Consider the following 144,179-nt stretch of genomic DNA (forward strand, 5'->3'; position numbering starts at 1 on the left):
CTTAGGAGCAACACTTCAGCCTCTCCTTGCACTTCCTGTGATCTCTGAGCCTTGTAGGCAAAGCAGGTTCTGATTGAGGTCAGTCCTTGACGGAGAGAAGCAGATCCAGGCACTTGGTGCAATGACAGTGTCTGCTGTAACTAAATACAATGCTTCATACTTGATTGGATTAAAGATGAGGGCAGTAGCTATCAAGGGCATTACTGAGACAACAAGGAAATTTTAAAATATGCTGTAGATTAGATAGGCGTTCAATTTTTTTAAGGTTAAATTTTGAATGTGCTAATTATGTAGGAGAATATCTATGTACTTAGAAGGTTCGTACTGAAGTATTTAGAGGTAAAATGCTATGATATCTGAACTTACTCTCAAATAGCCTAATGAAAAAATAGTACTATTACATTAAAAAGTATTAATTAACTATAATATATTAATATACACATATAAAAAATGTATATATGTATATGTGTATATGTGCATACATATGTAGGTATATATATGTAAATATAGACAGAGAGAACAATTAAAAGAGAGAGAAAATACAAAGAAATGTAAACAAATGGTGACTTCAAATAAAGAGTATATATGGGTATTCATGGAAACCTTGGTGGCATAGTGGTTAAGTGCTACAGCTGCTAACCAAAAGGTCGGCAGTTCAAATCCACCAGGTGCTCCTTGGAAACTCTATGGAGCAGTTCTACTCTGACCTATAGGTCAGACGGCAACGGGTTTGCTTTTTTTTTTTTTTGGTTTATGGATATTCATTGTACTATTTCAACTTTTCATGTTCATTTGAGATTTTTCAAAAGAAAATATTTGGGAAAGTAGAAATTAGTATTTGTCGAGAAAACTTTTTTTTTTTGAAGACAAAGTTCTATCTAGTGTTGGTTAAGGAGTCCCTGGGTGGTGCAAATGGTTAAGCACTGGACCACTAGCTGAAAATTTGGCAGTTTGAGCCCACCCAGAGGCGATCAGCTTCTGAAAGGTCACAGCCTTGAAAACCCTGTGGTACAGTTCTACTCTGCACACATGGGATCGTCGTGAGTCTACATCAACTCTATGGCAACTAACAACAAAGTATCGGTTAACAGACTTGACTACTAACCAGAACATTGGAGGTCTGAGTTCAGTTATAGTGCCTCGAGAAAAACCTGGCAATCTACTTCCAAATAATCAGCCGTTGGAAACCCTACAGAGCCCAGTTCTACTCCGATACTCATGAGTAACTATGAGTCAGAATTGACTCCACGGCAATTGGTTTTGTTGTTTTGTTTTGCTTTGAAGTGTCTTGATGGGCCAGTGGTTAAAGGGCTCCACCGCTAACCAAAAGGTTGGCAGTTCCAAACCACAAGCTGCTCTGTGGGAGAAATATGTGGCAGTCTGCTTCTGTAAAGATTCAAACCCATCACCATGGACTTGGTTCCGGCTCATAGTGACCCTATAGGATACCACAGAACTGCCCCATAGAGTTTCCAAGGAGCAGCTGGTGGATTCGAACTGCTGACCTTCTTGGTTTGCAACCGTAGCTCCTTAACCACTGTAATCCTCTGTAAAGATTCCAAAAAAAAAAAAAACCATTGCTGTCCAGTTGATGTCAACTCATAGCAACCCTATAAGACAAGATATAACTGCCCCATAGGGTTTCCAAGGAGCAACTGGTGGATTTGCACTGCTGACCTTTTGGTTAGCAGCCATAACTCTTAACAACTGCACAGCCTTGGAAATCCTATGGGGTCACTATGAGTCGGAATTAACTTGACGGCATTTGGTTTGGTTTGGTTTCACATATTGTTGAATTAAGTTGTGTTGAATACCCAGTAGGATATCGAGAGTAAATAAAACGGAATAAAAATTGGAAAAATAAATCTTTATTGCATTATGAAGAACAAACATTATATTAGGAAGCACAGCCTCCAGACTTCCTGACTACATGACTTCCTATTTCTCTACTGTTTATTAGAGGAAGGGCCTTAGTTTCCTCCAATTATAACTCACTTTTTTATCAGTTATTCTCATCCCTTTGTTTTAAAGTTGTTGGTGGCATATTTAAAGAAAAGGTTTATTATTGTTAGTTGCCATGGAGTCAATTCCAACTTTTGTGACCCCGTTTACACTGAGTAAAACCACTAAGGTTTTCAAGGCTATGACATTTCAGATGCAGATCACCAAGCCTTTTCTTCCCAGGCACCTCTGGGTTGGGTCAATCCACCAACCTCTTGGCTAGTAGTCAAATATTTAATGATTTGCATCACCCAGGAGCTCCAAAGAAAAGCTTAAAAAAAAAAAACCAAACCCATTGCCATTGAGTCAACTTAAACTTAAACTCATAGTGACCCTGTAGGATAGAGTAGAACTGCCCCATAGGGTTTCCAAGGAGTGGCTGGTGAATTCAAACTGCCCACCTTTTGGTTAGCAGCCTGAGCTCTTAACCACTTTGCCACCAGGGCCCCATACTCAAAACAGCGAGTCAGCGCACTCACTTCCATTGTGTAACTAAAAGCGTCCATAGTTACTCTCAACTCCATATAACTAACTGCTTGACTAGAAAGGATCTTTGTCCTAACCTCATGGTCCTTTACACTAACAAAGGCCAAATTATCATATGTTCCAGTAAATATGCCATCTTTTTTTTTTTATTTAGCACTATGAATCTTTTTTATTATTTGTAGCAAGTTGCACCCAATCTACATGATTTGCATGACCTACTCATTCCAAGTTTTTTAAACCAACATTGCTATAAAGCTACATACTGTATTTTTGCACAAATAGCGGGCACGTTATACTTTTTTTTGTGAGCTGTGCAACCCCCCATACGATATTTTCATAAGCACACTGTACCAATATTTTTTTACATGTTGCTGATTTCAATTTCATTTTTTTTTTCTTTTTTTCTGTCCAATGGATTTAGTGTTACCAGGATAAAACTGACCTCACGGAAACTCCATTTAAGGTAGGTATTCTCCTAAATCAACTGCAGACACTGGTGAACCTTTTCTCCTTTCTCCATTCATAAATGGACGACTCTCTAACCTCGAACACTTTCACCACCCCTCTGTTGCTTGTTTTTTCCCTCCCTTGCAATTACTTTCAGTTTAAAGTTGGCAGTGTAGGACTTGTGTTTAGTTCCTGCCGTGATCCTAAAGAGCTCTAAGATTTAGATTTATAAACTGAAAAAAAGTGCACAATATAATCCATAACTGGCTGATTCTAGTAAAGAGATTGCAAAATTCAAATGTGAGGTGGATGAGAAGCAAGGGTCTTCTTATATGCTCCCAAGCATATGACGAGGAGCCCTGGTGGCACAACGGTTAAGAGGGTAGCTGCCACCAAGAAGTTGACAGTTCAAATCTACCAGCCACCCCTTGGAAACCTTACGGGGCAGTTCTACTCCATCCTGTAGGGTAACTATGAGTCAGAACTGACTCGATGGCAATGGGTTTGGTATTTTTTAATCGTATGACTAAAGTGACTTATATCAAAGACATTGGCACTAATAAGACATAATTAGACCATAAAATAAGCAGACCTAACATAGCTTAATGGTTTCATTTAAGATGATCTGATAAAGTTTTCGCATTCAACTGTGGAGCCGAGAGCGATCCTTTATCAGTTTTGCTTTGTTTACTCCTTCAGTTAAAAGCCAGAGTTGGAAGACGACTATGATAATCACGTCAGTGCAGATTGAAGAGAGGTTCCTGTTGACAGCTACTCGTTGCCATTTATGTCAGTGAAGACTTCACTTTATGCTTCCAACTGATAGCATATGATTTATGGACAGGCTTCAGTAGGTTCAAGGTTCCGACTGATGACTCAAAAAGTGATGGAGATATAACTATCAACTTAAATTAATAGAAACAAATGCATAGTTTCAATTGTTTATTTTCTAATTACCGAGGTATTACCAAACTCAATCAATGACTTCTTGACCATGACTCAAACCCTTATTATACAAATATGATCAAAAGTAACATTTTCAGACTACCGAATGAGGGTGAATAAAGCTGAAATTCACTTCTGGAAATGTTACAAGATGTGCGTGTTGTATGCGTGGGCACATTATGCCAGGAATTTTTTAACATAATTTTGTCATTTCTGTATGTTATATGTGTGAACATTATTTACACGGGTGGACTATTTTCGAAAAATACGGTATACTTGTTTAAGCAGAAATTATTTTTACACATTGATTTTGATATTCATTACTGCTGTTCCTCAAATATTTCCCATTCTCCCCCCTTGCAGCCATAAGGTAGGATTACACTTCCCAGCCCCCTTGTGGTGAGTTGGGTTAAGTGATTAGTCCTAGCCAATAAGTGGTGAGTGGAAGTAAATCTACTTCTGGGCCAGAGTATTTAATTGTTGATAAGAAACCCACCACAGTTCTCTTTTCCCTTCTGCACAGCAACTGGCAATTTTTTAGGTAATGCCTGCCCTGTAAGATGAGTTCTTGAATGATCAGTATGAGCAGAGTCTCCTGCTCATCCATGATGAACATACAGTGTGAGCAATAAATAAACACTTGTTGTTTAAGCCACTGAGATTTGGGGATGGTTGTTACCAGAGTATTACCTAGCCTATCCTGATTGATAATCAAATTTACAAGTACACATGTGAAAGGTGTGTGGTTCAACAGTTTTGCCCCTTCACATACCAGGAGAATGACTGCTTTACAGTACTTGTATGACTCAAACTTTTCACATAAAATTCCCAAGTTAAATGAACTCCTGAGCTCATTGTTTATGAAAAGACTTTATAAGATACATACTATTTATATACTTGGCTTTCTGTAAACAAGATATACCCGTAGTTCTTTATGTTGTTGTTATTGTTAGGTGCCATTGAGTCAATTTCAACTCCTAATGATCCCACGTGACAGAGCAGAACTACCCCATAGAATTTTGTTGGCTGTAATCTTTACAGGAGCTGATTGCCAGGTCTTTCTCCCTCGATGTTGCTGGATGGGTTCCAGCCATCAATGTTTTGATTAGCAGCCAAGCACTTAATGTTGTGCCACCAGGGCTCCTTAGTTCTTTACAGAGTTATACTAGTATTAGATAGATCATCTAGGAAGAGGAAAGATTTACTATGAAAATGTATGAATATAATGCCTTGAAAGGATAAGAAAAAGCCCTATTTTGTGGAAGGCATGTGTCCCTTTTACCAAACTATTCATTATATCTTAATCCTATGGAATCTATGCACTATAAACTGCTGGATAGCACATGTCTGAAAAACCAAAAGCTAGTAGTCAAACACCTAACTATTTGTGCAACCCAGGGGCACCAAAGAAAAGGTTAAAAAAAAAAAAAAAAACTGCTGTCAATGTAGGGATCCCACGCGTGCAGAGTAGAACTAAAAATAAATTAGCTGAATTTAATTCCAAGCGTTACTACCATGCACTTTGTAATTTTACTAGGTCATTCAAATGCTTTGAATTTTTTTTTTTTTTTCATTTGTGTTTGGAAGTACTTCAGGCCCACCAGGCCTAAAAGAAGTCCTTTTGCCTAAAGTGCAAAATTTATAATGTTACTTGGATTATTTATTTATATCTACAGCTTGTTTAAAAAAGAATTCAAAATAAATTCCACATTATTTTATTAACACATAAAAATCCCTAGAGTAAATCCATAAGAGGATTAGAGGATTTACTCCCTCTCATTCTTCTCAGAGTATTTTAAACATATGACAGGATTTCTTCATAATGAATTTGATAGAAACCAAAATAAACAGCTTCTCTCTAGAACCTCAAATACTTAGAAAGCACAGCAACACTTCCAAGAAAGAAGAAGATCATATTTAAAGGAGGTTAATGTTTAGACTTCTTGTCACAATAAGTTTTCTGATGCCTCGCTCCAGATAACAAAATAATTGCATTTACCCAAAATAAAATACTCAAAACTCTGTAAAGAGTATGATTTAATTTTTCTGTATTATAAATTTATACAGTACTTTCAAATTAATATCTTTCCACCAATCAGTAGAAAATATTCAATATAACGATATTTATGACTTTAATATTTCTAATATACATGCATATGATGTAAAAAAATCAAGACATTACTGACCTTATGGTATAATTAAATACAGAAGGTGATTAAATTAAGCCAAATAAATTTTAACAGCCTAATTTTAACTATTCAAAAATTAGGAGAATATTTGAAAATTATTTCATTTGAGAAACACAATTTTTAGAGTATTAGTAACTATATTCATGAATTTTCAGAAGTTTTGATAAATATTAAATCATTAATTCTTGTGGATTTCCTAATTGTTAAATTCCTCTTTTGAAGAAGTATTTTGTAAATGTTGGCATTTGTATTGGCCAGAGCATGGCATTTGAAATTACCCAAACCTGGGTTTACCAGCTTAAGTCAGCAAGTGTAGTATAGCCTTGGACAGTCTATCTACTTAAATTGCAGAGCTTTATCTTCCACATTTCTAAATTGAGGATAGTATTAACCTCCTCTTAGGGATGTTATAAATAGTTAATGAGGTTATCCAGTTACATTCAATAGGTAACCAGCCACTCTGTGAAAAGTGTCAGTGATGTAATAGTCAAATTATATAGGTAAAGCACCTACCAGAAGTCATGTACCCATGGAGTTAATACTTAACTTCCCCTTTTCCTTAGCCCAAATTCCCAGTAAATGTAGAGAAAAACAGGAGCACTTTAAGAAATTTCTTCACATTATACAAAACAGGGTATCTGGAAACTCACCGGTCTATCTTCCTAGTCAACAGTTTATAGACTATTTTTGTGACTAAGGATACCAAAATTAGACATTACTTAAATGTCTAAATTTAAGGCAGTTGTTAAGAGCTGTGATTAAACTACCAAAATAAAGCATCTTGGAGGAATAGTGAACATTGACTACAAATTAAACTGATTATCACATATTCTGTCTGGTGATTTGAGAGGCCACTTCTCATTCCACATTGTAATTCAATGAACAAAAGCATACACAAAACAAGTACTTAAGAATAAGAAAAATTCAGACTTAAAATGGATCATCAATGTAATGCACCACGTTAGAAATGAGTAACAGTTAAAATGTGTCTTGGAGGCTAAGTAAGGCATTTTCTCCCTTTTTTATTTTGTTAAAGAATACTACAAGGGAGTTTTTGGTTCAGGAAAAAAAAAATCGAAATGGCCAAATTAATGATGCGTACATGAGTTTTCTGTTCCTGACACCTGAGCCATATGATAATGTTCTAATTCCTGTATTTACTTGCCTAAATAGAATCTTGCTTCAGGCAACTTTTTATTTTTTTTTCTGTGTTTAGAAATTGGGGCACTATTGAATCGTTTCTCACTGGCTACCTGACGATGACAAAGCATTTAAATGGTCCTGATGTCCTGGGTTGAACACAGGACATCAGTAATTTGCACATAGCACATATACAACTCGTCTGAGTCAGAGCAAAATGTAATTATGGGACTTAGAGCTGGTACACAGAGTACTTCTTTTTAGGCAATTCATTTCCAAATTGAATTGTTTAACCGTTAACACAACAATGAGTTAGAAAACAGGGCAGGCTGCTACCTAATATGTAGGTCTCGAGAAACAAGCACTGCATTTAAAAGATTATTTGTTAAAAGGTTATCTGGAACTTGGAATACACGTTCATAAAAGAAAATAACTTTTAGGAGACAGGTGTTTTACCACAGAGCTGAAGTCTGCAATGATGAACAGGAGGAGATAATCGTGGCAAAACAGTAATTGAATAAAAGATAACCTCAATAAAACAGGATAGAAAATCAGTGCTTAAAAATTATCTTTAGTTAAACATAAACAGAATTGGATCGAGACGAGAAGATGTGGTTTCTAATCATTTTCTGCCACTAACTTTCTATGTGACATTAAGTAAATTGCCTGGGGGTCGTATTTCATATTTGGCAGACAGATGAGAATATACACTTAGTTTTTAATTCTCAAGAAGTAGCTTTTGCTGTCTCCTTTGATAATTTGCTCAGTAACTTCTGCATGCCAGAAAATTATTTAAACTTAACTCGTTTAATAAGTTATATTGTCTGTTTTCAATTTGTGTGAGCTCTACAAATATTTATTGAGGATCTTTTTTTATGCTGGACACTGTGTCTGGGCAAAATATTTAAACAGACATTCCACAAAAGAAGATCTATGGTGCTCAATATTGTAATTTATCGGTGAATTGCATATTCTTACGCATTCCCTAGGCTGTCATTTACAGACTCTCAATATCAAGTGCAGGAAAGGATGTGAAGCAACTGCAGCACTAATACACTGTTGGTGGGAGAGTAAAATGGTACAGCACTTTATAAACTTAAATATACAGCTGCTGTATTATCCAGAAATATTTACTCAAGAGAAATGAAAACATATGTTCACACAAAGACTTTTACATGAATGTTCACAGCAGCTTTATTTATAATAGCTCAAAACTGCAAATAACTGTACATGTAAACTGATAAACAAATTGTAGTATGTTAATTTAATGGAATACTACTCAATTATGGAAACCGTGGTGAGCATAGTGGTTAAGTGCTACAGCTGCTAACCAAAAGGTCAGCAGTTAGACTCCACCAGGTGCTCCTTGGAAACTCTATGGGGCAGTTCTACTCTGTCCGATAGAGTTGCTATGAGTCAGAATCGACTCAAGGGCAATGAGTTTTTTTGTTTGTTTTGTTTTGTTTTGTGGGGGGTTTATTCAATTATAAAAATAAATAAGCTAATGATACACTCATTGACATGGATGAATCTCAGGATTAATATACTGAATGAATGAAGCCAGGCACAAATGAGTACCTACTTGAATATGATTAATTTTACAAGAAAGTGGACAACAGGAAAATCTAATCTATAATGACAGAAAGCAGGTTAGTGGTTGCCTGGTCTTATGGGTGGAGGAAGACTGCCTGCAAAGTACACAAGGGAATTCATTGGGATGATGGAAATCTTCTATATTTTGATTGGTGAGGTGGTCACGGCATGTGTTAAAAAAACTCATTGCCGTTAAGTCGATTCAGACTTATAACAACCCTGTAGGACAGAGTAGAACTGCCACATAGGGTTTCCAAGGAGAGGCTGGTGGATGTGGACTGCTGACCTTTTGGTTAGCAACTGAATGCTTAACCACCGCGCCACCAGAACTTCACAGCTTGTATATGTTTGTCAAATCTTGTAGAACGTATATTTAAAAAGCATTTATTTTAATGTATGTAGTTACACCTCAACAAAGTTGATTTTAAGAAAAAAAAATCACAGTGCTTCAAAATGACCTCTCTGCTCCAAACATTTCATTAAAGTAAAAATAAAAAAAGATCAAATTGTACAAAAACAAGAATAACATATTCACGTACTAAAAATGGAAAAGCACACAAAGGAGCAGGGGTTAAGCACTGGGCCTGCTGCCATCTAGGTCTAGAAACAAATACAAGTAACAGGAATTTTTATTTCTGAAAAAGAACAAGGTCTAAAATACACCTGTACTTGATGCAGGTACAGAGTCAAAATTTGGGGATAGAAATGGTTTTCTTCACTGTGAAGGAAGGAAATTAACAAAATGTTTCTGTCATCACCTAGGGTTGTGGCTTGCATAAACCTGTATACTTGGGATGGTAAGAGAAAGTAGTATCATCCCCACAAATAAGAACCAAGCCAAGGCACTCCCTGGCTTAGTGGTTGTAATGTTTTAATATAACCAGAGAACAGGATCCTGGAGTCATAAAAATAAGATCTGGTTCTGAACTGTGGGTATCAAGAAGCTGTCAGGAAGCATTGTACAATTACAGAGGGAGGGATAAATACAAAAAGAAATGGAAGAATGGATGTATAATTCAAGACGATCCTAGAAATGAATACCAACACCAAAAAATCATATGGGAAAACAAATAATAAGAAAGCCAAAAACCAGAACAACCAGTAAGTGAAATCATTACTAAAAATCTCAAATAATGAAGCAATCTGAAAATGATTTTCAATATGTATGTATAACAAGTCCAAAGAAATAAAGGAAAGAGTAACATTCTCCCCAACACCCCTGTTATAGATTGAATTGTGTTCCTCAAAAAGGTGTGTCAACTTGTCTTGGCCTTGATTCCCAGTATTGTGGGATTATCCACCATTTTGCTATCTGATATGGTTTTCCTATGTGTTGTAAATCCTAAATGAGACAGGATTAGAGGCAGTTATGTTAGTTAGGCAGGACTCCATCTGCAAGATTAGGTTGTATCTTGAATCAATCTCTTTTGAAATATAAAAGACAGAGTGAGTAGAGAGACAGGGGGACCTAATACCAGCACCAGGAGCACAGCACATCCTTTGGACCCAGGGTCCCAGTGCTGAGAAGCTCCTAGACCAGAGGAAGAATGATGACAAGGACCTTTCCCCATAGCTTACAGAGAAAGACTTCCCCCAGAGCTGACACCCTGAATTCTGACTTCTAGCCTCCTAGACCGTGAGAGAATAAATTTCTCTGTTAAAGCCACCTACTTGTGGTTTTTCTATTGTAGCAGCACTAGATAACTATGACACTCCCCTTAAAAAAAGAAAGAAAGAAATTACTAAAAGGACAGGTGTGAATTAGGAACAGAGGACTTGGAAAAGTCCCGTTCCTAATTAAAATTATTAAAATTGACCATCTTAATGGATGAAATAAACACTAATCTGGACATAGTTTACACAGATGTAATTACCTAAATGTCATTAATTGGAAGGTAACATTGAGAAATTCACCTGGAACATAGTACACAATGTTAGATAAAAGAAAAAAATGAAAAGCTAAAGGACATGAAGGATAGCTTGAAAGACTCCAACATAAGTCTTATTGGAGTTCCAGAATTAGCAAATAAAGAAGATGTAGAAGAAGCAATAGTGTAAAAAATATTCTGAGATTTTTCCAAGACAGTATTAGATTGGGTTAAAAACAGCAATATTATATTTACAAGAAAAACACTTAAAGCATCATAATACACAAGGCTGAAGTATACCAAACAAATACTAGACAAAAAAAAGTTTGTTTAACAATATCAATATCAGAAAAATAGGATTTCAGGCAAAAAATATTATTTGAGGCAATTAAAGAAAGTATATAAGGATGAAAAAACACTCAAAATAAACAAACAAAAAAATCATGATATTGCATTTAAAGGCATCTAACAATAGAAAAAGAAATATATGTGTATATATAAAGCATATATGATAAGGAAAAAAATGGACAAATCCATGCTCATTCTGGGTTTTTATATAATTCCATCAGAAACTAGTAGATTAATAAAAAAAGTAATGAATATATAAAGATTTGAACAACACAGTTAAATTTAATGTAATATATGTGTATATTCATACATATAAGTATATATATGAATATGTATACAAACACATATAAAATCCTGCATCAAGCATGTAAAGAATATATATCCACTCCTCACTTATCAACACGGTTAGGTCCCAAAGACCAGGTCATTATGCGAAAATCAGTGTCATGCAAAAATGAAGGATGACCACATCATTACATAACTGCTATATTGTATCATTATATAACTGCCAAACCACCAAGAATCATGGCCCAGCCAAGTTGACACATAGCCTTAACCACCACAGCCAGCATTACTCTTGCCTTGCACCTTGGTGTTCATTACTGCCAGATGTACATCGTTAATGTGCAAAATAGTTGGATAGTAGATTTTTTACTGTTGTTGTAAATGCAAAATGTTGGATAGCGAGCTAGTCGATGAGTGATGAGTGGGTTCATTTCAAGCACACAAAGAAAATGACTATGATATGACAAGCCTCAGTAACTTAAAAAAAATGGGTATCATAGAGCCCATGTTCTCTGAACTCAGGTACCTAGATTTAAAATTATCATATGTCTTGTTTCATGACATGTGCTCATCACTGGACTGCATAAGACTCTCTTTTTTCAATAATATAATCAACACCCATAAAAGCACCACCCAACACAAGAACTAGAACATTTATGTACCTTACATATCTCAATACAACTGTTACAAGTCAAACATAAAATATATTTAATTTTTTAAAAAAACATGCAGTTAACTTATTTAAAAGAAAGCAAAAGCAAAATGGAAGTAAAAAAAATCAGTAAAGTAACAAAATTACTGAAAACACTACATATCCACCATTATAATTTAGTATATGGTGGTTTTATATATTTTTAAAGGCACGTTTTAGAAAAGGAAAGCATTCTGTTTTCAGGAATGTAGCAAGATAATTTATCAGACTAACCTTTCCACTGAAAATAACTAACAATCCTTAGAGAAAAGCACCCAATATCTGAAAAGATAGTAAAGAATTACCAGGGAAAACAATTTAAGAGAAAGCAAGAAACCAGAGAGGTAGTAGAAACCTTCGCCCATCAGGGCAAACTTGAACTTCACTCTTGATAGCCCCATGAGACTAGGAAGACCTAAACAAAAGCCCAGAGACAACCCAAGCCCACCAGAGACCCTCCCACATTAAGTTGGACCTCAAAGGGAAGAGGAGTTGCTATTTCTTTTGTATGACCGGAACTTCCAGGGGTTGCCAGAGCAAGAAATGCGAGAGTTTTTTTCTGGGGGTCAGATGTGACCACGGTAAAAGGAGAGCCAGTGTGTGCAAATTCCATGCCATGTTGGGTAAAGATAACAGAACTCAACAGGGAGGAAGGTGGAGGTGGACTGCCAGATACCCAGGAGCTTTTGAGGAATTAAACAACCTTTTTTTTTTTTTTTTTAGGTTAAAGTGAATGGAACTCAAGTTAAGGGACCATCAGTTATGTTAGGGGAATTTTCAGAATCCTTGAAATCAACTCACGAGAGAAAGAGAAAACTTTCATCTTTTAAATCCAGAGAACAAAAACCTTTTTACAATAATACCAGTCATCTATGAACTTGAAGGGAAGCCTTTCCCAGGTTCTCAAATGCCAAAAATACCAAAATGTGAGTTTAGCAAGATGAGAAGGGCAGAAGGGTCAGGAAGGAGAGAAGCAGCCAACCGGATTTCCTACTATCTTCTCAGACCACCTGCTTCTCTGGAAAGCGTTAATTACTGACTTGAGACCCTAAGAGTCTATTACCTAAAAGGCAGGGCATTGTCAGCAATGTCATTCAGTAACAGAGAAACATTTTCCCACTGAATACATTTTAAGGGGACAAGTGAAAGACAAAAATAAAGTTGTGTTTTAATCACAATGTGTTTGCTATGCCAAAGCAACTTTGAGACTAACAAGATCATACTTCTTACCACCCCTAACCCCAACCTCCTCCTCATCTCTGGCTTTCAATCAGATTGCCTAAAAAATCTCGGAGCCACCACCACCATAGTCAATCAGTTATGACTGACAGCAGAGTCGGTGTTGTATAAATGCAGGTGCCGGTATATTTAAAGGACAGGGTGTTGGGGAGGATTGGGATGAGTATTAAAATTTTAAGTGGTAAAGAGAGCGTCTTTTTAAAAAGGCAAATAGAGACTGTTCACAGAGTTATGCTGAGAATGACAGGTAGTATAGCATTAAGCCCATGTGTCAGTTTGTCATACTGTGGTGACCTGTGTGGTTGCTGTGATGCTGGAAGCTAAGCCACTGGTATTGCAAATACCAGCAGGGTCACCCATGATGGAGAGGTTTCAGCAGAGCTTCCAGACTAAGAGAGACTAGGAAGAAAGGCCTGATGAGTTACTTCCAAAAATTAGCCAATGAAAACACCATAGATCATAACAGAATGTTGTCCAAATACAGTGCTAGAAGATGAGCCCCCTAGGATGCAAAGCACTCAAAATATACAGTGGCTGCAACAATGGACTCAACCATACCAACAATTGTGAAGATGGTGGAAGACGTTTTGTTTTGTTGTACGTGGGGTCACCGTGAGTCACAGCCTACTCGACTAACGACAACAGCTTTTTCTCGTTCCACCATGCACAATGAGAAGGTCTCCTCCTGGGAAGCAGGGTACAGACTAAACACCACTCCATCCAGAAAGGAATCTGTTCTCAGGGAAAAAAGTGGAAGGAGGAACAGATTGAAGAAATTGGTAGAGGGAAAGGGTTAAAAAAAAAAAAAAAAAAGGAAAGAAAAAAAGGAGGGGAAAGAGAATTCCCAGATTCCTATCTGAGGTAGACTGTATTTGGGAGGGCTGTTAATATAGTGAAAAAAGTTTTTAAGTTCTTGCATCATTCTCTGGACTCCGTGTGCACCTCTCCAGAGATGCCTGATTGGTCTCCCAGAAGACCCATGCTCACTACTATATTGATCCTAGGACCTGGGTTTCCTACTGCTTTTAGGACCAGATCACTGAATCTTGCAAATGAATTATGAAACATTTAACTATTAAACACCATGTTTTTCTGAGTGTGGATATTTGTATTATCACTTAAATCACTGAGGGAGTTAGGTTGCCTTTCTTGAATCTTATCAGCTGACTGGTCACACAAGAAAAGACGTCAGTTAGTAGCTTAGCAAAAAAATGACTGGAGATAATTTGAAGTGACACAGAACCTATTATAGATTATGGAGTAACAATTTCTAAGTTGAATTTTCCATTTCTTTTTTCACATTATTTTTAATCCTACCTTTTTGCAAAAATATTTGGGAGGTAGTTAAGAAGATCATTAAGAAAATTTGGGGGTAGTTAACAAAATAAAACAAACATATATAGTCACAAGATACTTAAAATAGAAAATAATGTCAAGAGAAATATATAAGAGAGAAGCATTTCTTCTAACTAGGGTACAGTGAACATGGTGTACAAATGAAAAAAAGCATGTAGTTGCTTTTTACCCTAGCTGAATTAGTGAAGAGCTATAGTACCCTGAGAGCCACTGGCTATTTAAGTTAAAGGAAAAAATATACTTGATTTATTTTCATTCCCTCCAGGATTTAGTGTGTGTGCGCGCGTTTGTGTGTGCATGCTTGCGTTTAGGGGAATATAATCATTCAACTTATCAGATTGTTCTTATTTTTCCCCAAAAATCATTCAACATAAAAACTTATAGGCTTTTTAGTAGGACATATTTCATGACAAAGTTACTTGACTTTTGCAATTAAATTTTTAAGTCTTCTTAAAACCAAACAATAGTTTAACTTAGCTAGTAAAGAATGTCAGCCTTAAGCATTGTGCTTTTTTAAGACCTGTCTAAATGGGATAAGGAAACCCTGGTGGCGTAGTGGTTAAGTGCTACAGCTGCTAACCAAAAGGCCGGCAGTTTGAATCTCCCAGGCGCTCCTTGGAAACTCTACGGGGTAGTTCTACTCTGTCCTACAGGGTCACTATGAGTCGGAATCAACTCCACAGCAGTAAGTTTGTTTTTTTTGGTTTAAATGGGATAAAATTGGCAACAGCTACTAGAAAGATTAGATAAGAAGCGGGGCCGTAAGCTTATGATAGTAGGGGAGGAACAACTCAGAAAAGGACGGTAAGAATTGTTGTACAAAGATTGCAGTCAATGTCACTGAATCGCTCATGTAGAAATTGTTAAATTGGTGTATGTTCTGCTGTGTATATTCTTAGCAACAAAAATAAAATAAATCACAAAAAATTTTTATACAACATACACACACACACGCCACACACTGTCTTCTCACAGTTACTTTAGTTTTTGCTACTATCCTACATTTCCATTCTTTAAGTCCATGGCTTCTTCCTTTTAGATAATTTCCATTTTATTTATGTTTTACATTATTTAATTACCATTGCTTTTCTGCCTTTGTAGTGGGAACATTTCAGGCCCGACCAGCATCATGCATAAAAAGATTCAGCAAGAGATTTGTTGTCCAGGGCTTCCCATTACAACTTGGTCAGGCCTCTGCGAAGCAAGGTCATGGGAATGTGGCCACTGTCTGAGTTGCTCCTTTTCTTGCTCTTGGGAATATGTAGGTCTTTTTGAAAATGAAGGGTTGAAGAGGGAAGCAGTGCTTATAACAAATATACATGGATTCTTATTGTTCTTACCCATATTATTTTAAAATTTCTTTTTATAATCAGGCTGAGTTTCTGACTAGCCGTGTGGCAAGAGGCCACTTTTTTAGAAAACATCTTAGATACAGAGGTTCCTGCAGAGTAGGAGATAGGTTGAAATAGCTGTGAGAAAGGAACACAGCTAAGGAAAGTTAAAGCAAAATGAACTGAAATTAAAAACAAATGCCTTAAAAAAAAATGTCAAAAGTATCAACTTAAAAAAAAAGCTTTGCTTCCTTCTTGCTTTCACTTCGTTTTCCCACATGACTTTCTATAAAAAGAAAACAGTCACTAGTAAGAATGAAGTCACTTATTACAACACATTATTTTTAACTTCGGGAAATATTCATAGTGCTTCATGTTTTAAAAAAAATATTTTCCATCTTTGCAAAATTTCTGCACACTTTTTATTTTTGTCTAGTAATATACCTATGATCCAACCACAGTTAACAGAAGGAAAGTAAGCAGTAAAAAACAATATTATAAACTGAAAAGTAAACGAGGAATAATAATATTAATTAAAACCTATCACTATCTAGTCCACATACCTCATTCTCTTTCTTATTTTATTTTCCCCAATAATACGTTTCTGCCTTTTTCCCAGTATTAAGAATCACTTGCCTTCCTCTTTCAATGATAAAAGTCCAGCTCAAATCCCACCTAGCATCATAGAATTAGGAAATAAAAATCTGAAAGAAAATTTAAAACTATCATGTTTCTGTCTATACTGGTCATGGTGCCATATCCACCATGAGCTAATATCCACCTTTAGCTCAGACTGTTCCCCCTAGTGCTTAGCAGGGATGAACAGTAGCTGTTCTAATGATGTGGCCTTTGGCTGGGTGAGGATTGGTTCCTGACACAAGGATACCCCATCCCTAGGGCTGCAGCCACCCAGAAGGAAGCATGATTCAAAGACTCCACTCAAAAGAGATGATGGTATTTAACTAAGTACATTAGTTTTTCTAACTACCTTCTGTTCCTAAGGAAAAAGTAAATAATTTCCTATTACTTACAAGCAAAGGAGAACACCTAGCACCCTTCCTGTTCTTCGTTAACCCCTACAACATTCTATAATACAACATCCTTGCTCAGTGGTCATCCCATATTTAAATACCTCTATTTTTTTTTTTATTAGGAATTCACCTCTCAAGTTGTCCCAATACATCTCTAGGTAACTAGGTTGTAAAGTCATTCCTTATATTGGAGCACTCTCAATTCCCTGACTTTTATATTCTCTGGGACATAGTGCCAAGTCCATTTACTATTCTGATTCCTCTCCTCTGAAAATGTCCCAGTTTAACTGTATTTTTCTCAAATTGTGGCATCTAGAGCTGAAAGCAATAGTCTTTGTATGAAGTGACCAAGGAAGATGGTCCGGACTATCACCTTCCTTGTTTTGTGTAATATATTTCAAGTACTGTTGCCTAAGGCTGCATTAGACTTTTGGCAGTCCCATTACATTGTAGAACTATGTTAAATTTATTGTTAATTAAAACTATTAACTCTTTTTGAAATGATTGCAAATAGCCCACATTTTTTTCCACGCTAAATCTGTATCACTGGTTTTTTAGATCCAAGACCAGGATGTTATGTCTGCAAGTTGAATTTCATATTTCCTTGGCTAAATTTTAACAGTTTACAGTTTTCCCATCAATTGACCTTGACCACCAACTACAGCCTTTTATGATCACTTTTTCCTCTGAATTGCTCTAGCAAATGCATCCATTTCTCTCAACTGGTACATCACTTATACTACCTGATCAAGTTATTAATCCTTTAATGAAGGTTGGTCCCAAAGTACAGAGCTCACATATCTTGCTTTCAAAACTTGTGGCATGCCATACACAAAATATGTGTTTGTAAATAGTAATGATTAAAAAAGGAAAAATGCAACTATAGACAGTGGATTTTGCACTGTTTTTCTACTCAATACCTGTGAGCTTCCAGATATTTGACTGGAGTTGTGCAATGGAGCCTACTACATCCTTTTCCCCTCCTTCTAGATGACGAGTGAATAGGCCTTTTCCAAGATATAAGTAGATAGTTTTCACCATCGTCTGTTAGACTTTCATGTGTTCCTAGCATTGTTTTTAGATATTTCTACTAGACATTTATAAAACAGGCTGTGGCTATCACAGGGGGCTCAGAAAGGCCATTTGGCTTGAGCCTTCCACTCTTGAAGAATCTCAGATTTAGACCTTGTCTCTAAATGAAGTTATATATGTACAGCTACAGAGACACACTTTCATGACCCATGGAACATATGGTATCCCACCCAATTTTCCAGCTCTCAGGTTTCTTGGGGCTCTACTTTTCCTGCTGAAAGTATTTGCTGCCCTCCCATGGAGACTTGTATAATAGTCAAAGGCAAAGAAAGTGTTCATTGAAGCAAAATAGCTGGAGTATCAACCTTAAATGTGAGGTAGCGCACCCAGGAAGTGTGACTGGGTAAAAATTTTGTCTGTTTTGGCTTTTATACAGCTAGATAAACCTTGTAAGTATATTTATGGTTTCCTTGTGATAGTTAGGGAGCTCTGGTGGGTTTGGTTTGTGTGTGTGTGTCACAATAAATCCTGCCACCCATGACTGGTGGGAAAGACAGGCACCCACCAATCCTGGTGCCTGAGAACCCCCCAATGTTTGTGGGATCCAGAAAATCCATATTACCAACCAAAAATTTAAGCACACTCTATGACTCAGCATATTTCCATTAATGAAAACACACAGTATCCAAAAAAAAAAAAAAATTCAGAGCAGAAAACAATAGGGTCTTGAAAAGGGTTAAAATACATCACTGGTAATCACCTTTAAACTCATATCCTACTATCTCATCATCCCACTTGGTACATTATGAATAAATATATTTAACATATACTAAATTATCATATGGGTAATAGAATGATATTGCATTGTATTTTGTAGTTAAAGGCAAAGCACTGATTAGTTAAATTTAAGTATTTAAAAATGTATCACGACTTTGTATCACCCTTTTTTAGAATTTCTTTATTTTTGTAATATTCTAATCACATTGATAAATGGAGATGAGATGGGTCTTTCTCAGCTTCTCAGAGATTCCAGACGCAAATGAACATTATAATCCCATTAGTGAAATGTTCTCCCCATGGCCCTAATAACTGTCTACATTAAACTTATTCTCATTTAACAAGTCTTCCTACTAGTGAATTCCCCTTGTTATTGTTTCTTCTACTTAGTACATGTTTACGTAATTGTACGAATCAATTTCTCAGGCACTACAATGAAAGAACGCTGAGAGTATACTCAAGTCAGAGCTGCAGGTTTGCTGGGTCATTTCTTAGATTAACAATCAAAGAATAACAATCCTCTGTGCTAAGTGATGTAGACCATGGGCAAGACAGGGACAAGTGCTGACCAGACTTCTAAGGATAAGACCAACATTGGACACAGAAAAGAGAATCCACACCATAATGACAGAGAGAATATTCCCTAGTCACATTAGCCAGTTCCTTATAGGAATGGAAAATCATATGTATTTATTAATACAGAGTGTAGTGATGCACAAGACGCCTTCTTATTACTTCCATGACGTACTCATAAAACTTATTTATGTGCTGTTATATAAAAACATATGGACTGAATAAATCCTATTTGACTATTATAATCATAGTCCTGGTACCTACAGAAAGTATAATAGTAAGAGTTACATTTGCCTGCTAATGACAGAAAGGAAACACTGGTGGTGTAGTGGTTAGGAGCTACAGCTGTTAACCAAAAGGTTGGCAGTTTGAATCCCATAGACACTCCTTGGAAATCCTATGGGACAGTTCTACTCTGTCCTATAGGGTCTCTATGAGTTGGAATTGACTCAATGGCAATGGGTTTGGCTTTTTTTTTTTTTTTTTTTGGTAATGACAGAAAACCTAAAAGAACAGTGGTTTATACAAGATTGAAGTTTACTTCTCTCTTACATTATCATGAACAATCCCAACCTGGTATAGTGGTTGCATATGTATCAAAAACCCAGGCCTCTTCTATCTTGTTACTTAAAAAAAAATACTCAGCCATCCTCAACGTGTAGTTTCCAACACGTGGTCCGGGATGAAGACCCAACTTCAACCATTATATCTCTGCACTCAAATGAGCAGAAAGGAGCAGTAAAGAGATTCCACCTACATCCCCTTGGCCAGAACTTAGTCACAAAACCACAACCAGCTGCAAGGAAAAATATGAATTGCAGTATTCATTCTAAGTGCCCACAGGTTCGGACAAAAATCAGAGTCTCTATCGTGGTGGAAAAAAGAAGAAACATATATTTAGAGCCAAATAGCAGTCTTTGCTGCAAGAGCCCAAACTCCATCTACTTTATATTTCTATTATCTCTAAAATACCCATTATCTCTAGTCTCATCCAAGGTTGGACCTTAATAATGTCACAAGGGAGTCAGGTTAGCCATCAGGAAGAACTTTCTAAGTTCAGATTTCTGCCAAAATAGAGCTTTCTTTATAAGAGAGACAGATATTGTTAGAGGTCACCTAGTTTGGACTATAATCAAATGATGAAGAGAAGTAATAATCCTACATGGGCATACTGTATTTTCTACATAATTATACAATCTGATAAAGAACTCAAATTAAGGCTTTCTCATTTCTGAAGGTCTGGCTCACATGGGCCTCTGTTTGGGCTAGGATAGACTCAATAAAACTCTCTGTGGGCATGTGAATATGTACTTATCCTCTAAATCATCCTGTATAATCTGACTAAACTGTAGCGTTCTAAAATGTTAACTGTCTTTAGCTCTGCGTGGGAAGATTGCCAGTGATTCTATGTGCCCTTTTCTGTCTTCTTCAAGTTTTCTCGTTGAGAATATAGTAATTTTGAAATTACATTAAACAAACTTTGAAAATTAGAAAAGATTCTTAAGAAAGACCATTAAAAATGTGTACAGAATGACCCTATATTAGTTTGCTGTGTAACAAGTAACCCCCAAAATTAGCAGGCTAGACAGCAATGAACATTTATTATCTCACAGTTTACGTGGGTTAGAAATTCAAAAGCAGCTTAGTTGGGTGACCCTGGCTCAGGGTCTCTCAGGAGGTTGCAATCAGGATGTCAGCAAGGGCTGCACCTACCTTAAGGCTTAAATGAAGCTGGAGGATACGCTTCCAACATGTATCACTCATATAGCAGGAGGCTTCAATTCCTCACCATGTGGCCCTCTCCATAGACAGTTTGAATGTCCTCAGGACATGGCAGCTGGCTTCTCCCCCAGTAAGTGATCTGAGAGAGAGTAAGGCAGAAGATACAATGACTTTGACGACCTAGTCTCAGAAGTTACACACAGTCCCTTCATCACATGCCATTCACTAGAAGCAAGTCACTGAGACCAGCTCATACTCAAGGGAGGGGAAATAAAGCTCCACCTCTTAAAGGCAGGAACCCTGGTAGCACAGTGGTTAAGTACTACAGCTGCTAACCTAAAGGTCAGCAGTTTAAATCCACTAGGGGCTCCTTGGAAACTCTATGGGGCTGTTCTACTCTGTCCTATAGGGTCACTGTGAGTCATAATTGACTCGACAGCAACGGGTTTGGTTTTGGTTGGTCTTGAAGGGAGACATATCAGAGAATCTGTGGACTTGTTTTAAAACCAGCACAGAGCCAATATTCACACAAAGGAAAAACAAATGCATATGTACACAGACAAGCACATATCATATATTGAAAGAAAAAGAGTTCTAGGATAAAATCCAAATCACAAAAAGCAGTTATAAATTTTTGGTTTAGTTATCTCTGAGAGTGGAAATATAAGAATTTACGAAAATGTCTCTTTTTTATACTTTCTACTTTTTCTAAATAAACATGTTTTTCTTTTGTAATGTAATTTAAAAAAAAGGAAAGCTTTACAAGTTTATAAGTTTAAGGGCCTGGATATTTATGTTCAGTATGGTGAAATTAATTATATTTTATCAATAGACCAACTTGGACAGAGTTGATGTCTTTAGAATAGTCATTGTTCTTATTCATGAGTATATGTCTCAATTTATTTAGGTCTCCTTTAATATTTCTTGATTGTTATAATTTCCTCTGAAGAAATTGTGCACATCCTTAGTTGAATTTATTTCTAAGTACTTTATATTCACTGACGCTATTATAAATTGTCTTCTCTTTAATTATAATTTTTTTTGTTGCTGCTATACAGAAATTAATACATTTTTATGTTTCTCTTGTATCTAGCTGGTTCCCTAAACTCTCTTATTATTTCTAACATTTTTTTCTTAGATTCTTTTGTATTTTCTATATAAACAACATTATCATCTAAAATAATGGCAATTTTATTGCCACCTTTTCAATTCTTGCACCTCAAATTTCTTTTTCCTTTATTATTTTGTAGGTCAGCAACTCTAATATCACATTTAATAGGAGCCATGATCAGGGGCATTGTTATTTAAATTATAAATGAAATGGAAATACGTCCATAGTTTCCCGTTAATGAAAACATATACTGTAGATTTTTTTATAGACACATTTTATTGGTTGAATAAAGTTGTTTTCTGTTTCTAATTTACAAAGAGTCATTTTATCATGAATTCAACATTATCAAAAATTTTTTTCTGTATCTAGTGAATACTTATACAGTTTTAATGTGAGCAAATACATTTATAGATTTTTTAAATTAAACCGTAACTTCATCCTTGGAGTACACTCAACTTTGTAATGATGTTGTTGACTTGTTCATACACTGTTGTATTCAATTTGCTAATATTTGGGATTTTTACATGTAAATTAATGAGTGAAGTAGAGCTGAATTTTTTTCCTAATGCACTTGTAACAGGATTAAAATTGCTAGTTTTGAGTATATCAAAATTGTATACTTTGTATCATAAAAAAACATAAACAATTTTAATAAGAAAAGGTGGCAGAAGATATGTGCAAAATATATAATTGCCAAGAGATTGGTACCTCCAACTAGCATAATAAAATCTATTAAGAAAACATTCTGTCTCCCAGTTTGGAGAGTGGCATCTGGGTTCTTAAACACTAGCAAGCAGCCATCTAAGATGCATCAATTGGTCTCAAACCACCTGGAGCAGAAGAGAATGAAGACCACCAAAGACACAGGTAATTATGAGCCCAAGAGACAAAGAGGGCCACATAAACCAGAGACTACATCAGCCTGAGACCAGAAGAACTAGATGGTGCCCAGCTATAACCTATGACTGCCCTAACAGGGAACACAACAGAGCGCCCCTGAGGGAGCAGGAGAGCAGTGGGATGCAGACCTCAAATTCTCATAAAAAGACCAGATTTAATGGTCTGACTGAGACTAGAAGGACCCCAGAGGTCATGGTCCCCAGACCTTCTGTTAGCCCAAGACAGGAACCATTCCCAAAGCCAACTCTTCAGACAGGGATTGGACTGAACAGTGGGATAGAAAATGATACTGGTGAAGAATGAGCTTCTTGGATCAAGTAGACACATGAGACTACGCGGGCAGCTCCTGTCTAGAGAGGAGATGAGAGGGCAGAGGGGGTCAGAAGCTGGCTGAATGGGCACGAAAATAGAGGGTGGAAAGAAGGAGTGTGCTGTCTCATTAGGGGACGAACAACTAGGAGTATAAAGCAAGCTGTATATAAATTTTTGTATGAGAGACTGACTTGATTTGTAAACTTTCACTTAAAGCACAATACAAATTTTTTGAAAAAGTCTAGTTAGAAGGTCATAAACAATAACAAAAAAAGATTGGTACCTCAGATACATAAATAACTCTTATAAATTGATATGAAAAGGGCTAACAGACAAAATTAAATGGACAAAGAGTAGAAAATGTAATTTACCAAAAGGACAACCCAAATATTTTATTAATATATAAAAAGATCCTCAATCTCAGTTATGATTATGATAATGTGAATTTATACAGTACTTATAATGTATTTTAAAATTTTTAAATTCATCATAACAACAAAACCTAAAAAAAGAAACTAAGTCCTGGTGTTATTGACAATGTAGAAAAACAGGAATTCTACTCTGTTAGTGCCCGTGTACATTAGTACACTTCAAATTTATAAAGCAATTTGGGGAAGTTGAAAACAGGTATGCTTAAAAAAAAATTGCTTACCATCCAACAATTCTACTTCTATGCTCCAAAAGAGTGTAAAATTAGAAACAACCTTAATCTTTCAGTAGGGGATGGTGAAATCAATTGTGGGGCAGATGAAATGAATAAACTGTACTTTTTTTTTTTTTTTTTACATATGTAAGGAGTACCTGGGTGGCACAAATGATGAAGTACTGGACTGCTAACTGAAAAGTTGGTGATTCAAAGCCACCCAGAGGAGCCACAGAAGACAGGCCTGGTGGAAACCCTAAGGAACCGTTCTACTCTGCACACATGGGGTCAACTATGAGTGGAATCAACTAGAAGGCAAATAACAACAACAAAATATATATGCATAGATCTTCAAAATGTTATTTTGAAGAAAGAAACAAAAATGCTGGTGGGAAAATAAAATATAGAATATGAGACTGTCTTTGTAAATCTTTAAACTATATAAGCCAATGTTATATACCACTTATAGTTACAAGGGAATGAGTTAAAATATAAAGCATGGATAAAAAAAGATACACTCCAACTTTGTAAGAGTGGGTGGCTCTAGGATGAAAGGAGAGGAACAGGAATGGGGAAGGACAAAGGAGTTTTGATTGTGCTATTATTAAATGTTTATTTTTGCAAATTTGGAGAAATATGACAGGAAGTTAACATTTGTTAATTTGATGGTGGGGAATATATGGATGTTATTTTATAACTCTAGTTTTCCATGTTTTTGTACTTTTTCTAATTTTATATAAATATCTATGAAAAACAGCCTCTTTGATGAAGTATCTGACAACTACTGATGCCATTTTACCACTATTATTGTCCCTAAAACCCTTCTCTATGTATTCTGTTCCTTTGGGATTGAACACTTCCTGGGCCTCAGTCTCCTTACCTGTATATGAGAGGCTTGAACTGACGGCCATTTAAGAATCTCAAACTGTGATACTCTAGATGACTTTCCTTCGCCATCCCCTCACACCTCCACCCCTGCTCTAACTTAAGGTTCTTTACCTGAGTCCATTAACAATCCATCGTCCATCCCTCATCTCTTTAAGTCTCCTTTTCAGAAACGTTACCAGAAAACACTTGATCAAAGCATGCTCAGTAATCACGTCTGCTAATACCGGAGACAAGTTTTTCTTTATGTTTGTTTTCTTCTGAATCCTCCAATTTCCATTTAAAATAACAGACCTGAATATTCACCTGTTGTCTCTGACATAAAAGAAGTACAGGCCGGAGGAGAAGGTGGCAACGGGAAAGATGCTCCCTGGGGACAGAGCCTCTACTCTGTTCTCACCCTAGGCATAAAAAAAAGCTAACTTGGGAACTGACTAAAATGAGGTGATTGTCCGCTTTGTACAATCTGGACAGTGCAGCAAGGGTGGAACAAGTTGTCCTTTGCAGCTTCGGGCATAGGTCGCTTAGACCCTGTGAATTAAAAAGAAAAAAAAAGCTGTGGGGCGGGGTGGCAGGGAGGAGGAGAGGTGTCAGAGACATCCTGAGCATCTCCGCAGCAGGAGGAAGGTGCTTTTGGCTGGGCAAACTCGGTGGGAAACTGCTCCGGGTCGTAGCCAGGAGAGCTCGGGGCTGCAGGCGGCCGGCCCGCGGGGGTGGGGCCCGGGGGCGCCGGCGCAACCCGCCCCTGGCAGCTGTCCCGCCGTGTGCGGACACGAGTGTGGTAGGTCGCCGAGGAGGTTAACGTCGCGAGAGCGCGCTGCCCAGGCCAGCAAACCTTCCTTTCCCTGCTCAGGACCACTAAGCAGCCATGGGCTACCAGGGGCAGCTGCCAGTCACCCCGTCACAGGTAAAACTAGCGACTGAAGCGCGTTGTGAAACGAGTTCCCTTCAAGTTTCATCCTGCAGTAGAGATCTGCTACCTCCACCCTAGGGTCTTTGTTTAGTACCACGGAAAACTCCTGGGGGTGCGAGGGGGATTTTTTTTTTTTTTTTTTTTTTTTTTTGCCTTAATCTGACCGTTTTTCTTGACAGGCGCTTTTCACTAACCCTTTTAATTTCACAAAGCTACATCATTGCCTCACTAACAGATGATGTGTTTTGGGATTCCCTACGGCAGTCCTCACCTTGGGGCAACGACAGTCAGAACGTTTGAGGATGGAGTTTGCTGAGAAAGCGCTGTTTACTAGCTACTCTTCTACTTCATTATTATCCTCACTATTGTTTTATTGTCGGCATTGATATTACTTATTGTTACTACGAAGATTATAGTGTTAGCATCCTGCATTGCATATTTGTCTGATACTTTTCTAACTTTTTGAGGTAATAAATATTTGTTTAATAGCCATTTTATTTATTGAAATAGAGAGATCGAGATGACAGAGAAACCCTCGTTTCTGAACATAATCATAAAGGGAAAACTTGTCGTCAGTCTGCTGCTGTTTTTAATGTTGTCAACTCCATCATAGGATCTGGTATCATTGGTAAGTGGATTTTGTTTTAATTTTAGGTGAAAAGGCCAAATTTAACAAGCTCTTATTATGCTGTTAGTGTCCATTTGTTATTTTTAAAGAAAAAAAATCTTAAATGGTAAAATTTGTAATTTTCTTCTGTAAACACCTTCCTTTTTTGAAATGTGCACCAGTCTCTTTTATGTAGAAGATGAGATTGTGATTCACACATATTTGAGAACAGTCCTCTGGATGCAGTGAGATTAAAGTGGAGTTCACACTGTGGGAAATGTTGATTTTCTTTTTCATAGGCTGGGACGTCAATTGATTGTTGTTGTTGTGTGCCCCAGTGTCGATTCTAACTCGTAGTGACCTATAAGACAGGGTAGAACTGACCCGTAGGGCTTCCTAGGCTGTAATCTTTAGAGGAGCAAATCACCAGTTCTTGTCTCCCATGGCAGCTGCTGCGGGGGTTTGAACCACCAACCTTTTGGTTAGCAGCCAAATGCTTGACCATTGCACCACCAAGCCTTGGTCAATTGGTCACCTAATTTACCTTTTTTCTCTTCCTCTTCCTCAAGTGTCCACTATTACATGAATCACCAGTCTTTGACCTTTGAGAAGTATAAAACCTCCAGAAATTTGGAAATGTTTGAGGAACAAAATTTTATTGTGCAAACAATATTGTGAAAAATTAAATCCATACAATATTTCCTTACCCATCTATATAGTGTTAAATTTTAAAGTAAAACTTATTTTGATGTATTAATTTTAAATATCATTTAGTAAATAAATACAAATCTGTTCCTTGAAACCGCATACAAGTTTTTAACAAAGGAGCCAAACAGTCAGAATTAAAAGAAACAAGTAGCTCTTGTATTTTCTCAATGTATTAGGAGCAAGGGAAAAACTAAAAAAAAAAAAATTAAGTGTATTGCATTATAGTGATATAGGCAGTTATTTTTTTCAGTGCTTAGTATCCTTCTGCTATTTGAAAATATTCATTGTTAGAAAAGGAAGAGAACAACGTCCTTTCAAATGGTAATACTCATTGAGAATATAACTTTTTACTACATAATTTGTCATTTTAGTCACAGTCATCATTTTCTGAAAATTAAACATTTATCTCAATTGAGTTACTTTTCTTACCTTTTATAAGTTAATGTGTTGGTTGATTTTACTTGTTCCCATACATTTTTTTTTCATACATAGATTTCTTTCATTTTTTTCAAATGGTACATAAAATGGAGGTACTTCAGGCAAAGGAGAAACAAAGATTTGATTGAAAGTCTGCCTCCATGGACCAGAGAGGTGGCAGGCACCTCCATTTGGCAGAATTCAGGAATTGATTTTTGATGTGCTCACCCTAAGCTGGTCTATGTTGGCAACATTTCAAAGTATGTCTTAATTGTGCTATGCGGGTTTTTATTTTGAAGGAAGTTCTTTTCAGAGAATAGAAACCCTAGGTGGAAATATTTTAAACATGTTTGATTTTAAAGATTTTATGGTTCATAATCTAAAATTGTCCATTTCCCTAAAAAGTCATACAATATAATTTTATCCCATATCCCCCAGCTTTTAGAAAATACTTTTGCTTTTTTATTTTTCTGTACTTTTCCATATATGTCTGCCCCGTTTTGAATCCAGACTCAGCATTTGTTTATATCCCGTAACCCTTCTGTGCTCCTTTTTATTCTCTCTCCTTTCCTGGCTAACAAATAGGAAGGATTTGGGGTCATTATTCTCCACATATGCGAGGGCATGTCTTCTCTCACCCTGACGTGAAAATCACTTATATGAACTGGCACCTATTTTTCACTTGCTACTTTCTAATTATTATTTCATCACCTAATAAACTTGTTCACTAATTTAATTAATAACATTTTATTCTGAAACGAGTAGTAATATGCTCAGTAACATTTCGTTGTAATACTGTCATATGCATTGTAAATATGTAAACTTACTTAGCCTATTATATACAGGCATTGGGGGGAAATGTCTTTATTTCTATGTCTTATTAAAGTGAGGGGTGGGGCATTTTATGTTTTCCAGGATTGCCTTATTCAATGAACCAAGCTGGCTTTCCTCTGGGAATATTGCTTTTATTCTGGGTTTCATATGTTACAGGTAAAATACCATAATTGCTTATTCCTGCAACTGAAGTTGTAAGTGACTGTTTTACGTACACACACACACACACACAGACTACAGTTGAATTTCCAGTTAATTAAAAAGTGCATCAAAGAATTCTAAAGAATTTAGACATTTATGTCTGAGGAGATTTACTTCCTTACTAATCGTCTGAACAGATTAGAAAAAGTAAAAGAGCATAACATATTACCAGGCTTAAATCCTTTTCATGTGCCTTTTTACTTTTTGCAGAAAGTGTAAGATGGAAGAGTCCCTTTTAAATGTTGGGTTAAGACTAAGAGAAGACTGTGCTTGAAAGAGTAGGTGACAGGGCTTTCTTTTCCACCAAAACCATTGGCAGATGCACTCAAATGAGCAAGCTTTTTCCTCAATGTTTGTGCAGGTGGAACTGAAAGCCCTGGCTCTCAACCAGCAGGCTCATCATTCCCTCCCCACCTCACCCCTGCCTGTTTATTGCCTACAGTCTTAAAGTGCAATGGTAAGATGCTTCCGTGTAAATTCCTCTCTTCTGTTTCCATTTCTTCATGTAACGTGTTTATTTACACCCACACTTTACCACTCTCTCATCTAAATACAGGCTTTACAGCCCACAATCATCACCTTTTCGCATTGTCCTCATCCCTGCCCTGTCATCCCACCATGTCGCCTCATGACACACGTGGGACCTTTCCTCTACCTTAGGATTGTGAAGATCAAGCAATCATGAAAGGATACCACCTGCAGTGGTTGCAGCTGTGGTGGCATATGTGTGGCTGCCTAGATGTCGTTACAGTAGTCAGTGGGAAACATCTCAGCTGTCCCCTTCTTCAGAATTGGCCTAGGCCTCAAGGGAACCACATACCTTTGAGTTTATGACTTTCTTTCTCCTTTCCCCTTGACCTTCAGTCAGTGACTGACAAGAATCCAAAGGCCACTCTCCTTGCCTCGAGCAGGGACCAGTGTGTGGCACAGTTTGAGCTCCAGGGCTCCCCTATAAGACTGGACTACAGTTGGTCTCCACCTGAGATGGCATCCTTGCTGAGCTGTTTGTCCAGCCCTACCCCCTCACTCCTCATTCTCCAGGGAGCACTCCATCGGGCACTTACCCGAGAATGCCTGTCTCCTCTCTGCTTTTGGGGACCCTGATCTAAGATTCCATCCCCCGTAAAATCTCAGGCTTAGAAAAGCAGTCCATAACTCCTTTTTCTCAGGCTGAAAAAGAGACAGTAAAGCATATAGTCTGTAACCTGTTGATGGTAAGTCGATTCTGACTCACAGCAACCCTAGAGTAGAACTGCCTCGTAGGGTTTCCAAGGCCGTAATCGTTATGGAAGCAGACTGCCACATCTTTCTCCTGTGGAGCAGCTGGTGGGATTGAATCTCAGTTGATTGCTTTAACCGCTGCACCACCAGGGCTCCTAGTTAAGCATGTAGTAGGTACCAAATTCAGAATTGCAGAGGTATTGGCCTCTGTTCCTCTCTACTTCCTTCCCAAACCCCAAGACCTAAACTGCTTCTTGCTTCTACAACTCTTAGTTTGTAGCTTAAGATCCATAACTTTGTATCATGGAATCTATAACTTTGAGCTTATTGAGTTGCTGGCATTTAAAATTTGAGTTCTGTTTATTAAACTATTAGTCTCACTAAAACATCTCATTCAAGGATTTTCCCTTGTCATTTTTAAACTTCCTATTTGCCAGTCAATCAGCGCTGACAAACAATTAATTTCCTCCCAGGTATAATAACTATGGCTTATTTAAGTGCATTGTAAATATTTAACCATGTTGTAAACCTGTAGATAGAAAAAAATTAAAACATAATACATCATCTAAGAAGTCAGTGCTAAGGAAAATGAACAGTTCACTACACCAAAATCATATTATAAATAATTCATAATGTTAATAAATTTTTCAACTGATGCTAGATAACCTACAATGACTATGAGCAATATATATATATATATATACACACACACACACAACCAAAACCAAATCCACTGCCGTTTAGTTGATTCCGACTCATAGGGACCCTGTAGGACAGGGTAGAGCTGCCCCATAGAGTTCTCAAGACTGTAGATCTTTGCAGAAGCAGACTACCACATCTTTTTCCTGCAAAGCAGCTGGTGGGTTTGAACTGCCAAGCTTTCAGTTGGCAACTGAGTGCTTTTAACCACTGTGCCACCAGGGATCTACTATATAGATATAGAGATAGAGATGATGGACATAGAGATAGAGATGATAGAGATAGAGATTTAGATTAGATATAGATTAGATATAGGTATAGATAGGTGATATAGATATATAGATATAGATACATATTTATTTGTATTTAATATATGTACATAAAACCAGTGGAAATTAGTAGCTTTTATTAATTTATTTCATGACCTGAATCTTAAATAATTTTAATTAATAAAGGACGATCAGACAAAAGCAAAGAAAAAAAAAATATGTATAAATATATATAGACAATGATTCATTTTGTTTCTTAATTAGGCTTTTAAGAGAAAAACCAAGTTGGGTATTATTGTGTATTGAATCATGTACCCAAAAATATGTGTTAACTTGGTTAGGCCATGATTCCCAATATTCTGTGATTGTCCTCCATTTTGTGATTTTCCTATGTGTTATAAATCATAGTCTCCGCCTGTGGTTAAAGAGGATTAGGGCGGAATGTAACACCCTTTCTCAGGTCACATCCCTGATCCAATGTAAAGGGAGTTTCCCTGGGGTGTGGCCTGCACCACCTTTTATCTTACAAGAGATAAAAGGAAAAGGAAGCAACCAGAGAGTTGGGGACCTCATACCACCAAGAAAGCAGTGTTGGGAGCAGAGAGCATCATTTGGACCCAGGGTTCCTGTGTGGAGAAGCTCCTAGGCCAGGGGAAAATTGATGACAAGGACCTTCCTCCAGAGCCGACAGAGAGAGAAAGCCTTCCCCTAGAGATGATGCCCTGAATTTGGACTTCTAGCCTTCTCTTTGTTAAAGCCACCCACTTGTGGTATTTCTGTTATAACAGCACTAGATGACTAAGACAGGAATTTTTTTTTTAATTGACACTAAACAGTGGTTTGTCACTAGGATTGTTTGTCTTTTTAAGGCCTCGAATGAGCTGTGTCCAATTCAAAAGGTAGTTTTTCTAAATTCTGTTTTCATGTTTGTAAAATATTAGTGAACACAAATAATTAATACAACAAATTATTATATTTGATTTTGCTTTAATATTTTCACATTAATTGATTAGACTAAAATAATTTCTACTATCTAAGCATATGTAATGATTTAAAAGAAAATTTCTGTGCTAAATAGCATGAATTTATTAATGGATTATTTAAAATCTGCATACAAGTATGTTTAAAGAGAAATCAAAATGATATAGTGATTGGTAGTTGAGATTTTTACAACTTTTAAGGGAATATATCTATAGCCTGTATTTTACAAGCAGCAAACTCATTTACATTTACTATTGACTGCATTCTTGGAAAACTGCTAAAATTTTAAGCAGTACATTTTGTTTATTTATTTTATTATGCTTTAGGTGAAAGTTTACAGCTAAAGTTAGTTTCTTCTACAAAAATTTATACACATATTGTTATGTGACATTAGTCACAATCCTTATAATGTAACAGCACACATCCCTTCTCCCCCCTTTTCCACCCCAGGTTTCCCGAGCCCCTACAACCAGTTCCAGTCCCTTCCTGCCTTCTCATCCTGCCTCTGTACAAGAGCTGCCCATTTGGTCTCCTGTGTCAGCTTGAACTAAGAAGCACACTCTTCATGAATATTATAATTTATGTTTTATAGTCTAGTCTAATCTTTGTTTGCAGAGTGGGCTTTGGGAATGGTTTTAGTTATGGGTTAACAGAGTCTGGAGGCCATAGCTTCGGGGGTTCCTCCAGTCTCAGACCATTAAGTCTGGTCTTTTTACGTGAATTTGAGTTCTTCTCCACACTTTTCTTCCACTCTGTCACAGACTCTGTTATGTTCCCTGTCAGGGCAATCATTTGTGGTAGCCAGTCACCATCTAGTTCTGGTCTTAGGTTGGTGGAGTCTCTGATTCATTTGGTCTTTTAGTCCATTGGGCTAGTATTTTCCTTGTGTCTTTGGTGTTCTTTGTTCTCTTTTGCTTCAAGTGGGTTGGGACCAATTGATGTATCTTAGGTGGCTGCTTGCAAGCTTTTAAGACACCAGACAGACGCCACTCACCTAAGTGGGATGCAGAACATTTTTTTAATAAATTTTGTTATGCCAGTTGACCTAGATTCCCCTGAAACCACGGTCCCCAGACCTCAGCCCCAGCCACTCTGTCCTTCAAAGTGTTTGATTCTGTTCAGGAAACTTCTCAGCTTTTGCTTTAGTCCAGTTGTGCTGACTTCCACTGGATTGTGTGCTGTCCTTCCCTTCACCTAAGATGACTCTTGTTTACTATCTAGTTAGTGAATTCCTCTCTCTCTCCCTTCCCACCCTCGTAACCACCAAAGAATGTTTTCCTTTTTGTTTAAACCTTTTCTTGAGTTCTTATAATAGCGGTCTCACAATACTTGTCCTTTTGTGACTGACTGATTTCACTCCGCCTAACACCCTCCAGATTCATCCATGATGTGAGATGTTTCGCGGATTCATCATTGTTCTTTATCGTTGTGTAGTATTCCATTGTGTGTATGTACCATAATTTGTTTATCCATTCATCTGTTGATGGGCGCCTAGGTTGTTTCCATCTTTTTGCTGTTGTGAACAGTGCTTCGATGGACATGCTTATGCATATATCTATTGGTGTGATACCTCTAGGATATACTCCAAGTAGTTGGATTGCTGGATCGTATGGAACTTCTATTTCTAGCTTTTTAAGGAAGCACCAAATAGATTTCCAAAGTGGTTGTACCATTTTTCATGCCCACCAGCAGTGCATAAGTGTTCTAGTCTCTCCACATCATCTCCTACATTTATTATACTGTGTTCTTTGGATTAGTGCCAACCTTGTTGGGATGAGATGGTATCTCATTGTAGTTTTGATTTGCGTTTCTCTAATGGCTTATGATGTGAGAATTTTCTCATGTATCTGTTAGCTGCCTGAATGCCTTCTTTGGTGAAGTGGCTGCTTATATCCTTTGCCCATTTTTTAGTTGGGTTATTTGTCTTTTTGTTGTTGAAGTATTGTGATATCTTGTAGATTTTAGAGATTAGACCCTTATCGGATATGTCGTAGCCAAAAATTTTTCCCCAGTATGCAGGTTCTCTTTTTACTCTTTTGGTGAAGTCTTTTGATGAGCATAAATGTTTGATTTTTAGGAGCTCCCGGTTATCTAGTTCTCTTCTGGTGTTTGTGCATTGTGAATTATGGTTTGTATTCTGTTTATACCATGTATTAAGGCTCCTAGAGTTGTCGCTTCCATGATCCTTATCGTTTTAGATTTTGTATTTAGGTCTCTTGATACATTTTGAGTTAGTTTCTATACATGGTGTGAAATATCGGTCTCATTTCATTTTTTTGTAGATGGATATCTAGTTATGTCAGCACCAGTTGTTAAAGAGATTGTCTTTTCCTCATTTAACGGACTTTGGGGCTTTGTCAAATATCAGCTGCTCTAAAAAAAAAAAAAAATTTTTTTTTTTTTTATAGGTGGTTGAATTTAGGTCTGGATTCTCAATTCTGTTCCATCGGTCTATGTACCCGTAATTGTACCAGTACCAGGCTTTTTTGACTACCATGGCGGTATAATGCTGTTGTTATCATTAAAAAAAAAATTTTTTTTTTTTAGGAGCCATTAAGTCAATTCCGACTTATAGCGACACTATGTACAACAGAGTGAAACACTGCCCTGTCTTACACCATCCTCATAATCATTGTTATGCTTAAGCCCATTGTAGCAACCACTGTGTGAGTCCATCTCATTGAGTGTCTTCCTCTTTTTCGCCTACCATCTACTTTACTAAGCACGATGTAGTTCTCCAGGGACTGATCCCTCCTGAGAGCACGTCCAAAGTATGTGAGACATAGCCTCGCCAACCTTGCTTCGAAGGAGCATTCTGGTCCTACTTCTTCCAAGACAGATTTGTCCATTCTTTTGGCAGTCCTTTGTATATTCAAGATTCTTCTCCAACACCATGATTCAAAGGCGTCAGTTCTTTGGTTTTCATTATTCGACATTCACCTTTCACATACATATGAGGCAACTGAAAACACCATGGCTTGGGTCAGGTGCATCTTAGTCTTCAAGGTGATATCTTTGCTTCTCAATACTTTAAAGAGGTCTTTTGCAGCAGATTTGCCCAATGCAATGTATCTTTTGATTTCTTGACTGCTGCTTCCATGGGCATTGATTGTGGGCCCAAGTAAAATGAAATTCTTGACAACGTCAGTCTTTTCTCCGTTTATCATGATGCTGCTTATTGGTTTTGAGGATTTTTGTTTTTTTTGTGTTGAGATGTAATCCATATTGAAGGCTGTGGTCTTTGATCTTCATCACTAAGTGCTTCAAGTCATCTTCACTTTCAGCAAGGAAAGTTGTGTCGTCCACATATCGCAGGTTGTTATTGAGCCTTCCTCCAATCCTGATGCCCCATTCTTCTTCGTGTAGTCCAGCTTCTGGGATTATTTGCTCAACATACAGGTCTAGTAGATATGGTGAAAGGATAGAACACTGACACACACCTTTCCTGACTTTGAACCACTTAAAAACTTTAAGCCACGCAATATCCCCTTATTCGGTTCTAGCAGTATTTTAAAATCAGGTAGTGTGAGGCCTCCCACTTTGTCCTTCTTCTTCATTAATGCTTTACTTATCTGGGGCCTTTTCCCTTTCCATATGAAATTGGTGATTGGTTTCTTCATCTCTTTAGAAGATGTCATTGGAATTTGGATTGGGATTGCATTGTATCTATATACTGCTACTGGTAGAATTGACATTTTCACAGAGTCAAGTCATCCTATCCATGAGCATGTTATGTTTCTCCACTTACGTAGATCTCTTTTGGCTTCTTGTAGTTTTCTTTCTATAGAATTTTATGTCTCTGGTTAGGTTTATTCGTAAGTATTTTATCTTCTTGGGGGTATTGTAAATGATATTGATTTGGTGATTTCCTTTTTTGAAGTTCTCTTTGTTGATACAGAGGAATCCAACCAACTTTTGTATGTTTAGCATGTGTTCTGATACTCTGCTGAAATCTTCTATTAGTTCCAGCAGATTTCATGTGGATTCTTTGGAGTTTTTCTGTGTATAAGATCATATCATCTGCAAATAGGAATACTTTTTCTTCTTCCTTACTAATTTGGATGCTTGTATTTCTTTTTCTAGCCTAATTGCTCTGGCTAGGACCTCCAGCACAATGTTGAACAAGAGTGGTGATAAAGGACATCGTTGTCTGGTTCCTGTGCTCAAGGCAAATGCTTTCAGACTCTCTCCATTTAGGATGATGTTGACTGTTGGCTTTGTATAAATGCATTTCATCATATTGAGGAATTTTCCTTCTATTCCTATTTTGCTGAGAGTTTTATCGTGAATGGATGTTGGACTTTGTCAGATGCCTTTTCTGCATCAATTGATAAGATCATGTGGTTCTTGTCTTTTGTTTTATTTATTTGATGGATTACATTGATTGTTTTTCTGATGTTGAACCATTCCTGCGCACCTGGTATGAATCTCACTTGGTCATGAATTATTTTTTTTTTTATATGTTGTTGAATTCCACTGGCTAGAATTTTGTTGAGGATTTTTTATATTGGTCCGTTTTTTTTTTTTTTTTTTTTTTTTTTTTTGTGGTGTCTTTAGTTGGTTTTGGTATCAGGGTTAGGCTGGCTTCATAGAATGAGTTTGAGAATATTCCATCTTTTTCTATGCTCTGAAATACCTTTAGTAGTACTAGTGTTAACCCTTCTCTGAAAGTTTGGTAGCTTTCTCTAGTGAAGCCGTCAGGGCCAGGCTTTTGTTGTTGTTTTGGGGAGTTTATTACCTCTTCAATCTCTTCTTTCGTTATAGGTTTATTTAGTTTTGCTACCTTTAGCGATTAAGTGCTATGGCTGCTAACCAAAGGGTCAGCAGTTCAAATCTGCCAGGTGCTCCTTGGAAACTCTATGGGGCAGTTCTACTCTGTCCTGTAGGGTCGCTATGAGTCAGAATCGACTCCACGGCACTAGGTTTTTGTTTTTTACCTTGTTTGGTTTTTGTTTAGGTAGTGTCATGGATTGAATTATGTCCCCCCAAAATACTTGTAAAATTGGCTAGGTCATGATTCCCAGTATTGTATGATTGGCTACCGTTTTGTCATCTGATGTGATTTCCCTATGTGCTGTAAATCTTATCACCGTGATGTAATGAGATGAATTAGTGGGAGTTATATTGATGAGATCTACAAGATTGGATGGTGTCTTGAGCCAATCTCTTTTGAGATATAGAGGGGAGAAGGGAGCAGAGGGACATGGGGACCTCATACCACCAAGAAAGCAATGCCGGGAACACAGCACATCCTTTGGACCTGAGGTCCCAGACCAAGGGAAGCCTAATGCATCACAAGGACCTTCCTGGAGAGCCAACAGAAAGAGAAAGCCTTCCCCTGGAGCCAGCACCCTGAATTTGGACTTCTAGCCTACTGAACTGTGAGAAAATAATCTTCTCTTTGTTAAAGCCATCCACTTGTGGTACTTCTGTTATAGCAGTACTAGATGACTAAGACGGGTGGGTAGTGTGTTTTTAGAAATTTGTCTGTTTCCTCTAGGTTTTCAAATTTGTTGGAGCACAATTTTTGGTAGTATTCTGTTATGGTCCTTTTAATTTCAGGTGGGTCTGTTGTAATATCACCCATCTCATTTCTTATTCAGGTTATTTGCTTCCTCTCCTGTTTTTCTTTTGTCATTTTGACCAGGGGCTTATTGATTTTGTTGATCTTTTCAAAGAGAATCAGCTTTTGGTCTTGACTCTTTCAATTTTTATTCTATTCTCTATTTCATTTATTTCTGCTCTAATCTTTATTATTTCCTTTCTTCTAGTGCCTGAGGGCTTCCTTTGCTGCTCTCTTTCTATTTATTCAAGTTGTGGGGTTAATGTTTTGATTTTGGCCCATGCTTCTTTTTGGATGTGTGCATTTATAGTTATAAATTGACTTCTAAACCCTGCTTTTGCTGTGTCCCGAAGGTTCTGGTAAGATATGTTTTCATTCTCATTTGGATTCTGTGAATTTCTTTATTCCATCCTTCATATCTTCTGTAACCCAGTAGTTTTTGAGCAATGTATTGTTCAGTTTCCATGTGTTCTTTTTTTTTTTTTTTTTGCTTGCTTTTTTTGTTAGGATTTCTACTTTTATGGCTTTGTGGTCAGAAAAGATGCTTTGTAATATTTTGATATTTTGGATTCTGTTAAAGGCTTGCTTTGTGGCCTAATATATGCTCTATTCTGGAGAATGTTCCATATGCACTGGGAAAGAAAGTATATTTGGCTGCTGTTAGATCGAGTGTTCTGTGTATGTCTATTAGGTCAAGTTGGTTGATTGTGGCATTTAGATCTCCCATTTCTTTATTTGGCTTCTTTCTAAATGTTCTGTCCTTCACCGAAAGTGGTGTGTTGAAGTATCCTACTATTACCGTGGAGTCGTCTATTTCTCTTGTCAATGCTGTTAGAGTTTGTTTTATATACTTTGGAGCCCTGTCATTGGGTGTATATATACTTATTGTAACTATGTCCTCCTGATGTATTGACCATTTAATCATTAGATAGTGTCTTTCCTTATCCTTTGTGGCAGATTTAGCTATAAAGTCTGTTTTGTCAGAGATTAATAGTGCCACTCCTGTTCTTTTTTGATTGTTGTTTGCTTGATATGTTTTTTTCTATCCTTTGACTTTTAGTTTGTTTGTGTTTTTAAGTCTAAAGTGTGTCTCTTGTAAGCAGCATGTAGATGAATCATGTTGGTTTTTTTTTTTAATCCATCCTGCCACTCTCTGTCTCTTTATTGCTTTACTTAGTCCCTTTATATTCAGTGTTAATTATTGATAAGTATGATATTTTATTATGAGTTTAGTGCTGTCATTTTGGTATTTTTTTTTTTTTTGTGGTGTCGACAGTTTCTTTATTCCAGTTAATTTTCTGTGATGAGTTGTTTTTCTTTATGTATTTTCTTTTCATCTTTTTCATTATTGTTGATTTTATATTTGCTGAGTCTTTTTTATTTTGATGTATAGATTTGTTAGTTTCCTTTGTGGTTACCTCAAAATTTATTTTTCTAAGTTTAAACCAATCTTTTATTTCTTGATATTGCCTTAACTCTCTCTCCATATGAAACATCTGTTTCCATATTTTCAGTGTTTTAGCTTTGACTTATTTTTGTGACTTCCCTTTCTGTTTTGATATCTGGTTGTTCTGTCCTGTGTTCTAGTCTTGAGTTGTTATCTGATATTGTTGGTTCTCTAGCTGGTAAAAAAAAAGCTGGTAGACTCCCTTTAATATTTCTTGTAACTTTGGTTTGGTTTTTACAAATTCCCTTAACTTCTGTTTATCTGGAAATGCTCTAATTTTTCCTTCATATTTGAGAGACAGTTTTGATGGATATATAATTCTTGGCTGGCAATTTTTTTTTTCCTTCAAGGCTTTATACGTGTCGGCCTCCTGCCTTCTTGCCTGCATGGTTTCTGCTGAGTAGTCAGAGCTTAGTCTTACTGACTCTCCTTTGTAGGTGACTTTTTATTTATCCCTAGCTGCTCTGAAAATTCTCTTTGTTTTTGGCAAGTTTGATTATAATATATCTTGGTAACTTTCTTTTGGGATCTACCTTGTGTGAGGTTCAATGAGCTTTTTGGATAGATATCTTCTCATCTTTCACGATATCAGGGAAGTTTTCTGCCAACAAATCTTTAAAAATTCTCTGTATTTTCTGTTATTCACCCCTATTCTGGTATTCCAGTCAGTCGTAGGTTATTCCTTTTGATAGTGTTCCACATTATTCTTAGGGTTTCTTCATTTTTAAATTCTTTTATCTGATTTTTCCTCAAATAAATGTGCTTTATCTTCAGTCTCACTAATTCTGACTCCATTGCCTCAATTCCGCTGCTATGACTTTCTATCAAGTTGTCTAATTTTAAAATTGTATTGTTAATCTTTTGGATTTTTATTGCTGTCTCCCTTAGGATTCTAGCAGCCTGTTAAATTTGTCACTCTGATCTTGTATAGCTTTCCTGAATTCCTCTATTATGTTTATTTATTGCATGTTTGCTTACTGTGTCCTAGCTTTTTGTTTTGTTTTGTTTTGATATGCCCAAATAGGGTGGGCATTTGAACTACTTTGGTTATTGGCATCTTTGAAGCTTTCACATCCTGTCCCCAGGTAGTTAGAACTGCTACTAGGTGAGTGGACCCAGGAGTCTGTTTACTTTTCTTGTGTGGATTCAGCTCAGGTGTCCAGGTCATTGGTCACAGAGTGTGTGGCGTAGGCTCTTCCCTACAAATCTAGATGGATGGGGCTACGTAGGGGTTATTAGAGCAGGCACAGATATCTGGGTGCAGAGGGGGCTGTGTTCTGAGCAAGGTAGGAGGCTGATAAGCGCCTTAAGTGCCTAGGTGGAAGACATGTCCCCGTTCCCTAGAGTCTGTAGGTGGGTGGGTTTTGTAGCCAGACTTTGGGCACCCAGTGTTGTTGGCTGTAAGGACTGGGAGGCACTGCTTATGTTTGGACCCTTGTCGTGGGTGGCTAGGTGGAATGGGTGAAGCTGCCAATCCTCAGGCCCCTTTTATGTATGGATGAGGACGCTGCTTAATGGGCAGTGTGGTGTCAAATGTCATGTATCTGCCATTCCCTCTTGCTTTTGCAGTTGAAAATAGGCTTCAGGTATATACCCTGTTGTTCTATGCTAATAAGGGCCTATGCTGTTGAATCAGTCCACACAGGTCTAGGCAGGGATGAAAGGTGTTTGAAGTCCATGGAGCCCTTATGCCTAGGCTAAGGGGCAGTGCCTGCCCTGAGTTCCAGGCTTAGGGGGCATGGTGATTTTTTAAAGCCACAGGACTGGTTTGGGCACAGTTAGTCCAGAGTACCTGGCTTAGGGGGATTGGCAGGGTTTTTTTGTTTGTTTTATCCTTAAAGACTGGTTTCAGTGCAATCCTATTTCCAGCTTAGGGGCATGGCAGTTGTTGAATACTGCCAGACTGGTATCAGAGCAGAGAGGGGAGGAGAAAGGGTGAGGGAAAAAGAGGCACTTCTCCAGTCTCAGAAGTGGAGAGTTTTTTTGATCCCACACGGTAAGTTAGAGGCTTGCACTTAACTTTCCCAGATCCAGCACCACATCCCCCTGGCTCCAAAGGCTTATGCAGAGTCTCTACCACCCAATCTCCCTCAACGTGGTAAAATGCATCCTGAGCGCTACTGCTTGCCTCAGCCTGCAGCAGCTGATCCAGACCACCTGGTGCTCGCTAGCTCAAGCCAGGTACTTCCTCGCTGCTTCTGAGCTGTCTCTTCCTCCTCCTGCTGCTCAATCCAACTCCTCAACTTTGTCTTTGATGTTCAGGGCTCCTAGATTGTCATGTATAATCGGTTCACTTATTTTTTGAATCTTTGATGTAAGAGGGACCACAGGAAGCATCTGACTATTCTGCCGTCTTGGCCCCACCTCTGAGCAGTACATTTTGAATTTTCACAAAATTCTCAACATTCTCATCGTAGACATACAGTTAATCACACCACCTTCAAAACAGCTAAGAAATTGGTTACCTCCTCTCTGTTACTCAAGTCCTCACTGATTCTCTTCCTTGACCAAAAAATTGCTGTTCAGTTTTCCTGCCTCTAGCATGTCTCTGCTTTCTGATCAGTCCTCCATGTTGCGGCAAGAGTTGTCTTTAGAAAACCTCGCTCTGGTTGTCTGTCCCTCCACCAATCAAAATATTCTAAGACTCTATGACAACGGAAAAAAAAAGACTGCATTTGAATCTCTTCATAGTTTGGCCATAATCTGCATTCTTAATCTCATCTCCAGCCTTTCTTTTTACCTCTCTGTGACCTACCACCAACACTGTATCATGTGTGGACCTTATGCCTACTCTATTCCCCACATCTAGAATATGCATTCATGCTGCCTTCTCATCGATTGTTCCCCTGCCCCTTCGCCTCTGCCTTGTCAGATATCCTGTTCATCCTTTAAGGCATTACTCAATTCTTCTACGTAGCTTTTCTCAGTTTCAAGTAAAAGAATTAGAATTAATTGCTCCTTCCTTTGTGTTTAAAAAACATTTAAAAATCTATTGATAATTTAATCAGACTAAATTAGAATTAGATATGTAGGCATCTAGCAACGCTGCTATATTGATCATTAATTCATTCAACAAACATGGATTCATCACTAATGTGCCAGTCACTGAATATTATCCCTGCCTTTATGAAGCTTACAATGTATGTGTCAGGCAGGAAAATAAACACACAAACAAAAAACCACATAATTATAATACATCATGAAGACTATCATAATAAAAATATGTGGATGATAATAAGGACACAAGCATTTAACCCAGATTCAAAGGGCAAGTATGTTCTGAGGAAGTGGAGACACCTCCTCTGAGTGTTTATGAAAAAATGTGACTTAGCAAAGAAAATGGAAGGGTACTCCCAGCAGAGAGAAATTTGGAAATGCAAAAGGGAAACATGTAAGTGATTCAGTCTGGCTAAAATGTAGGGTTGATGTTGGTAAATGGAGAGAGACGAAGTTAGGTTTGCAGAGGCAGATATGAAGACTCTTGTGTAATGATAATCATTACAGTTTCCTGAGGGCTGACTGGGTACTGACCATAAAGCAGCCGCTATACTTAATCGTTTTGACTCCATGAAATAGGTAGTAATGTTCTACTTTTATGGAAAAGGAAATTGAGCCTTTTATAGGTTGAAGTGACTTGCTCAAGATCACGCAGTTACTAGCAACAGATTTGAGCTTATGTTTAAGTGCGTGGATTCTGGGGCCAGACTACTAGGATTTGTAACCTGACCCTGACACTGCTAGATGTGTGGACTAGAGAAAGTTACTTAACCTTCTGTGCCTCACTTTTCTCATCTATTAAATGAGTATAATATTAGCACCTACCTATGGTGTTTGTGTAGATTAAAGGAATTAATGTATATAAAGCATTTTCAAAAAGGGTGGCACACAGAAACTGTTGCAAAAATATTACCTAGTGTTTTTGTAGCTGTTATCATTATTATTATCATATTTATCTGGCTCTAAACACAATGCTTTTTCCACCACAACATGTAGCTTCTCAAAAATAAGTAAAGATAGCACAAACTTTCATTCATTGAGCCCCTGTAACATGCCAGGCATTGTGGCAGACATTTAAACACCATAATCTTCACGCTACCCCTCCAGGTTGGCATATTGCCCTTACTTTGCAGATCAGACTCAGGAAAGTCAAATTCTTCTCTCAAGTTCACACAACTAATAAATAACTTTTCTGCCTCATGAAAAGGAGCCGATTTTCACTTAAAAACATTAGAGGATCCTCTTGAGGATTTTTAGCAGAAGAGAGAAGTAATCACATTCATCAGGTAGAGGGGGAATGTTGAGAATGTCATTATCTGGAGAGGATATTAAAAAAAAAAAAGTTTTGTTCGAGGGCCAGATTGGTGGATGAGAGAGCTACTACGAGTTTATTGCTGCAATCCAGACAGAAATGATAAAGGCCTATGCCCTAAAATAAAGCAGGATAGAGATTAGAAACAAGGGGATATAACTGGATAATATTTATGATATATCTTGATGATAGTCAGTGTTTTGGTTATGTTAGGAAAGAAAAAATGTAACACAGGCTCTTTGACTCTTACCCTATGTACCGCCTTCTGACCAGTTCATTGCACAAATATGTTAAGTATATTTGCACCTAGATAGAAAAATATGTAACTAGGAACAGCACTGCTTCATTAAAGTAATGCTTCATGAAAAGAAAGAATACTTATCATTATATTACAGTTTTCTTTAAAATTTACCTTTTTCTCAATGTTAAGTAAGTCAAAACATGAGACACCTTTGCATTAAATGTAATCTGACATTTTTTTTATTTCTTATTTTTGCCACAGACTTTTCCCTTGTTTTATTGATAAAAGGAGGGGCCCTTTCTGGAACAGACACTTACCAATCTTTGGTCAATAAAACCTTTGGGTTTCCAGGGTATTTCCTCCTCTCTGTTCTACAGTTTTTGTATCCTTTTATAGGTAAGATGGTTGTGAATGTGAATATTGCAATTATTTGCATAAATATAGAGCCATTTCTAAATAATTTTGTCATTATTCATTAAAAAATATTGACAGTTGAAATATTTTCCAAATTGTTTACTTCATTAGGCATTTTCTCCTTTATGTTCTGACCCTTTTGATTTGTTTTCTGAATCCTTTAGTAAAATGAATTAAGGATGATTTTCATTGGGTTAATGTCTGTGCTCCCCTAGTCTGATTAAAAATAGAATGATTAAAAGTGAATGAGAGAAATAATAGATTTCTCCTAAGGCTGAATATATTTTTCGGAAACCATAAGAATTTGTGGAAGTCACGTGCAAAGTCAACATGCTGTTTAAAGTTTGTACTATAATGGTTAATATGTCACCTGTTTTTGTTAAGTGCTAAATCAAGTTGATTCCGACTCATAGCGATGCTGTAGGACCGAGTAGACCGAACTGCCTCATAGGGTTTCCAAGGAGTGTCTGGTGGATTTGAACTGCCGGCCTTTTTGGTTCGCAGCCAAGCTCTTAACCACTCTGCCACCACGGCTCGTAGAACTTCTTAAATAAGTAAAATGTTAACATTGACTAACACCCAAGTTGACTTCATCTTAAAAAGTAGCACAAAAGCTATTGTTCAACCCACTCGATCTTTATGTCTCCACAGAAGGCTAAGAATATATTTCCCAAAAAGAGTCTGACTTTTCAATTGAGGAGCTATTTTGGTGCTTCACAATTTTCTATTATTATTTCTCACTTTAAACAGTACATATATTCCTGAAAAAGTATTTGAAACCTGAACTTTAGTAACAAAATAAATAGCATTTTAAGTGATAACCAAAACTCATTTCTTAAAAAAAAAAAAAAAGGTACTCTGAAATGAATCAATTTATAAAGTGAAAATCTTTCTGTAATACAAATTATCAGATTTTTACACAAATAACACATATGTTACACGTTTATTGCCAACTGTGCAACCCTCTTGCTCATCATTTTCCTGGGCACATTACGTGCGTTATATATGTGGGCATGTTATTTGCAAAAAATATGGTAATGCTTTCCCTTAAATCTATTGTGTAGTTATTTTGAAGTTGTACATATTGATAATCACAATATGTATTTGAAGGTAGTAGGATTATGCCAATATTTCAGAAGCAATAACTGATTACTTTTCCAAATATTCAGGAAATACGTAATATATTGTGACTGTATTATTTTAATTTTTTTTTTTAGCAATGATAAGTTACAACATAATAACTGGAGATACTTTGAGCAAAGTTTTTCAAAGACTCCCAGGAGGTAAGTTAAAACAAAAAATTTGAGGATTTAAACATATATTTTTTATTATTTTTATTTTTACTTTCAGAATTTTCAGAGTTTTAAGAATACATGTAACTTGAGATATTTATACTAATTGTTGTTTTTGTATGCTGTCGAGTTGATTTCAACTCATAGCGACCCTACAGGACAGAATAGAACTGCCCCATAGAGTTTCCAAGGAGTGGCTTGTGGACTCACACTGCAGACCTTTTGGTTAGCAGCCTGAGCTCTTAACCACTTTGCCACCAGGGCTCCTTGTTCTATAACTTCTTTCTCTTAGTTATATGTTAAGGACACGTTCTCATCAAAACAGAAACCTATCCTGTTTGTTTTAATGGCAGTATAGTATTCTAATGTTTAATTTTCTCTGAAAAAAAATTGTATTATTAATTTTAATTGATTTATAATTATGCAAATAGTATATGGATATATTAAACACATTCCCATTGAGTCAGTTGCAACTGGTAGCAATCTTATAGGACAGAATAGAATTGCCCCGACTCATAGCGACCCTATAGGACAGAGTAGAACTGCCCCATACAGTTTCCAAGGAGTGCCTGGCAGATTCGAACTGCCATCCTTTTGGTTAGCAGCTGAGCTCTTAACCACTTCACCACCAGGGCTCCGCATATGGATATATACACCTCATTGAAATCAAAGCATCATAGAAAAAGCTAACGTTCCCTTTGAAACTTCCATCCTGCTTATTAATTTTATAATAATCGAATATGATTTTTAAAAATGAGGTCATATGTACAAAGAAGATAATTTTATTCTTGTCATAGTTTCTTCACCATTGTTGATTGTAATAGTTTATAATGCATTCTTTGTTTTACATCTTGTGAGGCATAGTATGATGCCGGGGTATTTTTAGCAGTAGATAAAATCCTTAACAAAGCTCTATTTATTTTTCTCCTTCTTGAAATATGTCACCAGTGTCTTAGGCTGGCAATTGGTCAATTGCTCATGCTTTCCCCAGATAACCAAAGTCTTGGTTATTAATATAAGACAAAGTAATGAGAAGCGGTGTAAGCAGTGGGATGTCAGATAATTTTAATGTTTTTCAATGTAGCCAAATTTCTTTGTTTTAAACATTTAAAATGTTTATTCAGGTGTATTTTTGTTTGAATATCAGATTACAAAAACCAAAAAACCAAACCCAGTGCCGTCGAGTCGATTCCGACTCATAGTGACCCTATAGGACAGAGTAGAACTGCCCCACAGAGTTTCCAATGAGCGCCTGGCGGATTCGATCTGCCGACCCTTTGGTTAGCAGCCTTAGCACTTAACCACTATGCCACCAGAGTTTCCGAATATCAGTTTACGTAATAAAACAAAAACAAAACCCGTTGCCATACAATCGATTCCAACTCATAAAAGCCCCAAGTATTACAAAGAAGAACTGCTCCATAGGGTTTTCTTGACTATAATTTTAAGAAGCTGTAATGTTATGGGGAAAACGGCGTAGTGGTTAAGTGCTACAGCTGCTCGCCAAAAGGTCGGCAGTTCGAATCCGCCAGGCACTCCTTGGAAACTGTATGGGGCAGTTCTGCTCTGTCCTATAGGGTCGCTATGAGTCGGAATCGACTGGACGGCAGTGGGTTTGTTTTTTGGTAATGTTATAGCGCCATTGGTTTGGTTTGAACTACGAACTTTTAGGTTAGCAGCCGAGCAAAAACCACGTCATTATTAGACCATTAGTGAAAATTGTCTTTTTTGCTAATTGAGATCCTGTTATTAGGCTCCTATATACTAATTGCAATTTCTGTTTTAACGTTTATCTAGGCCTTACATTTTCCCAGTGAAAGAAATATATTTTCTACCAAACATATTAGTAGAGAAAAAGATTCAAGAGTAAATCAGAACAGATATATAAATAATTTAGTTCAAATTATGTTCACCAGAAATGCGTGAATTTGTTGCGTTCAGGAGTTTTGGAACTTGAGCTTCCTGTTTTGTTGTTTTAATTTATGACTTTGTTGACTGTTTTGTTATGGCTGAGTTATACTATTAACAATGATTAATTCCATTTTGATTGTTTTGTATACAAGAAGTAAAATTAATGTCATTTGGAAGTTTCTATCTTGGAATTTTCTTGTAAGTTAGTTTATGAGCCATAAAAGAAAATTAATCTCATTGTTCAGAGTAAAAGCCCCCCCCCTTTTTTTTTAAAACCACAGTTACTCACTTATTTGACAGACTTGGCTTCCACAGACTTCAGACTTTACAGAATTAATGCACAACGATTTGATACCACTGAGGAAATTAAAAAAAAAATAATAACAATAACATAATATCTGAAAAAAATCAATGAATTAAAACAATAGCGTCTTCTTTGGACTAGATACATAGCTCCTGAAGTGAATATTTTGATAAACACAGTTTTTATTATATATAAACCCTTGGAAATATGTTTTACTTTATGGTTACAACTTTTGTTTGTATTTACTATTACAAGTCGATAAATTTTAAAACATAGCTTCCAACTTTTGAGCAAGTTAATATTAACACAAACTAAAATTTTCAACATTAATTCTTAAGCATGTAGGTTAGCTAGATATGTATTTTGTGCCCAAGCTGATTTTCTTCTTTTTATCAGAACAAAAATGAGACACAAGAAGCTTCTACAGTTCAATGATATTTTTATAAATAAATGTCTTTAGACTGTTAGTACGTGTTGATTGACCCCATCCATGGTCCAAGGAAGTAATGAGATCTGCTATTTCCTTAACTGTTTATAATGATATGTAGAGTGGAAAAATGAGGAAATATTTAGGTTCAAATTAACTGTTAATTTGAAGAATCTTACTTTATCTTAAAAGCAATTATATTCATGAAACTTTGTAATGGAAAATAAACGAGAAATGTTTGCATTCATGGGTTAAATACAGTTGTACATAACATAAATCAGTCCTTTAAAAAACATCTCAAATGAATTTCTAAAATTATTTAAAAATTGAAACTTTTAATCACAGAGAATAACATTCTAATTCCTAAACTAAAAAAACAAACATTTTTTTGTATCCAGCCAAGGGTAGATATCAGTGATCATCAACTACATGAATTCTTTTTTGTTCATTATGAATTTCTGAGTCAATCTGACAAAAATGATTTCCACAGACGGGATTTGTTGTATTCATAACCTGAAAGGAATGGGATTTTTCAATATCAATTGGCATCTCCCAATTTTGCAATTTGAAGTAGGTTAAACTGATGAATACTGGAAACATAGTGTCTATATCAGACGTCTTCTATTTCAGCCAACATTCTTGACTAAGGAAAACTGACACACACAGATATCACTAGGGTTGGTGTCACCTAGCGCTGTAACTCATGGTGTCATCCCTCCCATCCTCCTCCTGTACCAGACCATGCAGAATCCTTAGTAATGTTTTTTGTACTAATGTTGCTTGTAAATTGTAATTTCCATATATCACTCATTCTTTTCCTTTAATTAAGACTTCGTTCTCAAAAAAGTTATTGATATAGGTTCACAAATGTTAGTTACCACAATACTGTAGCTAAAACACCAGAAAATTTGACAAAATCAGCAACTATAAAAATACTCACAACAACAAAAACAACAGCGTGTGCTTGTAGCACTTGTGGACAAAACTACGTAATTAAAAGCGTCGTCGTCATCAGGTAACAATGACAGCTCTTACGGGAGCACGTCAGGTTTCAAAAGGTAAATGAGCAGAGTTGTTATAGATACATGTAAACTGGGCTTACAAAAAATGCTGTTGTTACACTTTTATAGTCAGTCATTTTGGTGTGACCCCCTCTGACAGTGTCACGCAGTGTGGCCTGCATGCCCTACACCCTAGTGATGCCATGGGAGCAGGTGGCCTTAAATCACCCACCTGGTGGTGACTGCTACATCTTTAATATGTAACTCTATAGACAGAAAGTGATGAGGAAAGTGGAATGATTTTCCAGTTATTTATACTGGTAGATACTCAAAAGATAAAAGCATTTACATTCTAAAATATCTTTAAATATATATATTTACAGGAAAAAAACTCAAACTCTTAATTTAATCCCCCTGAGAATCAAGGAAACCTGGTGGTGTAGTGGTCAAGAGCGCGGCTGCTAACCAAAAGGTTGGCAGTTCAAATCCACCAGGAGCTCCTTAGAAACCCTATGTGGGGCTGTTCTACTCTGCCCTACAGGGTCACTATGAGTTGGAATCAATTTGATAGCAACAGATGTGGTTGAGAATCAAACAGTAAACTAGGTACACCCTTCTATGGTTAAATATAAGCAAATTTATAATATAGTGAAATATTTTCCATCTCCAAATATGAACCTCTATATGTTAACCTCTAGACTCTACTATTAGGATAAATCCAAATGTCTTAGTAAGGTAAGAGTCCTTTACAGTATGCCCCAGCCAACCTCTCTAGCTTTATTTCTGCCACTTAATCTCAGGGCTCCCAGCATTTCAGCCATAATAATTATAATGGTTAACATTCATTAAACATCTACTACATACCAGACATATTACATAATATAATAGCCATCCTGCAAAGCTCCTAAAATTTTCCTCATTTATCAACTGAGAATCTATGTCTTAGAGTTGTCTAATTAATAACCCAATGTCACATATCCAATAAGCAGTGGATCTAGGATTCAAGCCCATCTTGTCTTTTCTGCCTCCACACCAATTTCATAGATTTTTCCCATACTTGCCTTTAACTCATCCAACTTGCATATACTTTAAAAACTCTAAACCAGCTTTGAGGCCTCAGGCCCTATGTCACTGCTACAGGAAGCTTCACTGTCCTCCTGTTGGCACGTGGAGCATATGGTCCTGAGACTCTGAGGTGATTATTGTTTTGCCTGTCTGTGCCTGTCTCTCTGCTTCTCAACATAGACTAGGCAAGCAGTAATGGTCAAATAAATGTAGGCTTTCTGGGGCTAGAGGGATAAACTATACTATCTTCTGTGATTACAAATTGTTCATAAACTTTGGAACTTATGATTCTAAAAAATGGCCTAAAACCCCAGAGAGAGGAACTTCTTTAGGAGAAGTAATTCAGTTAAGACAGTGAGAGTATAATTTGGGTTTAAATCTAAATTCTTTTGCTTATTAGTTACTTACTTTTCTGACGCTCAGTTATCTCTTAAATAAAATAACTCATGTATAAAATAATATGGGTAGCAAATGACTGCAAGATGAGGTTATTCTGAGAAACAAAATTATATAACAAATATAAAGTGTCTAGTAGTCAGTAGGAAACCCTGGTGGTGTGGTGGTTAAGTGCTACAGCTACTAACCAAGAGGTCAGCAGTTTGAACCTGCCAGGCGCTCCTTGGAAACTCTGTGGTGCAATTCTACTCTGTCCTGTAGGGTTGCTATGAGTCGGAATTGACTCAACGGCACTGGGTTTGGTTTGTTTTTAAGGACATCCGTGTTGATTAATTTAAAATATTTTTCATATACCCAAATGAAATACAAAAACTTTTTCCTGAATGTTTCTAGCAACATTATTCACAACAGCCAAAAGATGGAAACTCAGCTCAAATGCCTATCAATGAACCAATGGCTAAATAAAATATAGCATATCCATATAATGAAATATTATTTGGCCATAAAATAGAAAGAAGTACTGATACATACTATAACATGGATGAACCTTGAAAACATGCTGAGTGAAAGAAGCCAGTCACAAAGGACCATGTAACGTATAATTACCATCCATATGAAATGTTCAGAATAGGGAAATCTATAGAGACAGAAAGTAGATTAGTGGTTGTTTAAGGCTTAGGGGAGAGGAGGGTAGAAATATAGGGAGATGATAACCAAAGGATTCAGGGTTTCTTTTTGAGAAAATATTCTAAAATTGACTGTGGCGATGGGTGCGCATATCTGTGAATATGCTAAATGTGTGAAATACTTTAAATGTGTCAATTGTATAGTATTTGAATTATATCTCAATAAAGCTGTTTTAAAAAAGAAAGTACATTTTAGTTTTATTCATACCTTCCAAACCATTTCCACCACTCCAACCACATTTGAAGTCCCACATCATTTCCCAAAGCTAGACTTATAGAAATTAGATAGATTAAATACAGGACTAGTCCCGCTATGTAGTGTATACTACTGCAACCTGTAGTGTATACCAGGTTGCAGTAGCTTCTCTGTAACTTCTTCCCTACAACCACAAAGTTGCTTCTGTCTACCAGGGAAACCACTTCTTTCTTGACAAAGGATAGAAATATATTGAATATTTTAATCTAAACCTTTGATTTTTGAAATTTCATTAAAGTTTACTGCCCTAGGTTTTTGGGTTGTAGAGGTGAAAAATATTCAGAAAATGCCCTATTTTCATGTAGTTTACTTTTTTTTTTTTTTTTTTTACCTACTACATGACCCAAAAAACCTACTGCCTTACAGTCAATTCTGACTCATAGCGACCCTATACATGGAGGCTTTTGCCATTGCAGTGTTTTTGGATAAATGGCTTAATATTTTTTACCTTTTAAAATTATCTCCATTGTTTCTGGGTTAAGAGTATAAGAGGTCAAAGGAAGGCAGAAGCAGGGAAATAGGATGCTATTAAAATAATTGGAATGTAAAATACTAAAACATTATTTGAGCTATTAGTTCATCCTTAAAGGCTTTTTTTTTTTTGTATTTACATTTTTGTGATGTATTTCTATTTTTACGGGGTTTCATGGGGTTTATTTACCCTTAAAATCATTTTTCATCAAGTTGTATTTAATGTTATTTAAGTCACTTTTATAAATTAACTGTTCAGCTATTTTGGTGTGTTATTGAAATGTTTCTTATACCTGTAAACATTTTATAATATTTACTGTGTTTCAGTTGATCCTGATAACTTGTTTATTGGTCGCCGCTTCGTTATTGTGCTTTCCACAGCTGTCTTTAACCTGCCTTTATCGTTGTACCGAGACATAGCGAAGCTTGGAAAGGTAAGTTTTACATTTTAAACAGGCACGGCAATGTACCTTGTTACCTGCAGTATTTTTGCTGAACCACTGTCTACATGACAAAGTTTTAATTTACAATATTCATGCTTAGTTCCACTGATTTATGATTATGTTAAAGTGGACTATGTTGATTGGTAGTTAATTTTTTTTAAACTGATGGTTAACTAATTGATGAGTGTCAACTAAATATGTCCTTCCTTTTTTCTTTTTTAAGGTAGATTCGCTGATGTCAGACAGCACAGTTTAAATTTAGAAAATAAAAAATGTATACTTAAAGCAAATCCAGTTTATTAAGAAGCAATTCTATCCTTCTTTATAGTAAAGTGATTTAAAATCGGACTAACTCCCAAAATATAAAGATGAATCACTTCATAGACTTAAAATATTTTTATTTGTGAATTACAATGTCTCTTTTTTATCCAAATAATTTAAATGTTGTTATATTGATTGCTTCATTGTGAGAATTTGTTCCATGTTTATGATTCTTTTTGTTAAACAGAAATGCTAAACTTTTTCTAAAGAAACCAACCAAATAATTGTACAACTCACCACATGAGTTTATGTGCATAGATTGAGCTTTATCTGGTTATAGTTTATTTCCTTTACTCCCAAGGAATGTTTTTATTTTTAACCAAAATATTATAGGTTCTATATCTACATAATCCCAAACACTGTGATAAAAAATTTTTTTAAAGAATTATACAAATGATATTTTTATATTCTATTTTGAAAAACCCAGCAGTTGGTTTTTCCTTTTCACTGTGATGCTTGATGTTGTGTATCCACGGCTATGAAGTCTCTCCATCCAGGTGGAGGTAAGGGGTGGAGACGATGTTCTGGAGTTTCCTGACCATTCCATCCTCCATCCGTGGCAGTCCTCCAGGAACAAACAAGACTAGATAGCAAAAAGAGCTTTTTTTTCTATGAATCATCTAGTGATTTAACTGTTTTCCATTTCTCATATTGAATGTAAACATTAATGTTATCATCTGAGAGCAGATATCCAGGCATTTATGAAAAAAAAAGTTACTGGTTTTCTTTCATATTATTAATACCTGAACATTTAAATGTTCATTAAATGTGTCAGACTGAAGTATTTAAATAAATCCTCCAATGAGCAAAGTAGAGTAGTGAGGAGCCAAGATCTGGAGTTAGGCTGCTTGTGCTTTGTACCCCTCTGACACTTTCTGGAGCCCTGGTGGCACAGTGGCTAACAGCTATAGCTGCTAACCGAAAGATCAGGACTTCGAATCTACCAGCCACTCCTTGGAAACCCTATGGAGCAGTTCTACTCTGTCCTATAGGGTCACTATGAGTCGTAATTGACTTGACAGCAACAAGTTTGTTTTTTTGTTGTTGTTGCTCTCCCAGTTTCTAGTTGTGCGGCTTTGGGCAAGTTAAAGACCAACAACCCAGAAAACAAGGTTAATGAGAATCATGTAAAATAAAAGCAAGTTGATATGAAATTTTTTCTTATCAGAGAAAAAAATGTGCTTATACATTAAAAAAAAAAAGAAAAGAAACACAGACCTCCAATCAGTAATGAAGGCACACACACACACAGACTGGTTATAGTTTAACCGGTTGAAATGGTGACAGAAGAGAGAGGAAGAGGCAAAGCAGACTAGAAACAGACCAAAGGGCAAAACTATGTAGAAAATAGTCTGACAGAGAGCTAGACAGCAGAGAGGAAAAACAAACAGGTACCCAAAAAAAAAAAAAGTGTGTGTTGTGTTGGGAGAGAGAGAATGAGGTAAAGACAGAAAACCAAACCCACTGCCATTGAGTCAATTCTGACTCATAACAATCCTAAAGACAGAAGAAGCAACAGTTGTATAAACAGCTCAAGTCAACAATCAAAATAGGTGCTGAAGAAAGAAGAAATCATAATTTTATTTTTACTTTCATAAACTAAAATCACTTACATAAATTACAATCACCACTTGTGTATTCTAAACAGAAAGCCACTAAAAACTGAAATCCAAGTTGCAAGATTACAGTAGTTGCTTTCCTCTTTGGGGGGTAATGGAAGACCTAAGGCTACGATTTGATAGGAAGTTACATGCCTGGGATTATCAACACAAATCCATGAGAATAAACTACTAAGTAGTTGGTGGTAAAATCTACGAATAAATTTATATCAAGTAAATAGGGCAGGGCCTAATATTTTGAATAAATTAACCTCTATTTTAAACTGACAATACCTTTAAAATTTCCTTTGCAGATATCCCTTATTTCTACAGTTTTAACAACTCTGATTCTTGGAATTGTAATGGCAAGGGTAGTTTCACTGGGCCCACACATGTAAGTTTTATTTTTGCATTTGTTGGTCTTTGATACATAGCCTTCACATAGATATTTATATAACATATTATAAATGCAGAAATATATTTATTGTATCAGATATTTAATTTTTCTTTGTTGTTGTTGTTAGGTCCCTACGTGTTGATTCTAAGTCATAGCGACTGTATGTACAACAGAACGAAATACTGCCCAGTCCTGCGTCATTCTCATGATCATTGTTATGCTTAAGCCCATTTCTCTTTGGTACTTGACAAGATAAGATGAAATAATTATAGCTTAGAAAACTTGAATTTATTAGTTGGACCTTGTATGGCTGATGGGATTAAAACCAATTTTACTTATTTTAATGACTTTCCCTGAGAATTACCATAGAGGGGTTTTGAATATTGAGAAATAGGTATAAAGTACAACACTCAGGAGGAAAAATGGTAGATGGCCAGAATTTCTGTATCTACCTCAGAGATGGGCTAGTTCATAATAAAGTTTCACTAGTCTAGGCTGAAATGAGAAGATTAAAGAACATTTTGGGTATTTTTCTCCATTAAACTAAATGTATTGCCTTTGAGTACATTTGAACTCTTCTTTTAAGATTATATTCTTTAATTATTTTGTGTTAAAACACTCTGGTTTGTAAACTGATAGTGATAGCTGACAGCAGTGTTTGTTTTTACCGCTATTATTTGGCGAAATAAAATGTCGACAACTTGATATTCGTACTGCAAATTTAAAAATGTCACTCATCCATAAAATTCAAAAGTGTAGGCACTACTCATCAAAACTATACAGTTTTTATGCTTTGGTTATAGAATAGATTAACTAGATAAGGGATGGATAGTCCTTGAAAAAATGCTGGAATGACATTGGTTTAAACTGGCTTTAACCACAGAATTGGATTCACACAGTGCATGCACAGTAAGTATTTGTTGAATAACTAAATAAAGAATACATGAAGGAGTTTTCATTGCCACCTTAACTGTTTTCTCTATTCTGAAGAAGACAAGGTAAAATTAAGGTACAGTGTCTAGCACAGTACAAGGGATATGTGTGGCCCAGAACGAATATTATCTGTGTGAGGACAAAAAACATGGCACATAGCTATAACTGATAATGAAGTCCCGAAAGTAAATATTTTTTTCCTATGGATTAATTATTCTTATATAAAATTACTTCATTTTTTACTGTATGTGTTTATGTCGGGATTTTTAGTATACCAGGAAAATAGCAAAAAAAATATACATCAAAGTCATTTGGAAATAAATTTGAAATACCTAGTCTAACAGCATTTGAAATTGCCTTTTCTTTAAAAAAAAAAAAAAATCACTAATTTTTAGAGGATTTGAATAAGAGAGGAAAGTTAAGTATCTATAATGTTTATATTAATTGTATCTTGAAATAACTTAATCCTGGTTCAAAGAATTTTTGTATTGCACCTGGTTTACTTTGGTGTGGGCATGTATTCTTTCATTTAGCAATTCTACTGACATTTATTATCTGTTATATTGGCTGCAACAATGAGCTCAAGCATAACAACAATTGTAAGGATGACTCAGGACCGGGCAGTGTTTCATTCTGTTGTGCATAGGGTCGCTATGAGTCGGAACTGACTCGATGGCACCTAACAACAACAACAACATATTGGTACCATATAGCTCTGGCTTTCAACGGCTGAACTCACAGCAGCCAAAAGCTAATCCAAATCCAGACGCGTTGCTGTTGAGTCGATTCCGACTCATAGCGACCCTATAGGACAGAGTAGAACTGCCCCATAGGGCTTCCAAGGAGCAGCTGGTAGAACTGAACTACTGACCTTTTGGTTAGTAGCCTCTTAACCACTGCACCACCAGGGCTTCAAAACGCTAGTAAGTATATTGAAAAGAATGCAATAAATAATAATATTTGGTTATAATTTTAATTGCTTAAGACTAAACTATTTTCATTGAAGCTTTTTCTTAAATGTGATTCTAATGAGCAATTCATTAGTTTTAATAAAAGGCTTCACAACATTTGGTAAACATAGTATAAAAAAAATAGTATAGTGAAGCAATATCGAGAAAAAAAATAGGCACATAGCTGAAAGAATAAAAAGGTAAATAAGTTAATCATGAGTTAAAAACATTGAGAGCAGTGGTTTTCAACACTGACTTTGCATTAGACTCATCTGAGTAGCTTTAAAAAAATACTGATGCCAGGGGCTGCACCTACAGAGATTCTGCCAGCATTTGCCTAGGGGCTAAGCAACTGGATTTATTTAACAGCTGTGACCATAGTGTGCAACAAGGGTCAAGAACCTTTTGGTTTAAAGAGATTAAAATCATAAGTACACATTTTTAGATTTCTCATTGTCTCAAATATTACAAAAGGAGATGTTTCTAATATTAGATAAGGAGATATTTTGTTACAGCCACGTGATTATTTTTTTGTGATTCATTCTCCACTCATTTCTTTCTTTTTCCATGTCTTTTATATTCACAATGCTGCGGAGATGCTATCTCGGATACAAGAGAAATAAAATATCTCTGCTCTAAAAGGGCTTATAGCTTAGTGGAAGAGATAAGGCTACACAAATGGCTATCATAGAAGCAGTGTATCTTGATACAAAGGAAAGAGGAAGGGGCGGTCACTTCCTGGTGGGGTTAAATGAATTGATTTTATGGCCAAACAGCCCTTTATTTCTGTTGCAAATAGAATGTAGCCTGTATCTGTTTGATCTTCCACTAGTGGTAATATATTTCCTCTGACTCTTTGAAATTTTTCTAATAACAGGGATTATTTATGTAACCCTTTCAATATTTAGATGCTAAATGTTGGACTTTTTTTTAATACTGCGCTGCCTTTTATTTTTGTTTGAATACTACTGCAAACAAATTCTGTTTGTTCAGATTAACAATCACACTAATCAGACCCCATGATCCTGGGTTGGCATAGTAGCTAGTCAGGCAGGCTTCTTTCTGAAAATATGACAGACATGAATGCTTATAATCCATAAAACATGAGAAATTCAATACTGCACGTCTGTTTGTCCTCGTTTTGTTTCAGATGAATGATCAGAAAAGCTGTACTTTTTCATGGAGCTTTTAAAGTGGTATTTGAAAAAGATCTTTAAACCCACTATCAGAAAAGAGGAAGGTCTGTAATGGCTACTGGTATTGACCTTGTTACTATGGAAACACCTTTTTAGTGGTTGTGTTTTAAAAATAAAGCACACAATTCAATTTCCTTTTCCATAACTCATAGCACCATAAATTCTGCTTTTTGATATGATTTCAAATATTTCACAGTCCAATAACTTTCAGTTCTTTTTGGAAATAATGTTCAGTTTTATTGTATTTTCTAACCTTTTGCTTTCTAATAACTGAGGTGGCAGGGCAATTTAATTGCTTTGCAAAAAGAGTGCCAGTATAAAAATCCAATAACATAGCTCTCCCGTTGTTTTTCATGTTTTTTCCCCACTAGAATATGATGCATTATCACTGTGAAAACCTTCATGTTGTGTCTCATTAATATTCAGTACTTTACATTCAGAATAGAAATGATAGCATTGCAGTCCTAATTTGAAACTATTTTCCCTTCATCTGACATCCCTTTTATAGTATTTTAGTCAATAGTGTGGTGTTCTAAGCTCAATTCCACAAAGTGTCTATGCTTTCCAACGATTCTTATGCATATAAAAGGTGTCTTCCTCAAGGATTTCAGTACATAGTTTCCTTACCCCTTAACCCTTCAACCTTGAAATTCTGTAATTTTATGCTATACATAAAGAGGAACCATGGGAATTAAATAAAGGATTAGAAGAAGCGGATAAAGCCAAAAGAAGAGCGCATATTGAGGAACGGAATGATCAGTTCTGTCAAATACTAGCCAGTGAATTATTTTGTGAAGTGTAAATTATTGTACTTTTTTTTTTTGCAAATGACAACCACCACAAAACCCAAACTGACATAAGCAAAAAGTGGTTTATTGACTCACATAACTGAAAAGTTCAAGGTTAGTTCTGTCATTAGGTATGGTTGGATTTAAGAGCTCATAGTTTTTGGAGTTTTTTTGTCTTTCTTTTTCCTTTTTTCATCTCTTAATCACTTTTCCTGTTTTAGCTCTAGCTTCTGAAAGACTATCCCTTCTTGGTGGCAAGATGGATGTATTAGTTCCAGCTTATATTCATTCAGGTCCACGTCCCATAAAAAGAGAAAGAACTTTCTTTTTTAGGGCTCCTCCAATCTCACCTCCAGTATTAGCTCTGATTGGCTCTGATGAGGACCTTTGACCATCCCAACGCTATCATCATGGCCTGTGTCAAGTTGCTTGTGTTTAGGTCACGCTCATTCTTAGAACAAAGAGTAGAGTCAACCCAACTAAGGCACATGAATGGAGACTGGGGTGGGAGGTAGTCCCAAAGGAAATCAAGTTATTGGTGCCCAGTAGAAGGGAAAATGGCCATTTCATAGTGAAAACAACAGATGTCCATTTCAGGTGACAGGAGGTCACTGGTAACCTTCAGGAGGTTCAATCGAATGGTATGGGTAGAAGCCAGGTTATAGAGAGGTAAGAAGTGAGTGAATGATAGGGAAGGCACTTTGGCAAATCTCTCCTTTTTTTTTTTTTTTTTGAGAAGAGCATCAATGAATGAAAATAGTATGACAAAACAGTGGCTTGAGGGAATAAGAGCTCTAAACAATACCTCTGCTTTGGGAAATATTGAGCACCTTATAGGCAAAGCCAAAATATAGAGCCAGAAATTCCCCAGATCTTAAAAGGTTAGAAGTCAGGATATAGTTAGGATAGTAATAGTAATCCTTGGAAAGGAGCTGGGATACTTCTTCCTCTTAAAACAATAGGATAGGGGTATGAAGCATAAAATATGAATACATTCTGAGGACCATTGGAGGAAATTTGAGTGTTCATGCCAGTAACCTTTATTTTTTCAGAGTTGAGATTATTATCCAGGAGTGTGATAAAGAAGTATAGATTCAGGATTTGAATACACTTAAAAATATTTGGTTAGTTAAATTTGGAATTTCCACTACGGAAAGTAAGAAGGGATCAACATAGATTTTTTTTTTTTTTAAATCATGCTGTTCATTAAATTATCTTTTTCTTTTATGTATTTTCATGTATGTAAATTTTGTCTTTCCTACCATGTAAGCTCCATGAGAACAGAGCCCACATTTGCTTTCATCACACTATATACCTATTACTCAGCACAGTGCCCAACAGAGTTAGAACTCAGCAAAACAAACAAAAATTGTTGAATGATGTCTTGAATAAATGAAGGAAACCACGTGCCTCCTGGTTTTAGTTAATTCGCCTAGGGGATTAAATGACCAAAAATTTGGAGTAAATAGACAATAAAAATTGTCTTGAGACAGTAAAGATTTCATGTAAAATGTTTACTGCCTATGATAAATTTTCCTAAGGCTACTCCCATGCTAGCAAAATTTGTTAACTTATTTTCTAGAATATCATTTGACTCCACCTATTCTTAGGCTTTGGAGGTTTTGGAGACCTGGTGGCTCAGTGGCTAAGAGCTCAGCTGCTAACCAAAAGGTCAGAAGTTCCAATCCACCAGACACTCCTTGGAAACCCTATGGGGCAGTTCTAACCTGTCCTTACAGGATCACTATGAGCCGGAATTCACTCGATGACAACGGGTTTGGTTTTGCTTATTCTTAGGTTCTGCGGCACTATTGGGCTAGATTGCCTACCTAAAGCAGCATAAAGCAGCATCGTAGAAGCATTATTTGACTGAAGCCTACATAAAAATAGGAAAAACATCTACAAGACAATACATTCTCTGGGAAGATTACTTAGACCAGTCACTCTAAGTATTAGTGGAACCATAGGAACAGCCTAGGCTGTTCAATGTTAAGTATTCATTCCACCAATTATTTTTATAAATGGCAGCCTTAATGAGATTTCTCACCTTTATGCTATTTCCAGTTATAAGCCAGACTGGTCACTAGTACAGACTCACAAGCAAAGAACAAAAATAGAACAAACTGTTCTTGTAGTCAATAAGTGTTTATTAAATGCCTGCTGATGCCAGTTACTTCTCTAGATAATGCCAAGATGAAGAAAACAGTCCCTGACCTCAGATTCCTGTAGCTCATGGAGAGGGGAATAGACATATGAAAGATCATCTCAGTATAATATTTAATAGAATTAGAAGCAGGGTGCTGTAGAAACAGAGGAAAGGCCTTAAGCCCAGCCTGCTCAGGGAGGTAGTGTTTCAGGATAAGACAATATCTAATCTGCTGCTGGAAACATTTGTAGGTATTACTTGGATCAGAAGGGGCAGTTGGAAGCTGTTTGTTGGCAGAAATGTGTGAGGCCTACAGGTGTGATATATGAAAGAGCAGAAGCAGTTCAAGGTTCTAACATTAGGAAGTTCTTGAAGGAGAAGAGTACTTTGCCATTGATTGAAGGAGCTAATATGTAAAAATAAAGGAGTCTTCCTTGATAATTTTCTTAAAAACTGTATCTTGCTTTCATATTTTTTTCTGATTTGATTTTATCATAATTTTAACATCCATTCCTCTAATTTGATTTTATCATAATTTTAACATCTGTCATGTCTCCATATTGTCTATTTCGAAAAAGCGCTGAAAATGGTCACCCATTGTCTCCCCTAACCCCCATCATCACCACCTGTATGGCTTCTATGCTTAGGAAGTGACCAGAGTTTTGGTGATGTTGAGTTGAAAGTTCAGCTAAAGTGTAAAAGGAGATGAGTCTAAAGAGGTTGGCAGAGCCCAAGATGGTAGGAAAGCTTTATGTGTAGTGCTAAGAAACTTGAATTTTCAGCTGATGGGACACTGAAAGTTCTTAAGAAGATCAGGTCTCCATTCTAATTGTACTTCTTTTGCTGCAGAGGCGAGGAATAGGTTAGGGGTATAAAGACCTAGAAGAAAGCTTTAGCAAGTGTCCATGCAAAAAGACAACTGCAAATATATAAGGGCAAGGCTGGTGGAAATAAGCAGGAAAAATTCAAGTAATTTTAAGCTAACAAAGTCAGTAGGTGTTAGTGACTGATGAGGGGAATGAGGCAGCAGGAATTTGCTCAGGTGACCAGATTAGACAGACTGGTAAAAGGTCCAGAACTTACCACCAGAGGAAGAAAATGGAAGAGTCCGTCAATAAGCATTTATTAAACGCCAGCTAGGGTCAGTCACTTTCCTAGGTACGGGGGTTGCAAAACGGAATGTAGGAGAATCCCTCCCTGCAGATTTCTTATAGCTTCTAGGGTCACTATGAGTGGGAATTTACTTGGCAGAACACAGCAACAACAACATGGTTGGGGGGAGGGGATTTGGATAAACACATTAAAGATACTCCCAATAGAGTTATTAATAAAATTTTGAGTGAAATGCTATGGAAACATAGAGGAAGGTCCCCAGCTTTTTTTTTTTTTTTGATTTCATTTTTTTTTTTTATTAACTTTTATTAAGCTTCAAGTGAGCGTTTACAAATCCAATCAGTCTGTCACATATAAGTTTACATACATCTCACTCCCTACTCCCACTTGCTCTCCCCCTCTTGAGTCAGCCCTTTCCGTCTCTCCTTTCGTGACAATTTTGCCAGCTTCCCTCTCTCTCTATCCTCCCATCCCCCCTCCAGACAAGAGCTGCCAACACAATCTCAAGTGTCCACCTGATATAATTAGCTCACTCTTCATCAGCGTCTCTCTCCCACCTGCTGACCAGTCCCTTTCATGTCTGATGAGTTGTCTTCGGGGATGGTTCCTGTCCTGTGCCAACAGAAGGTCTGGGGACCATGGCCGCCGGGATTCCTCTAGTCTCAGTCAGACCATTAAGTTTGGTCTTTTTATGAGAATTTGGGGTCTGTATCCCACTGATCTCCTGCTCCCTCAGGGGTCCTCTGCTGTGCTCCCTGTCAGGGCAGTCATCGATTGTGGCCGGGCACCAACTAGTTCTTCTGGTCTCAGGATGATGTAGGTCTCTGGTTCATGTGGCCCTTTCTGTCTCTTGGGCTCTTAGTTGTCGTGTGGCCTTGGTGTTCTTCATTTTCCTTTGCTCCAGGTGGGTTGAGACCAATTGATGCATCTTAGATGGCCGCTTGTTAGCATTTAAGACCCCAGACGCCACATTTCAAAGTGGGATGCAGAATGATTTCATAATAGAATTATATTGCCAATTGACTTAGAAGTCCCCGCAAACCATGTTCCCCAGACCCCCGCCCTTGCTCCGCTGACCTTTGAAGCATTCATTTTATCCTGGAAACTTCTTTGCTTTTGGTCCAGTCCAATTGAGCTGACCTTCCATGTATTGAGTGTTGTCTTTCCCTTCACCTAAAGCAGTTCTTATCTACTGATTAATCAATAAAAAACCCTCTCCCACCCTCCCTCCCTCCCCGCCTCGTAACCACAAAAGTATGTGTTCTTCTCAGGTTTACTATTTCTCAAGATCTTATAATAGTGGTCTTATACAATATTTGTCCTTTTGCCTCTGACTGATTTCGCTCAGCATAATGCCTTCCAGGTTCCTCCATGTTATGAAATGTTTCAGAGATTCGTCACTGTTCTTTATCGATGCGTAGTATTCCATTGTGTGAATATACCACAATTTATTTACCCATTCATCCGTTGATGGACACCTTGGTTGCTTCCAACTTTTTGCTATTGTAAACAGAGCTGCAATAAACATGGGTGTGCATATATCTGTTTGTATGAAGGCTCTTGTATCTCTAGGGTATATTCCTAGGAGTGGGATTTCTGGGTTGTATGGTAGTTCTATTTCTAACTGTTTAAGATAACGCCAGATAGATTTCCAAAGTGGTTGTACCATTTTACATTCCCACCAGCAGTGTATGAGAGTTCCAATCTCTCCGCAGCCTCTCCAACATTTATTATTTTGTGTTTTTTGGATTAATGCCAGCCTTGCTGGTGTGAGGTGGAATCTCATCATAGTTTTAATTTGCATTTCTCTAATGGCTAATGATCGAGAGCATTTTCTCATGTATCTGTTGGCTGCCTGAATATCTTCTTTAGTAAAATGTGTGTTCATATCCTTTGCCCACGTTTTGATTGGGTTGTTTGTCTTTTTGTGGTTGAGTTTTGACAGAATCATGTAGATTTTAGAGATTAGGCAGCTGGTCGGAGATGTCATAGCTGAAAATTCTTTCCCAGTCTGTAGGTGGTCTTTTTACTCTTTTGGTGAAGTCTTTAGATGAGCATAGGTGTTTGATTTTTGGGAGCTCCCAGTTATCGGGTTTCTCTTCATCATTTTTGGTAATGTTTTGTATTCTGTTTATGCCTTGTATTAGGGCTCCTAGGGTTGTCCCAATTTTCTCTTCCATGATCTTTATCGTTTTAGTCTTTATATTTAGGTCTTTGATCCACTTGGAGTTAGTTTTTGTGCATGGTGTAAGGTATGGGTCCTGTTTCATTTTTTTGCAAATGGATATCCAGTTATGCCAGCACCATTTGTTAAAAAGGCTATCTTTTCCCCAATTAATTGACACTGGTCCTTTGTCAAATATCAGCTGCTCATACGTGGATGGATCTATGTCTGGGTTCTCAATTCTGTTCCATTGGTCTATGTGCCTGTTGTTGTACCAGTACCAGGCTGTTTTGACTACTGTGGCTGTATAATAGGTTCTGAAATCAGGTAAAGTGAGGCCTCCCACTTTCTTCTTCTTTTTCAGTAGTGCTTTGCTTATCGGGGGCTTCTTTCCCTTCCATATGAAATTGGTGATTTGTTTCTCTATCCCCTTAAAATATGACGTTGGAATTTGGATCGGAAGTGCGTTAAATGTATAGATGGCTTTTGGTAGAATAGACATTTTTACTATGTTAAGTCTTCCTATCCATGAGCAAGGTATGTTTTTCCACTTAAGTATGTCCTTTAGAATTTCTTGTAGTAGAGCTTTGTAGTTTTCTTTGTATAGGTCTTTTACATCCTTGGTAAGATTTATTCCTAAGTATCTTATCTTCTTGGGGGCTACTGTGAATGGTATTGATTTGGTGATTTCTTCTTCGGTGTTCTTTTTGTTGATGTAGAGGAATCCAAGTGATTTTTGTATGTTTATTTTATAACCTGAGACTCTGCCAAACTCTTCTATTAGTTTCAGTAGTTTTCTGGAGGATTCCTTAGGGTTTTCTGTGTATATAATCATGTCATCTGCAAATAGTGATAACTTTACTTCTTCCTTGCCAATCCGGATATCTTTTATTTCTTTGTCTAGCCTAATTGCCCTGGCTAGGACTTCCAGCACGATGTTGAATAAGAGCGGTGATAAAGGGCATCCTTGTCTGGTTCCCGTTCTCAAGGGAAATGCTTTCAGGTTCTTTCCATTTAGAGTGATATTGGCTGTTGGCTTTGCATAGATGCCCTTTATTATGTTGAGGAATTTTCCTTCAATTTCTATTTTGGTAAGAGTTTTTATCATAAATGGGTGTTGGCCTTTGTCAAATGCCTTTTCTGCATCAATTGATAAGATCATGTGGTTTTTGTCTTTTGTTTTATGTATGTGATGGATTACATTAATGGTTTTTCTGGTATTAAACCAGCCTTGCATACCTGGTATAAATCCCACTTGATCAGGGTGAATTATTTTTTTTGATGTGTTGTTGGATTCTATTGGCTAGAATTTTGTTGAGGATTTTTGCATCTATGTTCATGAGGGATATAGGTCTATAATTTTCTTTTTTTGTAATGTCTTTACCTGGTTTTGGTATCAGGGAGATGGTGGCTTCATAGAATGAGTTGGGTAGTATTCCGTCATTTTCTATGCTTTGGAATACCTTCAGAAGTAGTGGTGTTAACTCTTCTCTGAAAGTTTGGTAAACTCTGCAGTGAAGCCGTCCGGGCCAGGGCTTTTTTTTGTTGGGAGTTTTTTGATTACCGTTTCAATCTCTCTTTTTGTTATGGGTCTATTTAGTTGTTCTACTTCTGAATGTGTTAGTTTAGGTAGGTAGTGTTTTTCCAGGAATTCATCCATTTCTTCTAGGTTTGCAAATTTGTTAGAGTACAATTTTTCATAATAATCTGAAATGATTCTTTTAATTTCATTTGGTTCTGTTGTGATGTGGTCCTTCTCGTTTCTTATTCGGGTTATTTGTTTCCTTTCTTGTATTTCTTTAGTCAGTCTAGCCAATGGTTTATCAATTTTGTTAATTTTTTCAAAGAACCAGCTTTTGGCTTTGTTAATTTTTTCAATTGTTTTTCTGTTCTCTAATTCATTTAGTTCAGCTCTAATTTTTATTATTTGTTTTCTTCTGGTGCCTGATGGATTCTTTTGTTGCTCAGTTTCTATTTGTTCAAGTTGTAGGGACAGTTCTCTGATTTTGGCTCTTTCTTCTTTTTGTATGTGTGCATTTGTCGATATAAATTGGCCTCTGAGCACTGCTTTTGCTGTGTCCCAGAGGTTTTGATAGGAAGTATTTTCATTCTCGTTGCTTTCTATGAATTTCCTTATTCCCTCCTTGATGTCTTCTATAACCCAGTCTTTTTTCAGGAGGGTATTGTTCATTTTCCAAGTATTTGATTTCTTTTCCCTAGTTTTTCTGTTATTGATCTCTAGTTTTATTGCCTTGTGGTCTGAGAAGATGCTTTGTAATATTTCGATGTTTTGGACTCTGCAAAGGTTTGTTTTATGACCTAATATGTGGTCTATTCTAGAGAATGTTCCATGTGCGCTAGAAAAAAAAGTATATTTTGCAGCAGTTGGGTGGAGAGTTCTGTATAAGTCAATGAGGTCAAGTTGGTTGATTGTTGTAATTAGATCTTCTGTGTCTCTATTGAGCTTCTTACTGGATGTCCTGTCCTTCTCTGAAAGTGGTGTGTTGAAGTCGCCTACTATAATTGTGGAGGTATCTATCTCACTTTTCAATTCTGTTAAAATTTGATTTATGTATCTTGCAGCCCTGTCATTGGGTGCATAAATATTTAATATGGTTATGTCTTCCTGATCAATTGTCCCTTTTATCATTATATAGTGTCCTTCTTTATCCTTTGTGGTGGATTTAAGTCTAAAGTCTATTTTGTCAGAAATTAATATTGCTACTCCTCTTCTTTTTTGCTTATTGTTTGCTTGATATATTTTTTTCCATCCTTTGAGTTTTAGTTTGTTTGTGTCTCTAAGTCTAAGGTGTGTCTCTTGTAGGCAGCATATAGATGGATCGTGTTTCTTTATCCAGTCCGTGACTCTCTGTCTCTTTATTGGTGCATTTAGTCCATTTACATTCAGCGTAATTATAGATAAATAAGTTTTTAGTGCTGTCACTTTGATGCCTTTTTATGTGTGTTGTTGGCCATTTCATTTTTCCACATACTTTTTTGTGCTGAGGCATTTTTCTTAGTAAATTGTGAGATCCTCATTTTCATAGTGTTTGACTTTATGTTAGTTGAGTCGTTACGTTTTTCTTGGCTTTTATCTTGAGTTATAGAGTTGTTATACCTTTTTGTGGTTACCTTATTATTTACCCCTATTTTTCTAAGTAAAAACCTAACTTGTGTTGTTCTATATCGCCTTGTATCACTCTCCATGTGGCAGTTCAATGCCTCCTGTATTTAGTCCCTCTTTTTGATTATTGTGATCTTTTACCTATTGACTTCCATGATTCCCTGTTATGTGTATTTTTTTTTTAATTAATCTTAATTTGTTTGTTTTTGTGATTTCCCTATTTGAGTTGATATCAGGACGTTCTGTTTTGTGACCTTGTGTTGTGCTGATATCTGATATTATTGGTTCTCTGACCAAACAATATCCTTTAGTATTTCTTGTAGCTTTGGTTTGGTTTTTGCAAATTCTCTAAACTTGTGTTTATCTGTAAATATCTTAATTTCTCCTTCATATTTCAGAGAGAGTTTTGCTGGATATATGATCCTTGGCTGGCAGTTTTTCTCCTTCAGTGTTCTGTATATGTCGTCCCATTCCCTTCTTGCCTGCATGGTTTCTGCTGAGTAGTCTGAACTTATTCTTATTGATTCTCCCTTGAAGGAAACCTTTCTTTTCTCCCTGGCTGCTTTTAAAATTTTCTGTTTATCTTTGGTTTTGGCAAGTTTGATGATAATATGTCTTGGTGTTTTTCTTTTTGGATCAATCTTAAATGGGGTTCGATGAGCATCTTGGATAGATATCCTTTCGTCTTTCATGATGTCAGGGAAGTTTTCTGTCAGGAGTTCTTCAACTATTTTCTCTGTGTTTTCTGTCCCCCCTCCCTGTTCTGGGACTCCAATCACCCACAGGTTATCCTTCTTGATAGAGTCCCACATGATTCTTAGGGTTTCTTCATTTTTTTTAATTCTTTTATCTGATTTTTTTTTCAGCTATGTTGATGTTGATTCCCTGGTCCTCCAGATGTCCCAGTCTGCATTCTAATTGCTCGAGTCTGCTCCTCTGACTTCCTATTGCGTTGTCTAATTCTGTAATTTTATTGTTAATCTTTTGGATTTCTACATGCTGTCTCTCTATGGATTCTTGCAACTTATTAATTTTTCCACTATGTTCTTGAATAATCTTTTTGAGTTCTTCAACAGTTTTATCGGTGTGTTCCTTGGCTTTTTCTGCAGTTTGCCTTATTTCATTTGTGATGTCTTGAAGCATTCTGTAAATTAGTTTTTTATATTCTGTATCTGATAATTCCAGGATTGTATCTTCAATTGGGAAAGATTTTGATTTTTTTGTTTGGGGGGTTGGAGAAGCTGTCATGGTCTGCTTCTTTAAGTGGTTTGATATGGATTGTTGTCTCCGAGCCATCACTGGGAAACTAGTTTTTCCAGAAAATCCGCTAAAAAAAAATGCAGTCAGATCCCTATCAGAGTTCTCCCTCTGGCTCAGGCTATTCAGATGTTAATGAAGCCGCCTGGGGAGGGTGGGGGAGGGAACAGAGAGATAGGAGAGTAGCACCTCAGAATATAGCCAGAGTTGCTTGTCTTGCTTGGAATGACTATTATATCTGAGATTCCCGGGGGGCGCGTCGCTTATGTGTGCTCGTTGCGTGGAGATTGCCCCCGGGGGGTCTGGCCCGCTGGAGTCACGGTCAGATCCTCCGCTTCCAGCCCCACGCCCAGCGTCAAGGCTCCCCTACTGGGACGGTGCACTCTCGACTCCAAAATCAGTCGCTGCCTCCCGGGTACTTCTCGTCCCTCCAGCCGCATTGCCGTGCCGCCTCCGCGAACCAGTTGGGCCGCCTCCCAGGGTTAGTTCAGGTGGGTGGAGCAGCTCCCCGTGCTTGTGCCGTGACCAAGTGTCCCGGCTGGGACGCTGTTCTCCCCGCTCCAATACCAGTCGCTGCCTCCCGGGGACTTCTCCTACCGGCTGCGTCCCCATGCCGCCCGCGCGACACGGCTGGGCCCCTTCCCGGGGTTAGTTCAGGGGGGGTGGAGCAGCTCTCCGTGTTTATGCCGTACCTGCGTCCAGTCCAAATCCCAGCGGGATGGTTCCCCAGCTAGGACGCTGCTCTCCCCGTTCCAAGACCAGTCACTGCCTCCCGGGGACTTCTACCAGCTGTGTCCCACGCCGTCCTCGGAACCGGCTGGTCCCCCTCCCGGGGTTAGTTCAGGGGGGTGGAACAGCTCTCTGTGCTTGTGCCGTACCTGACTGGTACGCTGGCTCCAGGCTCTGAAAACAGTCGCTGCTTCCCCGTATTAGTTCGTTCTCCGTCTCTAAATCTGTGTTTGTTGTTCAGGGTTCGTAGATTGTTATGTATGTGATCGATTCACTTGTTTTTCCGTGTCTTTGTTGTAAGAGGCATCCGAGGTAGCGTCTGCCTAGTCCGCCATCTTGGCTCCGCCTCCCCGGCTTTTTTGTAAGTTAGTGACAGAATAGAAAAAGAAGCAAATCTGGCAAAAAAAATACAGCAAATTTCTGATATTTTGGTTTCTTGAGTTTGATTAACCTTTGGTGGGGTGGAAAGAGGAAGAAAGAGGAAAAATCACCTGGAGTTTTGGAAATGCAAGCGTGGAGTCTAAGGGGATTGTGCAAGGACAGAATATAAGGTGAAAAGAAGCATAACCCAAGTAGAAATCTAATGGAAAACAGCTCTCTGGTGCTCACATCTTAAGTTATAGTTATTTTAATTAAAAAAAAAAAAGTTGCCATCGAGTCGATTCCGACTCATAGTGACCCTATAGGACAGAGTAGATCTGCCCCATAGAGTTTCCAAGGAGCACCTGGTGGATTCAAACTGCTGACCTTTAGGTTAGCAGCCGTAGCACTTAACCACTACGCCACCAGGGTTTCCGGAAAGCACAATAGAAAACATCAAAAACCCTAATTCTAACAATTTCTAACAACCTTCCGTTACACTCAAAGTGAAATCCTGCCCACCCAATCCTTTCTTTCTCATCGGGCCCAATCCACAGAGGTTAACACAGTTAACACCAATTTTTAGAGCCGACAGAGGAATTGGAGCCAGTGGTTAAAAAAAAAAAGACAGTAGGTGACAGAATAAGAATCAAAAGAGGTTGGTGTCTCAAATGGCAAAAAGGAAATATTTGTGATGTTTATGATGCCAACCTGTGCTAGCTTTTTATATGACTCATAAAAAAATATGTTTTGGCAAGAGTCAGCATAAAGGTTTATGTAAATTTTAACTGAAAATCAGCTTTTTTAAAAAACTTGTGTTTTAAAAATAATGGATCAGTTCTGATGTTTTGAGTGATTTCCAAGAAGAATTTTCCTGAATCACTTTATGTTTTCACATAAACCGCAATTGCCTATAGAACAAAATCAGGATAAAAGTGAGCTGGGAGAATGTAGAAGAGAGCTGTCATCTGATACCAGAGCTGGGGAAATTGGGCAAGTCTGTGTTTAATGGCTTGTGATGTGACAGGAAACGCAGAGCCTTTGTTTGCACGCCAGCCAGAGCACTTAACTCTGGGATGTGTCTAGTTGAAGAGGTTAATGTGTGAGTTTCTCTCAACAAAAATGTAGGCTTTGCCGAGATTGTGTGATTTGGAAGGTGCCTGTGTTTAGCAGAAAACAGTTTGGACAGGTGCCATAGAGAGACACGATGTTAATTGCCCCTCCTAATCCAGAGGTCTAATGTTCTGAGGATGAGAGGCAATCACTCGGAAGCTTGTTTTCCTAAGTCTGTGAGGACTGAAGATACATTTGGTAGGGCTTGCTTCCCACTGCTTTGCCTTATTACTACCCAGCTGTTGTAAGGATAAGGAGGTGGTTGTCTTTCAAAACAGTATGAAATGCCTCGCTCAAAAATTCGAACTGTGACAATTTTGCAAAATGAGTTTAACTCTTCATAACCTCGTCCACACTATTCTCCCTCTCCAAAAAAAAAAAAAAATTCTGACAAGTATATGGCTAAATATACATCTAGATTTTTCAGGATAAGAGAAGTGATCATTCTTTTAAAAAATATTTGTCAAAGGGGGGCAGGCATTTGCTATTTCAAGGCTGAAAACTGCTACAAAGCAGTCCCTATCAAATCTTTATCTGCAATAAATCAAAAGCCCGTTGCCACTGAGTCAATTCCGACTCCTAGCGACTGTATAGGACAGAGTAGAACTGCCCTTTAGGGTCATCCACAATAGACTATCATATTTAAAACTTGATTCATTTCTCTTTCTTATTATTAAGTTATACTCATTTCTTTCCCCAGAGGTTAACTATACTTGTTATTTCAAATCATTCCTGTTTGCTCTTTTATACTTTTATTATGCATTTATGTGTTGAAAGCAATATAGAGTATTGATTAGTATATTTGCAAAATGTACATAACTTTTCAACTTCTCAACATTGGTATTGTTGTATTAGGTGTGAAATGCTCTTTTTTGTGAATTTTATTTTAATTTCTCTAATTATTAAGGAGGTTTGATCAACTTTTTACATATTTATTGGCATTCTCATTTCCTTTTCTATCAGTTGTTCATTGTGTATTAGATTATTTTTTCTTATTCACTTGCAAGAGTGTTTAACATACACTGGATAATAACCCTTTCTTGGCCATATGTAAAATAAATCTCATCTCCCAATTTTTTTTTTTAACTTTGTCTCTGGATTATTTTATTTTACAGAAGTTTTCCATTTAACTTCCATTGATTTGATCATATTTTTCAATATTGTCCTTTATAGTTTTTGCTTTCATGACTTTTTGAAAGAAATCCTTTTCTTCCTCAATATCATATTTTATTCATTGAATTTAAATATTAATTTGAGGAGAATTGGAACCTATGTGGTATTGAACCTTCCTAGTCGTGTATTAGATACGGTATACCTCTTCATTTATTTGTGTATAATTATATAATTTTATCCATTAAGAACATACATATCTGTTGAAATATTTAGTGTTTTTGTTGTCACTATCATTTAAAAATATTTTAATTGCTTATTTATATACATCAACTGTTGATTTTTGTGTGTTCATTTTTTATTCAGTAAACTTGCTGAATACTGTTATTAATTCCAATGATTCTCTGACATTTTCTATGTCACAATTACATTGTGTACAAATCATTTGTTTCTCCCTTTCCAGTGCTTACACTTCTTATTATTTTATTGCATTAGTTACAAATTCTAGTAATTACTCTGGAAGCAGTGATAATGAACATTCTTATCTGGTTTCCACCTTTAATTGTGATGCTTCTAACTTTTCACTTTAAAATATGTCATTTGCTTTAAGTTTTGGTAGATAGTCTTTATCACGTTAAGAAAGTTCACTTTTCTTACTAGTTTGCTTAGCATGTTCATCCAAATAAGCATTGAATTTATATATTTTTCTACATATTTTGAAATGGTTATAAGCTTTTTCTTCCATTAATCTGTGGTAATTACATTAATACATTTTCTGTTATTAAACTATCCAGACATTTATATGAGCATCTTTCTTAGTCGTGACTTTTTTCTTATACAGTGCATGATTGCATTTGATAATATTTTATTTTGCATTTTAGCATCTCTATTTTTAAATCAGAACAGTCTGTAACTTCGCTTTGTTATCCAGCCTGGGTATCAATGTTACAGCAATCTCATAAAATTTTTTTCTTCTGTGGAACTGGTTGTTTCCAGAAATGATTATATCTGGAATTCAATCCATGCTATTTTATAGACGATCGGAAAGCCATAGTCAGTATCTCTTTCTCTTTCTCTAAATTTGGACACATGTATTTTTCCATCTGTAACAACTTTTTTTTTTATAAAATTTTTTTTTAATAAAATCACCGTCATGAAGATGAACACAGAAAATCCAAAAGTATATCTAGGCACTGTTTCACACCCCATTTTAGCTGGTAAAATGCTTAAGGAACCAAGTGGACAAAAAAAATAATAATAATAAGAGGAAGGAGAAAAATGAAAATCCTACGTTTTTATTAGTATTCAAGATTTGAAAGTAGGACACATCACAAGCTGTACTAAGGGGGACGGGGGAGGGCGACAACCACCGTGCAATATTTTTCATGTGCAAAAACCCTTACAGGAAAAGCATATACAACACATACGACATATCCGAAGGTTAGACAGTCTTTAAGTTTCCACAGCTATTAGTGCTGCCTGATCTAAGTCATTTTTTTTTAAAGAATTGTGTAAAAAATATGTTTTCCACATTAACAGTGGAGTTTGACAGGCAGGTTGCTGTTTTAATAATGACTGCAGTAAGAGTATTGCAGGCAGCAGGTGGCAGCAGCTCCCACTCAAAAAGCCATGGGAATTGAAGCAAGCCACGTTAGCCTCCCTTGCAAGCTAATCTGTCCGTAAAGCTCCTTTATGCATGGAAAGAAAGATAATATTATGCATAAACATCACTAACTCTGACGAAACAAACGGCACTATTTTGCGTCTTCTTTAAAAAAAAAAATTTTTTTTTTTTTTAGAAGAACGAAAGACTATGAAACAGGCAGATATAATCTTCAGGTTTCCTCTTTTTTATTTAAAACACCCAGTGCCTGCATGCTTTCTAGGGCACTTGCCCTGCTCCCCTCTTCTATCTTTATTCATTCTTTTGGGTGTCACTCAAACTTGACCTTCTTAGGGAGGCTGGCCGTACTTTTAGTCTTCTTACTACTTTTTATTAAATGACAGTAGATACTAATAACAATATTAATACATAATGATAATAATATTGAACCATTGCTGTTGAGTCAGTTCCGACTCTTAGTAACTCTATAGTATAGAGTAGAACTGCCCCATAGGGTTTCCAAGGAGCAACTGGTAGATTTGAACTGCCAACCTTTTGGTTAGCAGCCTGTACTCTTAACTACCATGCCACCAGGGCTCCACAACAATAGTTGTGACTATTTATTGAACATTTACTATATGCCAGGCCGTCTTCCAAAAGCTTTACATATTTTGCATAAACCACACAATAACTCAATGATTTAAGTAGTACTACTGTTATCCCCATTTTTGTTTACTGTTATCCCCATTTTGTATACATAGAATCTGAAGCACAGAGAGGTTAAGTAACTTGCCTAAGATCACACAATAAGTGGGGGGGACCAGAAGAACAACACAGGCTGTCTGATCTTGGAGCCTGTATTCTTCACCATCACTCAAGGATGAATTAATCAGGGAGACCAATCCCTGTCAGTATATCAGCTAGCAAATATTCTAATTCCTTTAGAAAAAAGACTGCTCAAGCTATTCGAAGTACACCTATTTCCAAAACTCCCTTGAGAGATATAACCACAGGTGAGAATTCGAGGCCACTGACAGTTCAGTATGGAAGAGATATTGGAATGGACAGACCAAGGAGACACATCTCAACTTCTTCACTTATTATCTGTGGACACTTGACAAGTTCCTTTGCCACCCAGAGTTTGACTTTCCTCATGTATTAAATGGTGACAGTAATACTTACTGACTGCCGTGTTGACTATGAATTTCCCTTGGGTAAGGTGAGTCTGGAAGAATGAGTTAGAGGGGAACAAAGGGCAGTGTATTAGGGAAGAACATTATGTTATCAATCTCTGTATCTCCCTCAATGAGTACCAAATGGTTAGTACATAATAAATATTTGTTTTTAGCAAATTTACAAAATTAAATAGCGGATATTTTACATATGTAAAAATAGTCTTTCCAAGTATTTGACATAGCGGGGTGAAGAGATAATATTGATATTCCTGAGAAATTTGTTTAAATAAAACTTAAGAGAGATCCTTATTAATTTTAAGCTTAAAGAAAATTTAAATTTGGGATACCACTTTTTGTTCTCTGATATGTTTGTGTTTGCATTTGTTTAATCATTCATCAAATTAACTGATTTCTCTTCCAGACCCAAAACAGAAGATGCCTGGGTATTTGCAAAGTCCAATGCCATTCAGGCTGTTGGTGTTATGTCATTTGGTAGGTACGTGGCTTCATAAGAGCCCCTTTCAACATGAAGACATGTGTAACATGAAAAAAGTGCTGTTTGTGTCTGACTAGCAGATGTCCTAACTTTTAGACTTCCTATTAGTAGCAGATGATCTAGTGTATCCCAACATAAAATTAGGCTCCAATTTCCCTCACTCATCGCTAAAATTTCTTTTGGTTTAGACAAATCTCTTTCCCGTGCAGAAAACTTATTATAGACATCTTATTTCTTAACTTGGAAGTCTAGTAAGTGTTACTGACTTCTTCAAAACCTTGCACGCAAAGTATTACTAATTGGCTAGATGTCTAAAGCTACCGCTCTGCTATATCCAAGATTGCAAAGGAAGCAATGGGCTGAAAATATGGTAGTGTTTAGATTTCCCTCAAGATGGGAAAGGCCACTAGAAAGAGGGAAAGTTGGATAGGCCTGGTTTATATCAAGAGTGAAATGAAAAGACCACATAAGCCTGATGTGGATGATTTTTCTCATTTTTAGAACTATTAGAAAAAAATATTTTTCTGATCTATGTGGTAGATTAGTATTTTTATTTTTTTATTTATGTGGTAGATTAGTATATTTGAACGTCAGTTCATTGGCATTCCAAAGTAACATACATATCCGAACTAATTTTCAGAACCAAAAAAATCCAGGTGCGTACTTTAATAATGCTCATTCTCTTTTTTTTTTTTTGTATTGTAGCGTTTATTTGCCATCATAATTGCTTCTTGGTTTATGGTTCTTTGGAAGAACCTACAGTAGCTAAGTGGTCCCGTATCATCCATGTGTCAGTCTTGGTTTCTGTACTGATCAGTATGCTATTTGCTACCTGTGGATACTTGACATTTACTGGCTTCACACAAGGTAAAATGAGAGAGTCAATCTTATCTTTTGGCGTTCATGTAGATTGGTGCCGTCACCAATTTTTGGTACAAGTATACCCAGTATTGTACTTCAAAGTATCACTATCTCTTTCACCCATTCTCTCTTTTACCCTCCTGTTTCTCTGTATCTGTTTCCTAATTTTCTCCTTCTTGTAACTGGTGGTGCAGTGGTTCGGCTGCTAACCAAAAGGCCGGAAGTTCGAATCCACCAGCTGCTCCTTGGAAACCCTATAGTTCTAGTCTGTCCTACAGAATTGTTATGAGTCAGAATCAACTGGACAGCAATAGGTTTGGGGCTTTTTTTTTTTTAACTGCTAAACTTATTTCTGTAATTCATAGTTTCTCCTCCCATCCTCCCACACTTTTACTTCCAAGTACATGAACCTGTCTTCCCTCTCTACCATTCTATGGCAGCTTTACTTTCAAAGGCATCAATGGCCTCCTAATCTGCAAAAGTAATAACCTTTTTCTTGGTTGTGATTATCCTGGACGTCTCTGAATCACTCAACACTACTGAACATCCTTTCCTTGCTCCCTTAGAGGAAAAAGCATTACTGTACCATCACGGTTATTCTTTCTCTCTCAATATATTTTTCTTCTCTCCAAGTGATTCCACTTCCCCACCCCCCACCCCCGATTTCTGACAAGGCACCTGCTTTTCTTTCCACAAATTCTCTGGAGACTTTCATTGTTTTAAATATAGCCCAGACCTTTTTTTTTTTTTTAATCATCAGCCTCATGCCTTGAACAGAAAACGTCATCTTTCCCACAAAACCAGTCCCTTCCTCCCCATCACTTTGCTAACACCAACTTACATCACTTTTCTTCTATTTACCCAGGCCCAGTAACTGAGTGGTCATCTCTTCTACCTCCTTTTGCCCTTGTATTTAATCATCTCTATAGTGTAATATTTAGGATACTCTGACAGCCTGCTAAATGCCGTGATTCATACATTTCATAGCTTTTGCAGGTCTATTATCTCATTTGACCTTCATACAACCTTTTGAAGGTAAGTGGAATAACTAGTTTTACCCTGTGCTTAAAACACAAAGAGGTGAAGTAACTTGCCCAAGCTGGCTGGTGACAAACTAGAAAACAAGTCTGCTTTCCAGTCTAGTTTTCTTTCCATTCTATATTGCTGCCTCCCCCATTTTGGTCAACCATGACGCATTGAAAACTGTCTCTTAGCCTCCAGCTCCTCTTAGCTTCATTTTTTAGTGACCCTTGGTGCTCTTGGAAACCCTGATGATGTAGTGGTTAAGAGCTACGGCTGCTAACCAAAAGGTTGGCAGTTAGAATCTACCAGGCGCTCCTGAAAACTCTACAGGGCCGTTCTACTCTGACCTGTAGGGTTACTATATGAGTCAAAATTGACTCAATGGCAACAGGTTTGGTTTTTTTGTTTTGAGGTTCTCGTGGGATGACAGCTGCATTGTTTCAAATAAGGGTAATGATTATAAGCAGAGATTTCTCAAGAAATGAAGAAAGATGGTTTCAAATATAGTGATTAATATCGGTACAGTGCAGTCAGAAGTATAATAAATGCGTGTGCCATTAGAGTGCAGTAAGAAGGTGATCTAGAAAGCCTTGATAAGAACTGTGTCTCATACATTGCCGTGTATCACTGTTGTTACATACTTTGCCAAAAGGATTGACACATAGGCTTCAGGGAGTACAGAGCCTTGGGTTTTAAGGCCTTTTCTGTCAAACATAAACCTTTTTCTTAGTCACACCTTCCTGGTATTTTTATCAGTGGCAATTGCTCAGAAGTAATTAAGTCTTTATATAACAAAGCTGGCAGTTTTTGTTTTTTTTCCTAGCTGTAATTTTCTAAAATACATTTAGACTCAGGCTAGATTAAGCTGACACTGTTTCTTCAGGCCATTTCACCGTAGGCAAATCTGGTCTTGTTTGTGCAAGTTGCATGCTTCTTTCTTCCCCTTTTCAGTAGATAAACTCCAGCTTATGAAGCAGGGGAAATTCTAGATTTTCCTTGACATTGGCAGTGGGAACTGTAGATTCGTCTTGACATTGCCAGTGACTTTTGAAAAAGTGCAGGGTCCATTTCTTAGTGACAAGTTAGTGAACAGGGAGCTTCAGTCCTTTCCTCTCAGAGTGCTGGAATCTTTTCAGTCAACCTTCAAGCAGGTCTCTGCCCCTTGTGCTTTGTTTTTTAATCTCCTTCTGCCCAAAAAGGACACTGGAAAGTAATGTACATTTGCCCTACTTGATAGGAGAAGGGGAGCCGAGTCACTGAAAGTAAGTCTTGGGACAAGCCCGGTCATTTAGGGTATTCAGCTTTTAATGAAAAAAAGTACAGAGGCATTGTTGTTTTGTTTTCTTCTTTTTAAACAGAGTAGTAGTGTGTGATTTTGATCCAATTTTCTATTTGGTTTAATTGAAAAAAGATCATCAACATTCTAAAATTTAAGCACATTATATTCAGGAAATAAACAGGCTCAACTGCTCTTTGTTTTAACATTGGCAAACCTTTTCTGTTGATATGACTTCTGTCCCCTCATTACCAGTTGTCATCTAAGGCAGCATGACTCATGGCAACCCCATCTGAGTCACAGTAGAGCTGTATTCCACAGGGTTTTCAATGGCTGATCTTTCAGAAGTAGATACCAGGCCTTTCTTCTGGGGCACCTTTGGGCGAACCTCCAAGCTTTTGGTTAGCAGTCAAGTGTGTTAACCTTTTGCTCCACACAGGGACTCCATACCCTCATTAGGTCCTTGTATTTCTTCAGAGGAATCTGAGAAGCAACCGTCTCCAAATAAGAATTGGTGCAAAGTACACATGGTCCATCATTTAGCTTCGAACTAATTAAATATAATGTTCTTCCTAGGAAATAGCCCGTTTTAAATTAATGCATTTACACTTGAGTTCATCAGATGCCATGAAAGATCTGAATGTTTGGAATTCCTTGCTGTGGCCTAGGGTTTGTGATATGCAGGAAATTCAGCTCCCCAGATGTACTGGTCTACTCTTCCTTTCAAGATTGTTCTTGATCTAAGAATAGCGTTTCAAAAGGAAATTTATTTATTTTAATAGGCTTTTTTTTTTTTTTTTTTTAAATAATGAAGTCACTTACCAGAAACAAAGACCAGAAGCCAGTTTACCAAGCTAATGCAAAAGAATTTAGGGAGTTGATTCTGGTGTGAGAAGACAGTAGATAAAATATTTTTCAGAAGTTGATGTAAATTGGTATAACAAACCTAGCAAAAACAAGTGATAAGCACAAGAAAAAACTATTAGTGATGAATTCATCTTGAAGTGGAGCATGTGCTGGTTTTAATGTCAGTGAATAACTTTATAGCACTGAATAGAAAAAAACTCATGTTTAGGCCAGGCAAGCTATTCTCTTAGTTAAATGAGATGAAATATAGCTTCGCATGTAATGAATATCTAATATCTCACTTATTGTATATTCATCTCAAAAATTCAAAATCCATTAAATACATTTATTTTATATTATCCTCTAGGAGACTTATTTGAAAATTATTGCAGAAATGATGACCTGGTAACATTTGGAAGGTTTTGTTATGGAGTCACTGTCATTTTGACATACCCAATCGAATGCTTTGTGACTAGAGAGGTAAGCTTAATTTATTTGTAACACTTTACTCAGATAATCTCCCTACTCCATTTTTTGTACAAAGATTTGTAAGTAATTCCATTCTGCAAATTCCCAAATGCATAACAAGTAACATAATTTATAAAATTTTCTTTTTCAACTCTAAAATGTCAGAGTTGAAAAATAAATTTATGTTTATATGTTTACAAGATGATTTTCTTCACAAGTTGGAATTGAAAGTCTTATTTGATGGTTTAGTTTGTATTAGCATGAGTACAAATATTTATGTAACTGCATATCAAAGTGAATGCAAGCCCATAGTACAGCTAAACTAAGTTGTTTCTTTTTTTGTAATCATTCTTATAAAGAAATTAAGTACCATGGTTTAAAACATGTTTTACAAAATTTTATTTTGCTGAGATGTTTTATAAAACAACATGTATTTAAGACCCCACAGAACATATTCTAATCAGTTTTGTTATGTTTTAAAAATTATACTATCTTATTTTCCATTAAAAACTGAAATTTAAATTATACCTTTAATTTTACAGGTATAAAAATATTTTATTTATGTATTTATATAAAACATTTATTTTTACATAAAATATTAATGTAAATGTATAACATTTATATAATACACTGAAACATAAATGATATAAATATACATTGTATGTTATATATATTTATTAATAAAGTCAACTACAATTTAAGTTACAATATATGGTCCACCGGGATTTATGGAGGAATATTCGCTGAAAGAGAACTAATTGTTTTTGTGTAAAATTGGACAGCACGGCTGGTCAAGAATCCCTTATGTAGTCAGCTAAAAATCCACTGTACCAGTTAGTGATAAAACATGATCCTACTTCACAGTGGTTCTTTCAGGAATCACACTGAAAAGGGCTTAGTCTCAGGATCTAATCCTAGAGGCTATTTACACAGTGAACCATGTGAATGGGTCTAATGTGTAAAGCGAAAAGTCTGCAGACCTTTAAATATGCTAACTCATCGGCAGGCTTCTCAGGAAGCAAGCCAATGCTTACCTTATGCCAATGCTGGGATAAAAAACAACACAAAAGGGGAGTGGGATAGGGGAATATTCGGCAGTATTTATGTCCATTACAATTAACACTTCTCTTTGCTTACAAATTACAATCCACAGACCAGTTCTCTACCTTGAATATAAGGGAGAAGTAGACTGAACAAATGGTTACTTGATAGAGATTTTTAAAATTTGAGAGCCTTTCAAAAATCTGCTAACTATTGTTAGATGCAGGAAATTGTTTTATTTGAGCTCCAGCCCAGTACTTTAAACTCAGATTTGATCTCTAGATCAGCAGCAGTAATGGATGGTGCAGTCTCCTGTGGTTTTTTGGTGAGCTTATTGTGGACAGTCTGAGTCACTCCACCTGCACGGCTTCTGTCTTTATTACTTGGAGCTTGAATTTCCTTTCTAGCTCCCATGACAGGAAGACAGAACTTAGTCAAGATTTCTACCATGATAGCACTTTCTAGACAGAAGATCCTCATTTATACCTAACCCATTCAACTTCCTTTCTCTGTCTCTACTTTACACACACACACACAGAGGCATACATGCACACACAATGTAGTGTAAACATAATCAAAGCCACATCTCTTTATAAAGGCTGCCTACCCCCAATAAATATCCCTCACTAACTGATTTTCTGTCATCACAATCATATCTTAGAGTCTTCTATAAAAATTGATTTTACATAAGATGATCCTTGAAAGGACATTACATATTGTAAAACCATAAATGAGTATAAGTTATTAGTATCACCATTAAATTATTAGCAGAGTTGCCACAGTTTTGATCTATGGGGAATGTCCGTTGCGTAAAGTAACACAGCTTCAGGAGCTGGCTTCTTTGCCATTCCCCACCATCTGACCCTCTTCTACCATACCCAGCTCTTGCCTCACTGTTCTTTTGCACAAAGCCAACACCCTATTCAGACTGTCTCCTCTTTGTTCTCTGTAGGTATCGTTCCCGGTCTTACCTCTTTGTTCTTTTTCACACTGTTGCCTCAGCCTGGAATTCAGCTCCTCCTTATCCAAATCCTATCCATGTTTCAAACCCCACCTCAAGCCAAGGTAGGACAGGCACTTTTCAGGAGTGGTATGCAGCAGGTTTCTCTATGGGAGCCAGACCCAGATAACTAAAAAAAAAAAAAGCTAAAGCTCCTTCCAGTTCTAAATTCTATTCGATCTTTTCTCTTGTCTAAAATTGATTTCTATTGTTTCATTATGTCAGTTTGTATCTCTCTAATTAGGATGTTAACATCTGGGAATAGGAATCATCTTCTAGATATTTTCTTCTTGCAAATCGTATCACAGAGTGGAACACATTAAATATGTAGCTCTTTATTGATTCCCAGGTCTGAACATCAGTGGAAATGATCAACCCTTTTCTATTTTTTTTTTTTTTGTTGAGGAAAGGCAAGATAAAATAAACTTAATTGTAACAAATAGAATTTAATTTATATAAAATTAATTTCCTGAGAGTAAAGTGTCTTACAAGGAGCCCTGCTGTTTGAATGGTCATGTGCTGGGCTGTTAACTGAAAGATTGGAGGGTCAAACCCACCCAGTGACTCCACAGGAAAAAAGGCCTGACAATCCTCTTCCATAAAGATTACAGGCTGGAAAACCCTATGGAGTAGATCTACTCTGTCACATGGGGTTGCTATGAATCAAAAGTTGACTCCATGGAATGAAGAAAACCAAAGGCCCAAGGGAAAGATTAGTCCAAAGGACTAATAGAACACAACTACTACAGCCTCCATCCACCACTAGATGGTACCTGGCTACCACCACCGACTGCTCTGACAGGGATAATAATAGAGGGTCCTGGACAGAGCTGGAGAAAGCGTAAAACAAAATTCTAACTCACACCAAAAAAAAAAAAAAAAGACCAGACTTACCGATCTGACAGAGAATGGAGAAATCCCAAGAGTATGGCCACCAGACACCCTTTTAACTCAGTACTGAAGTCACTCCTGAGGTTTACCTTTCAGCCAAAGATTAAAAAAAAGATTAGACAGGCCCATAAAACAAAATGAGACTAAATGGGCACACCAGCCCAGGGTCAAGGATGAAAAGGCAGGAGGGGCGAGGAAGGCTAGTAATGGGGAACCCAAATTCAAGAAGGGGAGAGTGTTGACACATCGTGGGGTTGGCAACCAATGTCACAAAACAATATGTGTATTAATTGTTTAATGAGAAACTAATTTGCTCTGTAAACCTTCATCTAAAGAACAATTTTTTAAAAAGCACATATACAAATAAATATACTTTTAAAAATCGACTGTAAAGAGTAACGATGAATCCGTGAAACATTTCATAACATAGAGGAATCTGGAAGGCATTACGCTAAGTGGAATTAGTTGCAAAAGGACAAATACTGCATAAGACCACTAGTATAAGATCTCAAGAAATAGTTTAAACACATAAGAAAATATTCTTTGATGGTTATGGAGGGGGAGGGAAGAAGGGGGGTATTCACTAATTAGATAATAGACAAGAACTATTTTTAGGTGAAGGGAAAGACAACACACAATACAGGAGAGTTCAGCACAACTAGACTAAACCAAAAACAAAGGAGTTCTCTGAATAAACCAAACACTTCAAAGGCCAGAGTAGCAGAGGCAGGGGTCTGAGGACCATGGTTTCGGGGGACATCTAGGTCAATCAGCATAATAAAATCTATTAAGAAAACGTTCTGCGTCCCACTTTGGTGAGTGGCGTTTGGGGTCCTAAACACTAGCAAGCGGCCATCTAAGATGCATCAATGGGTCTCAACCTACCTGGAGCAAAGGAGAATGAAGAACACCAAAGACACAGGGTAATTATGAATCCCAAAGACAGAAAAAAAAAAAACAAAAAACCAAACCCAGTGCCGTCGAGTCGATTCTGACTCATAGCGACCCTACAGGACAGAGTAGAACTGCCCCATAGAGTTTCCAGGGAGTGTCTGGCAGATTCAAACTGCCGACCCTTTGGTTAGCAGCTGTAGCACTTAACCACTATGCCACCAGGGTTTCCAAGAGATGGAAAGGGCCACGTAAATCAGAGACTACATCAGCCTGAGACCAGAAGAACCAGATGGTGCCCAGCTACAACCAATGACTGCCCTGACAGGGAACCCAATAGAGAACCCCTGATGGAGCAGGACAGCAGTGGGATGCAGACCTCACATTCTCCTAAAAAGGCCAGGCTTAATGTTCTGACTGAGACTAGAGGGACCCCAGAGGTCATGGTTCCCAGACATTCTGTTAGCCCAAGACTGGAACCATTCCCAAAGCCAATTCTTAAAACAGGGATTGGAGTGGACTATGAGATAGAAAATGATACTGGTGAGGAGTGAGCTTCTTGGCTCAAGTGGACACATGGGACTATGTGGGCAGCTCCTGTCTAGAGTGGAGATGAGAAGGCAGAGGGAGACAGAAGCTGGCTAAATGGACACGAGGAATACAGGGTGGAGAGAAGGAGTGTGCTCTCTCATTGGGGAAAAAGCAACTGGGAATACATAGCAGGGTGTTTACAGGTTTTTGTATGGGAGACTGACTTGATTTGTGAACTTCTGTTTAAAGCACAATCAAAATTAAAAAATACATATAAAAAAAAGGTCACAGACATAAAAACCCTATGAAGCACAGTTCTATTCTGACACATGCAGGGCCACCGTGAATCAGAACTGAACTGACCAGTAGCTGGTTTGGTTTAGGTACTTCCTAGGTATATAATAAAAAATTTTCAGGAAAAATAAAAAATCGACTCCATGGCACCTAACAACAAAGGATATTACATATCTATTATTATTAGAGGAAATGATAACTCCTTCCTTCTAGGATGTTCAAATAATCTAAATATTATCTGTAGTTTGTTTTAATGGTAACCTTGTTGGACTCAAGGAAAAAGGATAACTTCCAAGTTCTCCCTTATACTTAAGAAATGTTATATTTATTCAAATATTAGTATGCCATATTCTAGGTCTGAAATATAATCTACTGTCTGTCTAATAGTTTAACAAAGATGCTTGTTATTGATAAGTGTCTGTATGTAAGTACTTTGGAAAAAATAGAACATTCCTACAAAAAATCAAACCCATTGCTGCCGAGTTGATTCCAACTCATAGCGACCCTATAGGACAGAGTAGAACTGCCCCATAGGGTTTCCAAGGAGCACCTGGTGGATTCAAACTACCAACCTTTTTGTTAGCACCCATAGCTCTTAACCACTATGCCACCAGGGTTTCCAGACCATTCATTAAAAAAAAAAAAAAAATCCCATTGCCATGGAGTCAATTCCAACTCACAGCAACCCTATAGGACAGAGTAGGACTGCACCCATAGAGTTTCCAAGGAGCGCCTGGTGGATTTGAACTACCGACCTTTTAGTTAGCAACTGTAGTACTTAACCACTACACCAGCAGGGTTTCCAGAACATTCATAGTAACTTGAAATTTGATTAATCGCTTTATTGGTAGTATTTTATATAGTCCTAAGTGCTACAACATGAAATACTTTATTAGTAAGATCCACATGCTTCTGAAAGTCCCTCTCTAAATAATTTGTTTATCTGACAGGTAATTGCCAATGTGTTTTTCGGTGGGAACCTTTCTACAGTTTTCCACATTGTTGTAACAGTGGTTATCATTATTGTAGCCACACTTGTGTCATTGCTGATCGACTGCCTTGGAATAGTTTTAGAGCTCAATGTAAGTATTTGGAGATTCACTCCTTCCTTCTAAAAAAAAAAAAAAAACCCTTTAAAAGTACTGTCTACATTTAACATAAGATGTATTTTCCTTAACAAAAGTGTTACTTCCTGAGTAGAATGAACTGTTTTTACATAGTAGTAAATATTGATATGATGACGTTGTGCACTATATAGGACTATATACTTTTAGATCAGTGAAGGATCCCCACAACAGGGGACGTTTGGCAATGTCTGGAGATTTTCAGGTTGTCACAACTGGGGAGGAGTGCTACTGGCAGCTAGAGGGCAGAGGCCAGGCAGGCCGCTAAAAATTATCCCATGGTGCACAAGACAGCTCCCACAACAAAAATTGTCTGATCAAGATGTCGATAGTTCTGAGGCTGAGAAACCTTGTTTTAAAACGTTCGCATATTTTACTGAGTATAATACATAGATAAAAAAAAAAAAAAATAGTACCCTAAAAAAAAAAGTCTTCATAAAATAAATGGATCTAGAATTTTCTTTGCCAAGTTAAAATAGCACTAGTAAGATTCATTAAAAATATGTGCATGAACTTTTTACAACTGTCAAAAGGTGGAAACAACCTAAATGTCTATTACTGATGAATGGATAAACAAAATGTGGTCTACACATACAATGAAATATTACTCAGCCATAAAGAGAAATGAAGTCCTAATATATGGTACAACATGAATGAACTTTGAAAACATTATGCTGAATGAAGTCAATCACAGTCCTTACAGAATTTTTACTAAGAATTACACCACTTAGCATTTTTTACAGGATAAGAAGACTTTCGCAGTTTCAATATCAAGTCTCATTTACTCATTCCATTGAGAGCTGAGGGAGACGTTGAAGATATTATTGTCATTACCCAATTCACTCTTCCCTCTAGACGCCATTTTGATTTGAAGTCCCAGAGAAAGGCTGCTGGGGATTCAGTTAAGAACACAGTATTGGGAATTTTTTTGTAGCAGATTATATGGAAAGTGGGGAGTAGGCAACCTCCATGTAGTAGATATCCTTCCAAAACTTTAGGGGTCTGGGAAATTATCTACTCTACAAACAATGAAAGGGAAGCTAGTAAGAGAAATGGACAAGTGGACAAGTGTCAAAACTAATTTTTACCTACTTCCCAATTTTGCATAGGCCAAAGGCTAGTAGGTCCATTCATCATTTCATGTATCATCCTTGATTTGTGTAAATGGATGACTGCTACCTTAATTCATGACCTTGGATTATGTATTATATCATGTACTGTTTGGACAGTCTATATCTTGCCTTGCATACCAGTTGTAAGGTTCTTGAAGGCAAGAATGATAGCCTTCTTCTCCATCTTTCATAGTATCTAGCATGGTGCTAAGAACATAGTGTTCAAATTACTGTATTGGCTATTGCCCCCTGGAACCACAATTCAGGACCTATTTCTATAGATGCTCCTGGAAATAAGAGACATTCTTTAGTGTGGCATCAGGAAATTAAGTGTTATGAAAAATTATTGGTATTGACAATAATAATGATGCATCAACTATGCTATGAAGATGAGAGACATAATCATTCCTAGCCCTGTTATTTCTCGTTTTGTGAAATGTCTCATTTGAGTTGACTTATTTTTTTTTTTTTATTACGGGATTTTTTTTTTTGTGAGAGAACTATGTTTATCAGTTTCCTGCTGTTAAGACAGAATTCTAGTATTGTAGAGTAATCAGAGAAGAACGCTTTGTATTTTTTATAAAGCCGATATCTGAACTAGCTATGGAGGACAATAAAAATGTAACGCATTATTCTAAATCCTTAGATTTTTATCAAATCTTGTTAAATAGACATACGTAACATACATCTATTCTCTGTCAGACCACCTGAGCAGATGTGTTTTTCCCATCAACAAAAACCTCCTGGAACGCACAATAGCATATTCAGGTCTTCATGGAACTCCCTGTTGTGTGGGCATTGACTGTGCCCGATAGAGCCAGGTCAAGCATCATTTCTGTCAGTATCTGATGCATGCTGGGATCATGCAACACATTAGAAGTGATTAAAGCATGCTGTGCCCCGTTTCATAATAATGAGAGCTAACATGTATTGAGTACTTACTGTGTGCCAAGTGATTTGCATGTATTCTCTCTCTTAATCCATATTAACTTTACAGATGAAGAAGCTGAGGCACAGAGGGACTAAATAAATAGCTTGAGGTCACACAACTTGAAAGTGGTAGAGTTAAGATTTGAACACAGGTATTCAGTTGCTGTAGACCACATTCTTAATCCTTATGCTAGTCTGAGAATTCCTAAGTATAAGGCTTTAAATTATATAAAATAATTGTGTTAATTTCTCCATCAATTTTTTAAGCTAAAAATCTATTAAGGATTCCTTAGACTACTAATGGATAGACTTTAATGTAAGGTTAAAGTAAATATCAACAGATGAAATTAAAATAGAACTAAATGTTTTTCATCTTAATAATGTATAATAGCTTCCACCTTAGTTAATAATTGTAGTACTTGAGGAATTCTTTTTTTGTGTGTGGTTCTGAATTATCACTAAGTTGAACAATGATCTTCACAGATGAGATGTGTAATGGAATTTGCAAAGTTAGGCAAATGCTATATAGCATAACTAAAATAATATAAGATAAATTATCTGGGGTTATATTAGCTTTTCAATAAAAAAGGAAAACAGCAGTTAGACTTTTATGTCCCTTTTATTTCTTTGTTTTCATGACATGTTTTTCCAAAGCAAACACATCTTCAATTTAAAAAGATTCATTTTAGATAGAGATAAGTAAAATAAATATAAGTCCCATCCCTAGTAATAAGAACCCAGCATCTTGGCACTGATGCCACTATTAGGATTGGCATCTGCAGTAATTGGGCCCTATGATTTCTACCTGGAGCTGTACAAAGAAAAAAGATAAGGCAGCTGGTGCCTGTGGCCAGAGTAACTGGCCCATAGCACTGTGTGCAGCTTGCAGTCGGAGGAAGAAAGCCAATTATCCAGCGAGAACCCAATATAGAAAGACAAATGATCGGAGTGAGCAAAGCCATAGTCCAAGTTGCTAAAGACCTCCTAAGCTAGAAAGAGTTTCTCCTTAAGGTATTAAGAATAAATTTTGTGAGTCTGAATTGATTACAAAGTCGAAATTTAGAAGATGCGTAAGTATTCTTTTATTTAATTTTCACGTTCCTAGCATCATTTGAGAGGTTTCTATGCAGACAGAATTCAGACACTTTTCCAATCTGCAGTGCTAGTAAAAATCAACACTTCTGTTCTTTCCCAACTGCAAACTGCAAAATGCCCCGTGAGTAGAAAAATCAAATTCCCATTTCTCTTCCACTTCTGTCATAACACCAGCAGCACATGCAGCACTTCTTCCTCTGATCCTAACCACCCAGAGCTAGCTCAGATCTCACAAGTCAAAGGACACAGTTCTCCAGACTGCAGAGTGGGCTCAAGATCTCAGATGCCAGCTGCAAGCTTGGAAGTCCACACAGCTTTGTCACTACTGACGTACTAGCTACAAATTTGGGAATTTCCTCTATCCTTAGAATGCCAGCCATAAGCTTAGGGGTCCCCAGCCCCCTCACTTCTGATCTGCTGGCTCCCACTACTCTCTGATTTTGGTAATTCACTAGAACAACTCACAAAACTCACAGAAGGCACTATAGTTACGATTACAGTTTTATTGCAGCCAAAAGGAGACAACCCAGGGTCAGTGCAAAGAAGAGATGCATAGCATGAGGTCTGGAAGGGTCTCCAACATGGAGCTTCCATATCCTAAGAAGGACATGTCACCCTCTCAAGTACCCATGTCTTTTTACCTACCGGGAAGGTCATGGAGCTTCCATATCCAAAGCCTTTGTTGGAGTCTCATTACATAGGCATTATTGATTGAATCATGCCCCCATTCCCCCATCCCCTTAAGTTGGCTGATATCAGGAGGTGGTTGTTCTGGCCTGGCTAGCCCCCTCCTCTTGCTCAAGAGGTACCTCATTAGCATAAACCTTCTGGTGTAGTCTGGAAGCCTCATCAAAGACACTTCAGTCACTGGAGCAATTCCAAGGTTTTAGAGGTTCTATCTCAGGAACTAGAGACAAAGATCAAATCGTTTAGGGAAAGTTAACCCCAAGCCATGGCATCAATAGTGTTATCATCAATGAATAGTGCTCTCCTGCCTTTATAAATACGGTTAATTTTATTGTCTCTTTAATAAGCAGCTATGGTGTTTATATCCTGTCAAGCAATTTCATTTTTTTTTTTCCCTAAGCCAGTGGCGCATCCTTAAGCAAGGCTACATTAAGTAGATCAAACAAAGTGGACTTGCTTCACTGCAAAGCTCATAGGGACTAGGTCAGATGAAACCTTACTATCATTTTAGTGACGAGCTCAGGTCCCAGCAAGCAACCCCTAATATGACTGAGCTTTCAGATGTCAAGAATGAAAAACTGATATCCATAGAAGATATACAACTGGGCTTCTGCCAGTACAAACATCAGCTATATAGTTTTCCCTCTAATTACTACTTTCTCAACTCTTAAGAATCATAACATAAACAGAACACCCATTGTCTTGCAGCACCCAGTGGTTGGGTTTGGAAGAGCCTGAAAATGCTGACTTGATGACAGCCTTTAGTAGCAGCTGGTGGCAGATCTTATCCTGATAGTGCTTTCACACTTCTGCAGTTGCAGATGAATTAGCCTCACGTTTGTTTGTTCCTATAAAGAGAGAGATCATATATATATTCGGATTTGGATTACTTTTTTGATATTATCAAAAATTCGTAATTCAAAGAAATCAGTGGGTAGTTATTCTTAATGTAAACAGGGATTGAGTTCTACAGTACTTTCCGTAACTTAAAAGGCAATGTTAGTTTCAATTTCACGATAGAGGCTATGAAGTCTATAATTCCTCTGATTCCAGTTCATATGAAAACTAACCTTTTATTTACTGTGTACCTTTGTAGGTACTCGCTTGTTTTCTGGTGCTATGAATGATGAAGGCATATTTTCTCTATATTTGAATTTAGAATGTAATTTTGGACTATATTAGTATTTTCTCATTCCTATGTCTCTGACTGTAGAAATATTTTCCACAAAATGTAGACCCTCCTCTTCTTCCCCAGATTTTTATATGCTACTTTTTTTTACCTGTCTAGCATGATTTTATAATAACCAACAGCCTTCAAGTTGATTCTGACTCATAGCAGCCTATAGGACGGAGTAGAACTGACCTATAGGGTCACCAGTGCAGACTGACACATCTTCTCCTGTAGAGCAGCTGGTGGGTTTGAACTGCAGACCTTTTGGCTAGCAGCTGTGTGCTTAACCACTGTGCCACCAGGGCTCCATAATATCTCCCTCTTAATTGCCATTTCTCTAGATTTTTGCAATATGCGTTTAAAAAAGAAAGTTAAACTTTTAGAACCATAGTTGTAGGTACATGTCTGATACGGACATGGTGCTTAGTATGAAGCACAGTAATTTCCTTAAATAGTGATATTGAGAAGATATTTCTTTTAAAGCTACTTTTAAGGTATAATCTGTTCTTTTATGCCATCCAGCTTTCAATTTAGTTTGCTATGATTTTCCCTGGGCAAAATCTACTAAAATAATATATCAAAAAGTTTTTAAACCATAGGTAATGGGTACATTGGGTTTCATTATACTTTTCTTTCTACTTTTATGTATATTTATAAATTTCATAATAAGTTTTTTTCAAATATAGCAAAACATGTATTTTTATGCATAACTTTCATTTTATCTAAAACCAACATCACGTATGTTATTGATGGTATGTTTCAAAAAATTATATTTTATAGTCTGAGGATGTCACTTGTCATAACATTTAATATCTTTTATTAATAATACATGTATAGTTTATTTACTATGTAATGTAATGAATATTTAATATGATTAGGTTAAAAATATATTACCTAAAACCTATTACATTCTAACATTTACATCATTTACAGAGTTTCTACTATGGATTATGCCTGCTGAAGGGGAAAGTCTTTTTGCCTTTGAAGTCAATAACTTTTGGTTTTTTAATAATAATAGACAGCACTAAAACCCAAAAATCAAACCCACTGCTGTTGACTTGATTCCGACTCATTGCAACCCTATAGGACGCAGTAGAATTCCCCCATAGGGTTTCCAAGGTTGTAATCTTTACGGAAGCAGACCGTCTCATCTTTCTCCCATGGAGCGACTGGTGGGTTCGAATTGCTGTCCTTTAGGCTAACAGCTGAGGGCTTAGCCACATATGCCACCAGGGGTCCCCAGAGATAGCACTACTATTATTCTCAATCTGACATTCCCCCTTAGGTTGGACTTACTTAGAAGCTAATGTGGGGGAGGATGAACAAGTCACAGTCATTTAGCTCTGCTATCAGTTTTCTGGGGGTAATTAATATGTTTAGTTTTACTTGAAAGAAGATTTAGAAATGCTATTTCATGTTTAATGCCTTTAAGGCTATAGTTTTCCTCTCTCATTCAAACAGGTATCTACTTTCATCCAAGCTCATCCATAAAGAGGGAAGACAATATACCCCATATGTTAAAAGTCCCCTCTTGTACGCAAATGATAAACAGCTAAGATTTGAACAGCATAGTACATACACTGTAATTTGAAGTGAAGAGTATAAGGAGATATAAATGAAAATATGGGAAATTTCAAGAGTTTGCCAGAGGTTGACCTTACCATCTTCTTAATTTTCTATAGCATTTCCTGACCATCTTTTCTTAAGTGTGATACACTATTATGCCATTTTCCTTTTTTGTTTGTTTGTTTGTAAATATACCATCAGAAAAGGAAAAACCTTTTCCTACGTCTTTCTTGGAAGTATTTTTCTTTGTATCTTTGATTCAGTGTAACCTATTAAACATTCAATATATGCAATAGCAAATACATTTTAAAAAACAGTCTGGAGAATGCTTCTGTCTGGTAAAATTATCTTGTTTCTTGTTCTCAACACACAGGGTGTGCTCTGTGCAGCTCCTCTGATTTTTATCATCCCGTCAGCATGTTATCTAAAGCTGTCTGAAGAGCCAAGGACACACTCAGATAAGATTATGTCCTGTGTCATGCTTCTTATTGGTGCTGTGGTGATGGTTGTTGGATTCGTCATGGCCCTCACGCATCCTCAGGATTGCACCCACGGGCAGGAAATGTTCTACTGCTTTCCTGACAACTTCTCCCTTACAAACATCTCAGTTTCTCATTTTCAACTGACAACACAACTTCCAATTTTAAACATCAGTATCTTTCAATAAGCTGACTGCTTTTAACAATATACATGTTTTCACAGACTTCTAAAACACATCATTACATTCACACACATTCTAGTCTCTATATTATAAAATTATCAGGATGGTGTTCACCAAGACTTGGTTTTCTTCACTGTTTAGTGAAGTTTAAGAGATTAAATTGAATATGTTTTATCTTCAATAAATAAATTATCTTAAATAATTAAACAAAATTAATGTTTTGTTTTAATGACTGGGCTAAAGTTCATTGCAGAAGAAAAAGTGACGCTTTTGGCATTTGCTACCATCTCCCCCAAAGCATTACTCTTTTATTTAGTATGTGACTCAACATGTTGCCTCCAAAATAAATAGCCAATTTGTGGATTGGAATTTTATGTGCATGTCTTTCAGGAAGAAAAAAAAAAAAAATCAAAGGGCATGGAAAACCAAAAATATGAAAAGGAGTAGATATCCCAAGAGCAAAGATAAGCTTCAATTATAATTTTAGGAGTATTCTTTGCTTAGAGGAAAGTGAAGCGAAGTCCTCCACATGTTGAACCATGAATAATAGATTGGATGTGCAAAGCAACGTGTGTAAGGAGGCAAAATTACCCCAAAAGTTTTGATACTGTGGGAGTAAAAAATAGAATAAAAATAAAACAGGGAAACACACACACACATAACACAAGTTGTTCTGAGACACAAGCCCAAGAGATCAGTCATGCATCTGATTAGGATCGGTGGAATTTGAAGTGCTGGTGCAAATACACAACTGGAATTTCAGACTAGCAGCTTGGAAGAAGAATCAGGGCTACAGAAAAGGCATTCTCACTCCTCTGGGGGATCCCCAGAGAGATTCTTGAGAGCTCTCACTGGCTAGGTTCTCCGGAAACAGACACTGAGATGGAGTTTGCCATATGGGGTGTTTATTAGGGACATAAATAATGGGAGAGAATGGGGAGGTAGGTTTGGGTAGAGGGAAAAGTGTCACTGTTATGCATGCTGATAGAGTCCCTGCCAACCCCACAGGGACCTCTAGAGCACATACAGCCCGTCAGTTGTCCCTGAAATAGTTCTATCAGTCATTGTTTGTGGGTGCCCAGAAGGGTAAGCTCTTAAGCCAGAAAGCTCTTTGCAGCTGAGCAAACCCTAAAGGAACTGAGAGCTAGAGGTTATGTACCCATAGCTGGGGCAACACATTCTTCCTTAGAGGTCATATGGGAGGTACATATATTTCTACCACAGAAACTGACTGTTCGTAATGAGACTTCTAGCTTTCATGTTTTCATATCTATGACAATCTTTAAAAAATAACATAAATATAAAAATGAAGAAAGTGGCAAATATTTTATGATATATATTTCACCACAATAATTTTTTTTTTTAAAGTACCAGAATATTTGGGACCATCTGGATGGCCATTGTGTATCAAGTATTGCCCAAGTTTTTATTATCAACCTTTGCATTTCTATTTAGTCAGGTTGATGACCCCTAGTACTGTTTTGTTGCCAACTAATGAGAAAATCTCACAAGCCAACTTAATACATAAATGATGTGTTTGTCCAAATCACACACCAGAAAAAAAGAAAAGAAAATCCCACAGGAAATGAGTAAAGAAGCGTTTCCCAGTAGTTTGAATAGAGAAGCGGTGAGAGTTCACAGTAACAAAAAAAAGGCCTATTGAATGCAAAGGGGCCTGCACCTGGGCAGTCAGAATCCCGCTGAGGTTTTGAGTGGTGATTTTCGTTTCAATAGAACATCAGCCATGCCTCTAAATTGATTCAAATTCCATCGGTTATATAGATTTCCTGTATTTAATTTGTAAATTTTTTTTTTCTGGTTTTGTAAGAGTCATAAGGTCAAGCAGTATGTGTCTGTTCTTAGTTTTGTACATATTTAAGTACAATAATATTAATAAAGAAAACCTTTCATTCTGTACTGAGGGTATGTAAGGAGATGTTGCAGCAGTCCATCCCTACATTACTCAAGACTAAGAAACACTGACCTCATAGTTGTTAGATAAAGTCATGAGAGATGAGATTTCCAAGAAGCAAAGATAGAGAAGTACATCAAGGATAAGTAACATAATTTAGCAATTAACCATCCATTATTGTGTACTTTGGTATTCAGATGTGTTAACCTTGACTTCAGATAGATAAAATGCTCCTGCAGGAAATGAGTTCAGCATTGATACCTAATAAATATTTGGTATTTTCTTAAATCAACTTTAGAACAAGGCTGCCCTTGGCCCAGTTATTAGCTGCATAAATTGATTACCAACATCTTTCATATTACGGTAAGTCTTTCTTAATTACCATGAAATCTTCCCAGTGTACCATGCACAAATGCAAGAATACACCTCCCATCTATTTTCTGCTTTGGTTTAATAAGGAATTACCACTGAAACTTGTTCTTTCACTACCACTTCCTGCCTCTAACCAAGCAGCTTGAAGGTTTTAAGCCATTTTTTGAAGCTGTCACTGTATTTAAATTTATGAAGTACTTCTTAATTAAAAAAAAAAAAAAAAAAATGTTATCTTTACACACCTTATGCAGAAATCTCTCACAATAGGACATAGATTTTATGGCAGCTGTATAATTTATGAACTGGGTCCTTGTCTATTTACAGAAAAATCTTTAATCTCAATCCTTATATGAACCACCTTGAAATTTTAGAATAGGAAGACTGCCTTTCTTCTGTTCTGTTTCCAATGGTATCAAGTGGTAACTTTTGCCCCTCATCTTTCCTAAAAGGACTCTGAAGTCCAGGCTATCCAATGAAGAAAATCCTAATTAGTACACATCCACTTAATTAAGATTAATGTGTTGGATGGGGCAGGCCTTTTTCAGGTTTATCTACCATGCCTCTGCTCATGGTAGGGGTGGCTACTGATTGGAGGTGGCTTTGTCATGTAATCAAGGTCGGATTAACCAGTAAGCAAGATATAAACAGTCTTACAGCAAGCAAGGTATGTTGTTGTTGTTAGTTGACAACGAGTCAGTTCCCACTCATAGCAACCCTATGCACAACAGAAGGAAACACTGCCAGGTCCTGAGCCACCTTTACAGTCGTTGTTATGCTTGAGCTCACTGTTGCAGCCACTGTGTCAAGGTATACATGGGTTTGATTGTGTTGCCTTACTAATCTGTAGTGACATGCAGTGAAACCCATGTGAAATTAGTTACTACAGATTAGTAACTAAGCACAAGCAGAGGTACACACTCTGTCCCTGCAGGCAGTGCTTACCTTGCTTACCTGACCATCTATAGTGAACTATTTCACATTTTTTCACCACATCAAAGATTCTGCTTCTAGATATGGCTGGCATTTGTCTCTCTCCCAACACTATAGTACCTTTCTACAGAATCAAAGTATTTTTCAAATTTACAATCACTGACAGGAGAGGATGACCCAGTAAGGTAAGCATTGGCTTACTTGTGCTTGCTTACTACTCTGTAGTGATATGTGGTGAAACCCATGTAAAATTGGTCACTACAGATTAGTAAGTAAGCATAAGTAAGCTCTTGCTTACTTTCTTACTCAGTCGCCCAACCCTGTTGCCCGTAAATGCTTTCCCAACTGATGGGGGTTAATAATTAGCTATATCAATTAAATAAGCACCTTTAAGAATTCATACTTATTGTGAAGCATATATAAAGAATTTTCCAGGATAACAGAACAGAGACACCACGAGCTAAAGAACGCAGCCCTGGAGAGGAAGAAAAGTACAGAGATTGCTAGAGCAGTGGTTGTCAACTTTGAGCAAGTATCAGAATCACCTGGAGAGTTTGTTAAAACATGGATTGCTGAGTCTCATCCCCCAGAGTTTGACTCAGTAGGTCTGGTGTGGGACATGAGAATTTGCATTTCTGACAAGTTTCCATGTAATGCTTATGTTGTTGGTTCAGGGACCATATTTGAGTATGGTTTGGAGGTTGGACATAAAAGAGACGCTAAGTGGAGCCATCTATTTAGAAGTAGGCGCCAAAGACCTGGAAATACTATGCAGAACCTCAATGGGAAAACTGAGCCTGGAGACATAGTGGAGAGAACTATTAGCACACATCAAATGTACTTACACTTAACCTCTTGGGAAAAAAAAACCATTTAGAGAGGCTTACAAAGGAGTGAGGGGAGAGAAGAGATCAAGACAGTAAGATCAGTGAAGACTAATAACAAGGGCTGGAGAGTCCCTGGGTGGTGCAAAGAATTAACTCACAGAGCTACTTGCCAAAAGTTTGGTGGTTCGAGTCCACCCAGAAGCACCTTGGAAGAAAGGCCTGGTAATATACTTCCAAAAAATCAACCACTGAAAACCCTATGGAGCACAGTTCTACACTGACATGCATGGGGTCACCATAGTCAGATTCTACTCAAAATCAACTGGGTTTGTAATAAAAAGGGAGGAAGAGAGAGTTAAGAACAAAGGAGGAAACAGAGATTTAGGCCTAATGTCAACACAGCTGCAGCAGTTAAAATGAAAACCTGGTTCCCAGCCTGCTGGCATTCAAAGAAGATTGCCTGAGCTTCATGGTTGTCATTATGAGAAGGAAGAAAATATGCCAGTTCCTCAAAAGCACACTAATTTTTCCAAGCACTCAACTCTCAATGGCATGTCTTATTAGGAAAACTCCATAGGGAACATGAGTGAACCTGTGTTGTGCACGGTGTTCTTAATTACATCATGCAGAGAAAAAATTCACGTGGTTGTCTTTTATAGGGCATTTCAACAATCATTCTGTTAATGTTTGTTCATTTTCAGCAAAGATTATCAAAAATTTGCTTTAGAATTTTTATTATGTTATTCATCTTTAGTGATTTGCTAAATGCTTCATTAAAAAAAAAAAAAAATTTAGACTGTCCTTCTTTTCTAATTCTCACCTGATTCTGGCTCTTACCAACTTACATGTAGGCCAATGCCGTGGTTTTCTAATTAAGCATTCTGCCTTCAGCTTCTTCCCCCTCCAAAATAATTTGTTCATCACTTCAAGAACCATCTTATTAAACTGATGATATGATAAGACCACTGCATTCTCAAAAACATTCCACAAAAATCTTGTGCTTATAGGATAAAACACAAATTCCTTAGCCTGCATCAAAACTTTTATAATACGGCCTCTGTACGTCATTCTGGCCTTATCTCTCCCATGACTACAAGAACGAATCCTTTATTCCAGCATAGCTGTTCCATTACTTTACGCTAAAAATGCTCTACTCCCTTTTTGACTCTATTCTTGCCCTTTCCTCATCTGGAATGCCCTTTGCCCTCATCATAATTCTATCAATTCTTCAGCCTCTTCCATGTGCTATCCCTGACAACCCTAGCAAGAAGTTTGTTCTTCCTTCTTTGGAATTCTACAATTCTTGTAGTTGTAAGAAGGAACCTTGTCTGGCCAACCAAACTAAAATTCCTTGAAGACAATGTGTTTTAAGTCCTCTTTCTATTCTCCACACAAATTATTTTATTAGAATTTTTCCAGTTATAATGATTGTTACTCAGGAAAACAGCAATTTACTGTGATGTGGTCAGGCATCCAACAAGCTAGTTTAGATTTTCCAGTTTGCTTCATTATGCACAGATTTACCTTCAGAGAAATTCACTGCAATATTCTTAAAATGTCTCTTCATGTCCATTCCAGTCAGCACAGATCTTTCCAGTTGTATGGACTGGTAAACATCTACAAGCTCCTAGAGGCCTACGGCCATGTCACTTTTAATTTTATTTTTGCCAATATATGTTCACATGCTTTATTCTTCAATAAGTTCCTTAAGAACTTAATAACTTGAATTTATGTAACTTAGCTATATTTTTTTTTTACTAGGAATATTTACATTATCCCCTTCCATTTAATAGTATTTCTAAATAAATGAAGTCAAAACATTAAACAAAAACGTGTTTGTGGTTTAGGTATAATGATCACCTTGTTTAACCTCAGCAGACAGGTAAGTAATTTTATATAACATTGAAAAGAGAGGTGGTTTAGGAACAAGCAGGCAACAATTTAAGTAAAACACCTCAGGCAACATATCAGTTTGCAATCTGAAATTTGAAAGACTTCAGAAAATCTGAAATCCAAGTCATGGTGACAGATATGTATTTATCATTTTTTAATTTTTGTTTTGCCTGAGGATAGCAAGGCCAATTCTAAAAAAAAAAAAACAAATTCAGCCCAAGCTGCTTCTAGTCAAGTCCTATAACAACATTATTCTTTGTTCATTAGGTTCTGAGAGAGAAAACATTAAAGCATCTTTCTGAGAGAAAAAAAAAAAATCTCAGAAAAGCAGCCTTTGGGTGGTTTCTGAATTTTCTTGCATGGTTTAGCATTTATTTGTAAAGTTTTAAAAAGTGTTTTCTAGGTTACACCTTTTAACTACAATTCCCTTCTGTGAAAGACGTAGACAGACTGGAAATTGAGTAATATGATCTTGTGTTTTATACGCTCCATGTCTCAAAGCATTTCAAAATGAATTTAGATTTTTAAAAAAGAATAGACAAGGGGAGAAAATGAAGTTTAAACATTTAGAAAAGTAGGGTGTAGAAAGCGCTATGGCTTTGTAGAACGGGCTACTTGATTGTACAAACACACTGGGAGACATTCCCTATTCTAGAAGATAATCTGACTATTCAAAGTAGACATTTCAAAAGAGAAAATAAGCAATTAGAAAAAATGTAGTTTATGGTGGAAATTTTCTAGAAACAAATAATTTTATATGTGTAACCTAGATGCCAACTGAGGAGACCTTACTCCCACATGATCTGGTTTAACTTGATCTTAAACCCATTTAGTCTGGAGCCTACCCCATAATTTCTGCAAATTTTACTCTTTTCTCTCTCATGCTTATCTATGCTACCATAATCCAGTGTTGTTTTGTTGTGTATCTATAAAACTCTGTAATACGCTAGATGTAAAACACAAACCCTCCCCAAGTTTACATTAAAACCATCTAATTTTTTTTTTTTTTTACACACATCAAGTGTTGTGTAAATTTGTTATTGTTCTTGTATCTTTCGAAGATTTAGGGTGGTTACAAGAACTGGTCACATCCCGGGTGTCTTAGTCATCTAGTGCTGCTATCACAGAAATACCACAAGTGGATGGCATTAACAAAGAAAAATTTATTCTCTCACAGCCTAGGAGGGTACCAGCTCTAGGGGAAGGCTTTCTCTCTTTGTCAGGTCTGGGGGAAGGTGCTTGTCATCAATCTCCCTGGGTCAAGGAGCTTCTCAGGGCAGGGACCGTGGGTCCAAAGGATGCACTATTTTCCTGGCGTTAGTTTCTTGGTGGTATGAGATCCCCCTGTCTCTGCTTGCCTCTCTCTTCTATATTTCAAAATAGATTGTCTTAAAAAAACAACTTAATCTTGTAGATTGAGTCCTGCCTCATTAATAGAACTGCTGCTAACCCCGCCCCATTAACATCATACAGGTAGGATTTTCAAAACATAGAAAAATCACATCAGGTGACAATATGGTGCACAATCACACAATACTGGGAATCATGGACTAGCCAAGTTGACACACATATTTTTTGGGGGACACAATTCAGTGCATAACACAGGGCATGGCCTTTGGCCAGCCTCCAGGTTTCACGTTCCAATCTTCTGCTCACTCCTCTTTTCTTCCATCTCCCCCAGATTAAGAATCATCTTTCAGCGTCTTTGGGCCTTTAGAAAATGCTCTTCTACCCTACAGCTTATTGTATTTCACCAAAACAATTCTTTTCCTAGGGAGAATTCAAATGGAAGTTATTAATACACCTATATTTTTTTATTCACTTACATAAATGTACCCTGTCATCTATATTCAGAATTGCATCCCTGATAATTTTGCTGTCCATGAAAAGAGAAACCTAGAAAACTTCTGCCTTGCGTAAAATTAAAACTGGGGTTCATGACTTGAAATAGGAGGTGCCCCATCCAAGTGTGTAACAGGCGGGTGACCAGCTGTCACTGTGGTTAAACAGTATATTGAAGCCACATGGCTAAAAGCTGTGCTTCCACAGGCCCCTATAGTTTATCTTCAGCCGTTGTAATTTTTCATCCCAACATTGTACTGTTCAAGCAACAGCTGTGTGTCTGACTACTTCCTCTGCCCTCTGGACAAGCCTGGCCTTTCAGAATCGGATTAGAGCAGGCCCAGATGTAGTGGGTAGAGAATCATCTGCTTTACAACGGAGGGGAAGCTGGGAAGTCTCTCCACTCATTTTCTCAAACATCAACTCTGGTATGATACTATGGTGTCTGACATATTTATTGTTGATTAACCTTTAGTACTTAAAATAAAAACATCCCTTAACACTGCAGCGTAAATTAGAGGATCCAGAGTAACGATTAGAAAGTGTGACTCTGAGAGAGTGAAAATGCTGCCCTTCACTCCACCTTCCTAAATTCCAACAGATCTTAATATTCTGCCCAGTTGCCTCCTCCTCTCAGAGGTCTCCCTAGCCTTCTTCTGCAAATCCTGAGGCATGCATTTGACAATTAATAGAAAGAACAATCTAATGTAAAGAACTCTGTAATAATTAGAGCTGATCAAGGTCGACACGTGCTGCCCCGAGACTTAGCAAGCCCTAGATACCTGGAACAACTCAAACAGAGGTTTGACAAACACTTGCCTAAATGTGGTAAAGGCAATTCATATGCTGGATGGGAACTGAATTTGATGATCTTTACAGTCTCCTTTAACCCCAAGATTCTAGATAGCCTTGTGTCTTCTGTTGAACTAAAATACGGAGATGCTAGGAACGCCGTTATTAGTTTTTGCATGATTTTTTTTTTTTATATATATAAGTAGAAAAGTATATGAGCAGTGGCCACTCGCTCCTTTTCGGTGCTTAGACAACCTTGCACAAAGTAAGTGTTCAAAACAAATTTTGAATTGAATCCTGACAGTTGATTTTAAAGGGGGGTTTAAAAAGGGCAGACACATGGAGACAATAAATATGGAGCAGCACCACGGAGCACTTGATTCCTAGGAGTTCAAACAGAAAACCAACCAAACCCAGTGCCATCCAGTCGATTCCGACTCATAGCAACCCTACAGGACAGGGTAGAACTGCCCCATAGAGTTTCCAAGGAGCGCCTGGCAGATTCGAACTGCCAACCCTTGGGTTAGCAGGTGTAGCACTTAACTACTATGTAACCAGGGTTTCCTCCTAAGAGTTAGGTCCCAAGAAAGTATGGAAGCTTGTAGTGAGTTAGAACACTTCAACATCTTCACTTATTGTACCGTTGTCTTGGTGCTCAGGAATTACTGCTCCCACTGCTGCTGGTCACAGAACCAGCTCTCATTGTTTTACTTCTGGTTCTCATTCCTGATTCCTGTTTTTCTACTTAAGAGAAAAGTAGAAACACTTGAAAGATTTATAGGCAACACTAAACAAAGTACTTAATAATTGTGGCAAGTAGACTCCTAAATATTGTAATTGCCTCCTTTGATTGAGGAAATTCCCTGAAAGCAGAACAAAAACTAATCACAAACAAGATAAAGACAAATGCATCAAATTCTTAATTGAGTTCACAAACGCACAGATCTATGGGTGGTTCTTAAGGGCAGGGAGGTGGTTATACGACCCTGCCGCAAAAAGTATGTTCTAGGGATCTGCAGCATTCACGCCACTTGGGAGCTTGTGTAATGTAGAATTTCAGGCCCCGTGGCAGACCTACTGTATCAGAATCTGTATTTTAACAAGATCACCGGATGATTTGTGTGCACATTCAAGTCTGAGAAGCACTGGTGTAAAGAGGGACCCCATTCCTGCTAGAGGGCTTCTCAGAAACAGCTAGTTAAATTAAAAATCACCTTTTGGAGTGCTGCACTCAGCTTGTAAATCATTAGCACAGTGGGCCTCTGTTACTGATGAGAATGTGTGATAAGCTTATGGGGGCCTGGGCAGGAGAAAAGGTTGCCATGAAGAAGTCATTGGTCTTGCAAAATTCTATCATACAATCTCCAGCATCGTTTCTATCACCAAGGCCATATTTTCCAACTACCAATCCTTCTTTGTTTCCAACTTTCGCGTTCCAATCACCAGTAATTATCAATGCATCCTGATTGCATGTTCAATCAATTTCAGATTGCAGAAGTTGGTAAAAATCTTCAATTTCTTTATCTTGGCCTTAGTGATTGGTGGGTAAATTTAAATAATAGTCATGTAAACTGGTCTTACTTATAGGCATATGGATATTATAGGCATATGGATATAATCACTGACAGTGTTGTACTTCAGGATAGATTTTGAAATGTTCTTTTTGACAAAGAATAAGACCCATTCCTCTTTGATTTGTCATTCCCAGCATAGTAGGCCATATGATTGTCTGATTCAAAATGGCCAATACCAATCCATTTCAACCACTTAATGCCTAGGATATGAATCATTGTGTGTTCCATTTCATTTTCAACTTCAATTTTCCTAGATTCATACTTCGTGCATTCCATGGTCCAACTATTAATTGATGTTTGCAGCTGTTTCTTCTCCTTTTGAGTTGTACCTCATCAGCAAATGAGGGTCTTAAAAGCTTCACTTCAACCACGTCATTAAGGTTGGTTCTACTTTGAGGTGGCAGCTCTTCCCCAGTCGTATTTTGAGTGCCTTTCAACCTGTGGGCATCATCTTCTGGTACTATATCAGACAATGTTCTGCTGTTGTTCATAAGGTTTTCACTGGCCAATTTTCCAGAAGTAGACTGCCAAGTCCTCCTTCCTAATCTGTTTCAGTCTGGAAGCTCTGTTGAAACCTGTCCATCATGGGTGAACTTTCCAGCATTTGAAATGCCAGTATCATAGCTTCCAGCCTAGTCCAGCCTAGTAGCAACATGCAAAACACCACAGTACAACAAACTGACAGTCAAATGGTGGCATTGTTCAACATATCTCTTTAGCATCTTTTAATCTACAGGTTCCCTTCCAATTCTCTCTCTCTTTCTCTTCTCTACCTTTTTTTTTTTTCTCCCTCAATTTATTTGTTGAAGAAAATGAATCATTTGCTTTGCAGAATTTTTCACAATTTTGATTTTGTCAGTTGGGTCCCAGTAGTATCATTTTAAAAGTTCCTCTGTCTTTCCTACAAAATATAAGCTATATTTAGAAGCTCGATATTTCAGATTTAATTTTCTTGACTAGACACCTTCACAGCTGGGACAGTATTGATTTCTTCGTGAAAAGATGCCCGTCTTATCTTGTGTGTTTTCTGTCCAAGTCCTGAAATGGGCCATTTCTCCAAAGAGCCCAGGTTCCTATTAGTGGGAAATAGTATTTGGAGACTACAGTCTCACCATTGTCATGTTCAATGTATTAATGTATTAGTGCATTACCTTTGGCCTTTGTAGTAGACAGGAAATATGTCTTTAATATTTTTAAGATATAATACTTTTTGAATTCAAGCAGATACTTCCAGTTCAATTTCAAGGCTAGGGGGACTTTACAAAATGTTATTGATGCTCTACCTGCATCTATTTTATTCCATGTTCAAACTTCTGATTTTTAAGGGCACCATCATAATTACTCATTTGCCTTAAGCCTCAATATTCACATAATAGTCTCAGAATAACAATGCCTGTTGCTGTTGTGTGTCATCAAGTCAATTTCGACTTGCGGCTATGCTTTAGGACAGAATAGAACTGTCCCATAGGGTTTCCTAGGCTGTCCCTACATCACTACAAATACCATCAATAAAATTATAGAAAACTGTGAATTTTTTAAGACATTCTTTTTGTTCTTAAGGAGCCCGGTTGGCACAGTGGTTAAGGGTTCTGCTGCCAACCAAAAGGTAGGCAGTTCGAATCCACCAGCCGCTCCTTGGAAACCCTATAGGGAAGTTCTACTCTGTCCTGTAGGATCACTATGAGTTGAAATGGCTTGATGGCAATAGGTTTGTTTGTTTGTTTGTTTTCTTAAAGTGTATCTCTCTAGGATATGCAGTAAAAATATTGTGTTTTGAGGACGTATAGGACAGTTATTCTCTCGTTAATGTTCTTAAATTGTTACGTACAGTGTTAAGATGTAGTAAAATGGACTTTCATGTATGTTCGTGAAATTTTAAATTAGTATAGCCTTCCTAGATTTCAATTTTGCAACAACAACAAGAAAAACAAGAGGCTTACAATTTTTACATTCTTTAATTCAGTAATTTTATTTCTAGGAATTTATATTAAGGTTGTAATGAAATATGGTACAAAGATTCACAAGCAAGAATGTTCATTGATGCCAATTATAATGAAAATGAAAAATATCCTAACAACAGAATGATCATGAAACATATGAAAAGTGGAATGTTGTGTTGCTGTTAAAAATCTGTCTCCAACAAAGATTTTTAATAGTAAGGGGAAATTCACATAACATAAGGTAAAAATATTACTGGTGATTGGAAAGTGGAAGTTGGAAAAAAAAGAAGAAGCAGTATTTGGAAAATATGGCCTTGGTGATAGAAATGACTCTGGAGATCATATGATAGAATTTTGCAAGACCAAATACTTCTTCATTGCAAATACCTTTTTTCAACAACATAAACAGCAACTATACACATGGACCTCTCCAGGTGGAACACACAGGAGTCAATTCAACTTTGTCTGTAGAAAGTGACAATGGAGAAGCTCAATATTATCAGTAAGAACAACTGATAACAGGGGATGACTATGGAACAGACCATCAATAGCTTCTATGCAAGTTCAAGATGAAGCTGAGAAAATTGAAACAAGTCCACAAGAGCCAAAATACTACCTTGAGAATATCCCAACTGAATTTAGAGACCATCTCTGGAATAGATTTGACACATTGAACACTGATGACTGAAGACCAGAGGAGCAGTGAAATGGCATCAAGGACATCATACATAAAGAAAGCAAGTGGTCATTAAAATGACAGGAAAGAAAGAAAAGACCAATATGGATTTCAGAAGAAATTCTGAAACTTGCTCTTAAATGTAGAGTAGCTAAAGAAAATGGAAGAAATAATGAGGTAAAATTGCTGAAGAAAAGATTTGAAGGGGTAGTTCAAGAAGACAAAGTATTATAATGAATTGTGCAAATACCTGGAGTTAGAAAACCAAAAGGGAAGAACATGCCTGACATTTCTCAAGCTGAAAAAAACTGAAGAAAAAATTGAAGTCTTGAGTTGGAAGTAATGAAGGATTCTATGGGGAAAATATTAAATGACACAGGAAGTATCAAAAGAAGAGGGAAGGAATACACAGAGTCACTGTACCAAAAAGAATTCATCAATGTTCAACCATTTGAGGAGGCAGCATATGATCAAGAATTGATGGTACTGAAGGAAGAAGTCCAAGCTGCACTGAAGAAAGTGGCAAAAATAAGGCTCCAAGAATTGATGGAATACCAATTAAGATGTTTCAACAAACGCATGCAGCACTGGAAGCATTGTTCACTTGTCTCTGCCATGAAATTTAGAAGACAGCTACCTGGTCAACTGGGTAGAAGAGTCCATATTTGTGCCTCTTCCAAAGAAAGGTGACTCAACAAAATGTGAAAGTAATTTGACAATATCATTAATATTGCACACAAGTAAAATTTTGCTGAAGATCATCTCAAAGTGGTTGCAGCAGCAGATAGACAGGGAGCTGCCAAAAATTCAAGCTGTATTCAGAAAAGGACATGGAACAAGGAATATCATGGCTGATGTCAGATGGATCTTGGCTGAAAGCAGAGAATACCAGAAAGATGTTTACCTGGGTTTTATTGACTATGCAAAGGCATTTGACTGTATGGATCATAACAAATTATGGATAACATTGTGAAGAATGGGAATTCCAAAACGCTTAATTGTGCTCATGAGGAACCTGGACATAGACCAAAAGTTGATTTTTCTAACAGAACAAGGGAGTACAGTGTGGTTTAAAGTCAGGAAAGGTTTGCATCACTGTATCTTTTCTCTATACTTATTCAGTCTGTGTACTGAGCAAATAATCTGAAAAGCTGAACTATATGAAGAAGACTGTGACATCAGGATGGGAGGAAGACTCATTACAACCTGCAAAATGCAGATAATACAACCTTGCTTGTTGAAAATAAAGAGTACTTGAAGCACTTACAGATGAAGATCAAAAACTATAAGCCTTCAGTATGGATTACACTTCAACATAAAGAAAATTAAAAATCCTCACAACTGGATCAATAAGCACCGTCATGATAAATGGAGAAAATATTGCCGTTTTCTAGGATTTCATTTTACTTCATCCCCAATCAATGCTCACGGAAGCAGCAGTCAAGAAATCAAAGGACACATAGCATTCGGCAAATCTGCTGCAAAAGACCTCTTTAACATGTTAAAAAGCTAAGGTGTGCCTGACCCAAGCCATAGTATTTTCTATTGCCTATATGCATGTGAAAACTGGACAATGAATAAGAAAGACCAAAGAAGAATTGACACTTTTGATTTATGGTCTGGCAAAGAATATTAAATATACTATGGACTGTCGAAAGATCAAACAAACTTGTCTTGGAAGAAATATAACTAGAATGCTCCTCAAAAGCAAGGATAGTGAGACTTCATCTCATGTACTTTGGACATGTTATCAGTGAGGATCAGCTCTTAGAGAAGGACATCATGCTTGGTAAAGTAGAAAGTCAGCAAAAAAGAGGAAGACACTCAACAAGATGAATTGACACATTTGCTGCAACAATGATCTCAAGCATAACAATTATGAATATGAGGATGGTATAAGACCAGACAGTGTTTCATTCTGTTATATGTAGGGTCACTATGAGTTGGAATTGACTCGATGGCACCTAACAACAACAACAAAGAGATATGTTGAACAACCCCAATGTATGTCTTTTTTTTTAATTATTATATTTTTTAGTGAAAATATACACAACAGAACATTCGTCAATTCAACAATTTCTACATATACAATTCAGTGACATTCTTTACATTTTTCAAGTTGTGCAACCATTCTCGCTATATCATTTTCCAAATTATTCCACAACCATTAGCATAAACTCGCTGCTCCTAAACTTCTCACCTAATCTTTCCAGTTGCTGTTTTCAATTTGATCACATATAGATAATTATTTAAAATTGAACAATGCTCAAATGGACATTCTTTTTTAATTAAGCTAAACAATTTTTTGGTTTAAAGATGACTTCAGGGAGAGCTTCAATCAAAGGTTTCAGATTTAGAGATTATCACAGGGGAATAGTTTGGAAGGTCATCTAGGCTCAACAGCACCAGAAAATCTGCATTCCATGAGAATTTGAAATTATATTCTGCATTTTCCCCATTTTGATCAGGATTCTTCTACATAATCTTTGATCAAAATGTTCAGTAATGATATCTGGGCACCATTCAGTTCTTCTGGTCTCATGGCAAAGGAGGCAGTTGTTCATGGAGGCAATTAGACACACATTTCAGTTTTTCCTCTGATTCCTGATCGCCTTCTTCCTCTGTTGCACTAGATGAATAGAGACCAATTGTTGTACCTTGAAAAGCCACTTGCAAGTTTTTAACACCCCAGGCACTATGGAACAAACTAGGAGGTAGAACAGAAACACTAAAAACAATATTAGGCCAATTAACGGGGATGTCCCATGAAACAATGTCCCTAAATGTCTAAACCAGGAATACATATCCCATGAGGTGTTTGGTTGTACATAAGCAGCATCAGCAACTACTCTTTTTGATGTTGTTGCAAAAATATATATATCTAACACAGCATTTGCCAATCCAACTTTTTCATGTGTACAGCTTAGCAATATTAATTATATCCATCATGTTGTGCGACCATTTTCCTTAATCAATACCAGATATATTCCAATGTATGAATCTTATTGAGATCCTGATTAAAAACAAAAAAAGCGAAGGAGGGTGAAACAATGGGCAAACTTGAATACTGATTGGATATTTGATATTAAAAGTTTATTTAATTTTTTATGTTTGAAAATGGTATTGTTGTTACGTTTTGATAAGAATCTCATCTTTTAGACTGCCCTGACAGGGAACACAACAGAGAACCCCTGAGGGAGCAGGAGAGCAGTGGGATGCAGACCCCAAATTCTCATAAGACCAGACTTAATGGTCTGGCTGAGACTAGAAGGACCCTGGTGGTCATGGCCCCCAGATCTTCTGTTGGCCTAGGACAGGAACCATTCATGAAGCCAACTCTTCAGACATGGATTGGACTGGACAATAGGTTGGAGAGGGGTGCTGGTGAGGAGTGAGCTTCTTGGATCAGGTGGACACTTGAGACTATGTTGGTATCTCCTGCCTGAAGGGGAGAGGAGAGAGTGGAGGGGGTTAGAAGCTGGTGGAATGGACAGGAAAAGAGAGAGTGGAGGGAGAGAGCAGACTGTCTCACTAGAAAAAAAAAAAAGGGGGAGAGTAATTGGGATTGTGTAGCAAGGTATATATGGGTTTTTGCGTGAGAGGCTGACTTGATTTGTAAACTTTCACTTAAAGCACAATAAAAATTATTTAAAAAAAAAGAATCTCATCTTTTATAGATACATACTAGCTATTTATGGATGAAATAATACGATATCTGAGGTTCACTTCAAAACAATCCAACAGGTAAAAAGGTGAGTAGGTGAGAGTATACAAAAAAACAAAAAACGAGATTGCCCATGACCTAATCATTGTTTAAGCTGTGCACCAGAAACAAGGGGGTTTATTATGCCGTTTTCTTTCCTTTTTTATATGTTTGAAAATTTCAGCAATAGAAATTTTTTTAAAGAACAGTAGTATACTTTTGGAATATCCTCTATGAGGGGGAAGAGGAAGTAATTCTAATCACGAATAATCTTCCAGGCCTAGAGAGAAGAAACTGCATCGTCTGACCCTTTTAAGAACTTTTTTTTTTAATATTAAAAACATTTGTGAGCTTATAATTTTTCAGTCATTGTGAAAGAAATATTCTCCTTGAATAACCTCTGTGCCCAGCTTAATCAAAGAATAACATAAGGGGACGGAAACAGCTCCTGGAACTCAAATAATACTTATTTTCTTCAGTTCAAGAAGAAAATGGAAGTGAAAATACCATCATCAAGTATTCTCCTTTCTTAACTTTCTATTATTTCTTGTTTTATGTTAGAACTGGAGTTTGCTAAAATTCCATATGAAAATACAGACAAAGCAAACTTATCATTCATGTTGGTTAATTTTGTGTGTCAGCTTGGAAAAACCATGATTCCCGGAGGTTTGGCTAAAAATACTAGACAAGTTGCACTTTCATAATGTAATCTAATGCAATATAATATAATCACCTCCTGCAATGTAATCTAAAGCAATGCAATCGATCAATCAATCAGTTGAAAGGGAGTTTCCTAGGATGTGGTCTGCCTCCAGAGTATAGATATTTTGGCTCATCTTTGTCTCTGTGTGTATGTATGTATATGTATATATATATCGCTGCTGCTCTTTCTCTAGAGAACCATGAGACATTATCTAACCATTGTGAAGATTTATAATTATTATCTGCTGTGAACCTTTTTAAAACAAAAAACATAGCTTGCCAAAACAAAAGTGCACTAAAAGACATACAATGTCCAAATAATGTATCTAAATGCAAGGCACTGACAGAAGTCTCTCCTGGGTGGGTTTTCTTAACACTTGCCTTGGACAAGTTTCTGGGTAGTCAGAACGGCCGGATAGCTCCTTTCAAGACCGCACAGGGAGAAATCATTGTCTTTTTCTTGTTTTCACGTTCTCTTCCTAGCAATACCCCACGCTGGTGCTGTCCACAGCAACAGAACATCCTCAGGATGTATTAGCATGCACAATTTCTTAGAATCACAGAATCATGAGACTAAAAGGTTTGAAACAAACCCTGTGAATCTTTATTACAGAGTGAGAAAATTTCAGAATACAGATTATATAGTGTTGAGGTAATTTGCAAGTACACATTCTCACATTCCTCAATAAACTTGGCACCGGTTTAAAGCCTTAAACAGTTTGTTCTTGGCTGGCTTCACTTTTATTCCGCTTGGAGCCAGCTGGCCCCTCCTACGGCCTTGGCCTGGGGTCACTTTCTTGCTAGGCCTACCGTCCACCATCACAGGCCTCCTCTGAGTTTTACATCCAGTGGTGTCCTAGGGTCCTAGAGATCAGGCTCCTTTCTAGCTTGGAGCTGAAGTCAAATTCTGTGCAATCAAATGAAAACTGTTCTCCTTTTTGTAGCTCCTGCCTGAGCTGAGAATTCCCTGATTGACCTTCTTCTGGAGTCTGGGCAATGACCGTATTTACCTGAGCTAAGCATCCTACCATTGTCAATATGTTCTGAGTGTCCTTCAATTATCTTTTCCCCTTCCCCTTCCTTGTGCCTCAAAATTGTAAAGAACTTGTATTAGATTCTTCTTTACACTCCTACGGAAACCCTGCTGGTATAGTGGTTAAGTGCTATGACTGCTAGCCAAAAAGTCGGCAGTTCAAATCTGTCAGGCGCTCCTTGGAAACTCTACGGGGCAGTTCTACTCTGTCCTATAGGGTTGCTATGAGTCGGAATCGACACGATGGCAGTGGGTTTTTTGGGTTGCATTCCTAGTCACATTCATTTAAGGGTTCCCCATCCCAAATTCAAATCATTGTTTCTTTGATAATACTCAAGTTCTAAATGCACCCTTGAACTTATGAACTCTGCCTCATTACAGGCCATGTGGCCCAGCAAAACACAGAGAATCATATTTCCCAGCTTGAATGCAGATTTATGGCAGATTTGTGACAGCCATGTGTAGAGAATATTCTTGGTGCTCCACCCAAATCCCCTGATTTGAGCTACTGGAGCCCCTTTGCCCTTGTGTGTAGAGAACCAGGAGTGCCTGAGAGGTTACATTCCTGGCAAGGCCCATTCATGGTCAAGTATTGGCTTGTGTAGGAGTTTGACAGCCTAGCTCCTTTGGCTCAAAATGGGACAAATTCTGAGGTATGATTTATGTTTCAGAGCTCCCAATTGAATCAGTCTGAAGCTGAGATTCACCTAACATTCACCCTTGCTTGGCTTCTTCCACCTTCCCTGTCCTGCTTCCTCTACTCCATTACCTGCTTCTCCCAGGAACTTCTGGGCAACTCAACCTAAGAGTCTGTGCTACAAGAATGCCAACATTGAATTACAGTTCAAGCCCCTAAATTCTGCAAAACTGATCGTTTCAGATTTATCAAAACTTGAGAAAAGGTAGTTTGTTCCTCCCCTCTAGCCAAAAACATCCAGAAATGGCCCCCTGCTCTTTTTTTTATTAATATATTGTATTATTTTCTTTCATGATAGCTTCTTAAAAACTCATGTCCAATTTTTTGTTTCCAATTTTTATATTTTTAAGAATGAAAATTTACTGGTTTTTTTTAAATTAGCATAAACTATAAAGAAAAAGATTTAACTTATATATATAAATACAACCCCTTCTATCTTTGCTCCCATATATTTTGGATTTCTTTATTTTATATCGTGTAGATCAGAAATATGATCAATTCCACAAACCCTTCTAAACAATGGCTTTGTTTAAAATAAACTGTAACATGTTGCAAAGCTATGTGTTACATAATACTTAAAATTTATATTTAATTAAATATTTTAGTGTTAAAATTTTATATTTTAAATTTTTTCACTTAATATTATATTTTAAAGTTTTTCCATGTTACAAACACATTTTCAAACATAGCATTACCATTCTAATGAACATATATTTTTATTGAATAAATTAACCTCAGTTTTTATTTTTTCAATTTTTCCTCAATTGTGAATACCATACATTAGAAATATTTTCTAAACATGCATTAAAAATCTGGAAGAAAATAAACCAAAATGTTACATTCATGTGGTGATTTTTTTGTCTATATTTTTTGAGGTTATTATAATGATAATATACAAGTTTCGTAATGATAAATTTTAAATGCATCATAGACGATAAAATGAAAGGAAATAAAAATGTTTAAAAATTTTTCTATAATATATAAGCTCACATAATTTTCATGTATTTTTCAAGACATCTCTTGCACTAGCCCATAAACAAGAGGTTCCAGATTCCAGAGTTTTATGTTTACAGCCAGAGTGCTTCTTGGAAGCGAGGATGGCGAGACTGCCTCTCATGTACTCTGGACAGATCATAAGCAGGGAGGGACCAGTCCCTGGAGAGGGGCCTCATGCCTGGTAAAGTAGAAGGTTGGTAAAAAAGAGGAAGACCCTCAATGAGATGGATTGACATAGTGGTGGTAACAATGAACTCAAATCTAACGATTGTGAGGATGGTTCGGGACCAGACAGTGTTTTGCTCTGTTGTACATAGGGTCGCTATGAGTCGGAAAAGAGTTGACGGCAAGTTATATTCCCCCCACCTAGAAGACTGCCTAATACTGGAGCACAATTCATATTTGTTAAATAAATTATACCTTATGGTAAAAAGAATTATTTAAAAAAATAACTTTTATTTAGCTTAGATTTTTTAACTAAGTATGATATTTCACAATGAGCATCACTAGGATATAAGGCAGGATTTTTGGTGCTTGTATTTCATGTAGAAATTCAAAATTTATATTCACATATATTGTTGTTGCTGTTGTTAGGTGCCGTCAAGTCGGTTCCAACTCATAGCGACCCTACATACAACAGAATGAAACACTGCCCAGTCCTATGCCATCCTCACAGTTGTTATGCTTGAGCCCATTATTGCAGCCACCGTGTCAATCCATCTCATCGAGCATCTTCCTTTCTTTTGCTGACCCTCTAATTTACCAAGCATGATGCCCTTCTCCAGGGACTGGTCCCTCCCAATAACATGTCCAAAGTACATGAGATAAAGTCTCACCATCCTCACTTCTAAGGAGCATTCTGTCTATACTTCTTCCAAGACAGGTATGTTCGTTCTACTGGCAGTTCATGGTATATTCAATATTCTTCGCCAACACCATAATTCAAAGGCATTAGTTCTTCTTCGGTTTTCCTTATACATTGTGAACTTTTGCTATGCATATGAGGTGAATGAAAAGACCATGGCTTGGATCAGGTGCACCTTATTACTAATCAATGAAGAAAGGTCTACTTATACAAGTAGATTGAACATTGCACAGAAGTAAGGCAAAAGAATTTAATATGTGAACATCAATAAATTTTTGAATTGTGTTTGAGATTTATATTTACTGTCATAATCTGGCTATCATCTTACATATTTAGTCACTGTTTTAGTAACATAGTTTTAAGGAAAGCCTTTAATCTAGAAGGTACTTTAATACTGTTGAGCGTATTTGGCTTACAGAGCTAATTTAAGAAATAGAATACTTCTACTCAGAAAAGAGTTGTGTTCTCTTATCAACACTAGATTAAAAATGAGTTTAGTGTTGATGTAAGAATTTAAAACATTAAGATGAGAGTGTTCCAAAATTATTCTTCCCTTGAGTTTTATTCAAATAAATTAAATATGTGACATCTCTATATCAACACTCAAAAGGTACTAAAATAGCAAAATATCATCAAAACTTAACTCCCACTAGCTTTTCCTTTATTACATTACTGTCATAGTATTTCTTTTGACCAGTTGTTCTCTGTCTTCCAAGAGCAAAACCATAGCAAAATAGCCATAATTCTTAGTAATAGAAAGAAGACATCAGAAAAAGCATTGCGGGGGAAAAAAAAATTGGCAGTGATTTAACAAGGAGACAGATTACCATGGCAAGGAGCTCAAGATAGTTTGTCTCAGGGGGTCTCAGGACGAGAATAACTGTCAGTATGAGGTGGACCGATTTGGATTCCAGCTGAACTCTCTCATTGTTTGAAGACCTTCCCAATTGCAGGAACTTGTGATTATTCATAGAAGAAAGTCTTTTGTGTCATCTACAAAATTTGACCTCCAACCACTTTAGCTTTATGGAAAAAGTTAGACAAACTTATTTTCTGTGCATCGATTTCAGAAGGAAAAATATTTATGAGGTACTAGATTGCAATGCCTTGGAAGACAAAGTGCAATAAAACAAGTTTTTTCTTCACCTAAGAAGTATTATTTGATTGACTCAGATAAAATACAGCTAAATATTCATATACATTAATGAGTTATTTGGATGGAGAATTAACATCTTAATAAACCAGTGCCCTTGAGTGGATTTCAAATTGTGGCGACCCCATATGTGTCAGAGTAGGACCCATCTCCACAGGGTTTTCGTGGATGTGGCCTTCATGAAGCAGGTCCCCAGGTCTTTTTTCAAAGGTACCTCTCTCTGGCTGGGTTCAAACTGCCAACCTTTTTGTTAGTAGCCCAACACTTAATCATTTGTGCCACCCGGGAACTCTAACATTTTAATAGCATACATCACTAATAATGTCCCCCATAAAGTCAAAGCAAGAATAGTCAGTGTGAATGACCTTTGAACTGAAAAAACACAGGCAGAAGTGTCTTCAGTAATTATTTTGGCTGCATAAAGTTAAGTCCAAAGCAGTGAAAGAGGTTTCAAAGTTCTTTTACAGAATCCACAGGAGTCAATACAATTCAGATGCAGTGAAGCCTTTGGAAGGATTATGGCAAATTATTTAGTTTAAAATATATAAAAAAAAAAACTTGCAATAACACTGTTGTACTTGCTGTCTTCATTCACAGCTCACCTTCATCAACTTTCTGAAGCCATTTAAAACAAAAAAGAAAACCTTTTTCTTTAGCTGTTCTGGTAATTTTATCGGGTCGACCTAGTCTATGAGAACATGAAAATTATCTCTAAGGCATTTATTGTGCCCTTAATTTACCAGCTAGTAAATACTTATTTTGGAGCCCTGGTAGCACAGTGATTAGTTGCTCAGCCGCTAACCAAAAGGCCAACAGTTCGAATCCACCAGCTGCTCCTTGGAAACCCTATGAGGCAGTTCTAGTCTGTCCTATAGGGTTGCTATAAGTTGGAATCAAGTCAACGGCAAAGGGTTTTTGGTTTAAATATTTATTTCACACTAATTAATCTCTCTTTCTAATTTCTCAGCTAGATGTTTCAAAGACATTACCAGGTTTTTTACCCTGTCTCTTATTTGTTACTCATACGTATAAATATCTAAGACATTTTTGCTAGTTAAAAGCATCACTTAGGTTGAAATATTGGCATGTTTCATTGCCATGGGGATGAAACGCAGCATGCCCCAGGGGCCGAGTACTGCTCCCAGCATGTTAAGGCCTCTTAAGACATTCTTTTTGCTGTTGTTCAAATACAAGCAAGTAAGCCTGTGAAGTTTAGGTCGTATGTGTCCTTGGTCAGCTTCCTTTACCCCACACCCTCTCTACTACTGGGAGATTCACCTGAGCTTCCACTTCCAACTCTAGTCTGAAGAGTACCCTTTGCCACCCTGGCTGTCCATCAGATTTCCCCAGGAAAGGCCAAAACAAATAGTGGTGCCATTGACAGACATTACAAAATGTCTGTCCCTTTGCCAGGAATATCAGCCAACTGGCAAGCCTTCAGGGGGTCTCTGAAGGTGAGTTGAGTCTTACTCACAAACCTCCAGACTTTCCGGAGCACTCTGCTGCCTGATGATCACTGCTCTCCTCAAGAGCATAAGGTGTAGGATACTTCCAGGATGACTTTTCTGACTCACACAGCTTGCCCATGGCCTCTAAATAGATGAGAGTAAAGACACTGTACCTCCAAGAAGGGATGGGTAGGTAGGTGATGGCTGCCCAGCCACACCAGCAAACCAACAGCCCTCCGAACATACGATGTGTGCCTACCAAAAACCCAAATACATAGTATTTTAAAGTAATATTATGGCTTTACTAAGAAAGTTAACTCTAGAAGTTTAATATACGTATATACATACATACTTGTGAGTCTATTTTATGTGTTTGTTTTTGCCAAGATAAATGCCCTTAGCTCTCAAACACAAATACTTTTAAAACTCTTACCTTGTTTATCCCATCCACCTAATGTTGGAATCCTCAAACAAGTCATTCATCCTCTTCTCAACTCCAAAATTCAGTAATTCACCTCCACTGTAGATACCCTTTCCCATTTCCGATACTTCTCAAGGGAGAAAACAGGGAGGAAAGAAGAAAGGAAGGAAAGAAGGAAGGGAGGGAGGGAGGAAGGAAGGAAGGAAGGGAGGAGGTGGAAGAAGGGAGGGAGGGAGGGAGGAAGGAAGGAAGGAAGGAAGGAAGGAAATGAAGGAAGGAGGGACTGAGGGAGGGAGAAAGGAAAGAAGGCCTTTTTGTCTATTCGAACCCACAGAACAAGTATTTTACTTAGTCTTATTTTATTTATACCTAATTTATTTTTCAAGGAAAAAAACTTTAAGCAGCTTAAAATATAAAAACTGCAAGAGAAAATTATAATAAGATGAAGAAATCTGGACAAAGGGAAATTAAAGATTGGAAAAATAAGAGAAAACCTGAAGTTGGATATGTACAGAAAATGCATGGCATTAAAGTGAAACCCATTCCATAGCACATGACATATCAGTTGGTCGGGAGAAGCACAGTGTTCTTCATACACAGAAAAATGTTTTTATCTCTAGAAATGAAAGCATTCTCAATGTCATCGTTACAGAAAATCCAATTTCCAGTTTTATAAGCATATTTCATGTATTGTATACATGTAGGCTGTAAATATCTTTGCAATGTACAGTTCTAGAAAAGCAACTCTAAGAAAAATATGACATTGCTATATGGCTCATAATATTCACTCTTAGGTGTTTACCAAGGGGAAATTAATGCATATGTCTACACAAAGACTTTACCGTGAGTGTTATTCATAACAGACAAAAAATGAAAATAACTCAAATCTCCATCAACTGAAAAATGAATGAAAAAGTAGTACACACAATGTCATGCTATTCAATAATAAACAGGAATGAAGTACTGAAGATGAGCCTTAAAAGCATGATGCCAAGTGAAAGAGGTAGACATAAAAGACAAATTATTGTATGGTTCTATTTATCTAAAATGTCTAGAAAAGGCAAATTTGACTGGTAGTGGGGACAAGCGTTAACTGTAAATACACACCAAGGATCCTACTGAAGTGAAAGCAATTTTCTAGAACTGGATTATGGTGATGGTTGCATAACTGGAAATTTACTAAAAATCATTGATTTGTACACTTAAAATAGCTGAATTTTATGGCATGTGAATTATATCTTAATAATGTTTAAAAAATCAATTCTACAGTCTGGCTTAATTTAAGGACAAATTTGAGAAGATCATATTGGCCTCAGTTGTGCAATGGGTAATTAGGTAAAGATCTATGCCTCAGCATGATCGAAAGGAGGATAAAAAAACTCATTACTGTTGAGTCAATCCTGACTCATAGCAACCTTATAGGAAAGAGTTGAACTTTCCCTTAGGGTTTTCAAGGCTGTAATCTTTATAGAAGTGGACTGCCACGTTTTTCTCCCTTGGAGCTGCTGTTGGGCTTGAACCATCAACCTTTCAGTCAGCAGCTGAGCTACCTAACCTCTGAGCTACCCAACCACTGTGCCCCCAGGGCTGTTTGAAAGGAGTATTGGGGAGAGTGTTGTCTCCTCCCCCACATCTGGAATGGGGTACATGGCCATAGCCACCCTCAAAGTGGCAGTGTTGGCAGCATCAGAGGCAGCAACTCAGGGAAAAGAGGAGGAGGCTGAGCAGGACTGGAGACGCTTGTTTTAAACATCCCTGAGGCAGTAAACTGAGCAAAACACAATGAAAGCTTAAGATAGTAGCAACAGCATGGGGGGGAAAAAATGATTCAGGAGTCATATTTGAAGTATTAATTATAGAATTTGGCATCCAATAGAATATAAAAGGTCAGGGAGAAGATGGTGCCAAGATATTAAGCTTGGATGACTTAGCTTTAAAGGTATCATTATTCAGGGTGGAGAGTAGAGATAAAGTCACAGGGAAATAGGGTTGTGTAAAAGAAGTGAAAAAACAGAGGAGGGAGCTGTAGGGAGAAGAGATGGAAAAACACTGAGAATAGAAGCATTTATTAACGTAAAATAAGGTGTTGCATTCTATGGGTTTTTTTAATGCATAAAAGGAAATTAAAAAAAAATGGTTTTTTTTAATGCATAAAAGGAAATTACTCAGGCAAATTAAGGAATTTGTAACTCCTAGACACCTTTTTTTTTTTTTAGACACCTATCCTTAAAAGAAAAAAAAAAAAAACCCACTACCGTCAAGCTGATTCCGATACTAATCTGGCTGTTTGGGCAGGCACAACCCATGCACATTTTAAAACACTTATTTGCTGTTGGAACTGCATTAGCATAGAAATAGTCCAAAAGTATGCAAATGGATTTCTGAAGGAAATTCCCAACCATTAGCATTTCACCCTGATTAGGATGCAAAATTATTCGTCTGGAAATATTTGGGAACAATTGGCTCTTCCTAGAGGCAGAGAGATGAGTTAACTTGTTTCTTGGTGTTGCTTGCAGTGTTCAGATCCTGTGACCTTGGGCTGTGGGCTCTGTTTCAGCAGTTAATGGTCACAAAGGAAACCCAACTCTAAAGAAGATCAGGAAATGGCTGCTGCAATCAAGGCGCTTTGTCAGTTTGAGAAAACCTGAGTAAGGAACATAAGTGTTCTATTGAACCAGTTGTTTGCTTGTTATTTTTAGTGCCAGACTGGGCAGGAAACACCTTTGAAACACGATAATCCCAAGCAGTCTAGAATTAATAGGATGTTTTCATCCCCATTTCTGGGATTTCTGGTCATTTGGTTTTTGGCACTTTACATAGCCTCAACTGATTTAAATACATTCTCGAGGTGACGGAAAGAAATAATTAGATTCTAGAACCTTATTTTTAAAAAATTATTCTAAAATGATTTTAAGGAAGGCTTTTATATAGATATAATTCTTTTCAGTTATTAATATTATCTCAAGGAGAATATTTCTGGAAAATAGTACTTCACTTTAGCCTCAGAAACCCCTTTTTAAAATGACATAAATGTTTTCTTCTAGTATTTTGATTTACTATAGAAATAATCATTTCTCCCCTAAATGAAGTCAGGGAAATTTACTACAATACTCAATTTGGTACCTCAATTAGCGTAGATTTAAAGGACACACTTTTATTACGCTAAATTAGCTCACTCGTAACTTGTGATTAGGACTAAATAGTTTCAGGAGTCAAAGCAGTTGTAAAGAAATTCATATTAGAGGGCAGAACAAATGAAAGTCATGTTTCTTTCATCTTCCTATATTTTATTACATGATCCCATGAGCTTATGGCACTTAACCTAGAAGCAGTAAAAGTGCTAAGTTGGGTGTATAATGATATTTATAAATAACCTTATAGTAGCAAAAGATACTTGGTGGACCTTTCTCAAGTTGGCAGCTGTCTGGAAAAAAAAAAAAAGCAAACCAGTCCTCCTTCCATCCTTCATATTCATGGTAGTACAGTGCTGGTCTTTGAATCTCACTCTGAGATTTTCAACTACTAAAGTAAATAATCTATCACACATCTGTCAGTTTGTCCTGCGTGGTGGCTTGCAAGTTGCTGTGAGGCTGGAAGCTATGTCACTGGCATTTCAAATACCAGCAGAGTCACCCATGGTGAACAAGTTTCAGCAGAGCTTCCAGACTAAGACAGACTAGGAAGAATGACTTGGCTGTCTACTTCTGAAAAATTGGCCAGTGAAAACCTTATGAATAGCAGGAGAACATTGTCTGATATAGTGCCGGAAGATGAGCCCTTCAGATTGGAAGGAACTCAAAACATGACTGGGGAAGAGCTGCCACCTCAAAGTAGAATCAACCTTGATAAGGTGGATGGAGTGAAGCTCTTGGGACCTTCATTTGCTGATGTGGCATGACTCAAAATGAGAAGAAACAGCTGCAAACATCCATTAATAATAAGAACATGGAACATATGAAGTATGAATCTAGGAAAATCGGAAGTCATCAAAAATGAAATGGAAAGCATGAACATCGATACCCTAGGCATCAGTGAGTTGAAACGGACTGGTACTGGCCATTCTGAATGGGAAATCATATAGTCTACTATGTCGGGAGTGACAAATCCAAGGGGAATGTGTTGCATTTCATCGTCAAAAAGAACATTTCAAGATTTATCCTGAAGTACAACACTGTCAGTGATAGAATAATATCCATATACCTACAAGGACGACCAGTTAATATAACTATTACTTAAATTTACACACTGACCACTAGTACTAAAGATGAGGAAAATTAAGATTTTTACCAACATCTGCAGTCTGAAATTAATCAAACATGCATTGATAATTACTGGTGCATTGATGCAATCAAGACGCATTGATAATTACTGGTGATTGGAAAGTGAAAGTTGGAAACAAATGAGAAGGATAGGTAGCTAAAAAATACAGCCTTCGTGATAGAACTGATGCTAGAAATTGCATGATAGACTTTTGCAAGACCAATGACTTCTTCATTGCAAATACCTTTTTTCAACAACATAAATGGCTATTATATACATGGACCTCACCAGATGGAACACACAGAAATCAAATTAACTACATCTGTGGAAAGACAATGGAAAAGCACAATATCATTAGTCAGAACAAGGTCAGGGGCCAACTAAGGAACAGACCATCAATTGCTCATATGCAAATTCAAGTTGAAGCTGAAGAAAATTAAAATAAACCCACAAGAGCAAAAATCTGACCTTCAATATATCCCACTTGAGTTTAGAGACCATCTCAAGAGTAGATTTGGTGCAATGAACACTAATGACTGAAGACCAGAGAAGTTGTGGAATGACATCAAGGACAACATACATGAAGAAAGCAAGAGGTCATTAAAAACCCGGGAAAGAAAGAAAAGAACAAAATGGATGCCAGAAGAAATTCTGAAACTTGTTCTGGAATGCAGAGTAGCTAATGTAAAAGGAAGAAATAATGAAGTAAAAAGGCTGAACAGAAGATTTCAAAGGGTGGCTCAAGAAGACAAAGTAGAGTATTATAATGAAATGTGTAAATACCCAGAGTTAGAGAACCAAAAGGGAAGAACATGCCTGGCAATTCTCAAGATGAAAGAACTGAAGAAAAAATTCAAGCCTTGAGCTGCAATTTTGAAGGATTCTATGGGGAAAATATTGAAGGATCCAGGAAGCATCAGAAGAAGATGGAAAGAATACTGTACCAAAAAGAATTGATTGACATTCAACTATTTCAGGAAGTAGCATATTATCAAGAACCAATGGTATTAAAGAAAGAAGTCCAAGCTGCACTGAAGGCATTGACAAAAAACAAGGCTCCAGGAATTAATGGAATACAAATTGAGATGTTCCACAAACAGATACACCACTGAAGGTGCTCACTTGTCTATGCCAAGAAATTTAGAAGACAGCTAACTGACCAACCAACCAAAAGAGACCCATATTTGTGCCCATCCAATGAAAGGTGATACAACAGAATGTGGAAATTATCGAACAATAGTGTTAATATCACATACAAATAAAATTTTGCTGAAGATAATTTGAAAGTGGTTGCTACAGTTCACTGACAGAGAACTGTCAGAAATTCAAGCCATATTCAGAACAGATAGTAGAATAAGAAGTATCAGTGCTGATGTTTGATGAATCTTGGCTGAAAGCATAAAACACCACAAAGATGTGCACTTGTTTTATTGACTATGCAAAAGCTTTCAACTCTGTGGATCATAACAAATTATGGATAATGTTGCAGAGAATAGGAATCCCAGAATACATAATTGTGCTCATTAGGAACTTGCACATAGACCAAGAACCAGTCATTCAAATAGAACAAGGGGATACTGTGTGGTTTAAAATCAGGAAAAGTGCGCGTCTGGGTTGTATCCTTGAACCACACTTATTCAATCTGTATGCTGAGCAAATAATCTGAGAAACTGGACTATATGAGGAAGAACAGCACATCAGGATTGGAGGAAGTTTCATTAACAACCTGTGGTATGCAGATGATACAACACTGCTTGCTGAAAGTGAAGAGGACTTGAAACACTGGTAAAGATCAAAGACTACAGCCTTCAGTATGGATTACACGTCAAAAAAAAAAATCCTCACAACTGGACCAATAAGCAACATCATGATTAATGGAGAAAATATTGAAGTTCTCAAGGAATTCATTTTACTTGAATCCACAGTCAACGTCCATGAAAACAGCAGTCAAGAAATCAAATGACATATTGCATTGGGCAAATCTGCTCCAAAAGATCTTCTTTAAAGTGTTGAAAAGCAAAGATGTCACTTTGAGGACTAAGGTGCACCTGACCCAGGACATGGTGTTTTCAATCATATGCATGTGAAAGCTGGACAATGAATAAGGAAGACCAAAGAAGAATTGATGCCTTTGAATTATGGTGTTGGCAAAGAATATCGAATACACCATGGACTGCCAGAAGAATGAACAAATCTATCTTGGAAGAAGTACAGCCAGAATGCTCCTTGGAAGCAAGAATGGTGAGATATCTTCTCATGTACCTTGGCATATTAATATTATCAGGGAGAACTAGTTCCCAGAGAAGGAAGGACATCCTGCTTGATAAAATAGAGGGTCAGCAAAAAAGAGGAAGACCCTCAGCAAGATAGATTGACAAAGCGGCTGCAACAATGGGCTAAAACATAACAATGATTGTGAGGATGGCACAGGACCTGGTAGGGTTTTGTTCTGTTGTACATAGGGTCACTATGAGTCAGAGCCAACTGGATGGCACTAACAATAACAAAGTAATGTCTTGAATGTACATAGAACCTTTCTTGTAGAGTTCTTTGACATAAATAGTAATGAAGGAAATAAGAAATATCTGATATAATTTCCTTCCACATTCCTATAATCAAAATTTTACAGACTTAAAAAAAGTAAAGGTTAAATCAAGGTCATCCAGTTAGAGATTAATTTTTTAATACTGAGGCTAGTGTTCCATTTATTACCTTTTCTTTATTAATTTAAAAGTCACACTCAGCATGTATTGTAAGTTTTAATTCAGTAAAATGTAAGTTAGTGCCTGAATCAAGGTATCATGTCTTACAAGCAGCTTGTTTAATAAACCCAATTGCTCAGCACATAATGCCAAATTAAAGGAATTCAAAGAACTCAGATTAGGTTGCTTTTAGTAGTTCTCCTTACGACCTGCTAAATTAAATTACAAATTGAAATGCAGCTGAAATAACTCTCTAACTGGCTCTGCCTGTAACTGGGACTGTTATAGCTAATAAAAAGGTTTCATTTTCTAACACTCATCTTGGGAACATTTATTTTCATGAAAGTGAGCTCCATTTGCAAATACTACTGAGACATTTATAAGGTTAAATTTTGTTTTTAGTTTCTTCTTAAAATTATAACACTAAGCTCAGAGGAGGTGTGAAAGCGATTCCAATTAGTGCTGTTCCAATTAGCACTAATCCATTTAGTGCTATTGATCTTCAACTACATGACAGAGGCTTCTAAGCCCCTACAAGAACATTGTTGTTGTTAGGTGCTGTTGAGTCAGTTCTGACTCCTAGCGACCCTATGAAAACACTGCCCAGTCCTGCATCATTTTACACTTGAGTCCATTGTTGCAACCACTGTGTCAATCCGTCTTATCAGGGGTCTTCCTTTCTTTTGCTGACCCTCTAACTTACCAGCATGATGTCCTTCTCCAAGGACTGATCCCTCCTGATAACATGCCCGAAGTATGTGAGACATAGCCTTGCCATCCTTAGTTCTAAGGAGCATTCTGGCTGTACTTCTTTCAAGACAGATTTGTTTTTGTTCTTCTGGCAGTCCACGGTATATTCAATAATCTTCTCCAACGCCATAATTCAAAGGTATCAATTCTTCTTTGGTCTTCCTTATCCATTGTCCAGCTTTCACGTGCAAGAGGTGATTAAAAATACCGTGGCTTGGGTAAGGGGTACCTTAGTCCTCATAGTGACAGCTCTGCTTTTCAACGCTTTAAAGAGGTCTTTTGCAGGAGATTCACCCAATACAATGCGTTACTTGATTTTTTGACTGCTGTTTCGATGGGCATTGATCGTGGATTCAAGTAAAATGAAATCCTTGACAACTTCAATTTTTTCTCGATTTCTCACGATGTTGTTTATTGGGCCAGTTGTGAGGATGAACATTATGGCATTTAAGTCTCTCCAAAACATGGCGAGATAGAAATGGTACTTTGCACATCACAAATGATGAAATTTCAGGATTTTGAGACTTAGTTTGATGTTTTCCCATTTTTTTTTTTCCCATAAGCTTAACAGTAACAAAGTAAATTGACGCTGTCTGCACCTTGTATTGGGGCCCAAGCATACGGGAGTATATGACAAAATTTAATATTTAACGTAAATTGATTAATACATTTATAATTTGAGCTGACATGGTATTAGCAGACAAATGAACTTATACTTGACAAACAGTGAAACTTTGGCTGGGTGGTAGCAATGAAACAGATTGTTGAACTTTAAATATCCCTATATTGCTGGGATATTGTTTGAAAGGAACCCTGGTGGTACAGCGGTTAAGGTGCTTGGTTGCTAATCAACAGGTGGCAGTTCGAACCCACCAGCTACTCTATGGAAGAAAGATGTGGCAGTCTGCTTCTGGAAAGATTTACAGGCTTGGAAACCCTGTGTGGCAGTTCTACTCTGTCCTATAGGGTCACTATGTGTTAGAATCCACTTGACAGCCGTGAGTTTTATATTGTTCAAATGTTTAGAAGAACAAATAGTAATTGTAAGTAAAAACAATTAAAATATATAAGATAATGGTGGGAAGACTGCTTAGATTTTCTTTAAAAGTTGGAAATAACAACTTATTATAATTTGACCCTGGGTCTCCATGATAATATGTATGGTGGAAACCCCTAACAGTGATAATAATAAAAAAATTATACTTACTACATGTCATTTGTACCCTCTATATATTACCTCATTTAATCTTCACAACAACCCTTTGGGTTAGAGATTATTATTACCTTCATCTTAGCGATTAGGACATTTCAGCATAGAGAGCTTAAGAAACTTTCCAAATATACACAACTAGCAAGAGATGCACAATCCAGGCAGTCTGCCTCCAGAATACAGGCCCTTGAGTCATTACCCTATATTGCCATACATTTAAAAATTTTTCTCTAGTCTATTTCAATCACCTATGAAATCATATACCATTTTGATAGTTTTGTGTTGGCATTAAAGTTCCAAACTCCTAATCTGTAACTGGTTACATAATTGGAAAACCAAGTTATGCTCAATTCAATTCGACACGTATTTATTGAGAGCCTGCCATGTGTCAGACACTCTTTTGTATACTTAGAATATATCAACTACTTTTGTGCAGAAGACAGAAAAAAAAAAAAAACCTTTGCTTGGATTCTTTATAAAGCAGAGTATGAGACAAAGGCTTAATTATGTGTATGTAGCTTCTTCAGAAGTATAATCTCCAGGAAAAGGGCAAGAGAAAGAGAGGAACCATGGAAGAGTTAATGGGTGCAATAAATTGTCCACCACTTTGGGTTACTGGATCCTCTATCCCATGGGACACTTTGTGAAATGAATCCCAGGAGCTTTCATTTCTTATCGGCCAAGGGTAGCCCTGCAGGGTTAACTTCCCCACACTTTCAAGTTGAAAAGATTTAGTGCACAGCAGGTTCCTGAAAGCATTCTGCAATATCAGGGAAGCCCTGAGGCAGAGATTTAAGATGTGTGTCTGAAATGAGGTGCCAACAAGTTGAAAGTGCGTGAAGCTGGTCATGGCTTGCTTTAAACCAGTGGTTTTGCTATGACTGGAATCAGGTGGGGTGAACAGGGTTTAAAGTGGTGCATAAGAGATATTAAAATAAATAAGTAAATAAATAAAAATAAGCACAGGCAGTCTGTTCATATGTCTGTCTTTAAGTCGCATTTATATGTAAGTGGGAACAGTTAGGTTCAGTTTGTACCTAATGTCAATCATCAAATGTTTTAGTACATACTGTACCCTTCTATGCATAAAAAAACATTAAAGAAACACTTCCAGATACACTAAAACACCTTTCATATAACAATATAGTAATAATAATGTTTTGATGCGGTTGCAAAAGTAGCACCAATTTGTTATTATGAACTTTTACATACCTCGAATTTTTAGTATAATAGGCTTTACGGGGGTTGGTTCATAACTACAGGCTGTACATAAATCAGACATTAGTAATCCAGGGAATACCTGTAAATTATGCTGTATTTAAGGAAGTGATACATTCTATTGATTAAAAAATAAAGCCATTTAAGGGAGATTGGGAGTGGAGAGGGTAGAAGAATTAGGCTACAATTTAAATACACTGGTCGAGATAGGCTTCACTAAGAGGGAGATATTTGAGCAATGACTTGAAAGTGGTGAAGGAACAAGACATGCACATATCTGAAACTTAAATAAAAATCATCTTAATACTACCAGTTATTAACAATAGTGTATAAATAATTTTCTCCTGTAATCATTTACCTTCAACATCTCTAGGTGGGGAAGAATTTGCTTGTTAAAAATCTATTAAATAGAATTTTAGGTTTGCTTTTCAGGCTTCCCATTGCTTTCTGTCAAATCACTCTGTTTACCATTTCTCTCCTATCAAATAAGGCAAGCTTTCATTACTCTTAGATAAGAAATTAAGACTAATATGGTAATAATGTAAAGAATGTATATTTCCAACTCAGACCTCTCCCTTGGATTCCAGACCTATAGATCTAACTGTTGACTTAACATCTTCAATTAGATATCTAAATGACATTCCAAGCAAATTTGTGAAGGAAGCCCTAACATCCTTGAAGACTGCTGTGATTGCTATTTTGTGTGTCAGATTTGACAGCGGGAATTGCCATAACTGAATTAAGACAACTAAGTACAATGGGGCTGATTGGGCCCTGTGGTGGTAGGGGCTAAGTGGCAGGACCGAATCGACAAAGACAAGGTGGGCATGGTTACCATTATGGACAATGGAATCAAAGCAGTAATACGATAGTCTGACTTCCATGGATTTATGGCATTGGCTAATTAGTCCTGGTCTCTCTAGGAGTGAAATAGAGGGGAAATCTAAATATTTACTTGATACGTACAAGTAAAAGAATTCTAGGTCAAAGGAATGGCAGCCTAACTCGAATTGCAGGAATAGAAAGTCACAGTCTCTCAATTAATTTCCAGACTTGAGCCAGTTTACAGACAACTGCTTGAATGAAAGGGAGGCCAGGTCCCCTTGAGGAAGGATCCCACTATACTGCCAAAAATTTATGTTGTTAATCTTTCTCTTGGCCTTCCCCAAAGGGATTTATGACCTTTTACGAGAGTAACTGTTCACTGAGGAAAAGGAAATAATGAGACTTTTGGGGGGATTACTGGATACTGGCTCTAAGCTGGCACTAATTCCAGGGGACCCAAAATGTCACTGTAGCCCACTGGTGGGTCACAGTGTATGGAGGTCAGGTTATTAATGGAGTCTTGGCTCAGGTTAGTCTCACAGTGGGTCCAGTAAGTCCCTGAACCTACCCTGTATTGATTTCCGTGGTTCCAGAATGCATAATTGGAATAGATATACTCAATAACTGGCAGAACCCCCACACTGGATACTTGACAAGTGGAATAAGGGCTATTATGGTAGGAAAAGCCAAGTGGGAGAACTTTGGCCATTAGAACTGCCCTTACCTAGGAAAATAGTGAACCAAAAGCAAGACCACATTTCTGGACGGACTGCAAAGATTACTGCCACCATTAAGGACTTGAAGGATGCAGGGTGGTGATTCCCACCACATACCCATTCAACTCGCATATTTGGCCTGTGAAGAAAACAGTTGGATCTTGGAGAATAACAGTGGGTTATCATAAACTTAACCAGGTGGTGACTCTATTTGCAGCTGCTGTTCCAGATGTGGCTCCTTGCTTGAGCAAATTAATACATCTTGTGGTAACTTATATGTAGCTATCCATCTAGCTAATGACTTTTTCTTGATTCCAGTTTTGAAGGAACACCAGAAGTAGTTTGCCTTCAGCTGGTAAGTCCAGCAGTACACCTTCATTGTCCTACCTTAGGGTTGTATTAATTCTCCAGGCCTATGTCATAATATAGTCTGCAGGGACCTTGCTAGTCTTTCTCTTCCACAAGATACACACTGGTCCATTACGTTGACGACATTATGCTGATTGGACCTAGTAAAGAGATGTGTACAGATACCAAGTTGACAAAAGGTGGACTATAATGATTAAGGTTGTATGTCAACTTGGCTGGGCCATGATTCTCAGTGGTTTGGCAATTATGTAATGATGTAGTTATCCTCCATTTTGTGATATAATGTAATCAGCTCTGTGACGGGATCTGATGCGGGGTGTGGCATGCATCCAATATATATAGATGTTCTGGCAAAGCTTGCTGGCTTTGCTCACTTTGGATCCTACATCTGGCTCATCATCATCTGACTTCCAGTTCTAGGGACTTGAGCCAGTGGTCCGCCATATTGCCTGCCAATCTTGGGATTCATCAGCCTCTGCAGCCTGTGAACCAGCGGCCTGTCCTCTCACCTGCCAAACTTGGGTTCTTCACCCCTTGCAGCTACATGAGTCAAGAGAAGCCTCTAGCCTACACCTGACCCACAGACTTGGGACTTGCCAGCCCCTACAACCACATGAGCTATTTCCTTGGGGTAAATCACTCTACATATATACATGTGCTTCACTGGTTTTGGTTCTCTAGGGAACCCAGCCTAAGACATTATTAAAGTATACATATATCTTATATGTATATATATATATATGCATACATACTTAAACAAAACACCAAACAAATTTATTACATAACTTCAGGTAAAAAGTAAGAATCAGATATTCTTTAACAAGCATAGTACTTTTGAATAAAACTGTTTTCTTTGAAAACAATGTAAAGTACCTTGCTTTAATGTTATGGCAGAGTCTTCCTTTAACTCTATATTTATCCGGAAAGTCGATTTAATGTAATCATAACAGGATCTCGACTTTTGCATTGATCAGGTTATACAAGAGTTTAACCTGTTGTTTGTTGAATCTAATAATTATTTTTGAGGAAAAAAAAAATGAATTATATCCTGTTGTTTTTCTTTGTCACTACCTGATTAGGAAGGGTTTTCTGGTTAAGTAATTAAGTTAATGTCATAGCAATTACTTAAATTATAGCTAAGAGCTTAGGACTCACTGAAGAAAATTGATGGTCATGAAAACTTATTGACTAACCAAGACCAACTTTCTGTCCATCTAATAAAATAATACAAAGTAAGACAGGCAAGAATAATTGAAATACCTTGAGGAAAATATATAATCTTACCGAGATATTTGAATTATTTAAAGTACTGTAACTGGTTTTAATGTGTACATAAAAATTAATTTTAGAACATCAAGGACAGAAGGAAAATAAGAGCCCAAGAGACAGAAAGAGCCACATAAACCAGAGACTCCATCAGCCTGAGACTGGAACAACTAGATGGTGACTGGCTACCACCAATGGCTGCCCTGACAGGGAACACAACAGAGAATCCCTGATGGAGAAGGAGCAAAGTGGTATGCAGACCTCAAATTCTAGTAAAAAGACCAGGCTTGATGGTCTGACTGAGACTGGAAGGACTCCAAGGGACATGGCCCGCAGAATCTCTGTTAGCCCAAAAATAAAACCATTCCCGAGGCCAACTCTTCAGACAAAGATTAGACTGGACTATAAGACATATAATGATACAGGTGAGGAATGTGCTTCTTAGCTCAAGCAGACACATGAGACTGAGTGGGCAGCTCCTGTCCAGAGGAAAGATGAGAAGGCAGAGGGGGACAGGAGCCGGTTGAATGGACACGGGAAGTACAGGGTGGAGAGAAGGAGAGTGCTGTCACATTGTAGGGAGAGCAACTAGGGTCACATACCAATGTGTGTATAAGTTTTTGTATGAGAAACTGACTTGAATTGTAAACTTTTACTTAAAACACAATAAAAAAAAAAAAAAATTAAAGGCATTCTATAAGGAACCCAAAGGTAAAATGAGATATATACATATTTCATTGCTTCTTCCTTGTGCAATTTACTAAAGCTAGTTAGATCATTTGTCTCTCTGAAAAATACATTTTAAAATTTTTTTTTCTCACTGTTAATACTATTCTCTACCTGTTGCTCCTCCTACTACATTCTACAACCTTTGATGTTTGTTCCCCTTTCTCTAGTTGTTGTGTGTGCAGTAGAGTTAATTCCAACTCATAGCAACCCTATGCGACAGAGTAGAACTGCTCCCATACGGTGTTCTTAGCTGTAATCTTTATGGGAGCAGATAACCGGGTCTTTCTCCTGTGCAGATGATGGGTGGGTTCAAACATCCAACCTTTTGGTTAGCAGCCGAGCACTTAACTGTTTGCACCACAGGGCTCCTTTATCTCTAGCACCAGCTTTCAACGACCTGATTATAACCAGTTGCCATGAACATGGGCAACTTGTTATAACTGGGTAATTAATGACTCTGTATATGTGTTAGAGCAGAACTGTGCTCCATAGAGTTTTCAATGGCTGATTTTTTAAAAGTAGATTGCAAGGCCTTTCTTCTAAGGTATTGCTGGGTAGACTCAAACCGACAACCTTTGAGTTAGCAGCTGAGGGAACTAACTCTTTGCACAACCCAGGGACTTCCTAACCAGTTATCCAAAAAAAAAAAACCCCAGTGCCGTCGAGTCGATTCTGACTCATAGCGACCCTATAGGACAGAGTAGAACTGCCCCATAGAGTTTCCAAGGAGTGCCTGGTGGATTTGAACTGTCTACCCTTTGATTAGCAGCCTTTGATTAGCAGCCATAGCACTTAACCACTACGCTACCAGGGTTTCCAAACCAGTTATAGTTACTCAGAAATATTAGCACATCGTATTCAAAAAGGACAGTCTGGTGTCTTGAATGGAAAAATGACTAGAACTGAACACAGAAGTCAGATTCAACAATGATTTTACTGATTGGAGAATACTGTTGCAAATTTAGGACAGGTGAGGAATTTTGTCTCAGTATGTAGTTGCAGTATAAGGTGTTAATTAATCATATAAGCTTCCTTGCTAAGATCAGTACATCTAGAGTTATAGTGTTGAGCAACTACCTAGGCCAGAAAACTAGCTTCTGTGAAAATGTCATAAGGAATCTCAGATTGCACCTCTATTATTCCAGAGATTTTTTTTTTTTTAATTGTTCTTATTGGCCATTTTATTCTGAGGCTAAGAAACCAAACCCAAGAAATTCATGTAGTATCTGTAAATTTGGGTAAATTCCTCTGTCTTCAAGGTTCTTAAAATATGATAAGGTTTCTGGCCTGCCAGGAGGGACATTATTTACAGCCTGTAAATCATAGAATAAATATCAAACCAATTTTCTGGGACTTTTTTATGAGCATTGATTTCACCCATGAAGTACAACCTTTGTTCCTTCATGGCAGGCTTCTCAGAACCAATGAAATGAGATTTATTCTCAAATACGATACTTCCAGGTATGTTCTTGGTTGTGCAATCAATTTGCCCAATTATGTCCCAGTAAAAAGAGGAAATTCTTATTCAATCTCTGCAAATCACTCTACGGCCACTAAAAAAAAAAAAAAAAAAAGGCAGAAAGTCTCAGACAAGTGTTTGTGCCTGAATTCTGAAGCCTCTGTAAGAATAAGTTAACATTTAAAGAATGGCTCATCTTAAATAGCAAAAGCATAATCCTCTAGGTTGAGGGTTAGGGAGAGAAAAGGGCCTTGTAGTTCATTGGCATGGCACACAGCCTGACTTTCAGGTCTTGAAGGCTACAGGAAGGGGCATCTCTTTGGCACCTTAAGGGGTCACAGATTTGAAAGCACCAATGATCAATGGCCATGATCTAGAGATTATGATGAGGGCCTGCAGCAGGGGTGGCAGGGGCATTTTGCTGTAAAGTACTTTTGAGGGCAGCAGAATCTATGAGGGAGCTAGAACTGAGCAACATGAGGCTATTCACGAGCTCGCATTAAACAAGTACACCTCTAACCCCAAGAACTCCGAGAAAAATATGGGTAAAAATTTGAGGGGCAAGACCTATTGCATTAGCAAAGATGGTCACAAGTTAGCAAAATAAGGGTTTTTAACAGTAACATGACCCTTTGTGCCCAAGGTTGGTGAGTCTAGTGAAAGAGCTACTGAGAGAAGTAGGCTGAATCATTTGTGAAATTTTAGACCTAATGAAAAGGTAAACTTGCATTGTTATTTTAGAAATGTAAGCTTTTCTTTAAATTTATGACTTATGAGTACTTGTTGGCATTTTGGTGGGTTTTCGTCTTTTGTCTTAAAGAGTATTTTTTTTTAATTTTAAACAAATAATCGATGGAAGCTTTAAGAAGGCATTTTATTATGTCTCCCTTTCCCTAGCTTCACACAGAACATTAAAAGAAGGGGAAATGAATGGGAAAAAGTGCTATTTCATCTTATGAGTCTTGACTCACCATTAACACAGTTTGGAGTTACCCAGATGATAGAACAGATTAGAGTGTTGTTAGTTTTTTTAATAGGTTCATAATTGGGTGAGTGGACGGAAGGGGTGTTCCTCAAAACATTTTGGGTGAAAACAACCTGTGAAGCTGCTCCATTTTAAAGGGTTGTTCAAGTTTTAATCCCCTTAGTTTAAAAAGTAATTCTGCAATATTATTGTTAATAGGGAGTCCCTCGGTAGTGCACATGGTTAACTCGCTTGGTTGCTAACCGAAAGGTTGGCAGTTCGAGTCCACCCAGAGGAACTGTGGAAAAAAAGCCTGGTAAACTACTTCTGAAAAATCAACCACCTAAAACCCTATGGAGCACTGTTCTAATCTGACACATGTGGGATCACCATGAGTTGGAGTCAATGCAAGGGCAACTATATTTTCCTGGTTCTCAGGCATTGGACAGGCCCTCTAGGATGAGAGTCTTCTACCCATTAGTACTTGGAGCCTCACCACAATATTCTCTGTTCTCTGGGTCATCTGGGTTTACAGATATCACAGTATTATAAATAGTTTCTTCTGGCCACCACTTCAACCCCCAACACATATGCAAACACACAATACACACATATAAATATTCTGACTATTACAACTAAATTATTACTCTATAATTTCACACAAAATATTCCTTATCCAAAATGACATTTTCAGAGGCACTGTTGTTGTTGTTGTTAGGTGCCGTCGAGTCAGTTCCAACCTACAGCGACCCTATGCACAATAGAACGAAACACTGCCTGGTCCTGTACCATCCTTGCAGTCATTGTTATGCTTGAGCTCATTGTTGCAGCCACTGTGTCAATCCACCTCGTTGAGGGCCTTCCTCTTTTCCACTGACCCTGTACTTTGCCAGGTGTGATGTCCTTCTCCAGGGACTGATGCCTCCTGACAATGTGTGCAAAGTATGTGAGATGCAGTCTCTCCATCCTTGCTTCTAAGGAGCATTCTGGAATCATAAGAAAAACATTAGTGAGATTCTAACATGTTTCAGATTATCCTTCATCCTTTCTCTATCCCAAAGAAGATGCTAGGTCCTGAAAATCAATCTCTTTCCCAATTCTTATTCTCCCCGCTTCAGCCTCACTTTTGTCACCACCACAAGTGACTTTAAAAGAGAAAAAGCAGTGAGAAGTGTAGCTACACTCCATGTTATTTTTCTTTAAGTTCTTGCTATTACAATCACATCAAATCATTGTTCTCTTTTGAAAAATCAAGCAGGTAATAACAATTTCTATTCTGGAATGGAAACTTTGATGGTGTAGTGGTTAAGTGCTATGGCTGCTAACCAAAAGGTTGGCAGTTTGAATCCACCATAGAGCTCCTTGGAAACTGTATGGGGCAGTTTTACTCAGTCCTTTGGGGTCAATATGAGTCAGAATCCACTCAACAGCAACGGTTTTTTTTTGTTTTTTTTTTCTGGAATAGCTTTTTTACTAAAGGGAAAAGATGTCATCCCTCTGAAACCCTTATTTTGCAGTTCATTGTTCTCTTTTTCTTCTTGCTCATTCTTCCATTCTTATTTCACAATTGTGTTAACTCCACATTGTCCACAGAGCACAAAATGCCCTACATTAGAATAGAACGAATATGGCTGTATTATTTTTGAAGGACTTAAAATATTCATATTTATTGAGAGCTCTCAAGGCAAGAGTTGCTACAAAAAATTGTCACCTTTGTTTACAATGATGATGCTATTAATCATTCTCGATAGGACAATAAACAATAATTTATTATTCAAACAGCACTAATAAAATTATGCAAATCCGTCTACGGTTTCATACACTATATTTTTATGACTGCCATTCAAACTTCACCGTGAAGTTACCCATCATGAAATACAGTGATCCATGAGAGGTAGAATCTGTAGCCTAGTAAAAGAAGATGAGGCATTGGACTTATTCATTGTCTTTCCCCTCAGAGATTTATATTCTAAACAATTGTGCATATGATATTTTTTATCAGATTTACCCAAAATGAACATTAAAATAAAGAAATGTAATATGGCATAATGATGTGACAATTTGCTATATCAGGGGTCAGCAAATCTTAGCTCCCAGCAGCCCATAGCTTGCTGATCCCTCCACTATACCATGTTGTTGTAGTTGCGGGATGCCATCAAGTTAATTCCAATGCATAGTAACCCTATGTGACAGAGTAGAACTGCTCCATAAGGCTTTCAAGGCTTTGGTCTTTATGGGAGTAAATGGCCAGGTCTTTCTCACACAGAACTGCTGGGTGGGTTTGGCCATCAACCTTTCTGGTAGTATAAATTAGTATAACTTACCCCACTCCTATTGCCATCGAGTTGAGTGCTGACTCATGGCAACTCTATAGGACAGAGTAGAACTGCCCCATAGGGTTTCCAAGGCTGTAAATCTTTATGGAAGACTGTCACATCTTTATCCCTTGGAGCAGCTTGTGGGTTTGAACCACTGACTGTTTGGCTAGTAGACAAGTGCTTAACTACTGCACCACCAGGGATCCTCTTAGGCAAACTTTAGAAGAGTGTTTCTCAAGCTGGGGTCTAGGAGTCATGGAGATGGTAGATACTGTCATGGAACACAACAGCTGCAAAACTCAACCTCTCTTTACCCATTGCTGCTGAGTTGATTCCACTCATAGTGACCCTACAGAACAGAGTAGAACTGTCCCATAGAGTTTCAAGGCTGTACTATTTAAGGAGGGTGTCTGATGGTTTCAAACCATTGACCTATCAGTTAGCATCTGAGACCTTAACCACTGCACCACCAGTGCTCCATTTCTTGGGTCCTTTTCTTATAATGAAAGCTCAGTAAATGTTAGTAATTGTCATAAGTATATTTATTTTTGTTTTTTTATTCATTTGCCAAATTTTGTTAGCTCTTACTAGGTACAAATCACAGTAATAGGTATTCTTATGGATTGAAATGTGTCATCCAAAAATTGGCTAGGCCGTGATTCCCAGTATTGTGTGATTGGCCACCATTTAGTCATCTGACGTGATTTTCCGATGTGTTGTAAATCCTACCTCTGTGATGTTAATGAGGCAGGATTATAGGCAGTTATATTAATGAGGCAGGACTCAATCTACAAGGTTACGTTGTGTTTTAAATCAGTCTCTTTTGAGATATAAAAGACAGACAAGAGCAGAGAGACGGGGGACCTCATACCACCAAGAAACAAGAGCCAGGAGATTAGCACTCCTTTGAACCTGGGGTCCCTTCACTGAGAAGCTCCTAGTCCAGGCGAAGACTGATGACAAGGACTTTCACCCAGAGCCAACAGAGAGCGAAATACTTCTCCTGGAGCTACCACCGTAATTCAGGCTTCTAGCCTACTAGACTACGAGAGAATAAATTTCTCTTTGCTAAAGCCATCTACTTGTAGTATTTCTGTTATAGTGGTACTAGATGATGAAGACAGGTACTTTGAGTGTCTGACCTCAGGAAGTATATAATATCAAAAAGGAATAAGAGGACAAAAAATAAAGGCAGTGCAAGGCAGAATAAGCTAAGAGACTGTGCCTTAACAGGAAGGTGATCCTTCCCCATTTATTTGCAAGTGGCGAGTGGGTAGTAAAGAAGGCTGTTCGAAGGAGGTAGGATTTGAGCTGGGGCTTCTAGGATGGCTACACTGTCAATAAAAATACTGAAAAGGGGCATTCTAGTTAGAGTTTGGCTAATAACACAGCACAAAAGTCCTGAATGTGCATTCTGATCCTCTTAGTAAATGATATTTATCTATTAATAATCTGTGAACTCACCTTTCAGAAACCACCCCTCTCCTGAGAGTCCTAAAAATCCTCTGCATGTTTACAAAAATTATCAGTGTTTACTAATTGTTATGTGGAGGAAAGTCTATTTCTCTATTCAAGAGTCTAGACCAATAAATATCCACTTTTGTGTGTTCCTGCTTAATATGTCCACAGTGTTTCAATTTGTTCTGTGAATTTAGTAGGTAAATTAAAAACAAACAAACAAAAATAAAATGTTGTGATAGAGTCCTTTCTGACTCATGGCTCCCCCATGTTCTAGGGTAAAAACATCACAAAGTTTAGTAAAGCAAAAAGCAAAGTTTTATTTGGCATATATTTAAAAAGGCAAAAGTGAAAATGGATAAGCATGCTGCCAGAGCTACTGTCTGTTCAAATCCAAGGAAATTATAGAATAGATAAGAATGGGAAACGGACAAGCATTCTATCAGAGCCATGTACAGAGTCATCAGTATGTATTAACATTACAAATGGGCAAAACCATTGAAAACTTTACCTTTTCACAGTGTGGCTAGACACTGTGATTCTATATTTTGAATTGTCTTTCTTAACAATCCTTGGTACTGGTCCAACAAATCTAACTATTCACTAAAGGCTAATAAAAAAAGATAAGAGTGGAAAGTATGTGGGTCTTTTGTGCTGTGTTTTATGATTTGTTTATGTGAAAGTTTCCCTAAAAGATGTCTTCCAAGATTGTCCTAGCTATTGTCTTTATACCTCAGGGCCCAGCTGATGTGTCCTTGTGAGTCCTTGTGAGTTCGGCTCCAGCTGAGTCACATTTTAGGACAGGGGATAATGGCTCCAGTAATATCTCCTAAATTGCCCATGTGTGCCAAAGTAAAACTGCTCCTTAGGGTTTTCTTGGTTGCGATCTTAATGAAAGCAGATCTCCAGATCAGTGTTACATGGTACGGGTGAATGGGCTTAAGCCTCCAATCTTTAGGCTAGTAGTTGAGTACAAAGTTTGTACCACCTAAGGACATTATTATGTAAATAAAACTGAAAATCATAGTGACCCTATAGGATAGAGTAGAATTACAGAAGCAGACTGCCACATCTTTCTCCCATGGAGCAGCTGGTGGGTTCAAACTGCGAACATTTTGGTTCGCAGCCAAGTGCTTTAACCACTGAGCTACCAGGGCTCCAATATGTAAATAGTACTAGTTATATGGGGATATTTTTACCAAATAAAAAATAATGGTATACAAGCTGCTATGTAAATAGGTATATTTCATTGTATATTGTATATTTGACTTTGCTTTATGCATTAGATGGCATAGTGGTTAAGTGCTACAGCTGCTAACCAAAGGGTCAGCAGTTCAAATCTGCCAGGTGCTCCTTAGAAACTCTATGGGGCAGTTTTACTCCGTCCTATACGGTCGTTATGAGTCGGAATCAACTTGATGGCACTGGGTTTTTTTTTTTTTTTTTAATTAAATGCTTACAAAAAACAAATACCTGGATATTCAATCACATTTTTCCACTTCTAGTAACATTTCAGAGATACTAAACACTGCAGAAAATGTATCCCAAAATATTGTTACAACACATTTAATAATAGAATTTACTTAAAAGATCCATCTTGCCATGCATATTACACACATTCAAAAGATTTATCTACACTTCAATTACCATTTTTTCTCCAAATTACAGAATGTAGTGAACCATTGAAAATCTGATTAAAATCACTCAGGCTAGGTTATGTAACAGTGGTAGCAATGGTAATTATAATAAGCATTTAAACCATTAATTTTTCCTTTAAGCACTGCTTTAGCTACAATTCACAAACTTTCATATGATGTATTTTCATTACCAAAGCTTGAAGTACTTTCTAACTTCTTTTATTGTTTCTTTTTTTGCTCAACTATTTAGAAGTGTATTGTTTCATTTCCAAATATTTAAAATTGTCTCTAAATGTTTTATTGTTACTAATTTCTAGTTTTATTCCATTGTTGTTAGAGAATATACTCTGTATGATCTCAAATCTTTGAAATTTATTGAGGTTTGTTTCATTGCTTAATATACGATTTATCTTGGTGAATATACCATGTACACTTAAAAAAATGTATATTCAAACCAAAGACACAGGGAAAGATTGATCCAAAGGACTAATGAACAACAACTACCACAGCTTCCACTAGACTGAGTCCAGCACAACTAGATGGTGCCCAGCTACCGCCGCTGACTGCTCTGACAGGGATCACAATAGAGAGTCCCAGACACAGCTGGAGAAAAATATAGAACAAAATTCTAACTCACACACACACAAAAAAACAAAAAACCAGACTTACTGGTCTGACAAAGACTGGAGAAACCCTGAGTATATAGCCACCAGACACCCTTTTAACTCAGTACTGAAGTCACTCCTGAGGTTCACCCTTCAGCCACAGATTAGACAGATCCACAAAACAAAATAAGACTAAATGGGCACACCATCTCAGGCGTAAGGACGAGAAGGCAGGAGGGGACAGGAAACCTGGTAACAGGGAATTCAAGGTTGAAAAGGGGAGAGTGTTAGTACACCATGGGGTGACAGCCAATGTCACAAAATGACATGTGTATTAATTGTTTAATGAGAAACTAATTTGCTCTATAAACCTTCATCTAAAGCAAAAAAAAAAATTAAATTTAATCAAATTAAAAAGTAAAAAAAATGTGTATTCTGCAGTTGTTGGGAATAGTGTTCTATAAATGACAATTAGGTCATAGTGGTTTATACTGTCATACAGATCATCTATTTCTTTAGATTTTTTTGTGCACTTAATTAGACTAAACGTTGTACATTGCCCTCCTTTCATCCCAGCGAAACTCTTCTAAGGGCCACTTAAAGAAAAAAGAAAGAGAAAAATAAAGGAAAAAAGAGAGAGAAATAAAGAAAGAAAGAGAGAGAGAAAAAGAAGGGGGGAAGGTAATACAATCGGACAATAACTAGTTTTAGAAAGAGTTTAGAATAAAAAGGAAACAGGAATGAGTCATATACTCTCTGAAATATGGCAGTTTGGTTTTGTGGTTTGGTTTGGTTTTTTGGTAAGAAACAGGCAGCTGCTGGAGTCTTTTTTAACCAAAGAAGTTTAAACCATCAAAGACATCAAAGAGAACAACCCTTGCATTCTCAGCCAAACTTATCCCAGTTTACAGCCAGCAAATTGTCTCAAATTCGCTGACAGAAAGACAAGTTGGAAGAGGACAGATAAAAAAGAAGGGTATGGATAGAAATAGCTGTGCAGAATCAGAGGGTTGGGAACGAGCTTTCTACCTCTTTTCTCTCTCCCTACATTGAAGCAAGGCTTGGTTGATGGTCCGTTTCTCTATTCTGCCAAGAACAGGAATATTCTGATTAATGCCTCTGGGGCTTCTAATCCTGATAGGCTGCTACCCTGTGAGTGACATGGCAGGGGTGGTGATGAAGTAACCTTGTTGATCCATTTTTGAATGATTCAGTCTCTTATAGGTAAACTTTTCCAGTGTGTCCTCTGGGCATGCAGGGGCTTATGTGAACTCATAGATGAAAGAGAAAAAGGCACCACAGATCCACACCCGTACTATCTTCTGGATCCTTGGTGGACTGGTCCAATTCCTGTATTTGTTATCACTGTGATGCAACTGGATGCTTATTACCTTTTGAAGCATCTGCATACACTAAAAAAAAAAAAAAGACCCATTTCCGTCAAGTCAATTCTAACTCATGGTGAACCTACGGGACAGAGTAAAACTGCCCCATATGGTTTCCGAGGAGTGGCTGGTGGATTCGAACTGTCTTTGGCTGGCAGCTGTAGCTCACTGTAGCTCTTAACCACCGTACCACCAGGGCTCCCTGCATATACTAGAGACTCTTTTTCCTGACTCCAGGTTAGCCTATATTGGTCCCTGACTTTTTCAACATCCTCAAGGCACCCTCTCTAAGGAAGATTAGATAAAGGGAGGAACACTGTGTTGGGCTTATTTATCTTATCAGTCCCCTTCACCAAGGCCATAGCATTGCATTACATTGGTATGTCACCAAACTGGCTTCTACTAGAGATCTGAGGACACCAGCCATAAGCTTCAGTGTTCTCAGGTTATATTTACCTGATTGTTTCTAACATGTTCCCCTTTCTGAGAATTTCCACCTTTGAAGGGTGAAGAAGAGGACAGACACATTTGACCATCTCCCTCTGTCTCTACCTATTTTCCTTACTCACTCCCCTAAGCTGGAAGGGATAAACTTTCTACTTCCTCTTCCTCTCTGGCAAGCCCTTCGATTTAGTCACAGACTCTTCAAGGAACATAGCCTGCTGGCATAGCCTTAATGGTAGGTGTTGCGTTTCTGTAGTGGGTGGAAGAAACTGTATGATCTGAGGAGAGCAGGCATTACTAAAAACGCAAGCTGCTCCATCACCAGGATCTGGAGATGACTAAGGATGAAGACACACTGGTGTGTGATGCCAAATATAGTGTTTCTGTTAAGCCAAAAACCCAGTGCCGTTGAGTCGATTCCAACTCATAGCCACCCTATAGGGCAGAGTAGAGCTCCCCCGTAGAGTTTCCAGGGAGCGCCTGGTAGATTCAAACTACCATCCCTTTGGCTAGCAGCCGTGGCACTTAACCACTATGCCACCAGGGTTTCTGTTACAGATGTTTAAAGGTTTCCAACGTCTGGGAACACACTTGCCTTTCAAAGTGGGGTGAAAATATCGATTAGGCAGATTGTACAGGTGATTCTTTGTCTTCCTCTTAAAACTTGGATGAGGTTTTAGATAATGTGAGGAGAATTATTTGAGTAAATGTGTATCAAAATGCCTCAAATGATTAAAACAGAAAATTGCACTCATTCACATTAATTTATTCATTTAACAAATACTTTTTGAGAATCTACTAGCTCCAGGCACTGTTGGAGGTGCTGGAGTAAAGCTGTGTAAAAAGCAAGCAGAGCCTCTGCCTTTGTGACTTTCCATTTGAGCTAGGGAGATGTCCACTGAACAAGCACATAGACATAAATGTAATAGGTATCCTATGAGTGAACATACACATATGTATGGTATAAGTTGGCACCTATTTTTGGCTTGAATCCAGTTTGATTCCTGCAAGAAGTAGTTTAGTAACTACAAAATGTGGGTAATTATTACAGGGGAGGTTATTATCCCAAACTACAACTAAAATTATACCAGGGTCGGGCTTTGGCTGTATTACAGTCATTTATGGAGTAAATATTTACATGACTAGTAGACAAACAGAAAACTGGTTGTCTTGGTTACACATAATACCTATCAGTTTTGGCCTGTTCTCCTTGTGTGACTTTCACACTCTGAATCATGATTATTCACCATTACGTTAAATACCAGTAATCATAAATTGGCAGGTACAAATCGGGGATGGTGTGATTATGACTCATTTTCACATATACCTTACATACAGCAAGAATCTTTTGGTGGAGGGGAATGTTTAAGGTACAGACACAAGATACTAAAATTTAGGGTCAGAAATATCTTCCTGAATTATCACTAACTTCACTTTTTTTGGTTCTTAATCTTAAAATTAATCCTTGGAGTTAGGAAGTTTTGCTTATTTGTTAAGTTTACAACAGTAAGTGTAAAACAGTATTTGAACAGCTTTGCTCTCTCAAGTAGATAAGTACCTCATGTGGCGAAGTACTATGTGAAGAAAAATGATTCTAATCTTTCTGAAAGAAGGCACTGCCTGTCTCATATGCTCATAAGGATTATACAAGTAGAGTCAAGTGTGTATTTTTGTTGAGCAGTATTTCTTTTTTAAAAGAGAGAATGATTAGTATTACATATTCACTTACTGGGAAAAATGAAAATATCCAACAAAGTATATAGTTGATTTTTTGTTGGTGTTAGGAAGAAATCTTTAAGTATAGCTACAAAATATAACACAAGCTCTTATAATTTTACAGACCCAGTAATGAGACCTGGGCCACTGGGTGGAATTTGAGACAAGTTTTGGTAACACAAGTTCAACGTAAGCTCTTACTGGGTAGCTGAAAAGGACTGGTCTTCTCCCCAATAACTATCAAGAGTTTTGGTACTAAATCAAAGTAAATAGCGATCTTCCTGAAATTTTTCTTGTGACAACTTTTAAACTTACCTGGACTGAAAGTATGGAGAAATGGACAACTATAGAACTCATTTGATGGCATGAACCCCAAAATTACACAATAAAAATTCAATTACATATTTAATTTAATGCAGAGGTGGAAAAAGATGTCAATCTTTTCAATTTTGTATGGCCAATGTTTCTTTTATTTTCAACGACTTATATATAAAGGCAATCATGAATATTTGATGAAGACATACTTGGATGAGAGTGGGACAGAAATTTAAAAGACTATTGAAAAACCTGTTCTTTATTTGTCTATCATGGGCTGTGGCTTCCTTTTCTTGGATGTGAAATGCTCTGACTCAGCAATTACTATTTATATAGAATATCACTAGCATCTAAATAGAGCATATGATAGTACTATGCAGCCCCACCCTACATGTGTGAAAAAGGTCCTAGAGGTTCATCCTTTTTATATTGTAATATTCTGAAGCCTTTTTTGCAGTAGAGATGTTCACTTTTCTCACCAGTAAAATTAAGGTAATAATACTAACTGTACTATGTTTTCGTGACTATGAAATCAGACAAAGCTTGCCAAGTGTTTAACACAGAGTCTGTAACCTAGTAAGTCTTTAATATATGGTAGTTGTTTTTATCATTTTCTTGGCTTCTTTACAGAAGGCAGATGACTTCAGATTGTTTGAAGAAGTCTAAAGACTGCTTATTAAGTGAATGAAGAGAAGCCAGTTTGGAAGATTTAAATATTCTGTTCGGAATCCCCTGCACTGGCTGGCACTATTACAGCTCATTAAACATTCACATTGTTCGTGGTTGCATCAGCGCTTTCTGTTCCTACACGCAGTGCTCAGCTCTTTCGTGTGTCAAATCAGACTTCCTCTCAGATCAGAGTTCTCTGCGCGCAGCCACAATTTGCCAGCACAGACCCAGCCATGGAGGACATGTTGCTGTTTTTTAAAGGAGTCCCAGGAGCTTGAAAAAGTAGCTGAACTTCTAAATTCCTGGATGGAAATTCTCCATGATGTTCCCAGGTTTTCAAATATGATAAAGCAGGGATAGCCAAGAAATCTTTTGTGAAAACAGAGTTGCTTTTTTTCTCCCTAAAATGTTTCCCCTTAGAAATCATAAATGTATAATTTGAGGCAGAAACTAATATACACATGCTACGGCCTGTCTTAACCTCAAGTTCATTCCTATTTCGAGAGAGAAAACCTTTGCAGAGTTTCCACGGCTCCTTTTTAATATCCTGTAGTAGAGCAGATGTGAGCGCGTGCCTTCCAAGGGTCATCTTCAGAGGAGTTTTCTCAGGTAGCAGTCAATGGCAAGCCAGAGAATCTAGGTAGAACCATGAGTGATAAAACATTAGATGAGGGAACGAAGGCCCAAAGAATATGAGATTCAAGAATATGACATTGCGAATCAATTTCAAGGCATTTTTTAAAAGAGCTTGCTTTTCATTTTATCCAAGAAATACATAGCAACAAACACTCATTAGAGATGAGGAAACTCTGAACTTGGTCTAACCAGTGCTAAACATTAGCGTACAGGGGCCAAAGGACAGCATCGTTTTACTTCTCCAAAAGAGCCTGCTTTGGGAAGCTACCAAATTCCTTTTGTCTTTTCTTGGCTATGTATGAAACTCTCAAGGCTATCTCCCAAATATTCGCTAAGTTACATATTTTTAAAATGATCACTTATAAAATGCACTTGACCTATTATGTGATATGCACGTCCCATCCTTGAATTCAATATCCTCCCTGAGTTTTGATAACATTTCACTCTTCCATTTTCTAACAATGAGTGCCCTTTAGATTGGGCTCCATGATGTCTCCCACACTGAGCGCTCCTTTCCACCACTGCAAACTTGTCCATGCTATTTCTCCAGCAGGAATGCTTTTGCAGCTGCATCTTATCCATCCAAATTTACATCCCTCCAGGCCTCTCTCCTTCTCAAAACCTACCACAGTCTTCTTCCTTTTCTGAACTTGAATACTTGCCGTCTGAGCCAGCTGGGGCACTTAGGTATACATTTGTGGACTGATCTTGTTTCATATGTACGTGTCTC

General features: G+C 37.3%; 1 protein-coding gene across 1 annotated transcript; it reads left to right on the forward strand.

Annotated features, from left to right (window-relative positions):
- Window positions 1–25,773: 25,773 nt before the first annotated feature.
- SLC38A11 (solute carrier family 38 member 11) lies at window positions 25,774–92,030 on the forward strand. Its single transcript, XM_023542882.2, has 12 exons — window positions 25,774–25,812; window positions 26,329–26,446; window positions 28,466–28,540; window positions 43,577–43,711; window positions 44,947–45,012; window positions 51,866–51,972; window positions 54,215–54,294; window positions 74,480–74,550; window positions 75,260–75,421; window positions 78,928–79,040; window positions 84,627–84,758; window positions 91,735–92,030. The coding sequence occupies exons 1-12, from the start codon at window positions 25,774–25,776 to the stop codon at window positions 92,026–92,028; spliced, it is 1,392 nt and encodes a 463-aa protein (XP_023398650.1). The 3' UTR covers window positions 92,029–92,030.
- The last annotated feature ends 52,149 nt before the right edge of the window (window positions 92,031–144,179 follow it).

The sequence above is a fragment of the Loxodonta africana genome, chromosome 6, assembly GCF_030014295.1.
Source record: "Loxodonta africana isolate mLoxAfr1 chromosome 6, mLoxAfr1.hap2, whole genome shotgun sequence".
Lineage (NCBI taxonomy): Eukaryota > Metazoa > Chordata > Mammalia > Proboscidea > Elephantidae > Loxodonta > Loxodonta africana.

Bases quoted from the DNA above. Each gene is read 5' to 3' on its own strand.
- SLC38A11 (XM_023542882.2), top strand. From the start codon at position 25,774: ATGGGCTACCAGGGGCAGCTGCCAGTCACCCCGTCACAG. The intron at 51,973-54,214 runs GTAAGTTTTACA...TTTCCTTTGCAG, and splicing joins ACATAGCGAAGCTTGGAAAG to ATATCCCTTATTTCTACAGT. The intron at 74,551-75,259 runs GTAGGTACGTGG...TTTGTATTGTAG, and splicing joins TGTTGGTGTTATGTCATTTG to CGTTTATTTGCCATCATAAT.